General features: G+C 38.9%; 1 protein-coding gene across 1 annotated transcript; it reads right to left on the reverse strand.

The window, feature by feature from the left end:
* Positions 1-23,777: 23,777 nt before the first annotated feature.
* On the reverse strand, positions 23,778-108,203 carry KLHL14 (kelch like family member 14). Its single transcript, XM_063299238.1, has 8 exons — positions 106,896-108,203; positions 88,562-88,683; positions 53,465-53,554; positions 46,206-46,284; positions 31,129-31,319; positions 30,866-31,024; positions 28,691-28,848; positions 23,778-25,509 (listed from the first exon to the last, which is right to left on the reverse strand). Exons 1-8 carry the CDS (start codon positions 107,849-107,851, stop codon positions 25,369-25,371), a joined length of 1,896 nt encoding a protein of 631 aa, XP_063155308.1. The 5' UTR covers positions 107,852-108,203; the 3' UTR covers positions 23,778-25,368.
* Between the last annotated feature and the right edge of the window lie 35,976 nt (positions 108,204-144,179).

A 144,179-nucleotide genomic window follows, 5' to 3' on the forward strand; every position in this document is an offset into this window, starting at 1 on the left:
AATCAACCAGGAAGGTAATGGATCTAAAACACAGGGGGCCAAACTCACAGTTCGAAGGACCTGCCCATCAGGGCTAACAGCTTCAGACTCTTCCCAGATAAACAGGAAACTCCATAGAACCTGTACAGCTGGATTCCAACTCCAGCCAAATTCCAGTGACTTTATCTGACCAATGCTTAGAATAGTCCTCACAGCAGCCCTGTTTTTATGTGCATAATGCTACTTATACTTCTTTAACTGCTCTGGACATTTAACCTGGAAATAAATGTAGTTGTACTTTAGGACTTGGGGATCATCCACACATCCTGGATGACATGGCACAGAAATGCCCACTAACTTATAGAAGACATTTCCTTGAGATATCACCTCCATCTTATTACCAGCTTACCTAGGAATTAGACAGTCTGAATTTGACTGTAACTGCTTCTGTGTAAATATGATATTTTCCTTCTATTTTCATGTTGTAAAAGTTCCCAAGCAGATACTTCAGGGTACATGGCAGAGGAGCCTTGAATGGTGCAATTAGGATTAGTGATCTGCGTAGTACCAATTAGACCACCGTCCCCTCTCATCTAGTAATTGGGCATTGTGCTTCTATTGCCAGTTTAGTTGTGGCTGGAGAGAAACAGAGTAACTTGCTTGTGCAGTCTATTTCCTTTTTTCTGGGTGTTGGACACAGGAATATTGATCTGGAATATCAAATGTGAATCTTCCAGGAGATCATTATTCCCACTGGCAAGTAAGAAAAATCCAAAAGTATTTGCCTCTTGAAAGGGTCTGGAAGAGTCACATGATAGTGACCTCTTTCCCAATCACATGGAAGTGTTTAGTTTCATTGTGCCATTTCTCAGAGAGAGGGCAGCACCTTGAACTTGTGATCAAAATATCAATCTTTTCCTGGAGATTGAGAGATTGATACTCCTACCATTCAGACTTTTTAGAAACTATTGCATGATTTCCATTCCCTGGCTCAGGATTAATGGGCTGCAGGTAAACTAAAATAAATCTAAGAAGTCTTTCAAATCAGGTCTTCTGAACACTCCAACATAAGCATATAAGAACTCAAGCAATTATTAATAGATATCCTGACAAAATGATGTCTAGCAGGTTATGAAGAATCAGAAACAACTAGTATTAGGGCTCATCTACACAGCCATTTTGCTATCTCTCCTCCCATCCTGGATCAGGGAGGAAATCATGTTGGCATACATTGTGCTATCTCCAAGGCATGCCCTTAACATGCATCTGGAATAGGGCCGTGTTATTCTTCTGTCCAAACAGCTCCACTGTGCAACACCATAAGGACAGCGATGGATGGTTTCTCCTAACTGAAATCCCAGTCTCACCACCTCACCAGCACACATTCATAGCACTCAGAGTTTATTTTTTAATTATTTGCCACAGGAATATCAACCTATTGACCTACATGAGATCGATATTCCTTGCACAGTGAGAAATACAGCAATGAAATACAAAGATATAATAAAATTGCTATATGCAGTAGTCATATAAAATGTTTTTATTGATCCTGCCATCTAAAAGATCATCCTGACCGCTTGAGGTTGGAATCAGAAATCTGTATGTGATCTCCATTGTATAAAGCAAAAATACAATCCTTTTGGAACTCTGTTGCCTTTTCCATTATCCATCAAATGTGATCTTGGGTGCAGTTGCCTCTTCTGAATCCAGCTTGTACATCTGGCATTTCCCATTCCTGACCATTTTCTTACTAGTATGTGAAATAAATGCAATTGTTTGGTAGTGTGAACTTTCTTAAGCACTGCCCTTTTTTGTATTGGAATATAAATTGATCATTTCCAGTCTCTTGGCCACTGCTGTGTTTTCCCCCCTTCCTTCCAGACAAGTAGCATGTTAACTGCCTAAGTTTTTAAACCATTCTGCTGGTATTTCATCAACTCCTGCAGCTTTATTGTTAGCAATATTTTCTAGGGCCCATTTAACTTCACTTTCCAGAATGTCTGGTTCTAGTTCAATGATCAAGTCTTGGTGTGTATCATAGATTTTGGGATCTTTTTTTGTACAGTTCTTCCATATAGTCATACTATTGCTCCTTTATATCTTCTTTCTCCAACTGATCTTTGCCTTCTTTGTCTTTTATTGTGCCTATCTTTTCATAAAAGTTTCTTTTGATTTTGGTAATTTTCTTAAATAAACCTCTTTTCCTTCCCATTTGACTGTTATCCATAGTTCCTTTGAATTTCTTATTTAGATGTAACTCCTTGTTTCTTTTTGCTGTTCTCTGGAACTCAGCATCTAGCTCAAAAAAATTTCTTCTGTCTCTGTTACCTTTTGCTTTCAACCTTTTTTCATCTACTTTTAATAAATCAACAGACAGCCATGTGGCCTTCTTTTGCTTTTTGCACTTTGGGATGTTTTTTGTTTACTTTGTCTTTAATAAGATATCATGCATTTCAGTCCAGAGTTCTTCAGGCTGTATTTTTTTCAAATCTAATCTACTTCATCTATTTTGTAATAATTCTTAAATAATCTATGGATAACTAATGAATTATTAGAGGATTTGTTAGTGTTCCAAATACTTCAGCTATCTATAATGATGTCATGAATGTTTACTTCTTTATGATTTCATGAATTTCAGTCTAGAGTTCTTCAATTTCTCAAATGTAACCCATTAAATCTATTCTTTACCTTCACTGCATAATCAGGCCAAGTATGAAACAATCAGTGACCTGAACCTACTTGAGGGGAGATAATAGAAGGAATGTAGACTTTTAAAAAAAAATTATACATGATCATGTGTGAAATGCCTGGAAAAAAATCCTCTTTTTTCTGTCAAAAGTTTTTTAGGATGGTTCAGGTGTATGCACAATCAGATTTTGGAATAGTTATGCAGCACTATATTAAGTACTACTTTCTAGTTGGTTTTCCTACATTCTTCTGAAAACATGAGTATCAAGACTTGACATTAGAAGTGGCTCTTGAATTCTCAGAGGAATCAAATTACTTCACTAAAGAGCTAAAGCCAATATACTAGTTGTTGATTTTATGTAGTCAGGACTGCAAGCATTGGTGTAATCATTTTTTTCTAATCTTTTATTCACATACCACTTCCAGAATCACCTCAATGAAGAAGAATATTCCTAGTTTGTAATGCATGGTTACCAAATGAAAGCATATTTCCAAGAACCCACACATCTTAAATGGATTTAAAGCTTATGCCCTTGTGAATAGTAATATCAACCTAAAATATTTGTGAGCTATAAAATCATATTTTGAATGGTTAATTTTCCAACTTTGGATGTTAGCTTCAATCTACCTGTTATAAATTATCTTACATGAGAAAAAGAAATGTATTATTTCTGTCCTCCATATCTTTATGTTGGAGTATGAAGAAATCTTCAGCAAAGGATCGTTACCTTGTGCTGGAGCTTGAGCACCTCAATGATGCCATGAGCTAAACCGTGAAGGGCCGCCCAAGACAGGAAGGTCATGACAGAGAGGTCAGACTAAATGCGATCCTGGGGAAGGTAATGGCAACCCACCCTAGTATTCTTGCCGTGAAAACTAAATGGATCAGTACAACCAGAGATATGTTGGTATACCATCGGAAGATGAGAGTCCCAGGTTGGAAGATGGACAAAATGCTACTGGGGAGGAACAGAGAATGAGTTCAACTAGCCCCAGATGTGATGACGCAGCTAGCATAAAGCCGAAAGGATGGCCAGTGGCCGACGGTGCTGGTGGTGAACGGCGAATCTGATGTTCTAAGGATCAACACACCATTGGAACCTGGAATGTAAGATCTATGAGCCAGGGCAAATTGGATGTGGTTATTGGTGAGATGTCAAGATTAAAGATAGACATTTTGGGCGTCAGTGAACTGAAATGGACTGGAATGGGCCACTTCACATCAAATGACCACCAGATCTACTACTGTGGGCAAGAGGACCACAGAAGAAATGAAGTAGCCTTCATAATTAATAGTAAAGTGGCTAAAGCAGTGCTTGGATACAATCCAAAAAACGATAGAATGATCTCAATTCGAATGCAGGGCAAGCCATCTAACATCACAGTAATCCCAATATACGCCCCAACCACAGATGCTGAAGAAGCTGAAGTAGAGCAGTTCTATGAGGATCTGCAGCACCTACTGGACAACAAACCTAAAAGAGATGTTATTTTCATCACGGGAGGGTGGAATGCTAAGGTGGGCAGTCAAATGACACCTGGAATTACAGGTAAGCATGGCCTGGGAGAACAAAACGAAGCAGGACATAGGCTGATAGAATTTTGCCAAGACAACTCACTCTGCATAACAAACACTCTCTTCCAGCAACCTAAGAGACGGCTTTATACGTGGACTTCCCCAGATGGACAACACCGAAATCAGATTGACTACATCCTTTGTAGCCAAAGGTGGCGGACATCTATACAGTTGGTAAAAAAAAGACCTGGAGCTGACTGTAGTTCAAATGACGAACTTCTTCTTGCACAATTTAGGATCAGACTAAAGAGATTAGGGAAGACCCACAGATCAGCTAGATATGAGCTCACTAATATTCCTAAGGAATATGCAGTGGAGGTGAAGAATTGATTTAAGGGACTGGACTTAGTAGATAGGGTCCCAGAAGAACTCTGGACAGAATTTGGCAACATTGTTCAGGAGGCGGCAACAAAATACATCCCAAAGAAAGAGAAAACCAAGAAGGCAAAATGGCTGTCTGCTGAGACACTAGAAGTAGCCCAAGAAAGAAGGAAAGCAAAAGGCAACAGTGATAGGGGGAGATATGCCCAATTAAATGCAAAATTCCAGAGGTTAGCCAGAAGAGATAAGGAATTATTTTTAAACAAGCAATGTGTGGAAGTGGAAGAAGACAATAGAATAGGAAGGACAAGAGACCTCTTCCAGAAAATTAGAAACATTGGAGGTAAATTCCAGGCCAAAATGGGTATAATCAAAAACAAAGATGGCAAGGACCTAACAGAAGAAGAAGAGATCAAGAAAAGGTGGCAAGAATATATGGAAGACCTGTATAGGAAGGATAACAATATCGGGGATAGCTGTGATGGTGTGGTCAGTGAGCTAGAGCCAGACATCCTGAAGAGTGAGGTTGAGTGGGTCTTAAGAAGCATTGCTAATAACAAGGCAGCAGGAGACGACGGCATCCCAGCTGAACTGTTCAAAATCTTGCAAGATGTTGCTGTCAAGGTAATGCATGCTATATGCCAGCAAATTTGGAAAACACAAGAATGGCCATCAGACTGGAAAAAATCAACTTATATCCCCATACCAAAAAAGGGGAACACTAAAGAATGTTCAAACTATCGAACCATGGCACTCATTTCACATGCCAGTAAGGTAATGCTCAAGATCCTGCAAGGTAGACTTCAGCAATTCATGGAGCGAGAATTGCCAGATGTACAAGCTGGGTTTAGAAAAGGCAGAGGAACTCGGGACCAAATTGCCAATATCCGCTGGATAATGGTAAAAGCCAGGGAGTTTCAGAAAAACACCTATTTCTGTTTTATTGACTACTTTAAAGCCTTTGACTGTGTGGACCATAACAAATTGTGGCAAGTTCTTAGCGGTATGGTGTTCCCCGTAGTAACATGGCTGCGAGAGCTGGACCATAAGGAAGGCTGAGAGCAGGAAGATAGATGCTTTTGAACTGTGGTGTTGGAGGAAAATTCTGAGAGTGCCTTGGACTGCAAGAAGATCAAACCAGTCCATCCTCCAGGAAATAAAGCCAGACTGCTCACTTGAGGGAATGATATTAAAGGCAAAACTGAAATACTGTGGCCACATAATGAGAAGACAGGACACCCTGGGAAGATGCTGATGCTAGGGAGAGTGGAGGGCAAAAGGAAGAGGGGCCAGCCAAGGGCAAGGTGGATGGATGATATTCTAGAGGTGACAGACTCGTCCCTGGGGGAGCTGGGGGTGTTGACGACTGACAGGAATCTCTGGCATGGGTTGGTCCATGAAGTCACAAAGAGTCGGAAGCGACTGAACGAATAAACAACATGAAGAAATGCCTGAGAAATGGCCTGGATTCCAGACAGGCTTCTTGCAGTATTAAGGACTTCATTTACAATGCCTTCTAATAAATTATTTGTAAAGATGATGGGCTAAAGATGGGCTGTAGCATATTAACAATTAAATCTTTCTAATCAACACTATCACAGATACCATGCTGAACTGATAAATACTGTAATTTGCAAAAGACAGAAAGCAACAAATGTCTGCAAACCCGAAGAGCTCTAATTGGATAGCAACAAGCGAAATAGTGAAAACTATAGTTCCTATATTGCAGTTAATGGGTGACAGTATGCTAATAAGTCTGATAACTAAGCAGGTGATTCATGCAGTAATCCTTCTTGAAAGGAAGTGCCCATTTTGAGATGCTAAATGAGAGCATAAATGCAGTCAGGCATAGGAGCCTTGAAAGATAGAAAATGCGCAGACCTGCTTGTTAATGTAGCCAGTGAAATTAATTCTTTGGGGTGAGAGGGGTTCATTTTTCATATTTTATAAAAGTAAGGTTCAAAATTCAAAGATACACAGTTGTATTTCTGTCAAATCAAAATGGATGTAATGACTTAGCATAGCAAAGTGATATTCCTAATGTCAATCACTTGACAGGAGGGTAAGGATTCAGAACGTGCAGATTCTTTGGTTCAGCTAAAATGGCTCAAGCCAGCTCTTATATGGGTATAGTTTAGAGGTGGCCACCTTACAACAATATCAACATCTGTAATAAAAATAAAACAACTCGTACTAACAGACTGTTCTGAGATGGAAATAGTTTTCCAAGGGACAAGCATAAGGAAAGGAAACAAATTCATAAGATCAGCACCATAATGGATCTGGTAACATGCCTTCAGTTGCAAAGGAAGCTGTAGTTGGAAATAGAACATACAAGTTTGAGACCCCTGCTTAATGAGAGATGTTGGTGTTAGCTCCACCAGGTCCATGGTAATTATCTCCTTCCAATTACTACTTGCCATTACTGAGATCACAAGAGGCTGTGACACCCACTAATCATACCTAGGTAACTTCTGCGCTAAGACTCTCCTGCTTTCCAACTCAACGTTTTGACTCCCCCAGAGATAGAAAAACCAGCAGTCTCTATTGTACAGCTCTATGCCATACAGAATTACTCCCTCCTGTATATCGTAACTAAGAATTTAGAGCCCAAGTTTGCTCTTTTTCCGTCTTCTCTCCCAATCCTCTTTTTTATATTGTGTGTTATAAGCCTAAGGGCATGGCTTTAAAAAACTTCTGCTTTTTTAAGCTGGCAACAATAGTTTCCAGTGAAAAAGAGTAAGGCAGCTCAAGGCAGCTCAAGCAGCAGAACTCAGAATGAAGCTTCTCACTGTAGAAGGTAGCACCTGAGCCACAGAAAACGTCCCCTGAAGAGCCTTCTTTAAGCCTTAGCAACATGTTTAGCCTTTACATAGGAAAAGGAGGAGCAGGACAAGAACCCACTTCCTGTACAGTGATGATTCAGTGCTGGTTATCACCCTTAAGGCCCTTAAGACCCTATATGGTATATGGTCTATATGGTACTTGCCCACCCCACCAGGTTGGATAGAATGGGCATGCTCCAGGTCCCTTCTCCTAAGTGTTACTATCTCTGGGACCTAGGAAGTGTACCTCTTCCATAGCAGCCCCCACCCTGTGGAACACCCTTCCCTCTGAGATTTGGCAGACTCCCACCTTTTTAGCCTTCCAGAAGGCTGTAAAGAGCAGGCTGTTCCCCCAAGTGCTGGGATAGGGTGAGGTAGGAGCCCCTGGCTCGTTCTCTTGGATGTATCCAAGGAGGATGTCTGAGGCACCCGGTTTTTGTTTTGTTTTTTATTGCTGTTGTGAACCACTCGGAGTTGTATTCTTAAGATGAGCAGCCATACAAAAATAAGTATCTGTGGAGGCTCTCCATGCAGTTCTGAACTTTAGAAAATCTGGGTTCTGAATCTCATGGAGGACCTTCATGGATGGAGGAGGTTCTCTCCTTTCTACAACTACATTTGTGGGTGGTGAAAACAATGGAGTGATGGTACTATTCCTATTTATTCCTGTTTTGTCTGCTGATGTGTAAAGTATGCATGTTGCTTATATCTGAAGAAGAGCTAAGCAGAGCTTACAAAGAAGCCATTGTAACTCCTTATTCCAAAACTTCAGTTCATAATATCCCGTACTATGCCCCATGGATTGGATCAAAAGGTCCAAGCCTTATATACATGCAATAAAAAGAGAGCCTTTGCGGAGCTGCTATTTATTTTATTTTGTCAAATTTTGCCACCACCCACAGGGCCACAACGAGGGTCTGTGTCACCCGGGGCAAACATGGATTCCGCACCCATTTTGGTGCCCCCCAGCACGGCGCCTGGAACACATGCCCCAGTTGCACCCCCCCCCCAGTTGCAGCCCTGACCACCCATCCCCCCCGAGAGAAAATTTATAAATTTTATCATTTTAATTAAAAATTTTCTAGGCTTTTCAAGCAAGATAACATTGTCCTCAATATTTAATTGAATGCAAGAGTGCAGGCTCAGCCTACAGGAGGTTTGAGCTTCAAATGCTAACCAAAGACTACTGAAGTAGTCACAGAAAAGCCTTACACTCCTAGTGCAAGTGATGTGATTGCCAGTTATATTGCAAGGCATATAAGTCAACGTCCTTAGTCTAAGAGTTCTTCAAACTCCCCCATCCCATTCAGCAATGCCTCCTACATTGCTAATTTGGATGCTTGCCAAATGTTCTGGTTATTTTCTTAGCAAACTACTATAAAACTCTTTGTATTTCAATTTGATCACTTGGTTTATTACACTAGCAATAACTGGACATACAGGAGGTGACTCAGCCATCAGGGTTTATTCCACTGTCCTTGTGGAAGGTTCAATGGCAAGATGGTGATGATAAAAGTTTAATAAAAAAGTCCACTGCCCTGGTTTTCATTCCCAACATGAAGAATAATTCACTAGGGGTACAAAGAGTAGGACTCATAGGTATGCAAACAAAACAGCAGCACTAGAAATAGATTTGTTTAGTGAGCGGTATAGTTGTTGGATGACTTTCAAGGCAATCATGAGGACAATCTCTCTACTGAAAGCTGATTGAGGTGTATCTAAACTTATCCATCAACCTATTAGATTTGTTTGCCAAATTCTGAAAGATGTTCTGGAAATGCACAGAAGCCATAGGACAACCTTCCCCAATCTGAATGCCCTACTTCAACTTCTAAAATTCTCAGTAATCACCATTTTGGCTGGGAATTGTGAATACTGAAGTCTATGAATCTGGAAAGTGTTCATGTTGAGAAAGGCTACCCTAGTATTGTAGGACAAATGACACTACTTTTCCAGTGGTCCTCTGTTCTCTTGAATCAGGTGTACTTTTTCCTACCACTTTCAGTTCAGAGTTTAATTAGTTGGAATCATCCACACAGTGAGGATAATATTAATTCATTCAATATAAGGAACTGTAGTTCTAGTTTGGTCTAGTGGTTAAGGCAACAGGCTAGAAACCAGGAGACTGAGAGTTCTAGTCCCACCTGAGGCATGAAAGCCAGTTGGGTGACCTTGGGCCAGTCACTCTCTCTCAGCCCAACTCACCTCATAGAGTTGTTGTTGTGGGGAAAATAGGAGGAGGAAGGAGTATTAGGTATGTTCGCCGCCTTGAGTTATTTATAAAAATAATAAAGGCAGGATAGAAAATAAATAAATAAATAAATAAATAGATCTTAGTTTTACTGGGAAATTGTTTGGGCTGAGATGCGACTATGGAGTCTATACCCTTATTGCTGCCTAATGCTTGGCAATTTGGTTGGTCTGAATCACATCTGCTAATGTAGCTGGAGGGCTGTGTCTTTTGCATTAAAAACATCTGTAAATATAACTTTGTAGTAGTAGGAGAGGTACAAGTGGCCTCTGAGGATACTAAAAACATTTGTCCTACATTGGCACTGTTCCACTTGTGTAATGGAGCTGCTAACTTAGACTCATTTATTACAGGACAATGGTTTTGCTAAGCCAGTGTAGATTCACTCCATCAGTTTAAATAACTTGTCTTCTAAAGTTAATGGATTTTAGCCTACTTAGGACAATAATGGCAACCTTCAATGGGTATAGTTTAATTACAGTTTGAACTAGAAAGAAACAATCCTCCCACCTCCACTTGTTGGTTATAAATATGGACTTTTCCTCTTGATAGTGGCCTTTGGGATGTACTATGAAGTAGTACAAAGTTTACCAACTGTACAAAGGCAGAAAGTGTGTCTCCAAACTCAGATGATAAACAGACATCCTTTTAGTTAGACAAAAGAACAAAGGAGCAAAAAGATTGTCATTCTGGCAATCAAAAGCTGCAGAATACACCCAAAACAAAACACAACGCAACACCCCCTGGGCTAATTTCATTTTGCCCCAATGTCATAAAACTTGTGCCATTAAATAATCTTATTTAACTCTTATTTAACTGAATTTATATTAAGTTAGAAAAATTAGAGTATTAGAACTGAAAGAAGAAAGAACTTAAGGCTACGTTTTCTTAAGTTGTCATTTTGACATTTTTATCAGAATTATTTTTATAGACAGAAGGCTACTAGTGTAATTTTGTAATTTCAGGTAATCTCTATAACTGGTTTTGACGTCTTACTCAGCTTTGTACCAGTAGTACCAGCTCTGTGATGATTTGCATGAAAACAAGGATGAGGATGAGGAAGCATTTTCCCCGTGCTCAGTTCCCACAAAACACTTACAGTCTTTGGATGTATTGGTTTACTGCACCACTTGGTGCATTCTGGAAATGTGTGGAATGCCCTTACTGTTGGAATATGCAGACAAAATTTACCCTTTTTGCACCAAGTTACTCACTGTCTCCTTGAAGTCCTCACATTCTTTCTTTTCTCATTTTCCCCTATATGCTTTGTATGTTGACAGCGAGTTTCTTGGTAGTAAGGATGAACTTCTCTATCAAACAAAGATGAAGCAATTCAGACAGTCATCAGTAAGGAGAACACAAGTGGGATGACAGAACAACTGTCCAATAAACTAAATAGGATTGGATGGATTTATCGGGTAATATATTACAATATAATTACATGTTTCATCCACATAAAGATATTCAGCAGAAGAGAGAAGATAATCTAGTAAATACTTTATAGATTTTAGGAGAGACAAAGGAGAGAATACAACTAAAATTACACTCTCTCCCAACACAGAATAGTTTTTTAATTCCTTTGTTCTTTCTTCCTCCCCTCTCCCTGAGTATTACAGCCCAGAGTTATTGATGGGATACAAGGATTTGGGGCTGAGTTCCAGGAAAACATTCCTGTTACTGTTCCTTTCCAGGGCTTCCAAAGTGATGCCCCTCTGAATCTGGATATGCAAAATCTCTTAACTTCCTTGCTCAGAACTCAGACACCACCATCAGGAAGGAGACTGTTACATTCTGCTTAACCTTCTCTCTCCCGTTTCCTGTTTGCCTCTGTCTGAAATTGTGTATAGAATTCCTGGGTGAGAAAAAAAATCAGGTAGCTTTCATATGACGACTATAAATTTAAACTAACAGGAATATCACTCCCCTCTGTAGAACCTACTTTGCTTGGAATTGCACTAATGCAACCATATGTTGGAAATAACACCAGTACTGCCATCTTTTTCAGTCAATAAGGAAAGGCAAAGATATCAGCTGAGCATTCTCTTTCTATGTATTTATGCTTGGCCACTTCTTTCTTTTTTGATATTATGCAATTATTTTTCTTGTTGACTTCAGGGTGCCTGTGGTTCTTCTCTTGAGGTTTGCCAGGCCCTCTATTCATCTGACTTTTTTAAAAAAAAGGAAAGCCAGCATGCTACAAAGCAAAGCACTAGCTTTAACTGCCATATTTATTTATAAGAATGCTACTGGAACCCATTTGGGCCTTCTGGTGGTTGCAGACTGTGCTTTATTGGAAATGCCTCCCTGCTGGCTTTCCAGGAAAAAAAAGGCAAAGCTAAGAAGGAATGATTGAGAATATCCAAGGGAAGATATGGTAGGCAGGTAACATGAAATATGAGGGAATAACCTCACCAGTTTGCTTTCCGGTAACTCTATGACTTGCGTCCATCACCATAGCTCTTTTATGAAAAGCCAACCTTCAACGTGGCAACAGTTTGTTGAGAGACCCAACAATGTTGAGGACTTAACATTCAAAATATACTTATTGGCTTAAAAATATTACCCATCCCTGCTTTATAAATTTGGATTCAGCAGGAGGTTTGTCCTGCATTGCAACAAAAACAGCACAAGAAGAGCCCATCTAAAAGGTATAGAAGTATTATCCCTTTTTAATGTAATCAGTCTAAATATTGATGGCTTATGTAAGCATGATAGAGCCAATTTGGTGTAGTGGTTAAGGCACTGAGCTAGAAACCAGGAGACTGTGAGTTTTAGTCCTGCCTTAGGCATAAAAGCTGGCTGGGTGACTTTGGTCCAGTCACTCTCTCTCAGCCCTAGGAAGGAGGCAATGGCAAACCACTTCCGAAAAACATTGCCAAGAAAACTGCAGGGACTTGTCCAGGCAGTCTCTGAGAATCAGACACGATTGAATACACACACACACACATACACACACACACACAGACACAATAGACTGGCTGTAAAGTGTTTATAAAAATACTATTTTCTCCTACTATATTATACAAGTTCCAGTAATGTAATATTTCACATTAGTGTAAACTTCAAAAAATGGTACCTTTATAAAACAAACATAAATAATAAGGTAAAACAAGCATCTAGCTTCTTTGAGTGCTTTTTAAGTATGTAGAAAAACGTAATAAACATATTTCAATAGATAAATCAATTTACACACTGCTTTATGTAAATTACAATTTACACACTGACTGATGGAATTATATAATCTCATTTTAGTATTAAGTGATATTAAAGTATGAATTCTAAGGCTAAATAGTGTTGTATATATTGCACAGTTCAGAAATATTAAACATTATTGTACATTTTGAAAAAAATATTGGAAGATTTGAGCTTACCCATTTTTATAATCCATAATTTAACATTTCAGACAACTTGGGTATGTAGGAAAATACATTTTACTAAACAGAACTGATGCTAGTTGAAATCTTCAAAATTCATATTGTGGGGGGTCGCAGTTGTAGAATAAATATATGATTAGTCTTTCACTAAATATTGGCACCGAATCTTGTTTTCAATTGGAAGATATTCTGTGACTTCAATCCAGTGATCATATTTGTAGGAGTCTGCTGGGAGAGTGCTGTTTCTCACACAAGAAAATCTTTACCAAACAAAAAGTTGGCAGTGTCAAAAGTTGCACTGCAAATTGATGAAATGAGAAGAGCAATTCCAGGAAGAACAAAGAGTAAAAGTTTCCATATGTCAGAAGAGACCTTGACTCAACTTCAATTTTTGTATCCCACCACCCACACTTTCCCCTTTAAACCAAGAATTCCAGAGCTGACCACATGAAAAGAATCTAGTTTGGGTCTAGTTTGTTTTGGAAATATAGTTTTTTCAATGAAGCTGCTTAGAAATCCTTTCCAACCACTGACATATGACACAATTCAGTACGATACAAAAACCAAGCTACTGTGGTGGTATCAGCAATAAACGTTGTCAAGTTCCATGATGTATTTCACAACTTATGTTCATTTCCCCTACTTTGAGCCTTCAGCAGCATTATTTGTAGGCACCCCAAATCATCGGAATACCTGCTACAACCATTTTACGATTCACACTGATATTTCTGCCACTACTGAAATTCAATGGTTTAGCATTTGTGACCATTACCTACTGAATAAGGCAATGAATCCATCTCCATCATCTGTAGATTCTCATTTAATCCAATAGTCCTGATACAAAGTTAAAACACACACACACACACACTTTTTCTCTATATTGTTTTGCCTTAATGAAAAATGTGCAATGCCAAACTTCTTGTTATATTATTTATTCTACTGTTTGCCACAATGATTCCTTGTAAGATTTTCTTCTCTTAAAAGTAAATTTTCTAAAACATAACTCATAGTGTGTTAATAAGTCTCAGGGTGGATAGGACAGGAAGGAACAGCTGACTCTGTATTTATTTTACTACTTATTTAATATATTTGTATACTGCTTCCCACTGTAAATCTTGAAACAATTTCTAATAGAGTAATTAAACCCAACAAGTTTCAAAGAACATGAAAGTGACATGTTCATTTAGAGAGGTAGTATCCAAGTGTTACTGGGCAGGCAATATATTTCTCTAGAAACACAAAGATGCCCTTGTAAGCTTCTCAATGGCAGATTCAGATGAGTCTCAGAGAGATCAGCTGCTTTTACTGCAGATGCAAAACAAGCTTTTGTATCCTTGAAAATCAGAAATCCTGCAGAACCTAGGAGTGCTTCTAGATCAGCTCCCGTGTCTCTTTCTTCCAGCCTTACATAGTAATGAACTTTTTATTGCTTGTTTCTCAGCAAGAGCACTCGCATAGTGTTTTGATAATGGTTTTGTCTGATCTCCGACTCTTTGTAATTTGCTGGCTTCAGCCCTCACAAGTGGGGTGGGAAAGAAAAATAAAATCAAAACTGTGCTAGCAACCATTCATCTAGGGAAGGCCTAGACAAAGAGTTAGGGCTTCAGCAACTGCCTAGAAAAGGTTAATAGGTGGGTCATGAATTTCAGGGGAGAGAGCATTTCAGGGTGCAGTTAGTAGGAGAATGCTCTAACCCTTTTAGAATGTGCCAAGAAGCTGCTTTTCAACAAGCACATTACAAGACAATCAAGAAATGCAGCTAATAGAGTTGCATTAATGAAATTAATGACAAGAGAGAGGTTAGACACAACAGGCCAAAAAAGAACATGAGAAGATATAGACTACTTACTGTGTTTTGGTCTCTTGTAATTGGTCATAGGAATGACCAATTATTGTTGAATATTAGAAAGTCCATTTCATTGTACAGGGCTTGAATGAATTACTAGAAAACATTCTGAAACTATCACAGCAGATGACAGCATTTATTTGACCTAGGAGTCAGACCTAGTTAGTACTGGGATGGGACACCACTAGGAACTCCCAAGGCTGTAGACTAGACTGGAAGTTGAAAAACATTTTGAAGGGAAGCAGTGGCAACCCACTTCTATACTGATGCCAAAAACACTGTGATCCAGAGTTGAGATTGACTCAAGGAAGACTATTCTTTCAGCAACTGCTTGCATCTTTTCAACAAGTTATGCAGTAACATTTTATCATAGCAGGGTTATTGAGAAAATGGCCTCTTAAGATATTACTCTAGGCAAAGTCATGAAGAAATGTAAAGTTTAAAAACATAACAAAACACTAATCTAGAAATTGAGTTACTTATATGAGCATGAGTCTGATAACTTTTCAGACTAACCAGTTTTATTAAAAGGCATAAGCTCACCAGATTCCTGATTTTTGGCTACCCTAGACTAACATTGCTCTCCTCCTACAATGTCTTTTATGAGCATCTATGTGCACATTTAATAAAAAATTGCTTTCTTGGCCATATTCTTTCCAAGTTTATTCGTTTAGTCGCTTCCGACTCTTCGTGACTTCGTGGACCAGCCCACGCCAGAGCTTCCTGTCGGTCGTCAACACCCCCAGCTCCCCCAGGGACAAGTCCGTCACCTCTAGAATATCATCCATCCATCTTGCCCTCGGTCGGCCCCTCTTCCTTTTGCCCTCCACTCTCCCTAGCATCAGCATCTTCTCCAGGCTGTCCTGTCTTCTCATTATGTCGCCACAGTATTTCAGTTTTGCCTTTAATATCATTCCCTCAAGTGAGCAGTCTGGCTTTATTTCCTGGAGGATGGACTGGTTTGATCTTCTTGCAATCCAAGGCACTCTCAGAATTTTCCTCCAACACCACAGTTCAAAAGCATCGATCTTCCTTTTCTCAGCCTTCCTTATGGTCCAGCTCTCGCAGCCATATGTTACTAGGGGGAACACCATTGCTTTAACTATGCGGACCTTTGTTGTCAGTGTGATGTCTCTGCTCTTAACTATTTTATCGAGATTTGTCATTGCTCTTCTCCCAAGGATTAAGCGTCTTCTGATTTCCTGACTGCAGTGAGCATCTGCAGTAATCTTCGAACCTAGAAATACAAAGTCTTTCACTGCTTCTACATTTTCTCCCTCTATTTGCCAGTTATCAATCAAGCTGGTTGCCATAATCTCGGGTTTTTTGAGGTTTAGCTACAAGCCAGCTTTTGCACTTTCTCCTTTCGCCTTCATCATAAGGCTCCTCATTTCCTCTTCGCTTTCAGCCATCAAAGTGGTATCATCTGCATATCTGAGATTGTTGATGTTTTCTCCAGAGATTTTAACTCCAGCCTTGAATTCCTCAAGGCCAGCTTGTCGCATGATGTGTTCTGCATACAAGTTGAATAGGTAGGGTGAGAGTATACAGCCCTGCTGTACTCCTTTCCCAATATTAAACCAGTCCGTTGTTCCGTGGTCTGTTCTTACTGTTGCTACTTGGTCGTTATACAGATTCTTCAGGAGGCAGACAAGATGACTTGGTATCCCCATAGCACTAAGAACTTGCCACAATTTGTTATGGTCCACACAGTCAAAGGCTTTAGAATAGTCAATAAAACAGAAATAGGTGTTTTTCTGAAACTCCCTGGCTTTTTCCATTATCCAGCGGATATTGGCAATTTGGTCCCTAGTTCCTCTGCCTTTTCTAAACCCAGCTTGTACATCTGGCAATTCTCGCTCCAAGAATTGCTGAGGTCTACCTTGCAGGATCTTGAGCATTACCTTACTGGCATGTGAAATGAGGGCCACTGTTCGATAGTCTGAACATTCTTTAGTGTTCCCGTTTTTTGGTATGGGGATATAAGTTGATTTTTTCCAGTCTGATGGCCATTCTTGTGTTTTCCAGATTTGCTGGCATATAGCATGCATTACCTTTACAGCATCATCTTGCAAGATTTTGAACAGTTCAGCTGGGATGCCGTCGTCTCCTGCTGCCTTGTTATTAGCAATGCTTCTTAAGGCCCATTCAACCTCACTCTTCAGGATGTCTGGCTCTAGCTCACTGACCACACCGTCACAGCTATCCCCGATATTGTTATCCTTCCTATACAGGTCTTCCGTATATTTTTGCCACCTTTTCTTGATCTCTTCTTCTTCTGTTAGGTCCTTGCCATCTTTGTTTTTGATTATACCCATTTTGGCCTGGAATTTACCTCCAATGTTTCTAATTTTCTGGAAGAGGTCTCTTGTCCTTCCTATTCTATTGTCTTCTTCCACTTCTGTGCATTGCTTGTTTAAAAATAATTCCTTATCTCTTCTGGCTAACCTCTGGAATTTTGCATTTAATTGGGCATATCTCCCCCTATCACTGTTGCCTTTTGCTTTCCTTCTTTCTTGGGCTACTTCTAGTGTCTCAGCAGACAGCCATTTTGCCTTCTTGGTTTTCTCTTTCTTTGGGATGTATTTTGTTGCCGCCTCCTGAACAATGCTGCCAACTTCTGTCCAGAGTTCTTCCGGGACCCTATCTCCTAAGTCCAGTCCCTTAAATCTATTCTTCACCTCCACTGCATATTCCTTAGGAATATTAGTGAGCTCATATCTAGCTGATCTGTGGGTCTTCCCTAATCTCTTTAGTCTGATCCTAAATTGTGCAAGAAGAAGTTTGTGATCTGAACTACAGTCAGCTCCAGGTCTTTTTTTTACCAACTGTATAGATGTCCGCCACCTTTGGCTGCAAAGGATGTAGTCAATCTGATTTCGGTGTTGTCCATCTGGGGAAGTCCACGTATAAAGCCGTCTCTTAGGTTGCTGGAAGAGAGTGTTTGTTATGCAGAGTGAGTTGTCTTGGCAAAATTCTATCAGCCTATGTCCTGCTTCATTTTGTTCTCCCAGGCCATGCTTACCTGTAATTCCAGGTGTCATTTGACTGCCCACCTTAGCATTCCATTCTTCCGTGATGAAAATAACATCTCTTTTAGGTGTGTTGTCCAGTAGGTGCCGCAGATCCTCATAGAACTGCTCTACTTCAGCTTCTTCAGCATCTGTGGTTGGGGCGTATATTTAGATCAGTGATGTTAGATGGTTTGCCCTGCATTCGAATTGAGATCATTCTATCGTTTTTTGGATTGTATCCAAGCACTGCTTTAGCCACTTTACTATTAATTATGAACGCTACTCCATTTCTTCTGTGGTCCTCTTGTCCACAGTAGTAGATCTGGTGGTCATTTGATGTGAAGTGGTCCATTCCAGTCCATTTCAGTTCACTGACGCCCAAAATGTCTATCTTTAATCTTGACATCTCACCAATAACCACATCCAATTTGCCCTGGCTCATAGATCTTACATTCCAGGTTCCAATGGTGTGTTGATCCTTAGAACATTGGATTTGCCATTCACCACCAGCACCGTTGGCCTCTAGCCATCCTTTCGGCTTTGAGCTAGCTGCGTCATCATGTCTGGGGCTAGTTGAACTCATCCTCTGTTCCTCCCCAGTAGCATTTTGACCATCTTCCGACCTGGGAGTCTCATCTTCCGATGGTATACCAACATATCTCTGGTTGTACTGATCCATTTAGTTTTCACGGCAAGAATACTGGGGTGGGTTGCCATTACCTTCCCCAGGGATCGCATTTAGTCTGACCTCTCTGTCATGACCTTCCCATCTTGGGTGGCCCTTCATGGTTTAGCTCATGGCATCATTGAGGTGCTCAAGCTCCAGCACCACGACAAGGTAACGATCCTTTGCTGAAGATTCTTTCCATACTTAGTGAGTATGCCTGGTCCTAGGGGTACTTAAGCTTCTGGTCCTCCTCTATCTGTGTTGGCTATAACATCTGAACAAACGTCAGTTTCCAACAGCTGCAAGCTTTCATATATCAGTATTGCTGTCTGATTCCTAGGCCACTGTTGTTCCTCTGATGTGCTTAGTATTGGCAGAGCTCAAGTGCATACACAATAGGAAAGTCTTGCTCTATCAGGTCCACAGCTCAGCTCATCAGCATTCTGCCCCACAGTGGCCAGCTCATGTGTTTCAGAACTACACAAAGATGGACAGGAAGGTGATACCACTCCTTCAGTGTTGTTCACTAGCAGGTGGTACTCAAAACCTGTCACCTGGATTATGGAGGTAGCAAGCAAGCATCAAGACTAGTACGTTATTACTGACGCATGCTGGGTTCAATGTTCTTGATCGCAATAATCCTAATATCTTGTACCCAAGCCCTGCTACAGGGCTTCTATCTATTTTAAAATCTACTCTATTAGACTGTCATCTTCCCAAGATCTTTATTTTAATAAACATAGGACAAAAACCACCCTAAAGACTTGACCACCTCATTTCCTGACAAATTTAAGGAACTAATTTGCTCCTCTAAATTTTTTGTATGACTTATTTACAATTGATATTTCTTTGGGGATAGTGCCTAGTAAAAGACAAAATAGTGGTAAAATATGGACAAGAATTCTAAATTTTTATTTTTATTTTGAATTTAGTCACCACTCATCTCACTCAAAGAGCGACTCTGGGTGGTTTACAATAAAACTAGAATAAAAAAAAATAAAAATACAATAAAAGCAATATTCTTAAGTAATAATCTAATGTATAGTTTCAAGAAAGAAGTCCTGTTCTCAGATGCCCTTTGGTCCTGATGCCTTACCAGCTGCACTAAGGAAAATAGGAATATAGGAGGAAGTCAGTCATCCAAATCTGTAAATAATATTCAGGGCTCACAGCATTGCCAAGTGATTTACAGTATTAAGCTGCCCATCTTCCTATATAGTTTTATTTGACCTGGAGAATAACTTAGCCAACATGAATCAATTCCCAGTCCTATAAAACTTACAGGGTTTTATAACTTGCCTTCTTTCACTCTACTGTGCTCATCTGAAACCAATACACAGTCCAATGAAGTCCTTCTGAACTACTGCATTCAGAGCAAACTCACAGCATTGGTGCACTCAACTAAGTAAATTAGTCACTCGTAAAATCCTTCATTTCCCATGATGTTACTACTCAGAGAGGAAGGCTGTAATGCCTAGAAAGCAAAGCCTTAAATTTCAGTCTGTATGAAGTCAGTAGAAACTTCTATTCAATGTTATACTTTTAGGAAATAGCATTGCGGGGAGGGGAGGCAATGATATCCTTATATCCTGTAAGGTGTAGGTTCACCCCTTCCAAGGAACAGCAATGGTCAGAATTTAGGTTAATAACTGAACAACCACAACCCCCTCAGACTTTCTCCCTTAGAAAGAAATGTCTATCTCCCAGCTGTCTCAATAGAAGTAGCAAATAATTATTCCTAATAGTCATACTTCAAACTATTGTTCCATTAAGATTACTGTGTAGCATTGATTCATGAAGTGAATTAGGAAGCAAAACAATTTGGAATCTTGTGGTATAAAATCATTTATCTCAAATCCGCACTGGAAAAAGTATCAGTGGGAAGTAGGAGGGAACAGAGAAAAATAATAATATATGAAATTGCAAAAGGGAAGCAAATGAACTCAATTGTGCCCTGGCGAATCACCAGGTTGGTCTGCACAAGTTTTTTTTTCAGAAGAATAGAACAATTACATCTAGTAACACAGTTGATCAGAACCACGCCAATGCAGTAATAATACAACTGTAGCCATACAATCCTTTAGAATTAAAATACATGAATGATTATATATTTTGTAGAATATGCACTCTATTTTAGTTTCAGTAAAGGACACAAAAGATTATGTCCCAGCATATGCTCTGTAGTTTTATTTTGCAATTCATGGATGCCTTATTAATCAATGCAAGATGCATTCACTGAACTGGATTAATCCTGCATAAGTAATTTCTGAAATTTCCTGCTGAAGTTATTTTTCATTTCTGTGAACAAATAATTTATTTGGATTTTCATGTATCAGGATCACAGAGATTTTCCACAGCTAGATTTTAATTTCAATGACATCTGAGTTGGCTTAAATATTAGGGTGCAGAGTTTTGCATGAGAGCGTCTTCTAACATCCGTAATTGGTGTGGAACACCAACATGCACAGAATAAATCTGACAAGGCCCAGGGAGCTGAGTTCAGTTCCACTGATCAACATCTATGCTGTATATTAACAGAATCATTTATGGTTTACAAACACTCTAGAATTCATTAGTTTCCCCTCCCACTAACTACTCTGACCTCTAATACTACTATGATTTCTTTGGCTGTCATGAGAATTTAGAAACCTGGAACAAAACACAACACAAAATGCCCTGTTAAATTCCTTTCCTCTTTCATCCTCTCTTTACTCACACACCAACAGTTTTTAATAAGCATAGGATAATGATTAAATATACAACTCCATTGTTTATTTTTTTTTTAAAAACCCAGCTTTTCTGTTACAAAGAAACACCTTTGAAGAGAGTTGGCCTTTCAAATCAAGATGTTTAAAATATTATACATACTTCAAAAAAATAAAACATAAAAAGATAAAAATCTGGCATTTCTATATAGGCATCCAGGCCAAAGAGACAATATAAAATGATTGTGGTTAAAGGTCAGATTTTTATGTATCTATGTGATGAAAGCAATTTTGAAAAAATTAATACTGGATAATTTAAACATTCTTAAGCAGAGATTTGTCAGACAGGCATGTTAGTACATAAGATTTTATTTAAAGTCCCCTCACCCTACAAGCAAGCTTCATTTACACACGCATAATACTGTACAAAATTTACACTGTTGGTGTCTTGTATAATTTCCTTGGTCATGCCTTCTAGAGAGTTAAAAAGATTTACATATAATACTCATAAATTCTTTAATTATATTTGTCTTAAAAAAGAATTTTAAATGACAAGTCCCCCCCCCCCCGCTTAAAGTGGCATTTTAACAGTGGCACATGACAATGTTCAGTGGTAGACATCCTGTTTTTTTGAATGCCATAAAATATTCTCTAATGTAGTGTTTGTGACAGGCTTCCTTTTCACATATTTATATATACAGATATATATTTCTAAATACTATCCCCTCACCCAAGTGATGATTGCACAATGTACTATTTTACAAAGAATTCTTTGAATTGAATAACACAAATAAATACAACCTATCAGAGATACCACAACATAAATAAAAATGGGATGAAGTTCCAGGATATACATTTCAAGTTCAGGAACTTATTAACAATGTTATTGTTTTCCTTTTTTCCCTTTAGACACAATTCCTTCAACAAATGATCTGCTACATTGGTAAGACAGTACCCAGCCAATTTTGGTGAAGTTATACAGTATCAGTGGAGTTAACATTAGCAAAACAACTACAGATATATTCTTGTGGTAATAATAATAATGGCAAAGAGATATGGTAAAACACTTACTACATATTTTTATTATTTTCTGAGTAGCTCAAATCTTACGGAATGTTATCTAGTAAATTACTTCTTTTATTCTGCCTATTTCCATGTTGCACCATTGTGTCCCATTTGAAGTTACGTCCTGCCTTGCATTTTTGAATATACAATATTCATACAGATTACAAGATAGACCTTGAAACAGACATACCACAAGTTCACTGAATTCCCAGAAACGGTGCTAATCTACATGAATTTAGGATTTGTATTGAACATTGTGGTTTGGAAGTATAAACTATGGCTTGAATTTATAAGCTGCTGAAATGAGATGCACGTTTACAGTGTCCTAAGAAAGTCAAGATATATCTATTTATATTATGCCTCAATCCCAATCTTAGTCTACTCTTCCTGAGTCCTAGGCAACATAACTGCATAGTGCAAGGGCCCTCAGCTGATTCCAGTGGAGGGAAGAAATGATAGAAGCAACATACCCCCCAATTTTTTGTACAGCACTGATGTGAAATGGTCCTATCTCTCAGTCAGCCAGGTATATGATTACATCTTGACTCCAGCAGTGCATGATTTTGCTTCATTGCTGCATTTTAATCCAACCCTCAAGAATAGGAGAAAGGAGTTTAATTGCTCAAAGCCCAAACAAAATGTAGATGAGTCTAAATTCCTATTAATTATTTCTAAGTAAATATGTATATAAATGTAATCAACCTAGTAGTGAGGACAAACATAGCCAGTTGGAGCTGTGCTCGTATTGCATTTTTCCCTCTAAAAGTAGATGTAGCTGCTCAGTTGAGTGCTCAAAGGATTGAAGCTCAAATATTGGGCAGTAACTGTAGAAGGAAATTACTGCTCTCCTTTCTTTTGTGAGCTTCCTGAATGTATCTGATTGGCCACCGAAACCCCTAATTTGCCAAAAAGCCAAATGAAGACCAAGAATGCTCAATGGCCTGAGAATACTGAGCATTAGTTAGGGGATGGAACATCAAAACACTGGAATAGGGAAATGGAATGGAAAATCTGAAAGTAGGTAGAGACCAAATTGAACTTTTTGTGGCAGTGTTCTTTGTTCAGTCACTGAGTGCTGGGGCAGGGGACAGGGAATCTGAAGCCACAATGCCAGCAGAAAATCTTCTTCCATCCAGTGTTCCAAACATTTTTTTAAAAAAGAGATAAAATCTGTCAGTCCACAAACCTAGCTAGTTAAAACTGACCTCCTTGCTATGCATGAGCTATTGTAAGTTGAAGACAGGCGGAAATTAGTGAGCTTTTTGCTTATTTCCAAGAGTATTCAAGCTTCAGCACTACAGTTTGAGGATATAAGTTGCATACAGATGGCACAACTGCAATCCTTTGCATCTCTTGGTAGGGTTAGTTAGTCAGTGTTGATAATAGAGAACAAAATAGACTAGTGGTCTGATTTTATATAAAACAGTTTTCTGTATTCTGAATGTTATTCCCTGTTATTTCTGCCTGCTTTTATCATTAGAAAGATATATTTTGTGTACACTTTCCATGAACTCTTTTTAATATAAAAGGAACAGACCACCCACTTGAAGAATGGAGGAAAGGCAGACCGAAGCCCAGCATCTGATTCACTGCTTATAGCTTAGGGGAGCCACTATGTTTTTATATCACATCTGCTTCCATTCTGAAATGCAGCTTTACAAGCATTCAGCCTCAAGCTTAAAATATTATGGTTAAAATTTAGTTATAGTATTTGTTGTACTCACATCTAAATACCTAAAATGGCAGGGACGGCACCTGACACACGATAGTTGAAAGAAAGAAAGTATAGTAAAAATTCTGCAGTTTCTGCTGACTTGCATTCTGCATGTAATCAACTGCCAATTTTTAAAGAATGGTTCCAAACAGAGCAAATTATTGTAAAAAACATGAAGACTTCAGGAGGTCTGTTGTTTCTGTACTTTTCTGCCCAAATCTTTCTACGTTGCAGTTCCTCTCTGGAAGGTTCCAATTGCATGTTTAACATCTGCCTTACTTTCAGTTTAATTTGCTTTGCTCTTGAAGCTGCAAAGTATATTTGGATTTAGTTGAGAACACACTAGTTATGTGTATGTTAGTTCTCAGAGTTACGCCTGTATTTTTTTTTTACCCTGGTATAAAGCTAGTTTATAATTATTTCAAAGTTAATAGATTAGGAAATTTGCCAATCTTTGCTAATACTATATATCACAAAATCCTAATCTTATAAAAAGCATTGCAATTTTGTGTTTGGAAATGAAAAATGAAAAGTAAAGATCATTTTACCATTTTGGCAAAATAGTTAAAATAACCGTAACTATAAGAATATTTTGAACATTAATCAAAACTTCTTTTTAAAAATACTTTGAATAGTACATGCTTATATGCTATGGAAAGAAAGAAAACCAGAATCTGTGAACTTTTGGAGTTATTATTTTGGATTTATATTGGTGGAAATAATATTAAAGATTGGCACAGATCCTAAAAGCTTCCATAACTGAAAGCCCACTGTTTTTGTAATTCTTAATTATGGGAACGTTAGGGCAAAGTGCACAACGGGACAGCCAATTTGTTTGCAATAGAAGCATTACATCATTACCTCTGACAGTCTTCTTTCTGATGTTTGTTGCTTGCAGAGTATGTAAAGCAGCCATGGATTACAACTGAAATGGAGGAGACCATTCTGCAACTGAGTCCTTTTCAGTAGCTCAATTATGAATTACAAGAAAATATCATTGTGACTTCAACACAGATCCCATGCAGTAAAACAAAATGCACAATAATGTTCTGTTCATTTTCTTTAAATTTAGTATCAATATATGGGTCTGCAGCAGAGAAAAGATCAATCTGAAATGGCCATTTGTCAACATGTGCAGTGTTCCATGCGTCTAACCTACTTGTCTGACAAGATACCGATTCATCTAAGATGGGAGTTCACTTAGTCCTTTTTAAAAATCATAAATGCAGGTGTAGGAGTAGGATCTTGTGGTCTGTGGTCCAAAGAACTGTTCTTTAAAATAATTACGCCTCCCATTATTCCTTTCCTGAATGCATCAATGTTCTCTTCTGTATTTCCAGGGCTTATTTGTTGTATGGCACACAAGCAGGAAGTATGACAGTAGAGCAAGCAGGACCTGCAAGTGGCTCAGCTACATCACCTTCGAGCTCTGTCCAGGATCCTTTCTCAGGACTGTAACAAATAGTAGAAGATTTGTAGGCTCCCTGTAATACAATATAGGCTTGTTTAATTAGCTAATAAATATCACTTCAAAATTTAGATAACTGTAACTAGAAAAGAATAGGCTCTTTCTTGATTGTTCAAGAACCTGCAATATATTAATCTTCAGAACAAATGTTCATACAAGCTATTTGCTTTCAGACATAAGATCCTATTTTTAAAAAAATGGCAGTGGAATTTTAAGATTGAGAGTGGACAATGTGAGAAGTAATGAGAACCTGGTTATAATAATTAGAGCAATACTGATGAAAAAAAATCTAAATAATATCACTACCTTCTTTTTGTGGGAAGCCCACTGAGGAATAGCAGGAGTCAGTGGCTGATGCTCTACCTCCTCAGAGGTCAGCAGGGGTCAGACAGGTTATTGCTATCTTGCCAGATCCCCCCCCCCAAAAAAAACTATTCCTAATACCACTTCTGACAATGGCGCTTGAAATTAATAGGATGCCCTTTTGACATCATGATGAATGTAATGTTACTTCCTAGAGAGAAAGGAACAGTGCTGCTTGATTTAGGAAACTTGCAAAAATGCTTATTGGGAAGAAAGAATGAATACACCAATGGAGTAATTACAGTAATTCTAGCATAAGCTTGCATATTCTGGACATACAACATGGAATGACTGAAAGCTTTATGACTAGAGAATATCCCTTGCTCCCAAATGTCATACCCATTGTAAGAAAACCTTAAAAACAGCTATTAGGATTTTTCTAAAACAGATTACATTTCACTTACATATTTACCATATTACAAGGATCATGGGAACAACTTATACAGATGCTTATCATTCCTGGCAAGAAATAGTCATAGCAATAGACAGTTCAACTGAAGCCTTAGTCATTGCATGGAATGAGTAGGCAACAGTGGCGTTGCACCTGTGCGATCCTGGAGAGCTTCTTGGTTTCCAGAAGCACTCTGGGTTATGAAGTGGCATAACAAATGCCTAGGGCACCGTTGGAGGAAGACAAAAAGTAAACCTGCTGGAGCATGGGTAAGAGCTTTCCTTAGGCATTACCTCATGGCGATAAGTGTGGTGAAACTCTGATCTTGCCTCCTTTTCTGGGAAAAGTTTGAATATGATAGCCCTGATAAAGTGGACAGGGTCATCAGGGCGAGGGTTTGGCCAACTGTGCTTTAGATTAATGTGCCCCCTGGTTGGCTGAAGCCTCTCAGAAGGTGACATGTGGCTGGGTCCATGCAGTTGTTAATGCTTCTCTATGGGAAGAGGTGATGATGCCTGTTTTGAAAGAGGCAGTTAACTACCCTCTTCTTAAGAGGCCATCGCTGGACCCAGTGGATGTGGACAATTTTCACCGAGTCTCCAACCTTCCATTTCTAAGAAGGTTGTTGAGAAAGTGATTGGCTTGCAACTCCAGAAGGCCCTGGAGGAAATAAATTATCTGGAATCCTTTCACTCACATTTCCGACCAGGTTACAGCACTGAGAGAGCACTGATCACATTACCTTTGGTGGGTTCAGGATGGGAGTAATGCCTCCATCATAGCTGTCTTTGACTTTTCAGTAGCTTTTGATACCATCAGTCATCGTATCTTTCTGGATCAGCTCAGGGAGTTGGAGGTGGGAGGCACAGATCTGTGGTGGTTTTTTCCTTCCTTCAGGGCTGGTTTCAGTTGGTGTTGATTAATGGAAAGAGACTCAGCCCAAAGGCCTTGTCTTTTGGGATTCCTCAAGGCTCTACTCTTTCCCCACTTGTTTTTAACATGTATATGAAGCCACTGGAGGTCATCCATTGACATGGGGCAAGGTATCATTGGTATCCTGATGATGTCCAATTATACAACTCTGCCCTGGGCTAAGTGATGCTGTCTACGTTCTGTCCCAGTGTCTGCATACTGTGAGTCTGGATGTGGAGGAACAGGCTTCAGCTCAACCCTGTTAAGACTGTACAGTTGTGGGTTTTGTGGATCCCCCCAGATCCAGTGATTTTCCATATTATTTTTGAATGGAGTACCATTCCTCCAGGCAGAGTTGGCATGCAACTTGGGGGTTCTTCTGGACTCACGATTCCTGCTTGAAGAGCAGGTGGCAGCCATGGTCAGGAGGACCTTTACAACAGTCCATTTGTGTGCCAATTGCACTTGTTCATGTACCAGGAGGCCCTACTCATGGTAAGTCATGCCTTAGTCACCTCTCAGATGGATCATTGAAACACAATCTACATGAGGCTGCCTTTGAAGAGCATTCAGAAGCTGCAGCTGCTCCAGAATTATTATATTTTTATTCCACCTTTTAAAAATATTTGGTCAACTTCAGGTGGCAAACATACTTAATACTTCTGCCTCCTATTTTCCCCACAACAACAACCCTGTGAGGTAGGTTGGGCTGAGAGAGTGTGACTGGCCCAAAGTCACCCAACCAGCTTCCATGCCTAGGAAGGTCTAGAACTCACAGTCTCCTTGTTTCTAGGCCAGCACCTTCACCACTACACCAAACTGGTTCTCAGATGCAGCAGCGTGGGCAGTTTTAGGTGCTTCACAATAATGTGACACTTCTTCTCTGTGAGCTGCACTGGCTTCCAGTGAACTTCCAAGTAAAATTCAAGGTGCTGGCTGTCATCTATAAAGCCCTACATGGCATACAGCCAGGTTATTTGCAGGACTGTCTCATGACATTTCTGCTTGCCCCATCAGAACCAGGCATGATCTGGGTCCCTTCTATTAGGAAATGTCATCTTGTGGGACCTGGGAGTTGTGTTGTGGTGCTTGACCTGTGAAACAGCATCCCCTCAGAGATCAGGATGGCCCTGACTCCTCTGCCCTTTGGCAAGGCATTGAAGACCTGGATGTTTCCCTGGGCAGCTGGACCGGGATGCTGAACCAGCCCTGGTGGTGGATTAGTTTATTTTGGCCTGTATGGATTGAAATGGAATGTTTTGGACCCAGCTGTATGCTATGTTATGTATTATTACTATTACTGCTACCAGTGCTACCACTACCACTATTGTTGTTGTTATTATTATTATTATTCTTCAGGATGGGGTGATTTCTTTTGTACTGTCTTCTTTATAATCCTCTGTGCGCTTCTCAGAGTCACTGCCATGAGATAGGTGGCTATATAAATTGCTTAAATAAATAAATAGCATGCTATCAAATTATAACTGGATGACCCAGTTTTAAAAAACATCATATTCTGGTTGATACATACCATACTCCAGCTATAGCCTCCAACAAGGTAAATACTGTCATCAAGGACTGCACATCCAGGACCACTGCGGCCCTCTAAAATAGGAGTCTGCAAAATATTCCATTGGTCGCCCTTTGGGTCATAACATTCCACAAGCATGACATCAAGGTGAGAAAAACCTGCATCACACATTCATAAAATAATTTGAATCCACTTGTTTTAAAATAATGACTATAGTTACTATTAATAAGTACTTTATCAACAGCATAAAAAGACAATCTTTTAGAATTGTTAGAAATAAGAGGAACACGCCTACTAAAAAAAATCACTGCAACATTTTCCTTTGATTTTCTTCTGAAATTCAGCTAGCATCATCACAGGCTATTATACTGAACTTCAAATTCTTAATTATCCTAATAGCAAACACATATTGACTTTTAACAGCTACAATTGCTAGGGCTGTTAGTAACGTATGAGATGGAAGATTTTTCTACTCCCATAATATATTCATTGAGATTTTGATTTCATGGTTTAAAGAGATTAGGAATACTTATAGTAAACCTTTTTTAAAAATTTCATGTTTGCCCTGAAGAACTTCTTGTAAATTCTATCTTTGACAATATTCTGATGCTTTGTAAGAGATATGTAATTATGCATATCTTCTTGATTTTAGTAGCCTTGAAAATAGGGCAAAAGAAAAGTGTTATTAGACAAATCAAACAAACAAGCAGTACTAATGTGTACAAAGAAATGTAAAATGTTGTAATGTCACTTCCAAGGGATTGTAAAATTCCAAAGATCCCTGTAAAAACATTGGTACAGAACACTAGCATGAAGAAAAGGTGCTAGCAGAAAGGTTCACATACATAAGTAATCATTGCATGTACAGTATGTGCTATAGTCCTGAATTCTTCAGTGCAAACCCATCACACTGATTCAAAAGAAATGCCTTCTTTCAGATAGTCGCAAAAAAACAACACACATTTCACTTTTCCAAAATGGGAACAATATTAAATGCAATCCTTTCAACAAGGTTTAGTAGTGCATTAAATGAAATGGAGTGCTCTGAATGTAACCAAAGTAAACCAAAAATTAGAAATTCTTCAAAAAAATGAACATAGTAAAACTTGGATTGATTTTACAAAAATTAAACTCAATGACCCTTTCATTTAAATATATTTAATAGTAGGGATTTTTTCTGTCAACAACTATACATGCCAGGGATAGAATACTAAACACTGGGAGAAGTCAGGCCAAAAAAGCCAAACATGATTTCATTTTATTTATTTATTTATTCTTCCAATTTCTATCACCACCCATCTCTCCCAAAAAGGGGACTGATTGGCTTTAATTTAAACAAATGTAATTAATTACTGTTGCTATTATTATTCTTTGTGTATGTAATATTTTCTCTATTCTGTCACATTAAATGACAATATGCTGGAACAGTTCCAGAGAATAAAGCCAAGATTTTTGTGGGGGCAAATACAGCTCTGTGGTTGCAAATTGTGTCTTCTGTTTTAAATAATAAAAAATTCCAGTAGTTGATGATCACTGGGGCCATAATGGAGCTCTCCCTAAATCTCAATGGGAGCAACATTTCAGGAGGGTGGTGGATAAAAGATTGAAAGTTATTCTGCTTTCTATGGCAACATTGCCACAGACAGAATTACTTCACATATATCATAGCACAACATCTTTTGCAATATGAAAACAAAGATATAATATACGCTTTTAGAATTAACACTTAAGATGAATAAAGAAATTCAGATCAATCCTATTTGTGCCAACTCAAGTTCTCAGGTAAATGTGTTGCAGCTTAATACTGAAAGAGTTTCCTCCTGAAATCTAGGAAGTTTCTCTATGGAACTCTTATATAACTTCTTCTGAGGGCAAATAATTTACAGAGGCAAATAGTGCAGGCAATTTGGGTCAATAATAATCTGTTTGTTACAATGAATTCATAGGAATGACAAATCATCCATGATTCTGAGTAATGAAAGTTCCCTTTTTTATTATCTAAAGCACTCATTGCTCATTTATTTAATGTAGTGTTATAAATTTTTCCTTTTTTCAAAATGCTGGCTCAGGCATGATACTAAATTATGTGGCAGGTTTTTAACTATGATAACACAGAAAAAATAGTTTTTGATCAAAAGACAGAAAACTATAGTGTTTTGCTATTAAAAATGTGACCTTTCAAATGATTTCCTCCAATTGCATACAGTCGATCATTCATTACAGCCAGTGTGTGGATAGCTCTCTTTGTGTTCATGTCTTGTTTTCTAGCCCAGACATCCATTATAGGGTCATAGCAGTACAGCCAAGGGACATATTCACCATTATGGACACCACCTACAAATCAAATATACCCTCATTAGTTACAGCTTTTAAAATAAAAATTGGGTTCAACCAATTTTATTTTTAGTAGATCAATGGGAATTGAGGAAACAGCTTACCTGAAATATATATTTTTCCATTATGTACAGCTCCTGCATGTGCTGCCAAAGGCTGTGGTAGGGAAGATACATAGCGCCACTCATTTGTCTCTAAATTATAGCATTCCACACTTGACAAGTAGCCAGTTTCATTTCTCCCTCCAATCACATACAAGTTCTTGTCAAGCCGACATGCATAAAAACTAGCTCTCCTAGAGGACAAAAACAACAAATGGAGCAGTTAGTTTCCAGGGACTAGAATTAATTCTGTCATCCTTATTTCAGTTGTTCTTCTAAGAGCGTTCATTTACTAATATACTTCGAAGAATTCAAATGGGGTTTTCTTAAATGGTTGAACTTCCACTGTTGCCTCCACTCAAGCCCCTACCTTTTAACTAGTGCTAAGAAAACGAAATAAAACAGCCAATATTGTAAGACTTTTTAATGCAGCTACCCTTGAAATACTTGGTATGTTCTCAAGAAAGGATACTGTAGAACCGGGGAAAAAATACAAGAAAAAAAAATCAAAAGAATTAGGAGGCTGGAAACTCATGCTATGAAGAAAGATTTGCAGCTTTTCAGTTAAAAAAAAAAGAGGGGGGGGCTATAGGGGCATGCTACATTGTGTGGATGATGTTCCCATTCTCAAAATATTAGAACTTAAGAGTCATCTAATAATGGAAAACTCAGAATAAACAAAAGGAAGTACTTCTTCACACAGCATATTGTTAAATTTTGGAATTTGATGCCAACAACACATATGGTTGTAAAGGAGATTAAACAAGTTCATAAAGTATAAACAATGCTATTAATGGCTACTCTTCAGGATAGCATGTATATATTGTTAAGCAGATCAGAGATAAAGAAAAGAAATCCAGAACAACCTAAGAGAGCAGCTGCTTCTATGGCTAGTTGCAAGCTTTCGTAAGTGTAGTGGCTAACAGAATGCTGAACTAGAGATGCCTTTTGCCCACTTGTTTCAAAAGCATGGAGGCAGAGACCTCTTACAAGGAAGGGGAAAGTGGAAAAGCAGCATCCTGTTATACAGTAAATGCTGTTACATTCTAAGTACTATAGCAAGAGTGCCATAGGGGAAGACACACAAAGGAAATATCTTGCTTTTCTGTTGCTGTCTGGCAATATTTTTCTCAGTAATAATCAGATGTTTCCAGCCATCTGCTTCCTCAAGTTCTATGTATTACCCAGGCCAATAAGTTATTTTTCTAATGAAAGAAACTTTAGCATATGATATGAGAGGTATATCCTCAAGACACCTGCTATAAAAGTGTCATGGGCTTCTTGTAATCCAGCATCACAAGAGATCCTGTGGCATGTAATTCATAGTGTGTGTGATCTGAGAATCATCCCCACTGTAGGGTCTCAAGGGATTCTGAGTGCATCTCTTGGATCACACAGCAACCCCTTGGCATACTTGTTTGATGAGGTCAAACCTGCCATATACCGTAGATTTTGCTGCATACTCTCTCAAGAAAATGCTTGCTTTATTCTTTTCAGTGTATAGTTCTCAGTTTGTCCACTAGACTGTTCAGTAAACTGGATGTTTGGGACTCAACTGTGTGAGCTTTCAGAAAACTAATTTCTTTTTGCCAATTAACATACATTATAGGTGAGACAGAAGTTCACCTTAAAAATAATGCACTGTTAACAGTGGTGGATTTATACAGATACTCATTAATGTTTGGTGCATTTGGTATCAGGCAAGGATATAGCAACTCAGTAAGACAAGTTTAAAGTTGGGACAGATAATGTAACAATAATAAATTAGCTTGACATTCACTTTCTTTATGGTCCTTCAAGGGTCATTGTTCTCAATTTACTAAGAGAACCACATCATCAAATTTTTTCTTCAATTATCGTTTTCCCCCCTTCTTTCTGCACTACTGCAAACAGAACAACTTTCCTTGTTATTACATTCGTTCTTTCCAAAAAGGATTTCTCTGGCTAACTCTGAACAAAATCTTATTTATCTACTTGTTTCCATGGTTAAAAGAAATACAAAACTTTACTAACAAATCAATATTGCCAAAGAACATCTTGCCAGATAGTCAGTTTCAGTAATTTTCAGCACTTCTGAAAGTCACTTCTAGGATTTTTCTGAGCACTCATTTCATTTATTCTTTAAAAGTAATATTGCACCCCTATTGTTTCTGTGTATAAATAAATAAGCCAAGAAATGAAGTTGAAGATAATCCATTTTCAACTCAAACACATGTTCTAGATGATGTGGTATTTTAGTCCATGGATTGTAAATATTTTCACTGAAAAAATTTAGTCCATGGATTGTAAATATTTTCACTGATGATGAAAATTTTCATCATCAAGTTGATTCATCAAAAAAATTATTTAGGGTGTACTGGACTTCCCAAAGAATGTATTTGACAGGATGGACATCAGATGCTGGTGGTCTGCATACATTCTGTCCAGCAGAAAGCCTCCCTGCACTTCTCAAATTTGGCTTATTATCACCTCTTGTACCTCAAAATTCTGCCAAACATCTTCTCCTCAGGCACACTTAAATGGATCCCTGCCCTCTTTTCAATTCATGCTTGTCATCTTTCCCTCTGTATTGGGAAGCAAAAGTAGTATTTTTCCAATCAATTGGCACATGGAGTTTTCATGTATGTTGAATAAATCACACCATTACATAAACAAACCACATACATTTTTTAATATTTCTCCAGTTACATCATCTACACCTGCAGGCTTACCATTTTCAACATTCTTACACTTATACCTTCATTTCATCATTTTTTTCTCAGACACTAACATTTATAGTATTTGTTTCAATTCTCCTCTTCTACACATCACAATCACTCCCATGAAATTGTCTAAACTACTTCTTCCAGCATTTCTTCACTTCAGGTTCTTCCACTGAAAGTCTGCCAGAGTGGGAAACAAGACACCTGAGGCCCAGACAAGTCCTTTATGTTAACAGAGTGTAGAAAGAAGCACAGCAAACAATCCCTTACAATGCAAGGGCAGGAAAAAGATGCTAAGGATTTCAATTATATTCATTAAGACTCTGTAAAAGTGGATCTTTGTGGCTACCACAATTACTTATAACTGCAATAAAGCTTCTTATGTACTCCAGTTGTGTTCTTGACTTTCCCATGAGAGCTCCAGAGTGCATTTGAGTTCTAAGAGAGAGAATTATTGTAGTGGCTTGGGTGTGACCTATGACATATTCCAAATCATTTCATCACTTTTATTTTTAATTCCATTTGCTCCCCTGGAGTCTCCTTTTTCAGCAGTCTTCATCCACTTCCAAAACAATTCTTTATTTCCATCTAAATCACTCTGCATTTTCTTTCCTCCTTTAATTTTAAGTATTCTTTGCTCACTTCAGCTACATTTTTGCAACTTTGTCTCTGTGCATATATACAATATATTTATCTCATTTTTTGCAGCAGTAATTCTCTTATTTTCTGTTTTCCTCATCCATAGCTGCTACTTCTTCATCATTCCTGCAGTCCTTTTACCCTCTTTCTGGTTTCTTTCCCTTTTTTCCTTTTCTTCCATATGCATTTTTTCCCAAAGATCCACTCTTGACACTACCAAGAAAATAATGCCTTACATTCACACCATGTAACTTTCACTAATTATCTCAGTCTTTCATAACAAACAAATTAGTCATGTAACAAAACAAAGTGCTTTGCTCGCAATATATAAATATGAATAGACTTATGCTTAAACCACATATTCAAAACAAAGAGATTCTTTTCTAAGCAAATACTCACCAGTCATCATTTTCATTCATTCATGGGTCTCTGAAATAACCCAATTTTTCAGAACTCTCTTGCCTTGTTCCCTCATTATCCCTCCATTCATGTCACCTAACAAGATGTTTCACAATTTTCTCCAAATTCACTACTGTTTCTTTCACTATCAAATTTATCAGTGTAATAGGCTACTATCACCAAAATACAGATTCCAACTTTTATGCACATCCACAACAACCTAGAGATCTATATTCATACTTTCTGACATACAACTATTCCCCTTTCTCCATACTTTCTGAACCATACTTTCTGAGCATTACCACCTTCTCCTTTCTCTTATTTTCACACACATAGAACATATCTATTTTTTTCTTTAATATCATTAATTCATGCTTTTACAGTCCAAGTCATAGTCTTCCATATGCTGTGGTTGTCATCAAATAGATTCATAAATACAGATCTCCATCACACATCATGACTGTCCTGATTACCAGGAAACACACTGAGACAATGACTTGGTCTCTAATATTTATTAGTAGTACTTAACAAGAATCCTAACAAACTGAGGAAGCGTGGGAAAAACCCAGCCATATAAACCCCAAAGGTTAAGGCGGTCCCGATCTGTGTCTCTTTGAATGGCTGAACAGTTCCTCAGTGCTACGCATGCGCTTGACAGTCTGGGTGGGAGCCCCCTGCTCGCCATCCTTACTCATGACAATGACCATGGCCAACTGATAGTTTCACATAATTCTTTTTATTAAGATAGAGGAATAGTCTGGGTTACCAACTTTAGTTGTATCCATACTACATGCAACATTCCCTGCTAACCATAACCTCTGACACATTTTTTGCCAGTTATACCATAAGTGTACTCATGTAAAGTAGGAGGTACAAACAGTACACTGACATGCACTCAATTAAAAGTATATTAGATAATTTGAAATATTCTCTTCTTAAGAGCAACTCCTTATTTAGAAACAATTTTTGTAACAAATTTATTGCCTGTGTGCATTTTTTACTTCATCCACATAGTGTCACTGTTAGGAGCAAAAATATAACAGTGTGCTTCAAGTTTAAAAGTGTATTTTATTGGCAAACTCCTAATAGTAAAGATTTTAAGTTTCTTTTTCCTTCTTTTCCACTAAATAAATTACATTTGAGCCACAGAGTTCTAGTTAATTAATGTAACATTTAATTGCTATAAAAAATCTTTCATGCTAAAATATCACAGTAAAATTCAGTTCAGAAAGGAATAATCTCCTCATATATATCAGATCACCAGAAATATCTTGCTACCTGTGGTAAAAGAAATTACATCAAATTGTTCTTCTGCATCAAGATATTTGTCCAAACACAAATCCTTCAATGGCTTGTGAAAAAAGTCCCTGAAATGAACTTAGGTAAATATTACAATGCAATTACATGGGAAAGGTAAGAACTTCTTTCTTGAGTCCCACAGACAATGAATTTCTGCCCAGAATCTTGAAGGTTGATAATCAGTCTTACACTGAATAGGTTCCAGAATTATGACTAATCCTATCAATGCCAAGTTCTTTTAGAGGTACCCTTTCCATTGAAGAGATTATGATTAAACACTATGCTGTTTTTATTATTATAGATACCTTAAGACAAGCCCAGATTAGCTAATTTTTGTTTTATTTATTTTTATCCCTTTACTATTTTTATAACTTTTATAAATTATAAATTTTCATTGTAAATTTTAATTATAAATTTATAAATTTTTAATTATAAATTTATAAAATAATTTTATAAATAATATTTTTACATAATTTAAATCAATAAGTATGCCAAATGGTTTGCTCTTACTGCCCCATTCTTATGGGGAGGGAAAAATGCTTTTAAAAAATTACTTCTTCTTTCAACAGGTAAATTTTGTTCACATGAAACTGCCTATCTCCTTGTGACAAATTCATAGACTTAGTAAGTTCTGCTTGGCTTCTCTTGGCTGCATGAATCTGCCATTTTGGGGCCAGCAGCTGAATGAGAAGGGAAGGTGGTGCTCTCACTTTTTAAAGTGTGAATAAAATTCATTCTTATAAAGCTGAAGAAAATGATATATCCCACTGGTAATCCTGTCAAACCATTGGCTGACCTTTGAAATGGAGAAATGACCCAGGAAACTAACACAATTCTACCACCTAAGCACCATTTTCCCTGCTACCAGGGCAAGCTAGCTTCATAATGGTTTTGGGTCATTAAGCTATAGAGAAAATGGTAGCATGAGATGCATATTGTACCCATTCCAGACTCTTTTCTGTATTGGTGATGGTAACAAAGCAGTTTAACATTGCCACTGCACTGACTCAGAATTATCCAGCAGTGCTTTTCTGCTAATCAAAGGGTTATTTGGAAGCTTTAAACTGGAAATTCTTGGAGAGATTATTCACATTCCTTGAGACTGGCTATTGGGGCATTTTTTCCCCAGAAGAATAGATACCTCTTACCAGCAGTCATAGCCCTAACTACTCATCACTTACAACACTAATGGCAAATGAGAAGTAATATTCCCCATGAGATCTTTACAAATTTATTTTTCTTTAAAAAGTAAGAATATAGGTCAGTGCCACTTAGCTTAAGCTGCAAAACAGTGTGGGAGTTAAGCAACATTCCATAAGGTGCTGTGCATTCAATGGACAACTGGTATACAGTCTTCAATTTTTAAAAGAAAAAAGAAACACAGGGAAAGTGTCATGTTCACTGTTTCAATGTGCACTGTACATCGTAACATTTCACATGCCATGGCGCTGACGCACGTTTCTGTTTGGGAGGGAGCTGCTGTGAAAAACCTTGTACCAAGCTCTGTATCTATGTTCATTACAATGGAATGTGTTTGGGTTATGTGCTCTGTTCAAGGACTTTTCCGGCAGACCATCAGAAGCCGTTAGGAGCACCTGGGATTGTGAGCTTGGGAAGATTCTATGGGGGGAGGGATCTCATTTGCACCGAGGGTTTTTAGTTTGTGTTTGGCGTGCTTTTATCATTCTCAGCCTTCTTTGTGATCCTGCATACTATTCTTTAATAAATCAGGTATCTCTGAATTCCTGCTCTGAGTCTGAGAGTGTTTTAGAATAGGCAATCATTACAGAAAGTCTATCAACCCTTTAACTGGGTTGCAATCACAATACAGAAGCATTTGTAATTAATGTAGCTTATAATGCTTCTGGGCTTTAAGATTCCAAAAACAATGTAAGCAAACAGTTAACATGGTTCCACAAACTGGATCCTAAGAATTCTTTCTCTAGGCAAACTACCTCTTCTCTGTTAAAGCCTAATATATTCCTTTATTCCATAGAAATACTGTATGAGAGTCACTAAGAGTGCCATCTGAATGAATCTAATTCTAAGGCATCATTGTTGACTGGAGAAGAACTGTCATTGAGGTTCTTTTCAATCACAGGGAAGAAATAATGACAACTTGGGTTTGAGAAGATGGAAGTGGTGCAAATCATATTATGTCACAAAATTCAATCAAGGACCTATCTGGAAAGTTGAGCTTGAGATTAGAACAAAAAATGCTGAAAAGTTGATACAATCGAACTGAGGAAATATGTGAAGACTGCACTGTGTCCTTGTGACAATCTAATTATTGGTATTAAGTGAACATGACCAGCAGATAAGTGGTACCTAGCAGTAGATAGCTGACTGGAATGGAAATTTAGTTTTAATTGAGAGAGGAGAGAGAAATAGGACATCCCACTATAGACAATTCCCAGGATCTTCTGGAGTTGGGTATTTTTAAATCTATGTAAATAAATATGTAAGTTAATAAAAATAAAAGTGGATTTTGATTCAGATTACACTGGATTTTGCCTAAGATTATCTCTGTAACTTCAGCAAACAGTACTACAACAAATAAGGACATTAGGGCTGTGCAAAGCTTGAAGTATTTTGATTTGATGAAGCTTTGACTGAATCACCCCAACAAAGCAGATCCATAAAGTGAAGCAGGGACTTGATTCAAAGCTGCAAACTGGAAAAGGTACCTCCCAATCACAATGTAGCCCTCCAAAGCTTCCCAGATTGGATGACTTTTCTATTGCTTTGGTGGTTGTTTTGGATATTATACAATGTTCCACATAATTCCATGTATGGAAAAAGCTGGAGAGAGCAGGTGTTGGATGATATGAGATACTCTCTGACACTGACATCAGCCAAACAATTTAATACTGTATTAAACTCTCTGCCTATCAGAGCTTCCTTCAGGTGGTGAAGTTAACATTACTTTGAGCTCCATTCACTTTCCCTTAAATTTTTCAAATGGTCCACAAGCCTGAACTTTAATATATTTTCTACTGTTACATTTCTGGGGTGGTCCTGCCAATATAAGTGGGAATTCGATTTAGCTCTCATCATTCTTAATATGGATTCAAGCTGCTCTTATTTTTAAACTCTGCATTACTGCAACTTGTTTATGTCTCTTGAGAATAAGTGGATATACCAGGCTAATTCAGTTGCTGGCCAAACCTGTACTGCTTTAAAATAAAGGTGGGAGTGGCAATGCTATGATTGACACTTTTGTTGTGCCCATCTCTTCCCCTGTAGTCTGCCTGTCTTTGTGACCCTGTATCTCACATTACCTACCAGTCACAACCCTGATACAACCAAGTCCTGCCAGGAGTTTCCTTCCAGGAGAAGCCAAGCTTGCTAATTTGCTATGCCAATCTTCCTGGCACACCAATAATCAGAGTCATACAAAGCTACACCTTCCCACAAGGTGAAATCAGTGATTATTCCTCCAAGTCCTGCCCAGAAAAAAACCCAAGTTTTGTCAGTGTGATTCCCAGCCTACATAGGCCAGTGATGCAGGGGACCTTGTTCAGCCAATGTCTTTATATGCTGTTTTGCTAGACAGTTTGAAAGCTGTTGAGTTGTCCTTTCTTCACCCATGCTGTCTCTGTTCTGAAAGAGGTACGGCAAAAATATTTTTTTAAAAATCATTGTGGTAAAACCCTTGATTATATGCAACTCCAGCTTGGCAGGGTTAATAACCTCTAAAGAATCTACCATCCCTGCTATTTTTATAACATTTTGTCAAAACATAAAGTAGCTTCAAGCATTCTGAAATCCCACCTACAGAATTCTTTTTTTTTTTTTTTTTTTTTCAAATCAAATCCCAAAGTTGCTTGAATCAAATTGGGTTGCCTCCAAATCTCAAATTTGAATTGAATCATTCCCTTTTTGAATCTACAATTCACGCTGAATCAGGATAATTCATACTGGGTTAGAAGAAACTGCCAGGGGTCCTTCTTGATGCCACAACCCGGCCAAAATCGGGGCCCACAGGATGGGCCCACAGTGAAAGTGACTGTAATCAGTGGCTGTGTTAAGTTTTAAGAATTGTTAATTCTACCTGCAGTAACTGGCAGAATTTTTAAAGTGTTTGTCTTCCAAATTATGCTCCCTTTTTAAAAGTACTTTTTTTCTACTTCATGTTGCTGTTACAATTCTTTTTCCTTTATTTTGTTTTTATTGCATTTTTAATTTTTATTTTAACCTTCTGAACATCAGTCTATCTCTCTGTATTGTTTATTGTATTTTCCCTTGCCTAGTGTTAGATTTCCAGGCAAAAATGGGTATGATCAAAAACAAAGATGGCAAGGACCTAACAGAAGAAAAAGAGATCAAGAAAAGGTGGCAAGAATATACAGAAAACCTGTATAGGAAGGATAACAATATCGGGGATAGCTTTGACGGTGTGGTCGGTGAGCTAGAGCCAGACATCCTGAAGAGTGAGGTTGAGTGGGCCTTAAGAAGCATTGCTAATAACAAGGCAACAGGAGACGACGGCATCCCAGCTGAAATGTTCAAAATCTTGCGTGATGATGCTGTCAAGGTAATGCATGCTATATGCCAGCAAATTTGGAAAACACAAGAATGGCCATCAGACTGGAAAAAATCAACTTATATCCCCATACCAAAAAAGGGAAACACTAAAGAATGTTCAAACTATTGAACAGTGGCACTCATTTCACATGCCAGTAAGGTAATGCTCAAGATCCTGCAAGGTAGACTTCAGCAGTTCATGGAGCGAGAATTGCCAGATGTACAAGCTGGGTTTAGAAAAGGCAGAGGAACTAGAGACCAAATTGCCAATATCCGCTGGATAATGGAAAAAGCCAGGGAGTTTCAGAAAAACATCTATTTCTGTTTTATTGACTATTCTAAAGCCTTTGACTGTGTGGACCATAACAAATTGTGGCAAGTTCTTAGTGGTATGGGGATACCAAGTCATCTTGTATGCCTCCTGAAGAATCTGTATAACGACCAAGTAGCAACAGTAAGAACAGACCACGGAACAACAGACTGGTTTAAGATTGGGAAAGGAGTACGGCAGGGCTGTATACTCTCACCCTACCTATTCAACTTGTATGCAGAACACATCATGCGACAAGCTGGCCTTGAGGAATCCAAGGCTGGAGTTAAAATCTCTGGAAGAAACATTAACAATCTCAGATATGCAGATGATACCACCTTGATGGCTGAAAGTGAAGAGGAACTGAGGAGCCTTATGATGAAGGTGAAATAAGAAAGTGCAAAAGCTGGCTTGCAGCTCAACCTCAAAAAAACCAAGATTATGGCAACCAGCTTGATTGATAACTGGCAAATAGAGGGAGAAAATGTAGAAGCAGTGAAAGACTTTGTACTTCTAGGTTCGAAGATTACTGCAGATGCTGACTGCAGTCAGGAAATCAGAAGACGCTTAATGCTTGGGAGAAGAGCAATGACCAATCTCAATAAAATAGTTAAGAGCAGAGACATCACACTGACAACAAAGGCCCGCATAGTTAAAGCAATGGTGTTCCCTGTAGTAACATATGGCTGCGAGAGCTGGACCATAAGGAAGGCTGAGCGAAGGAAGATCGATGCTTTTGAACTGTGGTGTTGGAGGAAAATTCTGAGAGTGCCTTGGACTGCAAGAAGATCCAACCAGTCCATCCTCCAGGAAATCAAGCCAGACTGCTCACTTGAGGGAATGATATTAAAGGCAACACTGAAATACTTTGGCCACATAATGAGAAGACAGGACACCCTGGAGAAGATGCTGATGCTAGGGAGAGTGGAAGGCAAAAGGAAGAGGGGCCGACCAAGGGCAAGATGGATGGATGATATTCTAGAGGTGACGGACTCGTCCCTGGGGGAGCTGGGGGTGTTGATGACCGACAGGAAGCTCTGGCGTGGGCTGGTCCATGAAGTCACGAAGAGTCGGAAGCGACTAAACGAATAAACAACAAAAAAGTGTTAGATTAGATAATATGTATTATTTCATGATCTTTAAATCTATATAGCAGTTAACCCAGTTAAACAGGGTTAACTGCTATATAGATTCCTATCTGAGATGTGGAAATTCTGCATTGTTAATTTTGAATACATTTATTGTGCTATAAGCTTTGTCATATCTGTTGGTCTGTCTATCCACCTAACCACACACCTACCTACTTATTGTTTGGCTTTTATAGAGAGATTGGGTGAATTTGTTGGATTTATTGTTCAGTTCTGCCTGTGATTTGTATGTATAATTATACAAGCATACATGAAGTCCTATTATTTTACAGTACACAAGACAGGGGCAGGAGAAGTTTCTGCAAATGGGCCAAACATATGGAAGATCTCCATTTAGTTAATACAGCAAGGTTATTGTTTTTTTCCAAGCATGCATGTAGGAAAAGGAAGCTCTTCCTGTGAAGCAAAGTGAAGCAGAGAACAAGGATTCCCTACATAGTAGAGGAAATTCAATATGCAGAAAACACTTCTTGAAACTCTTCACATGTTATTGCCAATGCCATATTTTTTTCCTGTCTGTTCTGTATCTCAAGCACAAGGAATAATGCTTGAGAGTTCGCCATCCCTCCTTCTGAGCAGAATTTTGGAGTAAGCAGTCATGAGGCACACACAGATTGCTTGGAGGTCCCCAGGTGTTCACAAGACCTTTCTTAATCTTACTCCATTATTCCATACAGGTAGCAAAATAGATCTGTGATCCACAAGCATTCCTTAGCTGCAACAGAATCAACCTCAGTTCATACTTCTGCTGTGCAATATTCATTTTGCTGTGCAACATGTGATGCTTCATTTAAAAACATGCATAAGCTTTGGTTGATGGAAAGAGCAGCTGCAAGAATTTACTAGAAAATGGTTGGGATTTTTAAAGTTCATGTGATTTTGCAAGGGTCCAGCTTCACTGACTGCTCTGCTTTCCAGCAAAGTTTTCATTATCACTTTAAAGATCTGAATAGTTTGGGATTAGTGGCAGTAGTGTCATGTACAATATGATTTTACTCATTTACTCAAATCCTGAAAGAAGGACCCTTTCATGGTCCCACAAATGATTGGAGATGACAGACATATAGTATGCAGGCTATGGAAGTTATTGACCCAAGTACAGTGCTAATCCAACATACATTATCTGAGGCAACTCAATTTCCATATAAAATTGATCAGTGTTAACTACATCTTTCGTCAGTACTTTAAGTACTCAATAGTATTTGAAGGGAATGTATCTTTCATTACCACACCTGAGAATGGAAACGTAAGGATGTAGGACAGGCTACATAACATGTTTATTGCTCTTCTTCATATATACTCAGCTACCACCTGAGGCAGCTACCTCACTTTTGCTTAAAAGCAAGTCCTGCATGAGAAACCCAAAGATGTTATGCCAGGTGTTAGTACTATTGGCTTAAATAATTCTACTTCCCTTTTTGTCATTTAAGATTTTCCATGCTGCGTGGTTTTAAACATATAATTATACTTAATTATACTATAATTATACTGTTTCTAAACTGAAAGTTGTTTTACTTGCTTCTTATACATGCTTTTTATACTGTTAGCTGCCTTACAGATTCTTTGGAATGGGAAGTATTTTACTAAATTTCCAACATTTTATAGAAGCAATTGCTAATACATTTCCAAATTCAGGACTGCACAACATTCATAAACAAAAATCTAACTTATTATTTGCTTGTTTGGGCAACACATCTTGTGATATTTCTCACATCTCATTTTTTATCTTATTTTTCTTTTCCCATTTCCCGTATTGAGCTGTTTCTTTAGAGGGAATATGGCTGAATTTGCTAGCAACCCTTTTGCGGGAAGCTGGCTCACAACTCTTCAAACTAGCTCTCACCCAAGTGATAATTTATCAGCCTCATTCTTATGTCTGTCAACTGCATGCTGATCTCTTGTGTGAAGGTAATCCTTGAGAAGAAGGAGTGGCTTGAATTCATTTCCCATACAGGTAATCGCCTCTGCTGGGATATGTGCGCACTGACCAAGTGTAGCATAGATCAATGTACAGTATATACTGTGCTTGACTGAATGCAAAATACCTTTAGGATGCACTGTGCCTGTATTTGGACTGCCTCTTGCTACAGTTGCATGATACAAAGTTTAAATGTTGTTGCTTTTTTACCTCATCAGCACTGAAACACTCTAGGCAACAGGCAGGAGTTTGGGGCCCAGGGCAACAAATGGCATAAAGAGTGGACTAGAATAGTTAAAGTACAAACAGCTATACATTTTTAATTAACATAATTCACCAATCTGCATTCAACTGAGTGGAAGAAATTTAAATAAATATTTAGTTTTTCTTTCAAACCATTAGGACATAATTGGATCAAGCTCTCTATTTCTCTCTCTCTCACACGCATATTCATATTCATATTCTTGCTTTTCAAAAAATGAAATTTCTGTCTTCATTGCAGATGCCTTTATGATCAAGATCAAAACTGAAGAGCTGAGAAGAGGTATTGCTTGTACAGTATCTAACAGCTGCTTGGCAAAACACTTACTGGGGAATAGAACCATTTCTCACCCTAAAAGAAATGATTCCTGGTGTGGGGACCCCTTAATTGAGATCACCATATTTCATTCTATATTCCGTATTCTTTAATTCTACATTACTTTATTTCTTATGTGACTTGTCTTGAGAACTTTATTACAGAGTTATCTATAAGATCCAGTAAGTAAATAAGAACATAAATAAAATTTGATCAGAGGACTAACTAAGCTGCACAGATATTCTGTTAGAAAAATGGCAGGAGTATATAAGACCTTTTTATTAAAGCATATTAGATGCTAAAATCTATCTTGAAACACATTCTGACTTAATAAATTTTAAGTCTCTACAAAAGTTACAAGGGACTAGTCAGCAAACAATTCCATTCTTAAAGTTTCTAATCCTGTTTTTCAGCAATAACATCTATTCTTAGTGGCTTTTACTACACCAAAATAACTGATCACTCTATGAGTTATATAGGCTCTGCCATAAAGGTTAATGATCTTACTGCAAAACCCTAGCCAAAACAGCAACAAAACCCACAATATTTAATAAATTCTAGACTTCTTGGTGCTTTTATTTATATTTTAAATAGGAGTTAGGCTTGTAAGAAAATGCTGAAGATGTTCTCTCTCTCTCAGTACATCTTCAGGTGTAACATACTGAGTACAGGCATTAAATCTGCTTTAAGTTAGAGGCAGTGAGGCTGTGAGTAGATTTATTCAAATGGATAATGAGCTGAACATCTTCAGTTTTTTATGGATGCCCTAGCTAAAGGGTATCCCCAAATGCTTTACAGACAGTGTTCATCTGGGTCTTAAGATCTGGATTATGACTTGCATCCTAAAATTGCAACTCTTGATTCACAAGCTGCCCATGTAATCAGCTACATTAAATGTAGGTTTTAACAGTTTATTATTAATTATTTAATATATCATTACTTTGGTGTTATTTTTAATAACTTAGGATTGATTCAAAGTGTATTTGTTAGCAGGTGGGTTTTGGTAAAGCAAGAAGTAGTATAAATTTTTGAATTTTAAAAAATGAAACAACAGGTTGATAAGGTTCAGATCAAAAGAAGATATCCCTTCATTGCTAGCATGCTTCAATCAACTTTCTCTGCCTGATTACACAGAAGCTGCAGCCATACAGTAGGTATCAACAGATGCTGTGGTTTAACTGTCAGAGAATATGACCTATCAGTACTAGGAAGTCGATTTGCCAACCATACTGAACTGAAGTGAACTGAAAAGAAAAGACATGAATGAATGAATGAATGAATGTCATAACTTCTTTCAATCCAGAGAGAAAACAACATAGTTAGATTTTATATGATACTGCTACAATCAAATGTAAGTACAGAAACTTAAGAAGCTATACATTTTAAGGCTTCCAAACTGAACGTTAATTTCAACTCTTTCTATAACTCAAAAGATTATTTTCTCTTACTATTAAGAAAAAACACAGCATTCAATTTCTCTCTCTTGCTACTCTCTCTCAGAGAAAAAAATACTACCATTTATTGTGATACAACCACTCTCCAAACATGTAGTAAGTTTTACCTCTCTTGCATAGGTGGAAGTTGTATCCAGCTGTTAAACCTAGGATCATACCGGCTGACGAAGTTTGTACTGTGCTTGCCTGTAAAGAGATTAATTTCACATTTAGCTCTGCTTTTTGAAGGGTTGACCCAAAATCTTTTGTTGCCTGAATGTCAAGATGGAACACTTTTCCCCTTTCACATACAGATGATTGGTTTGACAGTAGAATCTCACTTCATTACTAAGATGTACAGTAGGACTGTGGAATGCTTTGAATCTAATTCAGAATAAGTCCTTCAGAAGGCTCAGGAGCACATGCATGCAACTCATTAAAGCAGCCACATTTGTTTCTCAGATAGCATGGGAACATGTTGCACAGGGCCAATAGATAGCATTCTTCAGAATGCCTGAGTAGATGGACTTAAGGGGCAAAGAACAAGACACAGTTGTGTTCTCCCACCCTTCATTACTGTTCCACGCCCCTGAGTATTTGCCATCCAAGGAGAATGCCTCCCTCTGTTTTAATAGTAGGATGGATACTATTTCTAGGACTGTAAGTCACAGTTTTATAGCCTCAGTCTTTTACTTGTGGACAACAATTATGGATGTTTTCATTTAGACTGATAAAAAATTAATAACGCTTCCCTGCAGCTTTTAACAGATATCTATGGCAGATATCTACTGACTCTTTTTAATACCAAATACACTAGCATTTTAAAACAGTGCCATAAATCAAATCCTAACAACACACCAGGAAATTACTGTTAAGGAGGTAAGGAGGTTGCTTCTCATGGCATTCAGAAAATCATTGGGATATCTGAATTCTTCACTGATGAATTGAAACAGCTTGATGATGGTTGCTTACAGGGACATGAAGAAACCATTATCAAGTGTTTAGGCATCCTTACATCAGAGATGTGTTCATTTTGCATTCTTGAGATGCATGTTATATTCGTATTAACATTAAAAGAAAGACCGGAGCAAGGGGAGTGCATTGCAATTTGTTTAACACCTGAGCCTTCAATGCAGAAATCTTTTTAAAAAGCTCTGTTCCTTGCATGTGACTTAAAATTGCATCATCACTACTTCACAGTTAAATCATGTATTCCACAGTTAAATAAGTGGTGGATAGTCAGTATCAAAACCCAGATGCTTACAACAGTGCTTTATTCATGGGCATTTATTATTCATGGGCATTAGGGGATGTTACCGTTCAAAATTCAGTGCCAAGGAAATACAGATTTTTGCATTTCAGAACTAATTATGTAAATAATTTAATTTGTATTTTCTAGTTATGTCATGTGGTTTGGATTCTTTCATAATATTTAGCAGCTCTAAGGAGTCCCCTATTTGTGTGGAGTTATAACCCCTTTTAACACGAATTACCCAGAAACACTATTCATCATATTAATCAGTGCTCTACCTCCAGCATAATCCTATTTTTCCTAAAATATCAGTCCTTTCTTCCCTTCACATATACCTGTCCCTTCCAAATCCCCAATTATTATTATTTTTAATCTCTCTCATCTTCCACTTATACCTTCTCCATTCCCCCTTTTCAGCTCTTCATTGTCTGTCTTCTGCTATACAGAAGTTGATGAATATGAAATTTGTTTAGACAAAACAAAGTATGAGCTAAAGAAGAATTCTGTTCTTTGATAAATGGCAAGCAAAGCTAGGTAGCATGTACTGTATATTTATTGTACCCAATATATTCCTACTAAAATGCATCTCTGTCAGGAAGATGACTCCTTGTTTTCATTTGTTGAAGGAAAGGTACTTAGATTTGTTTACAAATTATAAAAATAATCTGGCCTTATGTTCTGGCTAATCTGGCTTTAAAAATGGAAGCAAAGAAGAAAGGGAAAACTACTTGGCTCTAGGTTTTTCAGCATTATAATATCATGTCTTTCCTGTTGGTCAACAGAATATTCTGTATAACTTTCCTAAAGCTTTCATCAGGAAACATGAACATCAGGGTTAAGGACTGGCAGAAACAGTATTTTGATCTTCCAAATCATGACATTAGCTCTGGAGTTTGAGAAGAAAGGTTCATGAAAAATACTCTACATGAACTTACTTCTCAAATCATTCTATTGCTTAAAGGTATTGTACAAGTTATACTTCAGGGCTGTGTGAGTCTCTCAGACTTGCTACTAAATTGTTATTTTTAATTTGACAGAGGAAAACTGTTATATATACAGGCAGTCCTTGTTTAGCAACCACAAGAGGGACTGGCAACTCAGCCATTAAGCGAAATAGTCGCCAAGTGAAACCCCAACTGTGCTTATGATCTTACTTCAGCTTTCCTTTGCTTTACAGACCTGCAAAGGCCATAAATGTGAAGATTAGTCGTCAAATTACTTTTTCATCACTGTCATAACTGCGAATGGTCACTAAACAAGGACTACCTGTACAGGCAGAATAATAAAATTAGCTGTATTATTTTAATTTAAACTTAATTTAAAATGAAATCAAATTTAGTTCCTATCCTGGCTCTCCTCACAATTCCTGGCATGCCGCTCAAAGGCCAAGAACGGCTGTTGACCAAAACTAACAGCTTTCTTTTAGCCTTTAGGTCTTTTAACAAATAAAGTAACTTTAATATAGCATTAGGGAGGAGGAGTATCCCTTTCCTAAAAATAGCACAATGTTATTTTTTTAACAAGCTGTTTTTACTCAAGAGTATTTACTACAAAACTCTTCAAATTAAATGAGTTACTGGAGGTATGTTCTGCCAATACTGTAAAAATGTGAGTCAATATTTAAATGTTGACACTATAATATCAGCCATTTGTGAGTGAAAAAAGAGACAATTTTTAATGGAGGCAGTAGTTACTTTGAATTTCTCAGTTTTCTAAAAGTAATCAAAATGGGCCTCTGTCGAAAAACAAAACTGTAGCCTGATTTTCCATTTCATCTCACTCATTTCTGAATTACCCTCTGGTTTGCTGGTTTTTGGATGTGTGGGTGCCATGCCAGTCTAGTGAGAGAGGGCTGGTGGGGGTATTGAGAATGTATGGTGGGGGGAGTTCTGTTTGTCTAGGGATGCTGAGTGCTCTGCAAAAGGGCCTCTGGATTTAGTGGGCCCTGGAGGAGGTTGTAGATGCAGATGTATGGTTGGGGAGAAGACGGGTAAGGGAAGATAAGATAAGATGGAAGATGCAGGGGCGGGGGCAGGCTGCTCTCGGGAACTGTGCCACAGTATGTTGTTCCAGTGCTGCATTCCAGCCCACCGGCCTCATTCCTGGGTCTCAGTAAGCAGACCTCCAAGGCCCTGGGCTTTTGGATGTTGCTACTGAATGCCAGGTTAGTCTGTAATACGGCTCTCCTCATCTGTGATTTGATCATGGATAAGAGGACTGACCTGGCATGTATTACTGAAACCTGGCTGGGACTAGTGGGTTCCCCTCTCAGAAATGTGTCCAGATGGGTTTTGAGTGTGGCAACAACCTAGACCCCAGGATAGGATGGCAATTGTCATCCAAGATACGTGGGAGGTTTCCAGAGGCACTGACCCACAGATTACTGGCTGCAAGACCCTCTTTGTTAAATTGGGTTCTAGGATTTGGTTGGAATTGTTGGTATTGTACTAGCCCCCCTACTGTATAGCAACTTCCCTGCCTGAGCTCCTTGACTCTGTGGCCAGGCTGGCAGTGGAGTTCCCCAGGCTTATGGTCTTGTGGGATTTTAACCTGCCTTCTCTGGGTGCAGGGTTGGAGGTAGTTCAGGAGTTCATGGCCACCATGAAGCCATGGGCTTTTCCCAAGTCATCTGGGATCTGACCCGTAACAGTGACCTGGTTTTTCTGTCAGAGCAGTGGCAAGGTGGTCTGGATTTGGGGAGTTAGTGGTTTCTCCCCTGCCATAGTCAGACCACTCCCTGGTAACCCTGAAGTTCTCTGGTATCACACCCTACTGCAGAGAGGCTGGATCTATTAGACTGGTCCACCCAGGCAACTGATGGAACCCATTTGGGTTTCAGAGGGAACTTGGGGTTGTTCCAGAAGATCTGCTGCATGGTCCAACCAAAGCCCTTGTAGTCACCAGGAATAAGCCTGTAGCGGCCTGGAATAAGAGGGTGGCTGGGGCTCTTGATTGATTGCACCTGAGTGGCTTCTTCTCTCCCAAGGATCCCAGAACTCCCTCTGATTTATGGAGCAGCTAAGGGAGATGATGTGGGAGAAGAGATGTCTAGAGTGCCACAGGCGGATGACAAGGCGTGAACCTGATTGAACATCAGCTAGAGGCGCTATTAGGACATACCTTGTGGAGGTTAAGGGCCGTGAAACATCAGTATTTCCCCACCCTTATTGCATCCTCTGCTACGGGGGATGCCACAGGGTCCAGTACATTTTCCCCTCCTGTTTAACATCTACATGAAGCTGCCAGGAAGGTGATTCAATGGTTTGGGGTGAGGTACTATCAATATACTTCTGATACTCAGCTTTTTATCTCCATCCCAAGCCATCTGAGTGATGCCATGGAAGTCTTATCTTAGTGCCTGGAGGCTATGGGGGCCTAGATGGGGCACAACAGGCTTCAGCTCAACCCAAGCAAGTTGGGCTTTTGGACCTCCTGGTTCTGGGAACCTTCTATCTTTGGTTCTGGATGTGGTGGCACTATCTCAGACAGAACCAGTGTGCAATCTGGGGGTCCTCCCAGACTTATGGCTCCTGCTCAAAGAACAGGTGGCAGCCGTGGATAGGAGGGCCTTTGCACAGCTTTGTGTTGTGCATCAGTTATGCCAATTCCTAGACCAGGAGGCCCTGCTCACAGTCATTGTCCTCGTAACCTTCCGTCTGGACTACTGTAATGCGCTCTACATGGGGCTGCCCTTGAAGAGCATTTGGAAGCTTTAGCTGGTGTAAAATGCAGCAGCCCAGGCAGTTAATGGCATCAGCTATTTAGCAGATGTAACACCACTGCTTTGTCAACTGCACTGGTTACCTGTTTGTTTCCAGGTGCAATTCAAGGTGCTGGTAGTTACCTTTAAAGCCCTACATGGCCTGGGGCCAGGTTACTTATGGGACTATTTCATCTTGGTTGTTTCTACCCGTCCTATCCAATCTGGCAGAAGAGGCATGTTACAGGTTCTGCCAGCCAAGGAGTGTTGGTTGAGCCCGCTGAAGAAGGGCCTTTTCTGCTGTGGTGCCTGCCCTCTGGAACATCATCCCTCCTGAAATTAGGTTGGCCCTCACCCTGCTGGCCTTTTAGAAGGCTTTGGTGATCTGGTTCTGTGCCTGAGCTGGGTGTGGGATGGAGCCCATTTCTTGACTATGATTCTATGATTCTTTTACTGTTGTGTATTTTATTTGTTTGATTTTAATATATTTTATATATTTGTATACATTTTGGTTTTAATGTTGTGGGCCACCCAGAGTCATGTACTTGAGATGGGTGGCTATATAAATTAAATAAATAAATAAATAAATAAACTAGCCAAAACAAAACCAACAATTTGAATGTGGGCTCAGAATAGCTCAGAAATCATCCTTCTACATTTAGTGTAGCAGTTGGGGAGACCTACCATCCAACTGGTCTAATGGAGGGGTTTACCCACTTTTTTGGTCGAAGATATATTTGTATTGAGAAAGGCATGAGGGTTGCAATATCAACCTTCAGATCAGTTCTATAGCGTATACCTCTATAAATAAATTATCTGTAACCTTTTTATGGAATAGCTTTTTAGGAATAGGCTGCAAAAGTTATTCTTCCACAACACTGACTTAAATAAATAATTTTTAAAGCTCTATTGAAAGAATGCTATTATAGAGGATTGCTTAGTTTAGTTTGTAAAGAAATGAACAGATGTATTGCTTTGATATAGCTTGGTTTAGCACAGATGCTGCAATGGGCCTTTCAAATAAAATATATGCAGTATGCGTAATTTCAGCTGGATCTTCTGGCATTCTGAATTGAAAATGTGTACCTGCAAGCTGTTTTATACTTTCTAAGTCATAATTATCTATGTTACACAGACTGCTACAGCTGCAACTCTGCCTTCATGTGCGAGCTTTTCAATGATGCCTTGACAATGTTCTAAATTTTGCAAGTCATATTGTTCTTTTGCTTTGTTCAGAAGTCTGGTAATGATTTCATTTCTCTCAACAGAAAATTTATAAATTAATCTCATTAAAAAGCCCTTACTACAATCATTATGTAAATCGCTGATAAGACTAAAGATTCAGGAGTACCAGAAAAATCTGAAGACCTTTTGAGAATGTGAATACATAGCCATTTTACATGGGTGGTATTAGATTGGCACTAGAAAAAAAAGTGAATACTAGAAACACAAGAAACATAGAGGTATATGAAAAGGTTATTACAACTTTAAACAGTTCTCACCAAATATCTTAATTAAGAAACAACTACTCAAGCATTTTAGAGATTATGAGTGAATTGCAGAAATACTGAAATCCCAAATCAGAAACATAACTATAATTGGAGGGATGCTCATGAAGTTAATTTCCACCTTCTATTCTCCCATCATAATGTAGATTGTTCTGCTAAAGAGGAAGGGATTGATACCTGAATTACAAAGTATTTGGAGAAAGAAATTTTTTGATACAGAAGGTTATTGCTTAAATCTCTTTTGTTAGATGTATACAGTATGTGTATGTTGTGGTTTACATAGCTGTCCTAAGAAATTATACTTCTAATGCATCACTTTTCAGCTTAATATTAGCATGTATAATCAGTTTTAAATGTGCAGAATTCATGCATATGTTTCTGCAAGTAGCTGCAACTGGATCTATAAAAATACATTTGTGTTGTGGTTCCTCACTTTATGCATGCATAGATTTTGAAAAATACACCTTAAATGTTTTAACAGACCTCAAAAGGTTAGCTAAATTCTGTGTTCTAATTTGTTCTTACCAAACTTACTGTGAGATGTTGGACAATTTACTTAATGATTCAAAGTTGAGATTATTGCCGTAAGTGATTTTCAGATCACAGCCTAAATCATCGTTGTGTAATCTGAAGCCCAAGAGAGCTGCTCAAGGCTACTTGTAGATTTCCAATCTTTCCTTCAGTTTCTTCTGATTTTTAGCAAGCAGGCTAACATTAAACAATACATTCCTGAGATCAGATTAGATGTAATTAAAGTGTGGGATGGGAGAAATCAACTTATGAAAAAGAAGGAAAATTGCCATACTGCTTTTTTATGTTTAAGTAGCAGTTCATGGATTTCCTACACATTAGGTACCTGTGTGGTTTTTGTTTTTAATTTTTTGTGTATTTTTTTCTCCACAGTTCAATTAATTATTGCATACATACCATTAGGATTCCACTGGTCTTCTCCTCCCAGAACGAACAAGAAATTTTCTACTTCCACAACACAGTGATGGGCGCTATTATATGGCATAACTGTGAATAAAGCAGATATCCCTTATTAAGGTGCATTTCAATAGAATGGTTACTCTGAGAATTTCAGGGAATTTGCAAATTTGGACTGTAATGCTTAGTTCCAGTAAATGGGCTCAGTGATCTAAAGCCTGCTGTGAACCAATCGGTATATCCTATTTAGGGGAAAACAACCAGATTAGGTTGTCAGTTTCACTTTCATATCCATTTGCTGTTTTGAGAAGAACCATATTTTGCTCCACGTCTGGGCTGTCCTGACAGAAACCTCTTTAGTGGTACCAGTTGCAACAGAGCCTTGGGAAACTCCAGGCATAATTGATATCTCAAAACCGAAGAGCTCAGTTTGTAGCAATTTCTGGCACTCTGTGACCTGAATGGCTGTCATAGTAGCTTCCCAAAGCATGCAGAGGCCGGCTGTGATGCTACAGCCAGCCTCAGTAGCATCATCAGCTATTACATAGATTTTGGACTGAGGCAGTCTTAGCGCCCACTTTGGCTGAAGCTTAGTCTACTAGTAACTATTTATTTATCCATCCATCCATCCAATTTGTCCCCGCCCATCTCCTTCCATCAGGGGACTCTGGGTGGTTTACAATAATCAATTAAAACAATAATAATACAATGAATAAAATATACAATATAAAATTACAGCAATAAATAATATAAAAAATAAAAAGTAAAAAATGTACAGTGAATATATATACTGTGCCCTACCAAATAGAAATACTGCATAAAATGCAATGGTAAAACAGTGCCCTGTAAACATATCATAAATACCATCTTTTTTTTTTTAAGTAAAATTACAGAATGTTAAAAAAAAGCAAACCGTCAGCCAAGATTCATTCTGTAGGGCAACATTTCCACAACAAAACTTCAAAATGTTCAGTAGCTTTCTCTCACACAGCAATGAGCAAGCTGCATTTCCATATAGTTTTAAGTTTTTAAATTAAAGTCCTGCTGATTTAATGCCTTCTCCAAATGTATATGCTTAATTTCCTGTACAATGTCATTAGCAGCACAATCAAACATTTTCCATCCACTGAATTAGGAATCCCTTTGTTGAAAGAGCAACATTCTTTTACTTGAGTTGCAAAATTCATTTAAAAATTGTTGTGGGGAAGTTATCACTTTGGATGGGAGAAAAATGGGAGGGTTGTTTTTCTAATATATTTTCCCAAGGTTACAGCGGTACTAGGAAAAACAATGCAGGATTAATGCCATAAAATGGATTGCTTTGTTGTATGTGACACTATCAAAAATCCTATGTTGAAATGCATACACAGCTATAGTTATTGTACCACATGCGGCAGTTCTGGCTGGGTGTCACCAGTAGGAAAAATAATGTCCTTGTACTGCTCATCATATGGGCACCTTAAATCTAGGTGAGGACAAATGGGGAGGTGATGCGCATGTGTAGGCAGGGAACTTATTGCTTGACACGGATCAACAGAGCACTTAGGAAACCAGTGCAGTGGGAAATCAATATGACTCAGGGCCAGCTCTTACTTTGTGCTGTTTTGCCAGTGCCAAAAAAAGAGGCAGCCTATCTCACACTTGGATTATTTTGGGTGATATATCTCTCATTTCATTTGTTTTATTATCTTTTATTTTTCTCAATGCACTTGAGCCATATAGCATATGCAAATAACAATAAGAAATATGTGCAGCTTCCTTATGTAGGACACATTTTCTTAAAGATCAAGTAGTCTCATTTAAGCTTCTGTTTTGTTTTGTTTTTTGCTAAAGCAATGATGAATAAGCAAGGTGCATATTTAGTTTCTAGTAAAGGTCAAATATCATTTTCATACTCTGTGCTCATACAGCTGTCTAAGCAAAAGCAATTGTTAGGCAGATAAGTTTAGTGAAAATGCATTAATTAGCATTATATATTGCTGGTAGATCTTACAAGCAACAAAGACTAGATATTGTTAATATACTATTTTATTTTAATTTGTGACAAACAGCAAGCCAATTGTATCTTCATAGGAATTGATTTTACAAATATTTATTCAGATGAAACTCACTGAACTCCAGTCCTTTTTTTGGTTGATGTTATTATACTGCAGTGCCCTTCAACAGCTTATCCATGAGCCTTATCAGAATGATATGATGCTAGACTGAAAAACCATGCATCTGAAATGGTTAGCCATGTGAGTGATCTTTAAATTTCAAATAATGCCAATTAACTGTAAATGCAATCATCTATACATAATTTTATACAAATAAATCATTTTAATACTACCCTTAAATTCAATGTTCTTAGGTAGGTGATAAACTACATGTGCATCCATTTATAGTACTTCACACTGTGCTATATTTTAGTAGTTAAAGTATTTTCATGCTGTTGAGCATGTTTATTGATATGCAATGAAATGCAAACATAAGACAAACAACTTATCAGAACACAGACTGAAAAGTCTGCAAGATTTTCAGTAGTATGATTTTATAACTCTGTTCCATACATACAATGAAAATTCCAAAGTAATAAGCACAGAAAGGAAAGTCCAAAAGCATCAACTAAGAAAAAGAAGTTTAAAAATGTAATTTATGAACATCATGGGTACAACTCTTTATACTTCTTCAGCTCAAATACAGCTTAGCACATTGACTAGAATAGCAATATTTAAGCAAAACAATGGAAAACAGGCTAAAAGTCTGTCTTACTAGGTGTAGATAAGCCAATGTGCATGCCTAAAATAACCATTTGAACTATGCAACACATGTGGCTGAATTTTGGAGGAAGTAACTTAAATTTTTTGCACTGCTGAGACATTTCTTGTGCCCCACAATACCTTTCAAGTAATCTTACACAATTCACTAAGAATTCATGGGTGTAAATAATGCAATGTACAGGCCAGTCTGCAGTCTAGTGATCCAAACCATCTCTTTCATTAATTGTATACTGTCTTCTGCTTTGCTGATTTATTTTAATATGAGTCTCAGGCTCACTCATCTTTGCATTTCATTTCAGCTCAGGTGAGTACCTATTTTCCCCTCCAAAAAAGGATTTGAAAAGAAGTTTGTATGCCACGCTCAAACACAGCCCAGTGTGAGTTTTTAGCGTGTCAGTCAGTGAGTTAGAGGGAAAGGGTAAAGAGAAGCTAATCAGGATGAAATGAGATTAAAGGCTGTCTAATTTTACAGCAACTGTGATCCATCAGCCACTGTGAAAGTGACAGTGGAAATGAATGATGGAGACAGACAGGTGGGGCTGTACATTTCACTGATTTATCCTCAAATGCACTGGGCCTTATTTTATTGAGTGAACATGACCGCATTTATCATGACTGTCATCTAAACCCACTTCTCTCCATTTAAAAAGGTCACTTTACTAGAAGGAAGTTGGATAAAGCCACTTTCAAAAGTGATTCAAAAATCTAAGAACACGAATTTATAAAGCTCTGCAAAGGAGCTCTCAGCTTTATTAAACAAACAAGTGAAGTGAAAGAATGAAGATCAATAAATAAAGGAAAAACATGGTTTTTTTAACCGACTTTGTTTCTTCATCCCAAGGATACAGGTGTAGCATTGGACTAGATACCACACATCTAGAATTATATAAAGTACCTTTGTTCCTTAATGTGTCGGATGAGGAACTTCTTCCAAGTGAAGACAGACTTGATTTCTTCCAGTAATTGTTTGAGAGGAGATACTATTCCTTCCACTATGAATACTGACTGGACTGTAGGAGTGTGTTTCTGTCTATCAGCTTTAACCAATTGTGAAAAAATAGGGAAAAATATCCAGCCAAAATCAGGAAAAAAACAAAAGGGAAAAGTATTTGCCTACTTCCTTACTGAGGAGTAGAATATGCTCTTTAACTTCCCATGCCTATATGACTCACCATTCTTTACTTTTACACAGCATCACATTTGTTGAACATACTGCTGCTTCCCCTTCAGCAAAGGATCGTTACCTTGTCGTGGTGCTGGAGCTTGAGCACCTCAATGATGCCATGAGCTAAACCGTGAAGGGCCACCCAAGACGGGAAGGTCATGACAGAGAGGTCAGACTAAATGCGATCCCTGGGGAAGGTAATGGCAACCCACCCCAGTATTCTTGCCGTGAAAACTAAATGGATCAGTACAGTCAGAGATATGTTGGTATACCATTGGAAGATGAGACCCCCAGGTCGGAAGATGGTCAAAATGCTACTGGGGAGGAACAGAGGATGAGCTCAACTAGCCCCAGACGTGATGACGCAGCTAGCTCAAAGCCGAAAGGATGGCTAGCGGCCGACGGTGCTGGTGGTGAACGGTGAATCCGATGTTCTAAGGATCAACATACCATTGGAACCTGGAATGTAAGATCTATGAGCCAGGGCAAATTGGATGTGGTTATTGGTGAGATGTCAAGATTAAAGATAGACATTCTGGGCGTCAGTGAACTGAAATGGACTGGAATGGGCCACTTCACATCAAATGACCACCAGATCTACTACTGTGGACAAGAGGACCACAGAAGAAATGGAGTAGCCTTCATAATTAATAGTAAAGTGGCTAAAGCAGTGCTTGGATACAACACAAAAAACGACAGAATGATCTCAATTCGAATTCAGGGCAAGCCATCTAACATCACAGTGATCCAAATATACGCCCCAACCACAAATGCTGAAGAAGCTGAAGTAGAGCAGTTCTATGAGGATCTGCAGCACCTACTGGACAACACGCCTAAAAGAGATGTTATTTTCATCACAGGAGACTGGAATGCTAAGGTGGGCAGTCAGATGACACCTCGAATTACAGGTAAGTATGGCCTGGAAGAACAAAATGAAGCAGGACACAGGCTGATAGAATTTTGCCAAGACAATTCACTCTGCATAACAAACACTCTCTTCCAACAACCTAAGAGACGGCTTTATACATGGATTTCCCCAGATGGACAACACCGAAATCAGATTGATTACATCCTTTGCAGCCAAAGGTGGCGGACATCTGTACAGTCGGTAAAAACAAGGCCTGGAGCTGACTGTAGTTCAGATCACAAACTTCTTCTTTCACAATTTAGGATCAGACTAAAGAGATTAGGGAAGACCCACAGATCAGCTAGATATGAGCTCACTAATATTCCTAAGGAATATGCAGTGGAGGTGAAGAACAGATTTAAGGGACTGGACTTAGTAGATAGGGTCCCGGAAGAACTCTGGACAGAAGTTGGCAGCATTGTTCAGGAGGCGGCAACAAAATACATCCCAAAGAAAGAGAAAACCAAGAAGGCAAAATGGCTGTCTGCTGAGACACTAGAAGTAGCCCAAGAAAGAAGGAAAGCAAAAGGCAACAGTGATAGGGGGAGATATGCCCAATTAAATGCAAAATTCCAGAGGTTAGCCAGAAGAGATAAGGAATTATTTTTAAACAAGCAATGCGCGGAAGTGGAAGAAGACAATAGAATAGGAAGGACAAGAGACCTCTTCCAGAAAATTAGAAACATTGGAGGTAAATTCCAGGCCAAAATGGGTATGATCAAAAACAAAGATGGCAAGGACCTAACAGAAGAAGAAGAGATCAAGAAAAGGTGGCAAGAATATACAGAAGACCTGTATAGGAAGGATAACAATATCGGGGATAGCTTTGACGGTGTGGTCAGTGAGCTAGAGCCAGACATCCTGAAGAGTGAGGTTGAGTGGGCCTTAAGAAGCATTGCTAATAACAAGGCAGCAGGAGACGACGGCATCCCAGCTGAACTGTTCAAAATCTTGCAAGATGATGCTGTCAAGGTAAGGCATGCTATATGCCAGCAAATTTGGAAAACACAAGAATGGCCATCAGATTGGAAAAAATCAACTTATATCCCCATACCAAAAAAGGGGAACACTAAAGAATGTTCAAACTATTGAACAGTGGCACTCATTTCACATGCCAGTAAGGTAATGCTCAAGATCCTGCAAGGTAGACTTCAGCAGTTCATGGAGCGAGAATTGCCAGATGTACAAGCTGGGTTTAGAAAAGGCAGAGGAACTAGAGACCAAATTGCCAATATCTGCTGGATAATGGAAAAAGCCAGGGAGTTTCAGAAAAACACCTATTTCTGTTTTATTGACTATTCTAAAGCCTTTGACTGTGTGGACCATAACAAATTGTGGCAAGTTCTTAGTGGTATGGGGATACCAAGTCATCTTGTCTGCCTCCTGAAGAATCTGTATAACGATCAAGTAGCAACAGTAAGAACAGACCACGGAACAACGGACTGGTTTAAGATTGGGAAAGGAGTATGGCAGGGCTGTATACTCTCACCCTACCTATTCAACTTGTATGCAGAACACATCATGCGACAAGCTGGCCTTGAGGAATCCAAGGCTGGAGTTAAAATCTCTGGAAGAAACATTAACAATCTCAGATATGCAGATGATACCACTTTGATGGCTGAAAGTGAAGAGGAACTGAGGAGCCTTATGATGAAGGTGAAAGAAGAAAGTGCAAAAGCTGGTTTGCAGCTAAACCTCAAAAAAACCAAGATTATGGCAACCAGCTTGATCGATAACTGGCAAATAGAGGGAGAAAATGTAGAAGCAGTGAAAGACTTTGTATTTCTAGGTGCGAAGATTACTGCAGATGCTGACTGCAGGCAGGAAATCAGAAGACGCTTAATCCTTGGGAGAAGAGCAATGACAAATCTTGATAAAATAGTTAAGAGCAGAGACATCACACTGACAACAAAGGCCCGCATAGTTAAAGCAATGGTGTTCCCTGTAGTAACATATGGCTGCGAGAGCTGGACCATAAAGAAGGCTGAGAGAAGGAAGATCGATGCTTTTGAACTGAGGTGTTGGAGGAAAGTTCTGAGAGTGCCTTGGACTGCAAGAAGATCAAACCAGTCCATCCTCCAGGAAATAAAGCCAGACTGCTCACTTGAGGGAATGATATTAAAGGCAACACTGAAATACTTTGGCCACATAATGAGAAGACAGGACACCCTGGAGAAGATGCTGATGCTAGGGAGAGTGGAGGGCAAAAGGAAGAGGGGCCGACCAAGGGCAAGGTGGATGGATGATATTCTAGAGGTGACGGACTCATCCCTAGGGGAGCTGGGGATGTTGACGACCGACAGGAAGCTCTGGCGTGGGCTGGTCCATGAAGTCACGAAGAGTCGGAAGCGACTGAACGAATAAACAACAACTGCTGCTTCCCACCTTATATTCACTGTTGGTGCCTTCTCACCAATAAAAAAGGCAATACAGCTTGAAATCATATGTGAAATATGAAGTACAGATCTAAATCCTAAATATACAAAAGAACTGGGGGAAAATCAGGATAAATGTAATTGCTCAATTGTTTAGGGATACACATCTCTTTAAATATGTGAGATTTTTGCATGAAAGTGGGAAATATGTAACTTGGGAAAGGCTAAAGACATAACTTTTTTTTTACTTTTGGAAGACGTGGGGTGGACACTTAAGGGGCAAAATAGGTATATACTGGCTTTATCACCAAGCCATAGCTTGTTTTTGCAAAGTTTAACATGACACAGTACTGTACTTTTATCTACCCTGAAGAAAACCAAAGTCGGGTTTTTTTTAAATTATATTAATGGCTAGGTTCTCTGGCTTTTCACAGATGGACAAAGGTAAAGTCCCATGTTCATATCTTTTGACAGGTTTGACTAACCACATCACGAAAACTCATTGGCCATTCCAGCGTTACAGCTTACTGTGTCATATGAACTGGATGTATAGATGAATGAGAAAAAAATAATTGTTTTAAGTCTTCTAAAACAAAGACAAAACTCTGTAACAATTTCAGTGGCAGCCATTCTCTACTCAGTGGAAGAGCATTGCTTCTACAAAGAGTCACTTTCCTTACCAGCCTCCTTGGTAAGATCTCCCTGTTTACCTGCTCTTGAAACAGGGAATTTTTTAAAAAATGGGAGGAGGAGGAAAAATTGGGTTTACTCACCAAAATGTGGAGAGATGATTGTTGAGTGAAAAGGGATACTATCAATTTCCTCAAAACTGAAGCATGTCTTATGCTAAAAAGTTTGCTAAGATTTGAATTGTTACTGCGTAGTTTGTGGTTTGGTAGACTCTTAAGAATACAGATCTCAGTATTTCAAGGTTCTGTAGGCAAAACTGAGTGCAAAACCAATGTGTTTGCAATACAGATATACAGGTAGTCCTTGACTTACAACCATTTGCTTACCGACCATTTGAAGTTATGATTGTCGCATTGTTCCCGTGGTCATGTGATCACGATTCCGGCGCTTGGCAACTAGCATGTATTTATAATGGTTGCAGCATCCCAGGGTCACGTGATCACCATTTGCAATCTTCCCAGCTGGCTCTGTCAAGCAAATTCAATGGGGAAGCTGGATTCACTTAACAACCTCAGCAATTCACTTAATAACCATGGTGATTCACTTAACGACCATGGCAAAAAAGATTGTAAAATTGGGTTCAGTCACATGATGCCTCACTTAATGACCACACCACTTAATTATGAGTTTTCCGGTCCCAATTGTGGTCGTAAGTTGAGGACTACCTGTATCCTAAGACAGGCAAGAGAAAGGGAGAGGGGAAAATAGAAGCAGCAAGATAGAAAGGTTTAAAAAATTAAATTTGCTCCTAGGTTGGGTTATATTGTTATTTAGACTGCAAATGTGCAGAACTATTTATCAGAGTAGCTTTGATAAATTATATTTTAATAAACTTAAAATGTATCAAAAACTTTGATAAAATTAAGTATCACATTTGATAATTTTATTTGGGAAAGACAGACTCAAGCATTACAGAAGAAATAGTAAACAGTTTTTGAAAAAATTTAAAAATGCAAGTATTCAACATTCATTCTTCTAATGTTCAATTCTGTCCCCCCCCCCCAAATATTAATGCCAATAATGTTTGTGCTGGCTAAATCACCAGTGACATATTTTTGTCATAGCCTTATGCTTCTGCTCTCTTACTGTTTTAAAATAATATTATATCCCCTTCCTCAAATTTGTTCTTAGTAATTATTCATAAAGTAGCCCTTGCCAATAAGTTTCATACCAGCTGTTTGACAGATGTTCACTTTGAATGCAAAGTATTATTTGGAATGAATTACTAACTACGCAAAACACAATTGGTGTTGGTCACAAATTTATAAATTACTGGGTTGGAAGAGGATACTTCAGATGGGAGAGCACTAAGTGAAGATCAGTGGCAGAATATCTTTGTGTTCCTGAAAAGTTAAAAATCAACTGTGAATTTTAAAATATTGACTAATAATTTGAGATAATCTAAGTGTAACATTGCCTGTGTTTGTGCAGTTGTTTCTATTTTGTCTCTACAAGTCTCCTTAAACAAGTTATGTGCAAATATATTACAAAATATTCCAAGCTCAGAATGGGTATTTTAAGTATTCAGAGTCTGGAACAGAATATACTGTGTTCTGAAATTTTATCCTAAAATTAAAAACAAAATGAAGCAGCTTGTCCCACACTGCACTTGGGTGTTTCAACATCCCACAACTGACTTGTTTTTAAAAATCCCTCAACCTTGAGAAAAAGAAGTAATGTTGTACCTGTGTATACTGTGCTTTCATATTCAGGCAGATCTCCAGATGCAAAAACATACATGGTGAGTTTCATTTGGGAAAAATCAAACCAAATGCATTTTTTGTTTTTGTGATGTTGTTTATGGGCTGTAATTGAGTTCACTGCTGTTGACTATTACTCAGCAGGACTGAAGTCTGTGACTGTTCAGGTAATCCAGGCTACAGATAGTGTGCTATAGCTGTTGCTTCAAATGGTTATGACCAACTTTTCCACCAGGAGGAACTGTCACTGTATCTACTTTAGTAAAGTAATGGTAGCATCCTGGTTTACATGAACATGAAACCTCCCTTCATAGAAAATCTCCTGGTTTATTTTCCTAGTTCAAACAAAGGGAGAAATGCAGTAACTATGTGTCCATTAAAATTATACAGTTTTGGGGGGGGGGAATCATCCCTTTTTGGACTTTCTGAATTTTTACATATCTTTGCTTCCAAATATTACTAAAATTTCATGAGGATCCTACAAGTTGCGTGCTTGTTTCATTTATTTCATTAAAAAGTCATCCTACATGCAGCGTGCCAGTATGAAACAGTAATCATCCCCTTAGATTCGGTCACCAGTTCCATGTCTTTAGCTGCAACCAAACACTTCCTCTAACTGGTATCACTCTCTCACATTGCTCTGTAGGAAATCTGGCCCATTTGTTTATAATGGACCGCTTTAGCTCAGTAGCAGCTGAAGGTTTTCTAGCATGAAATGCTTGTTTCAGGTCCTCCCACAACACTTCTGTGGGGCTTAGATTTGGTCATTCTATTCTCTTGTTGTCTTGCCTATATGTTGGGATCATGGTCCTGCTACATGGCACCAGTGCATTTCAGCTAATGAACAACTGGCCTGGTATTCTACCTAATACAAAGCAGAATTCATGCTTTCTTCAATGATGACAACTTGACCAGGTCCTGAGGCAACAAAACATCCTCAAACAGTAATACTACCATCTCCGTGCATGAAAGTTGGGGTCAGGTTCTTATTGTGGAGTACAGTCTTTTCATACCTGCAGACATAATAGCACCTACATAGCCACTTTTGACTCATCTATCCATATAACATTCCTCCAGGAAGTCTAGCAGGTAGTTTTTGTTTTTCTTCTCTTTTTTTGGTAAACTTGATACTGGCACCAATGGCTTCTGCTTTGATACTCTCCCATTACTCAGTACTTTTCTGATGGTAAAATAATGAACACTGACTTTACCAAGGGGAGAGGCCTACAGATCTTTGGATGTTGTTCTGGAGTTTGTGACTTGTGAATTATTTTATGCTGCTTTTTTGGAATGATTTTGACAGAACAGTGACTCTTAGGAAGATTCAATGTTCTCAAAACTTCTCCTTTTCAAGACTGTTTCTCTAACCGTGGATTAGTGGTGCTCCATGGTTAAAAAAATGAGTTTGTAGTTTTTCCAGATTGGTAAGTTTCAATGACTTTTTAATGGCTGGACATAAATGAGTCTGAGTGGTGAGAACTTCAAGTGATGAGGAGCCAAAGTTTGTGAGATGTATATAGGGCAGGGTTGATAGTGTAATGAAGTGCTCATACAACAGCCATGAATTATCCCTTTAACTGAATTCAATGAACGTGTGTGTGTGAGTGTGAGTGTGAGAGAGAACGAGCGCAATTACTTTTTCACACTGACACATCACATGTAGGATGGCTGCATGAAACAAATGAATCAAGCACTAAACCTTGGTGTTATATGTTCACTCAGACTCCCTTAGTATAACAGAAGAATCCACATGAAGCTCAGATAATATTTAGTTGCAAAGATATGGAAAAACTGAGAAAATTCTGAAGGGGATAAAATTCTTAATTCTTCTCCATAGGACTATACATTCTTTTAAAACAAATATATACACTTGGCACTAACACTGTTTGGAAACTACAGTATTTTCTGCTAAAACACATATTATTATATCTTTAGTTCAGGAATATTATTAATGTTTATTTCAGGAATAAACATTTAAACCATTCTATAGCACACTGTATAAAGTGTGTATGATGAGGAAAGTAGCATTTTTCCCAACCAAGTAGCATCATGTGCTATTATGCAAAAAGCCTGAAAAACAGTATTTCAGATTATAAATAACTTGATACTGTCAGTTGTTACACCTAGTTGTAAAATAGCAGATCATGAGTCACTAAAGATTCAGATGATTTCCATGAAATTCTATGCTGGTGCATTTACAAGTAATCCACACAGTAGTCACTGGAACTAATTTCCAGGAAAATGGAATCTGCAGTCCTATATCTATCCAGACACACTGGATTCAGTGTTCATCAAATCCAGCAGGGCTTACTTTTGAGTAGCCATATATGGGATCACACCATCAGCCTATCAAATTAATCATGATAGCTGCAGTATCTTTGTTACCTTGTTCTGTTTTAAAACTAGTCATTCCCTCATCTATTGCAATTGTAGAATGAACTACTAGATGGTTCACAGCTGCCTTCCCGCCTGTGTCCTACCTCAAGATGATCTGAATTATTGTATTAATCAGAATTTCCAGCCAACCAAAAACAAAGAAATGAAATGCAACAAAAATGACATAGCTGGTTTCTCTCTAGCAGTTAGCTTCTTGTTTGTTTCTCTTGTTCAATTTGAAGTGAAAAAATCAAATTCACTGTACAGAAAACATATATATTTGGTGCTGATCCTGACAAATACTAACTCCTACACCTTCCATTGATTACAAGAGATTTAGCACTAAATTGTCTGCTTTTCTTGTCTCAGATCCCAAGCCAAATTGGATGTGAATCAGTTTGAGATTCCTCTGGCAGTCCAAACACATCTGGTTTCTCATTCTGCACTTCAGTGTTAGAAAAAGAATTGCTTCTGTTCGCTGCCTTATGGCTGTCTCATACATTACATCCAACAAGTTCCTGTAGCTTCTCCATCAGTTAGCTTTTTCTGTTTTCTCATGACTGAAAGCAAGCAATAAATACAGGGCTGGAATAGTAAGTCTGCAAATGTTAATGAATTAAATAAAACATTTTATTTTTTAAAAAGATTCCACTAAGTAAACATGTGAAAGCAAAACTACAGATGGAAAACAAAAGCTTAAAAAGGATACCCCTTTTCTTCAGACATGTTTCTTTTACAAAAATAACATTAAATTAAGCAAGACTTGTAGTGCTGTTAAGACTATGCAATGCTTCAGATTTGATTCAGAAGAGCTACTTTGAAATATGTAGGTGTAAATGCAGCACCTGTGTGTAACTTATTAAAACAGCTATGTCTGTTTATGGGACTGCACAGCTGCAGAAGTATCCCCACAGCAGCCATGTGATGGTAGAACATAATATGGCTCCTTTAATGAGTTATAAATAGGCACTTAGTTCATTATCCTGCACATGTTGAAGCACCTCTTCTGAATCAAAGCTAAAGTACTGCATTGCCATATTATATTGTTCTTTATTGCATAGCCAGAACCTTATGAGTATTAGCTGGAGTTCAAGACTGTTATCTATTCATTAATTACTTAATTTTGCTGTGTTGTACTAAAAACAAATTCTAAAATTTGTTCTTAATGTGTTAAACATTATGAGCTAATTTTACAGAATACTTACTGATTCAAAGTTGTGCTTTCAAAACGTTTTGTTATTTATTTCTGGGTACCCAAACCAAGATAATGACATTTTAATTAAAGGAATATTCTCTATGCTTGTATACTTCTAATCCTGCAAACTGTTGGCTGTTGAGATGCTATTCTTACTTTGCTCCTTTAACCCTGTCACTTGTTTAGTCTTCTTTAACATGGAACCACCCTAATTTGTTTATGTTGAACCTTTTTCATTCACTATACTTATTATATACTTTTTCTCAATTCTATATTTTACCTGCATTTCAATGGTGGCCTAGGCTCTAGTAGACAAGTCTTTTTTTCCATTTCATATTACCCATGTTTGTACTTCATCTTTTCACTCAATATATAAGGGGAAATCCAGATTATACCAGTTAGCCATATCTCACAACCATGTATTTGGTCACAGTAAGAATGGGTCCTATATATAATACAAATGCAAAGGACTCTTTCATGCAAAAGGATCCCAGACCAGTTAAAATTGTCCTTCGTATGGATGGGCCCCTGTATGAAGAACATATTCTTCTTGAGGATTCTGAAATGCATGACACAACTTCTGTCTTATAAAAGTGCCACTCTTCCCCATTTTTATAAAACTATCATACAAGTCCTTCTATCAAGGAATGCAAGAAGTTTTGAAAACCAAACAGAACTAAAATGAAGCTGAAGAGAGAAGGTTCAGTATGATACAGATTATACCAACAGCACATGCCACAGCTGGGTATGTAGCAAGGAAAAAAGGGAACAAAACACCAAAAACAGGTGTACTTGGAAAGTACATTTGCTAGCATTACAGGATTTTTAAAGCAGGATTTCCAGGAAACAACTACTGTAGTCTATAAATCTACAATATCTATCCACAAGTGGATCTCTTTTATTTCCTTATCATTGCCAAAATGCCATGACAAATAGCAGCAGTTCATTGTTAAGCTGTGGGTCTATACAGTAGTGAAGAGTGCTGCTTCAAAAGGCAGCACTACAGTTTTTATTGGAGAGCACAATGAAACAAGAGCATGGAATCTGAATTTGATGTCGGCATTAAAAGATGTGCAGCCCCTTTGCAGACAGCACCATGAACTGTGGAAGTGCGGAACCTGGGGATCCTTCTGGATTCACGACTCTGTCAAAGTCAAGCCTGCCTCTGATTCGGAAAGTGAAACCCCTTCTGAGTCAGGGGAGGAATTAGAAACTTACCGATCTGAAACCGGGAAAACGGAACTCCAGGATAAGTCAGCAGAGCAGGAAGAGTCCAAGGCGCTGATTGGTCAAGATTCAGGGAAGGATTCTAATCCTCCCATCAGTGCATGCCAACGACAGGCAGAAAAGCGCGTAAAGGAGAAGGCAGCCCAATTGGCTGCAGAAGGGTCCAGGTGTGTGAAGGATGGAGATAAGAGGCAGATGCGCGAGAGTGAGCTGTCAGAGACAACCGATCATCCCAGCCTCCAGCATCCACAGAAGAGTTCTTACTTGCATCGGAGATAGCGTCTGTTGCCAAAGGGGAATCAGCGCCTTCGTTCCACTCTGAAGAGGACTTGAATCCTGCTTCTGCTGCCATCGAGGATCCTTCACTCGCTGAGCCCAGCAGTCTCGGTTTCACTTCCAGTCTTGAAACTCCGCGATCTTCCAAGCAGCTTCTTCGTACCTGGAAACTCCAGCGCCACTGTGTGCCTTCGGTTTTGGCCAACCATGCTTCGTGTCCAGGCATTTCACACCGATCTTGTTCAGGATCTGATATCCAGCCCAGTCTGGGGCTTCCAGCTGAGTCCAGTCTTGTTCTAAGTTTCCAGCCTTGCTCCAAGTCTCCAGTTCAGAGGATCCAGCCTAACTCGGGGCTTCCAGCTGAATCCAGTCTTGTTCCTAGTTTCCAGTCTTGTTTCAAGTCTCCAGTCCAGAGAATCTAGCCTGGTCCAGGGCTCTCAGCTGAATCTATCCTTGCTCCGAGTTCCAGTCTTGCTTCAATTCTTCAACCCAGTCCAGAGTTTCTAATCAAGTCCAGCCTTGTTCTCAGTTCCTAGTCCTGCTTCGGGGTCCCAGTTGCTGCTTCCAGTCCAACATAAGTCTCCAGCAATCCAGTGATCCGGCGCCAGAGCAGCTCCAGTATTGTTCCAGTTCGAGACCTGTTGCCTTCAGCTTTCTTAGCACATTGTGTTCCAGTCTTATCCAGCCTACAGTTCCAGTTAGAAGTCCTGTTCCACTGCCTTGTCGTGGCCCAATTGGGCTCATTGAACCTAAGTCTTGTATATCAAGAACTTATTTATGGTAAATAGTTATTAATAAAGAATATTTTTGACATTACTCTGCCTGGTTGCATAGTCTGAACAGGACAGACTCCTGCTCAAAGAGCAGGTGGCAGCCGTGGCCAGAAGGGCCTTTGCGCAACTTCGTGTTGTGCGCCAGTTACGCCCCTTCGTGGATCGAGATGACCTCCAAACAGTCACTCATGCCCTGGTCATCTCCCGTATAGATTACTGTAATGCACTCTACACGGGGCTACCCTTGAAGAGTAACTGGAAGCTTCAGCTGGTCCAGAATGCAGCTGCACGGGCCAGTTTTGGTGCCCCTAGGTTGGCACATATAACACATCTGTTGCATGAGCTGCACTGGGTGCCAGTTTGCTTCCAGGTCCAATTCAAGGTGTTGGTTATGATGTTTAAAGCCCTACATGGCATGGGGCCAGGTTACCTGAGGGACCGTCTCATCCCCATAACATCGACCCGTCTCACCCGGTCATGCAGAGGGGTCATGCTGTGGACCCCATCAGTAAGGGAATTCCACTTGACAGAGTTCAGGAGGCAGGCCTTCTCTGCAGTGGCGCCTGCCCTCTGGAACATTCTGCCCCCGGAGGTGAGACAGGCCCCTTCACTTCCAGCCTTCTGGAAGAGTTTGAAGACCTGGTTTTGCCACCTTGCCTGGGATGGGAAGGGCAATAGTTATTCCTGGGGGTGGCTGGTCCCACAGTGCCCTCCCTCCTGAGCAAGATCTTGTCGCTGCTGGATTTCATATTCATTTACTTTCTATTTCTATTTGTATTTTATCTGTATGATATTTTTTAATTTTATTTGTATGATAATTTATGTCTTTTACAGTTTTAACTTCCAATTTTATTGTAAACTGCCCAGAGTCCCCCTTGGGTGAGATGGGCAGTGATAGAAATTTGAAAAATAAATAAACAAACAAAGTGCACTGCTAACCTTGTGCCTGACCTCTAACGAAAAAGTGTGTCTGCAGCAGTCTACTCCCAAACGTCTGCTATCATTTTCTTACGTTCTCCAACAACAATAGTTGCTTCAGTAGCAGTCAGTGGGGAAAGCTTCTAATTTGCCAGCAAATTACAGCACTCGCTAGTGCCAGTAGCAATTTGCTTGCAAGTGGTTCTGCAGGCTGGGAAATTTGGGGAGTTGAAATTCAGTGCATCTGAAGGCACCAGGCTACAAAAGGTTGCCACAGGGGTGCTACCCTTTGTAGGGGTAAACTAGGGCTGTGCAGTATTTAAAACTCAGAGAAAGGTCCATTTGTCCAAAGACCCAAGGTTCAGTTCTAGATATTCCCAAATGTGACTGAAAAAGACTGGTTTGAAAAAGATGGTTATTAACATTGCAGTTGTTAGTATGACAATGGTACATTTCATCTAGGGGAGTTACTGAAACTGGCAATATGTAGTATCAAGGATGCTCCTGTAGCAATGTGCCACTGCTTGCTCAAGCTTCTCAGTGCAAGGCTAACAGCAACTTCAACAAATCACTAAAGTAGAAGCCCTGATGCTTGCCACTGTTGACTTAAGAAGTGAGATATAGCAAATTTATCAGGGCCACTAAGAATTATTTGCTAAACTAAATTAGATGTCCAAATACAAACTGTACATGCACCCACAGCAGAAGGAAACATTAAGAAATTAAATTCAACTCTGTTTCCTGAACATCATACTTTACCTATTATTCTATTAAGGTAGCTTGGTGCTCTTCACAATAATTATTAGATTTCAGGTAATCTAAGATAGCTACGGAATATCCTTCAAGACTCCATTATAAGTGAGAACATGAGATATCACTTATTTGAAACTACATTCTATCATTTCTTCCACTTCAGAAAGCTGACACAGCTGGACTTCATTAAAATTGTGGGCAGGTGTAAAGAGGTAAGATCTAATACATTGACATCCACCATAGTTACTGAACACAAATGAATAATATTTTTTATTTATATTGTCCATAAACAATACCATTTACGTATGTTAGCAACTACAGTGCATGTGATTTATCTATGTGAATGTGAACAGTCAACACTGACTTGATGGCACATAAACAATAGTTTCTTATTCATTTATTTGCAAAATGGAAAGGAGGAATTACAGAATAAATTTTATACTTGAGGCCTAACTATGATTTTGTTCTGACAAACCCCCCCCCCCCCAATTTGTCTTCTTGGAAAAGGCACGGTTGCATCCGTTTCACAGAATTTTTCTTCTATAGTTTTGAAGTATGTCATCATCGAATAGGCCGACTGACTGTACATTCTTTTCTTGTCTGCTTTCTGCTTGCTTTCTGCTAACCCCAAAATATAGTTCAACCGATTTGAGGAAGCACACTTTTTATTCTGATATTCCCATACTCTCACCAGTCTCTTCTTCCAAACATTTTTATCTGAACTCTCCTCATCTTCAGAAGCCACAGCATAGGTCTATATTACTGCTAGAAAAACAGTTTCCAGCTTGCCGCAGTCTCATACCTGGGAAAAAGGACTTTTTTTAACCTCTTCTGGGATACCCTGGCATTTATATATAAGGGAGAAGTTGCTACATAAGAGTTTTTTTTACAACCAGATATATTAGACTACACATTCATCAACTTTGCTGGTTAGAATTGTCCCAACACAACACAGTGGTGTTGAAGAAAAAGTTACACAGGCAATACTCTTGCACATGTGGAGTGCTAACAGCGCAAGGACAAAAACTGTGAAATGGGAACTTGAATAGGGAAGAAATCTGTCTAATAGAAAATTGATAGTTGATTAGATTCTTGGTTAGATTATATATTGCTAACTCTGTAGATCAGGTGACATGCATCAGAGCCAATAAAGATCTTGGGCAGCTGCTTTCTGCCATCTTTTTCCTCTCTGCCCAAAAGTAAGCCCCAGCCAGGGAAAAGAGAACATATAGATTAAAAATCATGGGCTACATGATTCTGATCTTTTGTAAAGAGAACAAGAATGATAAATAGGATTTTTAGGATGATGGGTACTTTACCATAACAGGAAAACCCTGCACAAACAGTACTTTGCACTGTACACTGTGCAAAGTGGCTCCATTCTACCATGAGGTGTCACAATCTTGATGAACCAGTGATTCTATTACAGATAGGGCCTTCACTCAGAAAGTTGAGCTGTTCCACTGCAAATCAAAAGTTCAAAAAGGCCCAGTTAGATTTGGCTGACCACTTCAATCTAATGCATAGGACTCCAAGTATGTTCAAAATCCCTTTTTGGCATCTGGATCTTGCCCAGAATTTCAAAAGGGAACATCACTTCAATTCAGCCCTTTGATTCAGAAGAACACTTTGACTGAAGCTGTGTTCAATTAAAGTGATCCTTCAAAACTCCCTATATCCTTAATGTATGTTTTAAACAGAAAGCTAGAGAGTTCTATTTAGTATATAAGACTATATTTTAGCTACTGTTCTGTGTAAATTGTTATAATTTATGTCATAACCTGAAAACCTAATAATTTGAAAGTTTCCATTATACATGAAATTCACATTCCATCCACATATTAATAGGAATGACAATCTAAGATGATCCTTCCCGCACATCGAATGATCTGCACCATAACTGTGCTTCCTCCAGTAGGCTGGAGGGAGCATGGCATTCATGTATAGAATAAGCCTATATGGCCTTCTCTTTTTTAGTATTGTGCATAATACAGTCCACTAAAATAGCCACTTGATATAATCATCATCATCATGGGATTCAACAGTGGTGGTATGAATTTAGGTGGAAATTGGGCAGAGAGCTACAAGGAAACTCTCCAAAGACTGCCCATGTATCATTCTTTTCTTACTACAGACTTAAGCACTTCTAAAAATATTTATTTTATAAATAAGATAATATAAAACATGTTTTACATAACACTTCCCATTTTAAAAAAAATCTCAAAACATCAAGTTATACCAGTGCAAGGATCAGTATTTAGCAATGCCACTCAAATCAATGCAAACTATTTCTCAATAAACATAGTTGATCTAGTTACAAAATTCAGTCTCCCTTGTTGCGAGTAACAACATTAGACAGATGATGATATTATAAAAGAAACATCAGTAATAAAACTAATAACAAATAATGATATCCTCTCTTTAATAGAATGCATCCTAATGTTTGGACAGCAAGAAATTTAATTCCATTTTTTTCTCTCTCTCTCATTTAATTGGCTTTTTTAAAAAATGTTCATTGATAGTAGGATAGAAAAGCAAGCATTTTAGCCCCAGTTCATCCTTATCATCTTAAACCAGTACAACAAGACAAAAGCATTAAAGTAAAATTAATCATGTCAAACGATTTTAGCAAAAACAAGTGAGACCATGCAGAAAGCATCGCTTTGTCTACAGTGAAGTCTCGCTCTGATTAAAAACATATAATGAAAGTAAAAGTGATACATCATTGCCTTAGTGGCTGGATTTTTTTAAGAACTATACAACTCTGAATAAAAAAAATCTTTGGTTTTTCTTCTCTCTCTCGGAGGTGAGAGAATTATTTTAGTTCATTTCCAACAAATAAAGCAATACCTCACAAATCCTTTGATAATTGTAATTTAGCTTGATCATTTTAAAATAAAATAGTTTTTTAGAATTGAACAAACTGCTGCAAATTTTACATAATACATATAAGAATAAAAGCATTGGTATCTGATTTTTATTTAAACAATTCTAGTGCTAAGCCAAGACCAAATTCAATTTGCTTCACAATCCTATGCATGTTTCCTTGGAAATATTCCTCACTGAATTCGCTGGTATTTGCTCACAGGTAATTGGGTACAGATTTGCAACCTTAAAGTTTCATTAATCAATTATTTATGCTGATAATGCTAATTTATTTAAAATGCATGTCCTATATATGGAAACAGTGGATGAGTCAGCAAAGCAGCATTTTCTCCTCATATTTAGTATTTCCACTTGACTTTTAAAAGCTGTTTCTTGTGCTTGAGTATGAATGGGATACAGAAATATTTATCAAAATTCAGCTTGTTTTCCCTTCAGTCTTTCTTTGCTTCCAGATAATCTTACGTTATTGGATAATGCAATCATGTATCGCTATTACACTGAAACTTTTTAAAATCCTCCTTTATTATTATTATTATTTGGTTTGGGTAATATATGCTATTTTCATTCCTTGCCTGAAGTACTGAATACTTCTATGATCATTTCAAATACCTGTATTAATAACGAATACCAGATTTCCCCCCCCAGCATATTAATGTTAAAATTGGCAACATGGACAAGTTACTTATTTGTAACTATGTTTCGAACGGTCATCTATGTGTTCACCCATATGGTTCTGTGAGTATACTGAGACTTCACCAGAAATCTTCCACAGTTCAGGTAATTTCTGGTGGGAAGGTCACCAGAAGGTCACCCCACTACACATGCTCTGCGCCTTTTTTTTTTTTTTGGCTTTCCTGACAGTCCTCTGAGACTGACACAGCAACTCTGGGCACTGAGCAGAATTGGCACCTGCAGAGAGAAAAGGGGAGGGTCTATGTAAATGCACAGATGATCACTCAAAGAACCATGGGTTACACATGAGCTGCCTGTTTTTCTTCATCATGGTCTCATACTAATGCACATGGAAGTTTAATTGTTGCATGGGGCTAATGATCCACCCTAAGTGTTAGAGCTATTATCAGTGGTTAGCTGTACTGAACTATTGATTTGATAGTTTATCTACCTCCAAGAAAAAAAATATTTTTGTGAAGTCCTCTTTACAAAGTGGATGCTTTCTTCTGCATGAAATACTGGGATCATCTTATGGAACTCTGATGGTTAGCAATCTTAAATGGAAGTGTTGCTGTGAAATTTATTTCTGCTCACTGTATCAAGTTTGCTAAGGATTTACTAGAGGATATGGACAAAGAATTGACAACTGTCTTCCTTGATCTTTTTTAGAACTACGTATGTAACTGATAAGTATGTGCTGGCTGATTCCAGCCACTGGGATCATTATAGTTGAATACACAATTTGGAATACTGGGTCTTCAACTTCTGTGGAGTTTGCTAGATGTCTATGCTCACTGCTTTAGCCACCTGCAATAAATAAATAAATAAACAAAATAACATAGAAAGTGTTATTTTTAGATGGCAAGGCTCTGGATTAGTCATCCAACATCAGATCTAGCAAAAGAAAAAAAATGGCTGGTCAGACAGGGGCAATTCCAATTTGACAGAATCAGATGTTGTGTTGTTCAGTGTTGGCAGTCTCCTATACCAAAGGCTGGATCTGCATGAATGGAAGCTCTTTTCTTGTATCAAACTTCACAATGATTCTATGGTCTGATAAGGTTGATAGTTATTACTGATAATACCAAAGACAGAGCTGCTGACAATATTTAGAAAAGACAGTTACTTCTCACTGCAGCAAATATGTCGGAAGTTTTGATAATACAGATTAGGTTTTATGCAATGATTCCATCATGGAAGTGGCAGTGATGAGAAACAGTGAAGGAACCTGAGTGAACTAGCCTTGCCCTCATGACAAAAAACCAAGTAGGCTCAGTGGTGTTCATACACAACTCCAGATTCCTTCCAGCTATCTCACGCTCAGTGGTAGCACCAGCAAGGAGAACTCAAAACTGCTAGAGTAATTTAAGTTGTTGGATTAGGACCGGGGACTGATCTGAAGTTGGATGATTAATCCAGAGCCTTGCCATCTCAAAATAACACATGCTATGTGGTGCATTTACTCAGGCTCAAGTCCATCCTCAACCATGAAAACTCAGCATGTGACTTTGGGGGAATCACTTTCCTTCAACCAAAGTCTACCTTAGCCAAAGTTGTTGTGAGGATAAAATGAAGAGAGATCCCACTGTAAGCCACTGGGCACTCCTAAGAAAAAAAGGCAGTAGATACATCTACCAAACAAATACAATGGAAGAGGTTGTCATCTTTCCTCCTTTGGTACTGATCATAGTTAATTAAACAGACTGAACCTGAAGAAGCTCTATACTCTAGTATATGCTATGCTCCTGCAGAGAGTAACTCTGAGAATGCTGAGACCATATTGTGAACACTCGGTACTGGTGGGATATGAAATTGTAAAGGAGATTGCTGTACCTATCTTCTCAGGATTGCAGAAGTAAATGCGTGGAAGTGGCCATGTAGGAGGCACTGCTGGAATCAAGGGAAACTTTGGAATCATAGACAGCACCCATAAGTTGGAACCACCAGAACAGCTGACTGAGTCAGCTGCTTCTTTTTCTTTATATGATCAAAATGATGTTTAGAGGAATTCTTTTCTTCACATTATTCCACTTTGATTTGCCCAAAGACAATGCGCAATACAGATCTCCTTTGAATGCTCAAAGAGTTCACTGGACTGGATTTATCTGTCAGTGGAGCTGGCAATACATTTACTGTTGCTGAACTAACTGTTCCACAGAACATCAGAGCCTGGAACAGATGTATGGTTTTAAGACTACTTGCAACATCACTGGCCCACAACACTCACTCTCACAGCAATGCTCAAAAGGAGGACAAAGAAATTCCTAATTGCTTCCTTGATGGATTTTTGGCAAGGGATACACATCTCCACAACCTGGCCTTCCCAAAGACACAGCAAGCAGAAGAAATGGACATCAGATGGCAGCAATTTACAACTGCATTTTGAGCATTTGAAAAACAGAGTCCTTAAGGCCATAAGCTCTTGAGAATGGCAAAAAAGCCCACTGCAGAAAAGCCTGCATTTCACACTCAATCTCTCCAAAGTGAAATGAAAATGAAAATAATGAAAGTGATTAAGGGTAAAAACAAAGGTAGTACAAAATAGAATTAAATAAAGGAAAGGTTCTCAGCTTCACACTTCATGGAAAACATGCAAAAGCTATCCTGCAATGATCAGAGAAAACTGATAGGAAAGCAGGAGGAAAATCTCAGATCATTAAGTCCCACCAAAAATCACTGCAGCTGTGGAAGGTGCCCAAAAAAGACTATGTTATGTACAGGCAGAGAACACAAATGTGCAATACATTAGAGACCAGAGTGAAATCCGTAAGCCACATAGATTTTACGAATTACATAGGGCAAAGGATTTTTTTAACTTTCAAAAATTAATATACACACACTCAGCTTGCAATTTTCTACATGGGTATGCCAGTTTGTTTATGGAAACCAAAATATGTGACATATTTACTTCTTTATGAAATAAAGTCAACTGAAGCAAATCAAATATTACTTTTCTCTTTAGAGGTGAAAAAATATGGGAGGGAACTATTCTTCCCTCTTGCACCCACCCCCAATCATGGTTCTGATATGTTCCATACATAGTTCCAACACATTTTTCATCTTTATATAAAACAGTAAATCATTGATCTTTTATGTTTATATCCTGCTTCACTCCAGTCCTATTTCACAGGCATCCAGGTAAATTCTGAGTCATACTTTATACATATTGCTTGTTGCAATTACTCTGATAAGTTGTTACCTCAAATATCACATGAAAGGGTTTCTGCATGCGCAGTGGAAGCTACCTTTGTTTTCCTTCCGCCTGTAGACTGCCTCACCTCCCAAATCTCCAGAGTCTCCCTCAACTCTTTAGAATGATTTAAAGCAAGGTAATGATGTCTATCCATCATATTATTGGTTAGGGATCAACCAGGGATCTGACACCTTTGATAGAGATGACTTTCAACAAGCATGTCCACTGAAGGCATCAAGGCATTCATAGTCAGAATCCAAAGCAGCTCAGTGGTGTTCCACTCTGCTCACATTAATTTGCATGTGAGATAAGATACTTGCTAAGATAGCATGAAAACTAGCCATAAAACCCTGACAGATAAATTAGAAACTTTGTTAGCAACTTATTCATGAGATAACAATCTCATCAAGTTGATTATTGTTATTGTTGTCAATTGGTGAAATGAGAAGAGACATCTGTGACATCAACACATTAAAAAAAAAGCTTTGATCTGCTGAATTAAATTGGAAAATGTTTCCTTGAATCACCTTAATATCTTGAATTCCTAAGTCTGGAAAGAATATACTTTCTGTACCAACATTAAATCAAATTAATGTTAAATTTAAAAGATAGCAAAAGAACAACTTCTAAACTTAAAGAATAATATACAGAACTAAATAGAGGTAAAATTGACCCAATTGGAAGTTGGGAGCTAAATAATATTTTAACTAATGGTTGTGTTATGTTATGTTAATGGGAAAGACATCCTTCTAGGGCCTTGTTCTTGTCAGCAAAAGTAATTAAAACTCCTTTTCCATGAAACAGTTACCTCAAATATGCTAATGGACAGAGGAGAGGAAAGGACAGAGAGAGAGGTGACAAGCATAAAATACATAATCCTTCTTGAGCTCACCAATTCTTCTTGGGAACTGCTTCTTTAGGCCATTTTAGCTCTCCCTTTGTCCTGATTAAAAATAAGCAGAACTATGGGAAGTTCAGCTTGGAGGAGAAATTTGCAGAGAATGAATGTAGAAAGGATAATCGTGCCCTCCAATTTTTCAAATGCCTTTTCTTGCATCCTGCATGAGTGTATCGCTCAAACTGTTAACTAGGGCTTAATGAAATAAGTCAGTTTTAATGTTGGTTTATTTAAAAATTGTTAAGATTAAAGATAAGTTTCTTGGGTTCAGACTTAGTAAGTTGTAGTTAATAAAGATTGAAGCTAAAACATTTGTATTCCTTACAATCATATTAGAGAAAAGGGGAGAAAACAATGCATGAGCCTGGCTCTTATGGTTAACCAATGTAGCCACAAATTTTAATTTCCCCATCACTTGGGAAAATCCTTTTTTGCACATGGCAGAGAGGTTGCTGCCACCCGCCTTGAAGGAGGCAGTGGTGTGCCTCATCTTCCAAAAGGCATCTCTTGACCTGACTGTCTATTGGTCAGTCTCCAACCTATCGTTTCTTGTTAAGTGAAAACTTAATTTCAGCTACAGAGGATCCTGGATAAAGTGGATTATCTGGATCCCTTCCCATTGAGTTTCAGGCCGGGGTTGGAGACAGTATTGGTGCTCCTGTGGATGACCTGTGATGAAACTTGGAGGAAAGGAGGGTGCCTTTCCATGTTCTGTTTTATCAATCATGATATCCTTTTGGGCCAGCTACAAGAGCTGCCTTGTTGTGGTTCCATTCCTTCCTGAATGGACAGTTTCAATTGGTGTTGAGATGGGAGAAGTCAAGCCCTTGGACAATTCAGTGTGAGGTGCCCCAGGGCTTGGCCGTCTTCCCCATAAACCGCTGAGCTTGCCGATCGGAAGGTCGGCGGTTCGAATCCGCATGATGGGGTGAGCTCCCGTTGCTAGTCCCAGCTCCTGCCAACCTAGCAGTTCGAAAACATGCCAATGTGAGTAGATTAATAGGTACCGCTTTGGCGGGCAGGTAATGGCGTTCTGTGACTGTCATGCTGGCCACATGACCACGGAAGTTTGTCTACGGACAAACGCCGGCTCTTTGGCTTTGAAACGGAGATGAGCACCGCCCCCTAGAGTCGGACACGACTGGACTTAATGTCAAGGGAAACCTTTACCTTTACCTACCATCAGTATGCTGATGATACCCAGCTTTACATCTCTACCCCAGGCCAAACAAGAGATGCAATGGAACTCCTGACTTCCTGAAATTATGAGGGGGTGAATGGGTGAATCTGATTTCAGCTGAAACCCGCAACACAGAGTTAATACTTCTGGATGGTCCATCTATTGCTCCAGATATGGCTGAACATCCCCTGAAGGAGCTGGCATGCAGCCTGGGAGTTCTCATGGACTTACACCTTCTGCTGCAACAGCAGATGGAAGCCATGGCTAAGAGAGCCTTTGGCCAACTTTCATGAATCGGCCAGTTGCACTCTTTACTGGAGTAGAAAGTGTGGAAGACAGTGACTCATGCTCTTCTCATCTCTTGGTTAAACTACTGCAATTTGTTCCATGTGAAGTTGCCCTTTAGAGGATCTTTAATGTGGTGCAGATTGTTAGCCAGTGTGGAAAGAGGTTGCAGTGGCTGCTGGAAACAACATCTAGGTTCTCCAGAGTGGCCTAGGCTGATGGTTCCAGTTCAATCAGTGACCAAGAAGGACCCTGGTTTGGTGAAAAATCAGATTGGGTAAAGACTCTGTGGTGGAGCAGGAGCAATGCCTCCACTGTTTGGCAGCAGTGGAGGTCCTTTGGAAAAAGTCAGAGACATTACCAATCAGCTGGTAGAGTTCAGTGGCCAGCTGGCAGAGATCTCCAATCTGCCAGAGACAGCAAGCCCATCTGTGATTGTTCGTAAGGTGGCTGCATTCTCCTGTGTGGTGATGGTGCTGACAGCAACCCAGTGAGGCCTATCTTTGGTATTCCAGAGGATCTGGGCACCTGTCATGTTCACCGTTTCAATGTTTCTGGTACATCGTAACGTTTCGCATGTCATTTCCCTGATGCGTGTTTGATCTTGGATGAGAGGAGGATTTCACTTTGCAGAGGTGTAATCTCTTGGCTGCTAGTTTGGAATGTGTTTGGGTTATCTCATGTGTTCAAGGTTACTTTCCCAGGATCAGTGGGTAACGGTTACCAGCACCTGGGAGGGGGTGGTTGCTATGGATGGGCGAGGGGAGGGATTACGTGGTGAGCCGAGGGATTTTAGTTTGTATTTGGCGCGCTTTTGCTCATTCTCAGCTTTTTCTGTATTTGCACACTATTCTTTTAATAAATCAGATATCATTAAGAACCTGCTTGTGAGTCTGACTATATCAGGTTAGGCAATCATTACAGCACCCAGGTACTGGCAGTGAGTGATCATGGAAGCAGAACTGGGCCGATGATGGACTTAGAGGTCAACCCAAGTTCTATGGTTACCACAGAGCTAATCACTCTGGGAAGCAGTCAAGTGGCCAGAATCCTTGGGGCTGTGTTGGTCCCAGGAAGACAAGATCCTTGGGGCTCTTAGTTCAACCACCTGTTTTAGATCCACATCCCTCCTGATTAATTAAAGAGGGAGACAAGTTGGATCCAGGTGGTAGTGAACTCATCCTTATGTAAAGGGTGGTCCTGCTTGTGTTCAAGGTGGTGTACCCCCTCAAGAAACTATCCATGGACCCAACACTATTGGACAATTTTCATCCAGTCTCCAACCTTCCCTTGGATGAGAAGGTTTCCCATTTTCCTAGACAGTGCTGGCATGCAACTTGGAGGTTCTCCTAGACTTTCAGCTCCTTCTCAAACAGCAGGTGGCAGCTGTGGCTTGGAGGCCTTTGCACAGATTCATCTTGTACAACAATTGTATCTGTTTCTAGATTGAGAATTCCTATTCACTGACACACATGCTTTGGTCACCTCTCCTTTGGATCACTGCAACATGATCTATGTGGGGCTCTCCTTTAAGACCACTTGGAAGCTACAGATGGTCTGGAATGCAGTGATGCAGGTAGTTATGGGGGTGCCTCAATATTTCCATGAAACATTTCTCCAGGAGCTGCACTGGTTCCCAGTAGGTTTCTGGGTGCAATTGAAAGTGCTGGTTATCTTTTATAGATCCCTTCATGGGATAGGGTTGTGTTATTTGCAGAACTGTCTGTCTCCAGTCACCTCTGCATGACCTTCAAGGTCAGACAGGATGGATATGCTCTAGGTCCCCTCTATTAAACAATGCCATCTAATGGGACCCAAGAAGTGTGCCTTCTCTTGCCATATGGAACACAATACGCTCTGAGATTTGGATAATCCTGATCTTGCTAGCCTTTCATAAGACACTGAAGATCAGGTTCTTCCCCTGGGCATTGTTGAATTCCTCAAGGGAGATGCCAGATGTTCAAGCTGTCTTCATAAATGACTGAGGAACACGGGATTATTGCCAATGCATGCTGGATAACTGAAAAAGCCAAAGAATACCAAAAAGAAGTCACTACATGCTTCATTGATTATAGAAAGGCCTTTAATTGGTTAAGCTGTGGAATGTCCTTGGGAAAATGGGACTCCCAAACATCTGATTGTCCTCATGAGAAACCTAAATACAGGGTAGGAAACCACAGTCTGGACAGAAGTAGTGTTTGGCAAAGTAGTGAGTCAAAGCTGTATACTCCCTCCATATTTATTCAACCTATACGCTGAATATATATTGAGCTAAGCTGGATTGGAAGAAGATGAGTGTGGTTATAAAACCGTAGGAAGAAATATCAATAACTTTCACTATATTGATACTGCTATTCCAATAGCTGAAATGCAAATGATCCAGAAGCTCTAATAATGAGAGTCAAGGAGCACAGTAGAAGTATAAAGACCAAACTAATGACAACAAGTACAGCAACCAGCCTTAGAATTGATAATGAAGATACTGAAGTGGTAGATAGCTTCTGCCTTTTAGGATCAACTATCAACAGTAAAAGGGACGCGGTGGCGCTGCGGGTTAAACCGCTGAGCTGTCGATCGGAAGGTCGGCGGTTCGAAACCGCGCGGCGGGGTGAGCTCCCGTTGCTCGTCCCAGCTTCTGCACACCAAGCAGTTCGAAAACATGCAAATGTGAGTAGATTAATTGGTACCGCTTCGGCGGGAAGGTAACGGCGTTCCGTGAGTCATGCTGGCCACATGACCCGGAAGTGTCCTATGGACAACGCCGGCTCCAAGGCTTTGAAACGGAGATGAGCACCGCCCCCTAGAGTCGGACACGACTGGACTTTACGTCAAGGGAAACCTTTACCTTTACTATCAACAGTAAAAGGATAAGAAGTAAAAAAAAATACATCTTAAGCATTTGGTAAAGCAGCCATGAAGGCCCTGGAAAAGTTCTTCATACACAGTGTTGTTGTCATGAGTAATGATGGCGAGCAGGAAGGGGCTCCCATCCAGGGTGGAAAACACATGCGTAGTACTGAGGAATTAAGCAGCCATTCAAAGAGACACAGATCAGGCCCGCCTTAGCTTTTGGGGTTTATATGTCTGGGTTTTTCCCACGCTTATTCAGTTTGTTAGGATTCTGTTTATGTAGCAGTAATAAACACTAGAGAACTACTCCTCGTCTCAGTGTGATACTCACTGTTAGGACAGTTGTATTGATATGTACAAAGATCAGAATCATGCAGGCAATGGTTTTCCCTGTGATACTCTATGGAAAGTTGGATTTTGAAGAAGCAGGATAGAAAAAGCATTGACATTTTTGAACTTTGGTGTTGAAGGAGACTCCTGAGAATACCAGGAAAAGCCAAGAAAACAAACAAATGCATCATCAGACAAATCAATCAAGAGTTCTCACTTGAGGCACTAATGACTAGGCTCAAATTATCATAGTTTGGACACATTATGCAAAGACCTCGCCCTTTAGAGAGGTTGATAATGCTGGGAAATGTGGAAGGAAAGAGAAGAGGATGACAGCAGCAAGGTGGATGGACTTGATTACAGCAACACTGAGTTAGAAGTGTTTAGAAGACCTGAGGAGCCAGGTTGGGGTGAGATCTTCCTGGACAAAATATAACTATGTGGCCATTAAGAGTTAACACCAACTTGACAGCACTTAATCAAGCACTTAATCAATACCCGTGCATACCTCTGTATGGTATTTTCAATGCTATACTTTTTTCAAGTCACTGTTCCCATGGCTTCAGATAAAGTGGCTACTTAGGATCAGACTGCTAGGAAAACATTTCTTTTAGAAGTCTCAAATTTCACTAGTCTAGCTATTAAAGTATGAATCTGGTATCAAAACTGTTCATTTATAATTTTATCTGAATAGCTTTAGGCAATTCTGACCATGAAAAATTTAACTTTATTGACCAATGCGTTTAAACAGTGGCAAAAGGATACATCTAAATTTCTGTGGCAAGGGAAAAAGCCACGTTAAACAAAAGGTGTTTCAAGATGCAAAGGAAAGGGTTTACCGGACTTGAAATTGTATTTCACAGCTTGTTGTTTGGTTTGGATGAAAGAGTGGGTGCTGCTGAGAAATAGAAGACTTTTAGAGTTAGGACATGACCTGAGATTTGGATGGCATGGATATCTGTGGTACAATAAAGCCAAGGTTAATGTAGATTTCAAAAATCATTATGTTAGATGTGCCATATTGAGAATATGGAAGTGGTACAAATCCAGGCTGTGCCTGAAAACACCCTTCTGGCTCTCAGCACAAACTAAAATTATGTCAAGGAGAATACAAAATAAAATCAAGAGAACAACTGATGGCAGAGGGACATAGTTGTCAATGCTTTTCTTATTTACATTTATCAGAAAGATTTAAAGTCGATAAAAAAATTTATCATATTGAACACTGTAAGACTGAAGAAGAAACAGAAGAAGAACAACGAATGTATGATACAGTGGGCTAAAAACTTTGGTTATAACACACAGATGGAACAATGGGAAAATATATGGTTGAAAGGACTGAACTTTACACTACGTTATAATCTTAAAGAGAATTTTTATAAAATGATGTACCATTGGTACGTGACACCAGAAAAATTATCTAGAACGTATAAAGGTACTTCAAATTTATGTTGGCAATATGAACAACAAAAAGGGTCATTTTATCATGCTTAATCATTATCATTAATCATTGTTGTTGTTTATTCGTTTAGTCGCTTCCGACTCTTCGTGACTTCATGGACCAGCCCACGCCAGAGCTTCCTGTCGGTCGTCAACACCCCCAGCTCCCCCAGGGATGAGTCCGTCACCTCTAGAATATCATCCATCCACCTTGCCCTTGGTCGGCCCCTCTTCCTTTTGCCTTCCACTCTCCCTAGCATCAGCATCTTCTCCAGGGTGTCCTGTCTTCTCATTATGTGGCCAAAGTATTTCAGTTTTGCCTTTAATATCATTCCCTCAAGTGAGCAGTCTGGCTTGATTTCCTGGAGGATGGACTGGTTGGATCTTCTTGCAGTCCAAGGCACTCTCAGAATTTTCCTCCAACACCACAGTTCAAAAGCATCGATCTTCCTTCGCTCAGCCTTCCTTATGGTCCAGCTCTTGCAGCCATATGTTACTACAGGGAACACATTGCTTTAACTATGCGGGCCTTTGTTGTCAGTGTGATGTCTCTGCTCTTAACTATTTTATCGAGATTTGTCATTGCTCTTCTCCCAAGGATTAAGCGTCTTCTGATTTCCTGACTGCAGTCAGCATCTGCAGTAATCTTTGCACCTAGGAATACAAAGTCTTTCACTGCTTCTACATTTTCTCCCTCTATTTGCCAGTTATCAATCAAGCTGGTTGCCATAATCTTGGTTTTTTTGAGGTTTAGCTGCAAACCAGCTTTTGCACTTTCTTCTTTCACCTTCATCATAAGGCTCCTCAGTTCCTCTTCACTTTCAGCCATCAAAGTGGTATCATCTGCATATGTGAGATTGTTAATGTTTCTTCCAGAGATTTTAACTCCAGCCTTGGATTCCTCAAGCCCAGCTTGTCGCATGATGTGTTCTGCATACAAGTTGAATAGGTAGGGTGAGAGGATACAGCCCTGCCGTACTCCTTTCCCAATCTTAAACCAGTCTGTTGTTCCGTGGTCTGTTCTTACTGTTGCTACTTGGTCGTTATACAGATTCTTCAGGAGGCAGACAAGATGACTTGGTATCCCCATAGCACTAAGAACTTGCCACAATTTGTTATGGTCCACACAGTCAAAGGCTTTAGAATAGTCAATAAAACAGAAATAGATGTTTTTCTGAAACTCCCTGGCTTTTTCCATTATCCAGCGGATATTGGCAATTTGGTCTCTAGTTCCTCTGCCTTTTCTAAACCCAGCTTGTACATCTGGCAATTCTCGCTCCATGAACTGCTGAAGTCTACCTTGCAGGATCTTGAGCATTACCTTACTGGCATGTGAAATGAGTGCCACTATTCGATAGTTTGAACATTCTTTAGTGTTCCCCTTTTTTGGTATGGGGATATAAGTTGATTTTTTCCAATCTGATGGCCATTCTTGTGTTTTCCAAATTTGCTGGCATATAGCATGCATTACCTTGACAGCATCATCTTGCAAGATTTTGAACAGTTCAGCTGGGATGCCGTCGTCTCCTGCTGTCTTGTTATTAGCAATTTGTTTTTGATCATACCCATTTTGGCCTGGAATTTACCTCCAATGTTTCTAATTTTCTGGAAGAGGTCTCTTGTTCTTTCTATTCTATTGTCTTCTTCCACTTCCGCGCATTGCTTGTTTAAAAATAATTCCTTATCTCTTCTGGCTAACCTCTGGAATTTTGCATTTAATTGGGCATATCTCCCCCTATCACTGTTGCCTTTTGCTTTCCTTCTTTCTTGGGCTACTTCTAGTGTCTCAGCAGACAGCCATTTTGCCTTCTTGGTTTTCTCTTTCTTTGGGATGTATTTTGTTGCCGCCTCCTGAACAATGCTGCCAACTTCTGTCCAGAGTTCTTCCGGGACCCTATCTACTATGTCCAGTCCCTTAAATCTATTCTTCACCTCCACTGCATATTCCTTAGGAATATTAGTGAGCTCATATCTAGCTGATCTGTGGGTCTTCCCTAATCTCTTTAGTCTGATCCTAAATTGTGCAAGAAGAAGTTCGTGATCTGAACTACAGTCAGCTCCAGGCCTTGTTTTTACTGACTGTACAGATGTCCGCCACCTTTGGCTGCAAAGGATGTAATCAATCTGATTTCGGTGTTGTCCATCTGGTGAAGTCCATGTATAAAGCCGTCTCTTAGGTTGTTGGAAGAGAGTGTTTGTTATGCAGAGTGAATTGTCTTGGCAAAATTCTATCAGCCTATGTCCTGCTTCATTTTGTTCTCCCAGGCCATACTTACCTGTAATTCGAGGTGTCATTTGACTGCCCACCTTAGCATTCCAGTCTCCTGTGATGAAAATAACATCTCTTTTAGGCGTGTTGTCCAGTAGGTGCTACAGATCCTCATAGAACTGCTCTACTTCAGCTTCTTCAGCATTTGTGGTTGGGGCGTATATTTGGATCACTGTGACGTTAGATGGCTTGCCCTGAATTCGAATTGAGATCATTCTGTCATTTTTTGGGTTGTATCCAAGCACTGCTTTAGCCACTTTACTATTAATTATGAAGGCTACTCCATTTCTTCTGTAGTCCTCTTGTCCACAGTAGTAGATCTGGTGGTCATTTGATGTGAAGTGGCCCATTCCAGTCCATTTCAGTCCACTCACGCCCAGAATGTGGGCTTTAATCTTGACATCTCACCAATAACCACATCCAATCTGCCCTGGCTCATAGATCTTACATTCCAGGTTCCAATGGTGTGTTGATCCTTAGAACATCGGATTCGCCGTTCACCACCAGCACCGTCGGCCGCTAGCCGTCCTTTCGGCTTTGAGCTAGCTGCGTCATCACATCTGGGGCTAGTTGAGCTCATCCTCTGTTCCTCCCCAGTAGCATTTTGACCATCTTCCGACCTGGGGGTCTCATCTTCCGATGGTATACCGACGTATCTCTGGTTGTACTGATCCATTTAGTTTTCACGGCAAGAATACTGGAGTGGGTTGCCATTACCTTCCCCAGGGTTCGCATTTAGTCTGACCTCTCTGTCATGACCTTCCCGTCTTGGGTGGCCCTTCACGGTTTAGCTCATGGCATCATTGAGGTGCTCAAGCTCCAGCACCACGACAAGGTAACGATCCTTTGCTGAAGCATTAATCATTACCATTATCAAATACATACATTGATTCAGAAGATTTTAAAGATTAATATTTAACTGAAACCAGAACTTTTCCTCTTGGGATGACAGATAAACAGTTGGAAAAAAGTAATGGAACACTGTTTTTATACAGATAACTGCAGTGAGATTACTGTATGTACAAAGATGGAAAGATCTGGCAATACCTATGACAAAGGAATGGTTGGTGAAGATGACAGAACTCGAGGAAATGGCCTGTTTGATTAGCGAGAAGACACTCTCTATGCTTATTGGTGACTGGAAACCCCTTATGGACTTTTTGCATAAAAAAGAAAAAAATGAACTTATGATTTATGATTTTGATGATTAGATAGGAAAGAGTATAGAAGGAAGACAGTCATGATGTAACTTTAGAGAAAGAGATCAATTTATGATGCTGTAAAAAAGATTGGAAGTCACTTCTTTATATCTTTTTTCTTTCTTTTCTATTTTTGAGCTACCCTTTTTCTTTTTGCACCTTTAGTTTTTTCTTTTCTTTTTTCTTTTCACTCTATTTTAGTTTGTATTAGTCTTATTCTTGTGTTTAAAATTTTCAATAAAATTATATATATATATACACACACACACACACAGAATAATACAGTAATCAGAATAAATACCACAGAAAAAAGATACACAGTAGAATGCAATACAGAGTGCCATGAACTTTAAAATGCAATATAAATTACAATCCAGCCAACATTAAGTTTCCTAAGTTTTACCTAACTGCAGTGAGTATGATTTGAACACATGCTCAATTGTCCTATAGAAACTACTGTTCTTGTAATTCAGTTTTACTGGACAGAAGCCATAGTGTACAACATGCTCTGCATTAAAAATGCCTGCTTACCTAGCAAAGGTAAGAAAGAAAGCTTAACAAGGTTATACTAAAAAGTTACTAAATGATTTTAAGCCAGTTTTCATTTTGGCTTATTCACAGAAAATATATTGCCTCCCTCTACCTCAATTTATTTGTCCATTCTGAAATCCCTTTGCTATATAAACAAATCTTTTTAGAGAAGCAAATCAATGAAGTGTCTAATTTGATTAGCCATGTTTTAAAATTCATCAAGGTAACTTAACATAAATAAACTGCTTACTTGTCAGTATTTTCCATGTCTTCTTTTCATCATCGTAATACTGAACCAAATTGCTGGGTAGCCGGTCAGGTCCAGGAGGCAGCCCTCCAACCAATAAGAGCATTTTCTTATTGGAACGAATTCTTCACCCCCAAAAAGAGAAAAGATAAATATCTGTGTTATTGGAGAATGTTTTAGCAGTAACAAGCAGAACCCTCACAAGAATTTTCACTGCTTGCAGTTTTCTATTCTTTTTGTTTGTTTGTTTCTTTTCCTTATCATATCTCAACAACTTTCTGAATCAAGCAGGAAAAAAAATAATCAGAAAAGCTGTGTAGCCCTCTGCTTATGGAATATTAGATTTTCTTTATGCAATTTGTTAAAGGTTCATTCTAGAATGACCTTTTTCTTCATATCATTCCCTTAAATCATCACTCTTTACAGCTGAATACACATGGAATGCTCTGGAGTTGTACTAAGGTTAAGCATTAAAGTTGCATGTCAAAATCGTATTAGTCAAAATTATTATTATAAGCCATTCTAAACCCAAAGAACCTTGAAAAAAATCAAGGTGATGCCACAGGTGTAAGCTGAGCTCTCTACGCCCCAAGGTAAACTTCTGGGGTGCCACCCTAGTAGTAGGAGAGCCTGGGTGCCAAGTCCCTGCCAATTCCATCAGTCCAAGTTCCATAACTGTTAACGCTTGCTTTCCTAAAATTCTTGTTCCATCATTTTATTGCCCAAATGTCAGTCTACAGATGCTACTCCTCTTGGAGGACTTTCAGATGAGGGAGGAAAATAAGAAATTGGAGAGCGGGAATGTAGAATAGCTGGGGGAACAAGGAGAAATAAAGGCCTTGCATCAAAAAGAACATCAAACATCCCTGCTTTTTTCCTAGGATTGCAGTTTGAAACCAGAACTGGGAAATCTTAGATTGGAATGGGATAAAATAAATAACAAATATTTTAAATGGAGTGTGTGTGTTACACTTAAGTGTCCAAAGATCACCTTACTACATAAAAGCAGCAGTAGCCCCTCCCTATTACACGGTTCCTCTTTTCTGTGCTGCTCCTCACTACAGGTCCTACTGGTAGCAAAGAGATAAACTCTAACTCTTTGCTGCCCTCTATTGGTCCCTGCATTTCTGCAGCCCAGATCTGGTAATCAGATTTGTTGAATGTGTGGGACAAGGGTAATTGCAGCAGGTCCCACATACTTAGGTGCCCCAAGTCTGCTGCTACTCCTGCTTTCACTATGTTTATACTGTTGGATAATGCAAAGAATTTGCAAGCTAATTCCTTCATCACACAGTACAAGTTAAATTCCAACACACCTGTACAATTAGAAGCATTTTAATGATAATTCTACACTGAACTCTACTTAGATGTAAAGAACCTTTCTGCTGCTTACTTTAGCCCAGCCTTCCGCATCTCCTCCCCACCCCACTGCCCCTCCTTCCTTTGCTCTCCCACTGGCTATAGCAACACCAATTGGTAAAAATGAGACTGTGATGTTGTTGAGAGCCTCCCCAGAGTGGAGCCCTGCCAACGCCTGCCACTGATCCAGCAGCATGAACCTGCTCAACTGTGCAAAGTCACTCTAATTCCCTCCCTCTGTTTTTCTACCTTCTCCCCCAGGGGGCAGCCACTGAGAAGAGTGACTACCCACCCATCAAGAGCTGGCAATTCGCTGCTATTAACCGTGACCGTGATTCCCAATCTGCCTGGCAGTTCTTAAGAACAGGGCTGCAACATCTCATAGGCAGTAAAAGCTGTAATATGCACCCTGGCCTCCATCACTATACCTGATGAATGCACATTTATTGTAACACTAATGGCTTTAATTCAAGAGAAAAGAGGAGAGGAGACCCAGACCCCTAGTTGAGTACTGATGCTTTAATAGTCACTTTACATATAATTGAGTATCTATCAGTTACACAAAGCCTGGAAAGTAATAAAAATCAAAAAAGGGAATCATGTTAAAGTAATTCATTCTACTGTGATTGAAAAAAAAATAACATAATACAGACCGCAGTATGTGTCCAAAATAATGTATTACTGCACAATGCCAGTTTTTGTGCTGCTGACCAACTTGAGATTACTGGGGTTAGCCTCTATTCTTCACTGTATTAATCCTTCACACAACTGTATTAATCCCTAAGAGAGTTTCTTTCCATTCATCATTTTGCATTATGACTGAATCATTTGGGTTCACATGGAAAGAGGGAAACATTTCTGTTTTATTTATATTTATATTTATAAACACACACACACACACACAAATAATAATAATAATAATAATAATAATAATAATAATAATAATAATAATAATAATAATAGTTTTAAAAAACTCCCAGAGAGGGAGCTTCATTACCAATGTCAATGTGCTGCGATATCTAAAAGGTTCATCTGCTTAACATATTAATGAACATATACATAATTGGCACAGTAATCTACTAAAAACAACCAGGCAAAGTAAGGAATTTTGTAATGCTTTCTGTGCAGCCCATAATTCATATGTTAAGAATGAATTAATAACAGCTAAAACATAAAGTGCGTAATGAGAAAGCCTTCAGGAATATGCAAAAGGCGCTACTTCAATGTTAGCCAACATTTATGCCGATGTATCATAATATGGCGTACATTAATATGAAACATACGCCTCCCAGAATTAGGCCACTCATTACTTTGTCTTGGGATGGTTTCACATTGAGCCTAACCAATCCAAGATCAAGCAGCTGCCCCAAGAAAACTCTGCTCATGTCCAAAAGTGCCACTTATCCCTTTTGCCTATGCCATTAATCGCTTTCGATGGGACATTCCCACCTTGTTCTTATTTAAAACTGGGCTCAGAAAAATTTCCTCTAACTCAGTAAACAGTTCCATCTTTGCCATTTGAAATTGTGGTGCTGGAATGAAACAGCATTAGACCCCTCCCCTTTCCCCATCAGCCTATTTTCCCCCCACTTCCAGCTTCTCTTCTCTCCAATATCCATGCTAATACAGCTCTATTTGGCTCCAAGGAGCACTGAACAAAACTGTTTGCCCAGCACTAGTGGCATCGGAAGCAGTATTTCCAGCACTCCTTGCTTTTCAGCACACAGCTACAGCATTGTGCTAGACATGAGAAAGGGGAAGGAGGAAGAAACAACAGTCTCCCATTGCCTTCGTCATTACTGTCATAAGAGCAACATCAAAGCTAAAGATGTTGACCATCTTACAATACACACTTCAATAGGGAAATACCTAATCTTATTTATAAAAAGTAGCAGCAATGATCATGAAGGTCCTTCCAGTATGTGCACATGAGTATATGAATTGAAGAAAGGTGCTTAGTATTAGTTTTCTTGCCAATCTATTTTTAAGCATCACTGAGATTGTCTTTTATAGTAAAACATTAGATGTTACATGTGCATTAAAAAAACCTAATATAGAATAGCCTTAACAAAGTTAGTATGTGTAAAATTGGGATAATTTTGACCCTCAAATTCAGTATCAATCCAGCAAGACTATCTTCAATCTTATGACTAAATCATGAAAATTTCCATATGCTTCAGATTCTTTGTCTAGGAGGTAGGTTATAATATTCTTTAAATGCAAGATGTGGATGGCTAAATATATTACAGGAGCCTGAGCAATGTTAAGCCGTAAGTCACTTAAGCATCGTCATCCTTAATGAGCAAATAAATTCCAACTTCTTTGTGAAGCATGTTCTATTTCTATCATAATTAACTTTAGCTATTCTTTAAAATTCAAAACACCATGGTAAGGTTGGCCAATAAGGAAACTTATTTCAATTTTGTATTAGTTTTTACATTTCAAACTCACCCAAATAACCCTTTCCAGGACTCAGAGCATTATAAAAGGATAAAGAACAACACAAGTTCACGTGTCTTAGATGTAGAATAAAAGTTAACATTTTGTTCTGAATAGCAGAATGTGCAGTATATGCTTGGAACCAACAAAAAAAGTGTACAAGTTTTAGTGTGATGCACACAAGCATAGACCTCTGAAATTAGCTGAAAACTTTGTCAGCTACCTGTTCAGTGCAGATGAAGGAGTAGAGGATCAGAATTAATTAAAACCAAATATCCACTGCCACACACCTGTGTTCAACAGCATCCATTGGGCTGATAGATTCCAATCTACTCAGATATACACACAGAAGCCTATTTCTGCCCATTGAGAAGCGTATTTGGAAATAATAAAATCAATGCGAACTCCTTCCAAATAAGCACAATTAAGAATAGACTCTTCATTCAATTAAATAAGCCTATTTTACCAAGACTACCAGATTAAAATTTCACCATAGTCATAGATTCACACGCACAAGGCACTATTTTCAATTTATCCTACATAAAAGTGGGAATGCTTAATATTATGAGGTATGAATTTGGAAATGGATGTATATCTCACCCATTTAATGAATGTCTAATGGTTTAGACAAAAGATTATAAAAGGCTACTGTAATAAAATATAATTAATTGTAACAGAGATTGACAGAAAAGGCAGCATTCTTAAAAACTATCTACAATTAAATCACAGTAAAGACCTGCAGATTGTCAACTACCTTCAAAAGATGAAAAAACCTGAATCAGAGATGTAGCTAAAATCCTTAATATAATGGCAATCTTCTTATTGATCTTAGCTTCAGATCATGGACATATTGTATAAAAACCACAGCTTAAATAAAACAACTGGACACACATTAAGAACGTTCAGTGTTAGCACAGCACCTGTTAATATTCTAACTGAAGCATTGGAATACTTTTCTCAGGCAGATGTATGATGTCTTGTAATGTTCTATCTGAAATGTTACCAAGAAATGAATCACTACAAAAACATAAAAGAAGGCATGGCCAGATATCCAAACAAAAGCAGGCAAAAAAACAGTATAGGCTGTAGATACCACCATCAACGTCAATCTATAACAAATGCCTCTATAACAAAAGCTAGCCTATGCCCTAGATGGAAAGGTATAGATTGTATACAAATGTTACTTATAGATGAATATCCAACTGTCACGGCGCAAGTAGCCAGATTCTGCGCAGCTGCTATGAAGATACATCAGATTATGATTGGAAAACTGTAGTAATGTATCCCTTGTAATAACTTAATGGTCTATATAACACATTTTATTTATGATATTTTACTCTTTTTATCGCTCCTTTTAATATTTGACATATATTTTTATAGACACTGATAGAATATTAGTCATGATAATGCAAATTAATAAGATTGTTTTTAAACTTGATTAAGGGGCTCACTTACATTGTGATCCAAACGTATTTTAACACTTAATTGGAACTTGTAAACTCAAATTTAAAATTATTTTAATTTAGATGGCTCATATTTTATGGTTAATGGCTAATGTGCATATTTTTATAGAATTGTATCTTGTACTGGTCAGTGACCATAACAAAATCAATTGAATTGAATTGAAAAGCTAGCCTATCATAAATGCCACTGCTGTACCTGGATTACATAAAAAAGCTGTTTTCATCAGAGTTATAATGATACCTTCTTCAAATATTCTGTGAATATAATTTAGAAATTTCATTTAAATGTTAAAAATATGGGTAAGGAGATAGAACAATTCCCATATGTTTTTGCTATGTCAGTGCTTACAACTCCTATCCTAATTATAGTACAGGAGGCGATTACAAGTCAGTAACATCAACTGCTTTCAAGAGTTCAGCAAGAATGAAGAGTCACATTTTCTCTCTTCTCTCAACTATTATTGTTTATCAGAACAGCCAAGGATATTTAGTTCAAAACCATGCCAAAAGCCAAACCAAAATGAGTTTTATTAGTATATGCCTTTCAAGAATATCAGGAATTAATCTGTAAGCATTATCCAACTCCAGAGAGAATTTTTAGGAACCATTTCATACGTTCCTTTCTCAACAAGTCAGTCCTTATTGCCCAGATCCAATGTTTCCAGCCATTTCCCATATAAGATACATATAATCTGCCAAGGAGGGCAAGGAAAGATAGTATAAGCAGAAGGCTGCATACAATCAAGTATTTCATCCATATTCAAGACTACGGTAAATGAAATAAATCAAAGCAAAAATAATCAACGCAGCTTAAGGGGGGCGATGATATTTGCGCTGTAGCCAATACATCAGTCAGCTTGGAATGGCTGTGAGCTATTTTATTCAGAAAATGTTCTGCAAATATGTCATAGCATGGAGATAAGGGTTCAGGTAGATTATTCTGGAACCTCACAAGAAAAAGCCTACCAGATGAAAGTCCTGCTGAATAGCAATACATGGATAAAATGCATTGGTGAATCTCTGTGAACAACCCTACAAAGTAAGCTCTAGCGTAGCCGTTCCCAGCCTATGGCTTACCAGATGTGTTGAACTACAGCTTCCATGATTTACAACCAACCCAGCCAATACTTCTAGTTCTCCAGCACATCTAGAAGACACCACCCTAGGATAGGTATTTTAGACCATATTCAGTTGGGTTCATCCTGAAATAACAAGCTTGGTCATCTTTGTTCCAGATTTCCTTTCATTTATGGACCTGTGTCTATAAATTCAAGAAGGGCCATTAGGAAATAATCAGTACTCATCATCCTAGTGTCCATATTCCTACAGAGATTAGCAGTGTTACAGTCTACAACAGAGACATTGTTTTTATCTTCCTTACAAAAGTAATATATACTACAATGACTTTTGAACACTATATTATCATCAATGGACTTTAGTAGTCCCAAATTATTACACCAACAAAGGAGGCATAAATAAAAACTAGCTGGTCACAGCCACTCATTAAATTTAATGTGACTCTTACAAGAGCAGTACCTTTTCTTCAGGCTCATTCAGAAACCTGAAAAAATTGGTTACTTGAATGACTAGTAAAGAAGTATCCTGTGTATCAGAATAGCCTTGTTAAATCATGGCGCAAGATGCACAATTCCAATGAATCTGTTAAAACAGCAGTGAGAGTATTTAAAGTGTGACATACATTTTGGTAAACTGAAAACAAAATCAGCTTTTCTGCTGCCTTCTCCCTTCTGCCTTCTCCAGTCTCTTGAACCTTTCTGCTTTTCTTTGTCAACACCACTGCTTTACTCCACATACTACTGATACTTGAACTTATTATTAATGTAACAGTCATGCCAAAACCTATTTCTCTCACTAGATCTGTAGGTATAATGTATGGGTGTTGTAGCATATGACTATCACAAACACATTTGGAAATAAGACAACCTGTAAGCATGTTTGTTGAGAATCCATGATAAGCTGCAAGTCCCTGCTAAATATATATTCACTGGCAAACACGGGGTATGTAAAATGGTACTGAATTATAGAGTGATGTGAACTCTGAAACTTTAAACTAAAATTTTCAAATTCTGCAACTAGCATGTATTATGCACATAAATCAATTGCATAAATATCAGTTTCACATAGTTTGAAGTGTTGCCTAGAGATCTGTTTTCTGTTCAGGTATAATGCAATGAACTAATAGTTGCTTTTAATTAAAAAACAGAGAAGAAGATAGGTCTGCAGTGGAAGGAAGGCAATCTATGCACAGGTGACAAAATGCACAGCTACTAGCTCTGCATAGGAAAGAAGTCATACTAATTGCTACCATGCCTTTCCATTCAAGACTGCCAACTTGTTTTATGGCTTTGGATTTCACTATAAGCCTGAGGCTTACTTATTTTAACTGAAAGCTTAGGTGAGATTTCAAACAGACAGATCAACACATAAAACCTAACACAGAAGTATAAATCTGACAAACAAATATATTGCAAAATATTTGGCAATATCATAATGGCAACCTTTAGGGCAATTGTCCTGGAAGTGTTGTTGGACTGCCACCAGTCTCCTAACCTACAAACATTTGAATATAGTATTGTTTGTGTGATTTGGTGCTTCTAAATCAGGAGCTATGTGTGCTTGAAAAAGCATTACTGATATCAAAGAAACAGACATTATGAATAAAGCATTCTGTATAGCCAAATGGTTTACATGAACAGTGTGTTTTTATGTTTGGCATGGCGTGGCATGGCATGGCCGAGAACCCAAAAGCGTATGTTTGAAGTGAAGTATGACTCAGTTTTTTTTTATTTTTAAAAGTAAATAATTTTCTACCATTAAAAATTTATTTTAAAAAGTTCATTTTTCCAAAACTTGTGTTAGATCTGTATGAAATGAAAATTGGTTAAAAAAAAAATCTAAAGCCTATAATTGTCAGAAAGTCAAAATGGAGAGAGTCATTCTATTAGGTTGAGCTGAATTAATTATTTCTTTTTTTTTCTAAATGTCCAAGCTTATGAAATCACAGCTAGAAGGCTCATCTTTTAAAGTATCCCACTTTGACAGCTATAATGGTGATAAACAAAAAGCGAGGAACCAAAAGATATGACACAAATAACGTATGATATGCAGAAAGTACTGGTGTCATTTCCTAACACACACACACACACACACACACACTATGCCAGTGTAGCAACTACTTTAAGGAGGAAAGAACCGTATTTCAAGGAAAGGTAACAGACTGCAGAACCAGAACACATTTCAGTGCTGTGCTAGTGCAAGACTTTCCCATGATTGCCTCAAAGTTCAGAATACATTCAAATATCCATCCCAATTCCTGGATAAAGTTAAATTGTTTAAAACGAATTGCTGCTTTAAAAGCATTTTTTTCAGTACCTGCAAATGCTTTTCTAACCATTACAGAGGTCTCATTTGTCTTATAGTGATTTGGTTTGTACAAAATCTGTACAAAACCTCCTTGGTGGCCACAGTTGAGTTTATTGTTTACTTTATCTTTCTCTGATGAACCTGAAATGCCTGGGACAAAACAACTGTTCTCACGGTTGATTTCATTGAATTATCTCTTAGGACAAGTCATTTTATTAAATTGCATTAAATTGTAACATGTTTAAATTCTTTATTCTTATTTTATTTTCCTACATTCCACCTCATACTAGATTTGCATGCCTTCCCACACCAACTTGGTGCCCCCCAGATGGTACTGATCCAAATTTAGTAAGAGGTGCAAAAAAATTATCTTATGCTAGAGACTTAATTGGAGATGCTCTTTAGATGATAGTATGCATTACTTCATTCACTTCAAAATGTGTAAGTTTAACCCTGTTTCATTTGGAAGCCCTCCTACTCATTCAGCTAATGGGTCCTTGGATTTCTGCCCTAATGTTTAAATGAATTGGCACTTAAATTGATACTTTTCTTCTATCATAACTGCTACTCTGCTATGAACAGAATTTCATAGCCATGTATTAAATAATTTCTCTTTTGGTTTTCAACTTACCACCCTTAATACTATGTCAAGAAATAACTGAATATCCTAATTCATACAATTGGCACTGTCATTGTCTTTTCTATCCTTTCTATGTCCCACGGTATGAATCTACTCTTTTCAAGCATCTATGTTTTGTAACTGGTATTCTGTATACAAATGTTCAGAATTGGGACTGCTATTCTTGTTTTTGACATTATTAATTTTAGCTATCACGTCTCTTTATAAATCTTCTGAGTCTCCAGTTTATTTGTCAGGCCAATCTTTCTGGGGAGGAAGGAAGAACATCTTTATATCTCTAATGCAATCTTGCATTATTATGTTAAATTCCCATTTTTAACGATTTTTGTAACCCACCCAAATCAGAAGACAATGGGCAGCATAAAATGAAGTAAGCATATAAAAAGCAACACATTAAAACTAATCATCTCACCCCAAAATGCCCATATAAAATTAATTTGAGTTATAAGCAGAGTAGAATAAAGTGAACCTCCAAGGGAAGCAAGCTGCAAGGCATGGAAGCCACTACAGAAAATTACCAGTAATTATGCATATTGTTAAAAAATCAATCATTAAAAATAAAGTTAAAACAGCTATACAGTATGTAACCAAAATCTCAATTCCCAAATGTTTGATGGAATAGACAGGTTTTTACCTGTTTCTGAAATAATAAACATGTGGGAGCTATCTGGATCATGGGGGAGGGAGGTAGCATGTTCCAGAGAGACAATGTCATCACTGAAAAACTCAAGTTTTCGGACTCTTATCCCTTAATATCCAAATGGTACCCAAAGCATCTCTTCCTGTGCCGCTCAAACAGGACACATAAATTATATTTGAAAGAGATGGTCCCTTAGGCAGCCTGGACTCAAACCACAGAGCCCTTTGTAGTTCAGAACAAACACCTTGAAGTGTACTCAGAAACAAACCAGTAACCATCAGAGCACCTTTAGAGTGTAACATTGATAAAGGCTCTCATTCACCACCTGTGCTGGCTGAAAGTAGTCTTCAAAGGTAGCCCCAAATACAGCATATTGCAGTCACCCAGTCTCAAGGCAAAGAAGTCATGTGTAACTGTTTCTAGCACCTCCTAGTCCAAACAGGGCCGCAACCGATGGAATAGCCAAAGCTGGGTAAAACCTCCCTGAGCCCTATCTCCACCTATTGATTCAGTAGGTGCTATGAATTCAGGAAAACCTCATGTCATGGACTTGGTCTTTCAGAGGGAATATGATAACATCCAGAAACAGCATAGGAGTCAACCATGCTACTCTGTCTTGCTTAGATTCAATTTCAACTTGTTTTGTCCTACCCAATCCCATTACTGCTTCCAGGCACCAGGTAAGGGCATCTACCACATCTTCTGTCCAGCCCAGAATGGAGACATAGAACTGGATACTGATGATACCTGAACCTTGAAAGGATGGATGTTACTCAGTAATTTCATTCACATGTTTAACACTATAGGGGAAAGAGGTAAGCCCTGTGGCCTCCCTTATAGGGACTGCTCTTCTCCAATCACTACCATCCAAAGCTGCCCATATGTACCCTGCCAAGATAATTCAACACAGGAGGAGTGAGTAGCCATGCTGGTGGATCCCCCCTCAAGGAGAGAGGGCTTCAGAGGACAACTGCTACCAGATGACTCTAGCCCCAAAAGGTACACTTTCACTGAGGCAGTGCACTGTGGCCCATTCCAGGTCACCAGGGAGGGTCTCAGCTGGGCACATGGCCTGCCACTCTTGCACAGCAGCAAATGTTACAGCCCAGTGGCAGCAACTCCCACCACATCCGGGATTCAACAGAGAAGACTTCTACTACGTCCTTCTATCACTGGCTCCTTGCTACTGCTCCAACTGCACTCCAAATATGGAGAATTTATCCATTTCTGAAGAACTCTGGATAAATCATGCCTGGACTGTTGAGAAGAAGATAACAATGCACTCCTGGAAAGTTGTTTGTGTACCAGATTCTAAATTATGGTTCAATGAAATCTGTGTTTGAATTCATCTGTCAGTGACTTCGCCACATTTGAATTAGCTGGGTGACCTTGGGCCAGTCACTCTCTTTCAGCCCTAGGAATGAGGCAATGGCAAACCACTCCAGAAAAACCTTGCCAAAAAAACTGCAGAGATCAGGCAGTCGCCAGGAGTCAAAAAACTGATTCAAAGGCACACATAAATAAAGAACTAATCTAGGATCATTGCTACCATGCCTTCTTGATCTTGGAATCATTCCCGCTGAAACACCCAAAACCTTGGTGAGCAAATCTTAGATAGGATTACAGCCACCACCTTTACCCAATCAGTTCACAGTTATGCCAGCTAAGTCCACTTGCTCCTTCCCAACCAATTCATGAAAGATAAAGGTCCTATTAAAAGCAGACTTGGCATTCACTCACAGCAAGGTATCGGGGGCCAGGGGAGAGGCAGCTGGGTTAGAAGGGACAAGCACCAAGCTGCCAATTCCGCCTTTGTTTGAACAGCTAGCCCCTTGCCTGTCATATGTCCCTCTTCCTGTCACTGCAAAAATCTGCCTACTGCCTACTGCCCTAATAACCTCTTGGTGCCATCCTGGATCTTCTCCTACATTCTAACTTTGGGGCCTACCACTGTAATAGTATGAAGGAGGTGGCCTGAATGAATGGAGTTGACTAGTGTTTGATTATGTAATGGTTCTAACTTACATTTTTTTAAAAAATCCAAATGTTGCAAATGTTGCGTCCTGAATCCCTTGCTAAGTTTAACCTCCTAAAGAAAAATAGTTGTTCCTTTGTTAAGGCTGGTTATCTTTTCTGAGGTTGCTCTTAAGACAAGAGTTTTTCAGAGGTTAGAGGGTTGTCTGCTTTCTCAGCCATTACTTTCTCCAGCCATCCCCAATTAGTCTGCTTCTGTTAATCTTGGCAGGGTTTATTTGAGATAAATCAGTTATCTACCTTGAAATGACACAGCAAGAGATATACTATGTTACAAAGAATCCTGGGAACCATGATCTTCCTGAAAGCATCCCAGGGTAACAAATTAATCAGGTCCATAAAACTGATTTTTTTTTAAACAAAATTATGTGTTAGAAAATTATTTTTTAATAAATAGCTAATTACATTCCTGTAGGAAACATCCACCTATATCTTTGCATATTTGATTACTTGTCAGAATATCTCACTTTGGTTTATTTTTGCCAAATATAAATGACAATACTATTTTGAGGTTAGGGTTTGTTCATGCCAGATAGGTTTTAATTCTATGTCAGGCTTTCTACAGGGAACCCAACAATAGTGCCAAAGGGAAGTGGCTCTTTGGAAAAAGGATTTTGGGGGAAACAGGCATCTTCTGATTTTGAAATTTACTTAGAAGATGGAGATATAGCAACCACAGGCCAATATTTAATTTATTAAGCTCAGAAACAGCAGGTAGTAGATTGACCATCTATTACTCAGCAGGATACTTTGATTTAAATCACCATTCAGTACAATTGCAATCCAGTACAGTTAAATTGCTTAAATCCCAGTAAAGTCAATGCTATTTAAACATACTGTGTGCAAGATTGCTGCCCAAGAGAAAAGACAAAATTAAATACATGTTTTATATTGTTTATTTGTACTTCAGATATTTCTTAAACAGAACTGCTTATCAATTGATTGATAGAACAATTAAATCATATTGAACTGTAGTTAAGTACAGCTTCCATACCAAATAGAAGAGATATCCTTAAACAATATTTTTGCATACGTAAAACAACATTAAACAAATCTGTTTACTCCAAAATAAAATGTCCAGTAACTGCTGATAATTTACTGGAAGACCAGCATTTCTTGAGAGATGAAAAATAAATTGACCCAACTGCTGTGAACAGATAAATTATTCAGTTGAGACCTAAGATCAAATCCTGACCAGACATACATTCACTGGTTGATCATAGAGCATTCTCATTCATTTCAATCTAATCTATTGCTCTCAAAGTACTGTTGAGAGAATAAAATCGAATGATTTCATACATGCAGTCAATCCTGAGTTCTTCTGGAATAAGGGTGAAATATACAGCATATGTGACTGACAGATAAATTACTATGTTCTTTAACTAGTAGATAAAGATAACAATATCCATAATTTTATACTGGGGAAACAACAGAACTTGGCCAAAACTAACCAATGAGATTATCTAGGCAAACTGCAGATGAATTTAGATCAGTGTTCTCACTCTCCAGGTTGGCTGGCAGTAAATGTATAATGCAATGAAAATGAATTGAAGAAGGATGTCACTGAAGCAGGATTGAGGTCATAATGTCTATGATAACTTGGCAGACAAAGACCACAAGTAAGAAGCTTCTAATAATATTTATAGTACATAATCTTTTCTGACAAAGTCATAAAGCATTCTGAAAAAGCAGATATTTGCCTCAGAATTCCTTCATAGAAAAAGTGCCTTCAAATAAATGTTTTTGGCAGAACATCACATATTTAATACAGACTGTTACAAATTCAGTAAGAAGAGATATTACTGGGGTTCTAAAGATCTACTTAAGAGGCCAAGCATCTTCTATTTACATAGTGAGCTTAACTGAATACCTTACAAAAGTGGATATGCTGCTTGCAATAAGCAGGCAATTAAAAATTTTGCTTTAAAGCCCACACAGCACAAACATGCTATGTTTATTCTGTCAGTAAATAAAAGCAGCCTGAAGCTGTGTGGATTGACTGTTCCCTACTCTCATTCAATCTACGCTTAAAGGGATAAAAAAGTAGTTACACTTCTTCATATTTTCTGAGCGTAGGTGTTCAGCAGAAGTCACAATGATGTCAATCATACGATGACATCATTTATCTGCCCTCAGGGGCTCCAACCTCTTTCCCCAAAAAGAATCTTTTTCAAGGGGCAGGGTGGGCTTTCCACAAAACACAACTTAAGCCATCCCTCCACATACACACTTCCAGCCTAGCGGACCATTTCCTCAGAACCCTTTTTCTCAAACAAGTTCTTTCTGACTAAAGCAAAAGTTCTAAAATGGCTATTTCCAAAATTGTAACCATCTGTGTGCAGGAGCAAGGCTGTTAGCTCTTACTGAATCAGGAAACAAAGGGTAAATCAGACATGCATCACAGTACTCATTTCGTGGTAGTACTGTACTAATTTCAACTGAATTCATACTCTAGCTTGCAGTTAGAAATGTTCCTAAAATAGTAAGTGTAAACAATTTAAAACCAATGTCGAAAAGTCATATTTAAAATAGGATAAAATGACTCCAAACAAAAATAGCTTTACAAAATACAAGCCATAAAACAGTAACATTTAAATGATCAGTTAGAAACAAATTAAACTGGTGATAGCATTGGCTTAAAAAACACATGGCAAAATCAAATACAAAAGATGAATACACTGACGATTAAAAAGAAAATAAAAAGTTTTTGCTTTAAGTCAAAAAGGTTACAGGCACTAGACATGCCTCCCTGGGGAGAGTAATTGAAAGCTGAAGATCCTCAACTACACCCATAGCAGTACTTTCCAGGATGATCTTAGGGTTTAGATACAGACAGTCTTTGAAGGACAAAGACAAGTTCCAGCTTTCCATTATCAGAACCAGGCATGCAACTATTATTACAGCATGTGTATGTAAGCAAATAAAAACATCTATTTTAAAAAAAAGCTTCTCATTTTAAAGTTTTAAATAATGAGAATGAAATGTACATATACTTAAAAGTTAACTCTTTACTGACTGAAAATAGAATATCTAGCACCTTACACAGCTGCAATTTCTTAAGTATTTTTTAGAATGAATTCCTGTTAATTTCAGCATTTAAAACTGAGCTAGATTTTTTTCAATTTCACCTTTGTTAAAAATGTTTGCAAAAATGCCATTAAAGGTTTCATATTTGTTTTGCTGTTACACAGGTTGCAGAACATACATTCATATTTTGAGGTGTGAAAGAAGCTATTTTATTCTGAATCTCAAACTCAGAACTATAAGCTGCATGCTATTTGAAATGAAAGAAATTTTAATGATGGCCTATGCTTTAAACTAAATGCCATTTTGACATAGATCATTATCAAAACTATCAATATTGTATTACAGACTTTTTAACCATTTTGCTATTTACTTTTGCTCTTTTATAAAAATTTAAAATACGCAATTACTACAAATCCCAAAGCATCTGTGTACTACAGTTTTAAGTAGTGTATTAGGAACAAAAGTGTTATTTTAAGCAAAGAAGGAAGATAGTTACCAGATCATGCTGAAGGCCTGAGACAGCCTCATTAAAGGAAATGGGAGTTTGCATTAGATGTTAATTTAAGAGCAGGTGCATTAATTCTGTTTCTTCACTCTTGAGCACCAAGCAGATATCTTTGGCACTCAACTGTTTACCTCTCAGAACCCAAAACTATCAGAAAGTGGACTCTTGAAAAAGAATCAAATTCACGTATTACTTTCCAACACTTACATTTTTGTCATGTTAATTTACTATGCCATTATTTTCCCCTGGAAATCAATAAAGATACCTAAAAATCATTCACTGTGTAGATTTCTGTTGACTTTATTTTCATAACTTTTAAAAAGTATTTTTTTTCAAGATCTTTTTTAAGTAAAATTTTCTAAAATATGTCTTCAATTTTTTGCTTTTTGTTTTTAAATATTATTTATATCCCAGTTTTTAATTGAGTATCTTAACTGGGTCTTAATCGTTCAATCATAGCTTTAACAAAATCATATTACATAAAATATAAATAAAAAATTATACCCTTCTCTTGGTGTATATGTAAGAAGTTTCTTCTGTTTCTTAGGACACTTGATTTGTTCTGTATTCTTTTGCATATATGAGTGGTAATTCAGCATAATGGAATAGTCAAGGGGCCTATTAACAAACTGATAAAGCTGAGTAATAATACTATTAAGATAAGATCAGCATATCAGGGTTAGTCAGAAAAACATGTTTTTTCATATAACAGAAACTCCTTTGATTTAATATTCTAAATGCGTCCAAAGGTATTCCATATCCAAATCTGAGTGTGTTTATAAATGTAAAAAGTGAGTAAGTAATACAATGGGAACCTATGCATGTTTTCCTGTAAGTAAACCTCACTGAATTTAATGGGGCTACTGTCCAGGGAACTCTACTGCTTCATCCACCCAGGATGAAGCAACATGACAGCAAAATAAGGCCAGTATCGCTATTTCTGACACTTGTAAACATTCAGAAGTCACATCCTTCAAATGATATGGACCAATGAAGCTGGAAGGTATTTGCACTGAACCAGACAATCTGGTATCTCAGTAATCCACCTCAAGGAAAGACCCATCATGTCACAGGGGGTGCACAGAATTCAAGCTAAGGAAAGCACCACAATCTTCCACCATATGTGGAAAGCTATTTTATCCCAGAGATAATCATCTAATATGACTGAGCCCCCAAGATACTGAATAGTTCATAATGCAGTTGGGTATTTCACAAAACCCCTCAAGAAATGAACATGAGAAATTCTTCAGGTATCCCTTGCTGAATTCCTGATGGACATGCCATTCAGCTTTTTGTAAGTTCTTCTACACAGAGCAACAAAACACACTTCAAAACATTACAAATCTGATTTATTTCCTGATATATTACATAAGAAAGTATTGTTAAATACATAAAAACGTAAAAGTTTTAAGATATATGCAAACTTTCAGTTAGTTTGCTTAATATGAAACACAACATATATATGTGTGTGTGTGTGTGTGTGTTCTATTTATGTTTTAAACTTATTTCCTAAATTATCTGTTTAAAAATTTGTATGAAGCACTTTCTAAACTGATATTAAATTCACAGCTAAACATCTGATTCATTTTCTCCAAGGGAAAATACTTGTGATGTCATAGACACAAACAGCATGACATCTCAATTTTTCCAATACAACAGGGATTATTTCAGTATCTCTATTATTAGTCTATACATAATTTGATTTTAAGATATAAATTCTGACCATAGGATTAAAATCTCTGAATTACTTTTCAAAAATTTAAAAGGCAAAATACTGAACTGGAAAAAAGGTAAGAGACCATAATTAATGGCAAGTTGTACTTCTGGTGAATAAGTCTAATATTTACATTCAGTGCAGCATCACAGAATAGGTTATTATTGTGGTCACAGATAAGAAACCGGCAAAATACTAATTCTAGGTAGAAAAGGCCCAGAGAACCCAGGGAGCTCATAATGGGATTTAAAACTAATGGTACCAAGGCATGGCTGCTTGCCCATCTAATTTTCTTCCCATATTGTATTTTAAGGGATGTCTACTGAATTATCCAGCACATTTCACTTCCCCCTTGTCACCAATCTTACTTGCTGTATTGTGCACAGCTCCTCTAAAACTAGTTGTGTGGATGGACAGGGCATTTTAACTCCATCTAACAGAACAGAGCCTGAAGAACACTAGAATGTGTTATTTAGGGGTGTCCCCCCCTTTTATCTCTTTGCTCTCCAGAGGACATTATTCTCCTTTCCCACAAATTAACAAGCCCTATAATTAGAAGAGAAGAAGGATTCCATAACTTGCTTTCTTCAAATACCCAACAGCATCCCTTCCAGGAAGAGGGTGGGGGTGGGATGCATTGGTGGTCATTTTGGTTGTTCTGATCATAAGATAAAAACAGCCCAAACTTCTTCTATAAGCAGTGCATTAAGGATACCAGGCAGACCCTGATCAGAAGCCCATTGTCAAAAAAAGGTAGATTCTGACCAATCCTGCAAACTTTAAATCATCAAACTCACCAAATAACAAAGTACAGCTTTTAAAGGGAATAAATTAATAATTGCCCCCTGCTGTTCCCTTTTGCGACATAATTTATATATGTGTGATTGTGGGTAGGGCATATTATCAATGGTGATCCAAGTATTTAGGCTTCTTTATCTATTTTCCTGCAATGCCTATGGGAGATGCATTCACCCCTCCCCTTAACTCTGCTCAGCAAGTCCCTCTCGGGCACTCCCTTAGCTGCTTGCGGCTGAAGTCAACTTTTGAACTCCACGTTTCATGTATACTTGCAGTTAATGCCCTGTGAAATACTAGTGCTGAATTCCGCCCCCCCCCCTTCACTTTCTCTTACCTGCTGGCCAGACTCTGCCTGCAGTGCTGCCTGAAAGGCATCAGGTGGTAGTTCATGGCGTCCAGGAGTAGCTTCTGGCAGACGGGGTCCGTACGCATGAAATCCACCGACTGGACCCGCTCGACAAGCTCCGGGGCCGGGATAAGGGCAAAGCGGAGACGCTTCATGAGGTCCGGGGCATACTGCATGCGGGTCTCCCGATCGTGCTCCAGCCACAGCACGGACATCTGGAAAAGCGCCAGCTCCGATTCTACCGGGGGAGGCAACGAGTCGAGTAGGGCGCGCATCTCCTCGAAGTTGAGCAGCAGCACGTCCTCCACGAGGTACTTGTTGGCCAGTTTCTTGGTCTCTTCGAGGCCGTGCAAGGCTGCGATCTTGCACACTTGCTTGTAGTTCTGCACGGAAATCTGGTCGTTGAGGAACTGCACGCACAGCTTGGTGACCTGCGGGATGTGCAGGATCTTGCTGACCGACAGCACCTCCTCCACCGTATCCAGGGAGAGGGTCACGTTGGCTGTATACAGGTACTCGAGCACCAGTCGCAGTCCGATCGACGAGCAGCCTTGCAACACCAGGTTGTTGATGGCCCTGGGGCTGGCCAACAGCTTGTCCTCCGGAGAGGAGGAGGGCGTGCCGGGCTCCTCCTGCTGCTGCTGCTCCTTGGGAAGCAGGCCGTCCTGAGCGCCCGGTCCGACGCCCAAGGGGTGATGATGCCCGCTCCCCCCGCCGCCGCCGCCGCCGCCCCCACCTCCTCCACCGGCGGTGCTGGAGAAGAGCGATCGGAAGTACTGAGAGCACGAGGCCAGCACGGCCTTGTGGCAATGGAACTGCTGGCCTTGGGCCGTCAGGGTCACGTCGCAAAAGAGCTGCTTCCTCCACAGCAGGTTGAGGCCGTGAAGCAGATTGTCGCTATGGCTGGGGTCGAAGGTAGACGTCCTGTCCCCGGACCGTGACATGGCGAGCAGCCTCAGCGCACCTGACTGGAAACCCACCTCCGACCTGGGCAAAGAGGGGCAAGGCGGGGGTGGGGGAATAAGGAAAAATGAGTGGTTGGGAGGGGGCACACACAGTAATAAACATGGAGCTTTACAGGCCTGGCTTGCCCATCCGACTTGCAAGAGCCGAGAGGCTTCCTATCCAGCCGTCCCCTTCCCCCCATCGCGGCAGCCTTCGGGCTGCATGACATTTTCTGCACCCCCCGCCAAGGGGCTTCGTCCTTCATCTGCAGGCGAGACGGGTTCCCTCCCCAAAGTGGGTGGGGGTTGCGGGCAACTACTTTCTTTCCGCCTAGAAACCGAGGCGCGCGCGCCAGTTGCGAGCAGGCTGCTGTCTAGTTTGCAATGGGGCATTTCCCATGCAGGGGGAAAGGCGGAAGGGGGAGAGAGAGAAGAGTTTGGGGCTGTTGTTCCGCAAGCTGTGGAGGCTCGCACAACGGCTACCCAGTGACCCAACAGGAGAACGAAAGGAAAGGAAAGGAGAGAGAAGCCACCCCGTCCTTCCAAAGTCCAGAGCCAGGCCATCACTTGAGCCAGGCTGACTGAGCTGCCCTCTTCGGATGCCCCTCCCCTTTCCCCCCAAACTGCGCCTTTCCCGTCTTTGCAAGCCACTCTGTCTGCAGAACGAGAGACGCTTCGCCTCGAAGCAGTACGTGAAAAGAGGGAGGGGAAGGTTCTCGGTGCCGAGCGAGCGGGAGCGCAGCCGCGTGCACCGAACTCCGGCCAGCCCTCCTCGCGCGTGCTGCATTACACTGGGCAAGGGGTGAGAGGCAGGCCAGTCGCCCCTGCGTCCGCCGCTGATTTTGAACGGGGTGGGTTTCCTCGGGGTGAAAGGCGGCGGCGCTTTAACTCGGGCAACTCTAGGAAGTTCTGTGGGGAGGCGAACTCGGAGGGCCTGGGAGCGACAGGGAAAAAGGAGGAGGAAGAGGCAGGCGGGAAAGTGCCCCTGCGCCGCGAGAAAGCGGAAGCCAGAGCGCCCCTGCCAAAGTCGGCGGGACTCTGAGGGCGGAGGCGGCGAGGAATGAAAAAGACGAGCCTTAAAGATCTGCTGCCAGTTGCACCTGCTAGTGCTGAGAGGAAAGGGACCCGCGGTGGCCTTAGCCCGCCTCGGGGAGAGCGGAGCCCGCCACAGCACAGCAAGTGCCGCCACCGCCGCCGCCGCGCCTCCTCTGCAGGATTCCAGCGAGGGCTGCTACTTCCATTGTACCGTCCCCTTTTTTCGGCAGAGCTTGCGCTCCGCGCTCTCTCCTATGGCCGTGGGGGGAGTCCCCTTCCCCGGCCACTTTCCTACCCTCCCAGCAGTCAGGGTTTAAGAAACCTCCAAGAAAGAGCCTCTCCCTTTAAGTGGATCTGGTCATTCCTCTCCTCCATCCACATTACACACCTCCCATTCTCCCTCCCCTTTTTTCCTCCTCTGGCCATTTCTTACAATTCGAGTTTATTCTCCAAAGACGTGTGTGCAATACAAGTGCCCCCTCGGTACTTCTCGTCCACAGAAATCGCGCGCATACACACACACACACACGCATACACCGTCTTCACGACAATAAACAAGCCACAAGAAAATACAGCCAAGACGGTTAGACCGAAGGCCAGAAACTTACCTGCTCCACAACCAGCTGCCAAAGTAAAGGTTCACTTAAGCTCCCCCCCAAAAAAATCAATTGTCCTTCCTTTTTAAAGGTTTGATCGCTCCTTCAAAACAAAAACAAAAAAACCTTCTTGTTCCCAATTCCAAGCAGTCACTCTTTACAATTTATTTTGTCGTACATCATTTGATCACCATGAATTAGCAACAGCAAGAAAATGTACGAGAGGGAGAAGGGGAGAGAGAAAGAGAGAGAGCGCGCAGAGCTTTCTGCAAGAGAAGAAGAAGAAAAAATGTACGTGTGACAAATTATGCTACCAAGAAACAACACATCATTATCCTTGGGCCTGGGGCTCAGTGAGTCGTAACGAGAGTAATAGGAAATCCACGGTTGGGGAGAGAAACGGTCGTGCATGGCCAGTGGAGAGAGACCATACAGGGGGATGGATGCTGGAGAGACTCGCAAAATTATGGCTCAAGGCTATTGTAAAAATTGTCGAGCGTAAATGACTGCGATTTCAAACATCTTTGGAAGAAAGAAGGGGAGAAAGCGACCCCCCCTCCCTTCCTCTGCCTCTCTCTCTCGTCTCTCTCTCTCTATAAAGAACCGTCAAGTTTTAGTGCGCATTGCTAATTAGTCAATTTCTCTCTGCCTTCACAGGCTGGCGACTTTGCTGCTGAGCTGAAACTGCTAATTTCTGTGACCAGCTTTTTTTCTTAGCTGTGATCTGGATGAATGAGTAGCTGTCTCACAGAGATGACAAAAATAAACTCTAATCCCCCCAAAAAATTTCCACTACATCTTTCTCATGCATAGATTTATGATCTTCAGGCACCCAGTGCAATATGCAAACTTTGATGTCTGTACAGTATGCTGCTAGATTCATACTACCCTATATTTTCTTTTCTGCCCCCTCCCTTGTGATGGAAACTCTGATCTCAGTATAAGAGATATTACCACCCTCTTAACTCTATGTTACTAGCTTGACAGGGTACATCCTCGTTCATGCATCTGTGAAAGGGAAAGATGGAGGAACGGAGGTAAAATGAGGCTAGTGCATAGTATTGGTACTATACCTATTCCATTTTTAATAGCTCATCTTTACCAACTGAGATTTATGCCCTTGTTTGAGAGCATATTTTCTCTATCATTTTGTCTGGTTAGACAACCGTCTCTGTACTTCACTGTCAGCTGAACAGATAACAGATCAGAAGTCACTTTTATTATCAGATTAGCATATTGTCAGATTTCTTTTGGAATCTAGAGACTTCGCAGTGCAGGAGACGACTCAGAGAGTATGGAGGTGGCTACTCTTTAACAAAACAAAGCCTTTCAACTTTTCCCTTGATCTGGAGACGGTTATGCTCCTTGCTGAGGGACACATTTTTTCCTTAGTTGCTTTATAAAGGTTGAAGATACTTTAGGCCATTCCTTCTATCAACAGGAACTCAGGCAGAGGGCAAGGTCTCCAACTTGATTCCATGATATATTACACTCCCAGATTTATAGCTCTGTGGTCAAATTTCCAGTTGCCCCAAAAAGAAAATACAACCTTGAAGAAATTAAAGGAAGCTGAAAAGCAGCAACTCAGAGGAAGTTTGGAATCAAAAATCTTAAGAATTTGAAGTAATATTTTTGAGTGAAAAGATATGTCCTTATTTTCTTCTTAGTTTGCAGAGGATGCAAAAACATATGCTAAGTGGAGGAAACCAGCTGGAAGCTGAATTATAAAGAAAGCGGGAAGACCCTGCTTGTGATGAGGTTATTGATACCATAAAATAGTGCTGATGTCAAATGATTCAAATTATTATACACTTCTTGTAATATAATTTACATCTTGCTTTCTCTAAAATAAAATGCTTTCTTTAAAGCATTATCCAATGTTTTGGGCTAATTGCATTGACAATTTTGGCCTTAGTCAACATCAGCCTTTGTCAACCTGCTGCCAAGCATCTATACTGTCCTATAGCTCCTCTAGTTCCCACCCAGTAAGAGCTGGTAAACACACCACCTGGTTTATATTGAGTCTATACAGAGCCACCAAATATTTTTGGAAGATCATAAGTCCAAGGCTGACACATTTGCTACTGCTTGCCATTTAAGGTATTTCCTATAATTGTACCAAATGAAAAGCATAGAATGCTACTTACTAACATACAGTATTTACCACTTCAATGGCAACAGTGGTGGATACCCATCTTAGTGATAAACTTCATTGTACTCAAAGATTCTAGCACTGGAAAATATTTTAGAATTCTTCATGAGCTCATGTACAGTATCATACTCTATATTTAACTTTCAGAGAGATGCTTTAGGATTTCTGTTAATCATAATAAATTCTTTACTGCATTCTCAATGTTATGAAATTGAAGTAGTCTCAACACTACTTTCTGGGAAAATGAGTTATTGCTTATGAGTTCACCGTACCCATTCTGTGGAAACGGAATGTTAGACCAAACAGAACAGATTGATCTAGGAAAGTGCTTATATTCAATATACACACATACGTACATCTGTATAATGTATCATATGATTTCCACTTTCATTGTTTTCAGGTTATAGAACAGGACAGGTAATTTTTTGCACCAGGAAGCAGGATGCTATCACTGTGTCACACTAGTGAATGGGGCCAAATTTTAATTTGATTTTGGGGTTTTGTGTGTGGTTTTTTTTTTTCAGTTTTCTTGATTCGGGCTGGAAGAAACGGGGAAATCTCCTAATGTTCATTTGTCACCACATTCCAGCATTATAATCTCAAGGGTCTCTAGAAACTGGAAAGAAGGATGGCAGGGGCCATATGTAGACCACAGATTGCTTTCATATTCTAGAACATGTACAGCTAGCTTAGAATCTTTTGTACAAAGTATGTGTGTGTGTGTTATTTTATCCTGTGATTTATTGATTTTATTATATTTCTTTTTTCATTGTGCAGAAATTTTCTGGCCTATTCAGCTGAGCAACAGTTTTCCTCTCTTTCATAGTTATGTTTTGTGTATCATTCTAAGAAGAACTAACAAGTATCATTCTATGAGGAACAACCATGTACATTGTTGTTGTTTTTTTAAATTTAATAATACATGTATACAAGACTTAATGCTAACTATCAACTGAATGATTATGGTAGGATTTTTATGCTCAATAACTGTCTACCAAGAAAGCAGTGCAAGCTAGAGAACTTTTTTCTTTAGTCCTCTCTCAGTCCCAGCAATTGCTCCATTGCTACCACTCATGTGGACATAAGTATGGGTAGCCATCATAGGTGTCTTTTCTGCTATATAGGAGTTTAGATCATACTTGCACAATTACTCTTGGTAACACTATTATGTTTATGAATCATGTAACATTTATTTTGATACATGCTGTCTCTCATCTGCAGTGTAAATAAGTGATCATGAACCCAGTGTGAATGCACAATTCACATCTTAAAAGCATTGTTATGAGATTCACAACACAATTTGTATTATGTTTTGCAAAGGGGTTGCATGTAATCTTCTAACAACACACCAAATGGAAAGATAACTAACTTTTTTTTTTTATGATAGTATTAATGGTTTTTCCTTTGTATCACTTCTTCATACCAGTCTTTCTGATAAATGACAGAATAGATGTTTGAAATCCAAATGAAACTCAAGAGTAACTTTCCCTACTCCAATGCATTTCAAATATGATGGGAAGCCATTCCTGTCATGTGCAAACAGAATGCTTGGTTCAGAAGGATGTGATAGTAGTTTAGTCTGACACATCTGAAAGGAATGAGATCAAGGAAATCTGCATTAAAGAATTACTGGATTACAAGGTGATATAAAGTGATGTCATACCCTTGTAGAGATCATAAATTACTGCAAAATAAAAATGTCCCATGTTTGTGTTCTGTCCTGCACCTGAGAAATAGCGTACCTGTTTGTTACACTATTCATGTGAATTTATAATTATTTTCCAAACCATTTTTTTTAAAGTAATTTTCTTTCTGCATAGAAATGCTAAGGTGAAAAATTAAAAAGCCTTGTATGCTTTTGCTTGAAACTGTGAATGCTGTGAAACTATAGGTCTGAATAGAATATATTAGAAATCATTTTTAAAATTCTAAATTTGAAAAGTAGTTTGTCATGGGGTGGGTGAGGAGTAGGTACTACAGTAGTTACAAAACTAGCCAAAACATTTCTGGACATCTGGAATTAGTTGCCCAGGGTTTTCTCTTCTTGTTTGTTCTGAAATCTGCACCAAGACATTCTCTTTGCTATACATGGAGCTCTAGTCATAGCACCGGGGGTATTCTGTTGGTACCAATGTGCCCACAGACCTTTCCTTTAGGAACTTCCAGCCTCTATCCCCTATATAATTTATTTTTTGTTCTTTTGTTTTGGGATTGTCTATTCCCACCAATTGCACTTTACTGAGCACCTAAAACTCCAGAAGTGCTCAGTAGCCAAAAGGTGGTGGATTTCTGCACTGAGTTGAGAAGAAACATCTACCTGCAGAATGGTGCAGTGAGCATTTTTTATAATTCTTCCTCTTCCCTATTTTGTTGTTGTTTATTTGTTCAGTCACTTCCGGCTCTTCGTGACTTCATGGACCAGCCCACGCCAGAGCTTCCTGTCAGTCGTCGCCACTCCCAGCTCCCCCAGGGACGGGTTCGTCACCTCTAGAATATCATCCAACCACCTTGCCCTTGGTCAGCCCCTCTTCCTTTTGCCTTCTGCTCTCCCTAGCATCAGCATCTTCTCCAGGCTGTCCTGTCTTCTCATTATGTGGCCAAAGTATTTCAGTTTTGCCTTTAATATCATTCCCTCAAGTGAGCAGTCTGGCTTTATTTCCTGGAGGATGGACTGGTTTGATCTTCTTGCAGTCCAAGGCACTCTCAGAATTTTCCTCCAACACCACAGTTCAAAAGCATCGATCTTCCTTCTCTCAGCCTTCCTTATGGTCCAGCTCTCGCAGCCATATGTTACTACAGGGAACACCATTGCTTTAACTATGCGGGCCTTTGTTGTCAGTGTGATGTCTCTGCTCTTAACTATTTTATCGAGATTTGTCATTGCTCTTCTCCCAAGGATTAAGCGTCTTCTGATTTCCTGACTGCAGTCAGCATCTGCAGTAATCTTTGCACCTAGAAATACAAAGTCTTTCACTGCTTCTACATTTTCTCCCTCTATTTGCCAGTTATCAATCAAGCTGGTTGCCATAATCTTGGTTTTTTTGAGGTTTAGCTGCAAGCCAGCTTTTGCACTTTCTTCTTTCACCTTCACCATAAGGCTCCTCAGTTCCTCTTCGCTTTCAGCCAACAAAGTGGTATCATCTGCATATCTGACCTCTTCCTTATAGTTTGACCTATATGCCCAGAATTTGGTCTGGGGGTATCCCCTAACCCATAGGTGACAGCAAGACATTTCAGTAAGGATGGACAATTGCTGACAGTGTTGTCCATAGCCATTATGCTAATGGGCATATTCCCCAAAGTATAGTGTCTGTATTTGCCCCAATATATTTCCAAGTCAGCTGAATAAGGGTTTTTGTTTTTTGTTTTGCAACAAAGGCTTAAGTAGCATGACCCAGAATATTGGAAAGAAGCAGAAGACCAAAAGTAAAAATAAAATGTTTCAAGATTAAGGCCTAATGTAGAAAACTAAGGGCTCATCCTCAAATAATCCTTGTCCCAGCTCCAAGATAAGCTATTTACCATTTGTGGAGGACATCCTCACACTGGACCCTTCATTTGGGGACAAGCCTGCTGCTGAGGCAGGCTGAGGCTGGATCAGATCAGTGTGGCCAGGAAGCAGAAAAGGGAACAAGCTTTCTGTAGTTGAACATTCAATGTTGCATGGAGGAAAAGCCTGAGGGGGTTCAGTGATCTGCTCCAATTGCCTGCCCACCCGCCCCGCCCCTGCAGCACTGCTCCTTCCATAGCCATTTCTGCTTTGGCTGCCAGGAAGAACAGGGAAGGCGAAGCAAGCAGGGAGCTATGGGAGGAAGGCACAGTGCAAGGGGTGTGGGGAAGAACCTAAGTTCCTATTTTTATTCTTTCTCACAAGGACCAGATTGTCCTCCAGACAGTCTCCTTGGTCACAGAGGTTTTCATGTCATGCTACCTGTGCTTAATGATGCATCAGTAGTTCATGTTCATACATTTAAGGGTTAGATATAGCTGGAATGTCTTATTCCTGAGTGATACCAAAGATTTACATGTTAGACCAAGATTTGTACAGTGTCTCATATCTGTACTACAGTTTTAAAACCATTTTTGAATGACTAACTTCAAAATCTCCCAACCCAGAAGTAAAGATTCTAGTTTTGTGAAACGGATAATTCTGTAACCTTTTTCTGGATCTCTGGGGTAAAGAACTTCTGTAATATTTTCAAAGCATCTTATTTAAGTCACGTGAACACAGAATTTTTTTTCCTTTTAAATTATTATTTGTTCTTCTTGAAAGGGACTATTCTATTTGTATTAATTTCAGTGGACTGTATTCAAAGGACAGATCTGGCCTTTCCAGGCTTCGCTGTGTCCTATTCTTCATCAAAGCTATAAGAAACCAATCCTAAATATACCTGCAAAAAAATAAGATTTATTAAGGTCAATAGATTTATGGCAAGGAAACTCAGTTTAGGAGTTTTTTTACCCACCTGTATTTGCTCAGTAGGAAACAACAAGGATGAACTTTCTTCCCTGGATGACGTATTAAAGTTTATATATGGAATTGGAAATGGATGGAGAAGACATTACTGTCATCTGTTGTTGTAAATATTTATTAGCCCTATGGGTATGTGATGTTTTGCTGTGCAGGTTTATTTCCTTGTGAAATATCTTCAGCTGTGCTAAATTAAAAGTAAAATCTTCCTCAAACTAAATATTATCCCTGCCAGCAGTGGAATTGTATCAGGTTAAATTGTTGATTCTGTGTAATTCCATATTGGTGAGAGGAAAAAAAAAAGAATAGTCAAAAATTTTCTTTTGTAGAATACTTGAAATTCCCCTTGTTAACTTTTATGGGCATTTTTTGTGTTGTTACTGATAAAAGCCTAGTTTGTTGCAGGACTGGCAACATTGTAGTCTCCAAAGGACTTGGTTTAAAACATCCTAGATTTGTTTTATAAGTTTACAAATATATACAATAGAATGCTTTTGAAACAGACTATCCTAATGTAATATCTATACAGAATACTAGGTCAGCAGCTCTCTGTCCACAAAGTCATAGATAAAATGTGGAGCTGACAAAAAATAAAAAAATAAAAGGCAAGAAAAAAAGTTCATAGTAAAAACAAATCTATATAATAATAATGAGTATTATATTTTAAAATATATCAATACATAGAAATGCAAGGGAAGAAAAAGTAGAATTCTTGACTTTTTCCAGTAGGAAATGTCTCTAAATATTGTCAGTTTGATTTGCTAATTCAAATACCTGAAATGCTTTGAATGTTTAAATATTTTTTTAATTAGAAGAATAAATTAAAAAATACATTCGGAGTAAACTGAATAAACTAGAAAGCCACATAACATGAAACCCACCTCAGTGTAGAACATCCTGATGGAAACTTTTAATGGTGTTGAGTCATTTATAGAATTTCATTGGCCAAGGGCCTCAGAATGATGGGGCCTCGGCCACAGGGAGATTCTACTCCTGCTCCACCTACTATACATGATCACCCCCACCTCCTAAAGCTGCTTTTATCTGTGTAGGAGGTCAGGGATAAAATAAAATAAAACAACAATGCATGGTAGAATTAAAGCTTAAAATGTCAAATCCATATGCATTTGGGCCCAGTGTTTACACTATCTTGGTTTGATCTCATTTGGGGGCTATTTTTGGCTACTTTCTTAGTTGATATATGAACATTGCAGATGGGAAATAGCATGCTTGCTCCAAGAAAGATTTTCTATAGTTCTTAATGTTGCAGAAAATCATACAACCAGTGAGTGAGTTGTCTTCTTTAAAAATGGTGAATTGTTCAACTTCCATGGGACTCTAAAAAAAGGTAAATTACAGTAAGAAACTGTGGGGGAGCTGGATGCCTTAGGCAATTGATAATGGCTTATAGAAATGTTCATGTTCCAATCATCAGTTGAAATCGGACTTAGGTCAGGAGAGACCAAAAATAATTACAGTCCTATGGCAGCTGCAAGCTTAGATGTGATGAATTGGTGGCTTCAGTTATGATGTTTCACATTACAAAGATAATTCCAAAACAAACAATTGCAGAACAAACATTAGTGCTAATATTGTTCAGGCACTCAGAACATAGAGATTATGTAACTATGTAAAAAACACTATAGAAATTACATTTTGTATCACATCTTTTCTTTAGCCAGCCCATGTCAGGAACAAGACAGCTGACAATGTCACAGGAGTATTAAACAAAGTAGGGAAAACATGCAGAGTATGGCTTCTACAATTCTTTCCAGCCCCTTTACTGGCAGAGCCTATAGAAGAGGGCTGCGTTTTCCTCTCCATGAAGAAATAGTGTGTTGCGTCTGTGTGGTTCTGCTCTTTCCTCAGGTTGTGTCTATGTATGTATGCTTGTCTGTGTGTCTGCACCGGGAAGCACAGGGTGAGCTGCACATGCCCCACGTTTGGTCTTGTAAGCAGGAGGGAAGAGGGGTCAAAATGGAGGAGTTGCCCACATTCCAAGCTACTGTCCAAATGCCTCTCCCATAAGGATACAGTAGGGGAAAAAAATTTCTGGAATGTTTTTCTTCTTAACTCATAAAAGGATCAGGCCCATTTTTAGCACAAACTTCCTTTTGCTAACTTCTTCCACCATACCAAATTTGGTGCTATTCTGTTCAGTTTTGAGAGAGTTTTCCTGCTGACAGCAGGCTTCTGAGCCTCTTTACATAATCTTTTCTTCGGCTGGAAATAATAGCCGAGTAGAGAGGGACGCGGTGGCGCTGCGGGTTAAACCGCTGAGCTGCTGAGCTTGCCGATTGGAAGGTCGGCGGTTCGAATCCGCATGACGGGGTGAGCGCCCGTTGCTAGTCCCAGCTCCTGCCAACCTAGCAGTTCGAAAACATGCAAATGTGAGTAGATTAATAGGTACCGCTTTGGCGGGCAGGTAACGGCGTTCTGTGACTGTCATGCTGGCCACATGACCACGGAAATGTCTTTGGACAAACACCGGCTCTTCGGCTTTGAAACGGAGATGAGCACCGCCCCCTAGAGTCGGACACGACTGGACTTAACGTCAAGGGAAACCTTTACCTTTACCTTTAGAGAGAGCATGGCTTGTGGAATTCTATCCAGCTACTCTACCAGCAATTGCCATAGCAAAGAGGTGTCTATTATAACCTGTTGCATCCATGTGTGTGCACTTCTGTTCTCTTCATGATGCACTGGTATGTGTCTATCTATATGGATGCACTTTTTCCCCAGGGTCTAATCAGGGTTTGTGCACATGTGTTGCCTGTGTATACATTTTCTGTTCTTGCCATGTGTTGCATCCACATTTGTTTATTTGTATGTGTGCCTTTTCTCCCCAAGGATTAATGTGGGTATGTACATACATAGGTATATGTGTAAGGATATAATCAGGGCAGATTCGTAGGTGTTATTTCTCTCTGTGTTTCTGCTCTTCCATTGTGTTTCATCTGCATGTGTTTGTATGTGTGCACAGGACACGATGCATATGGAAAGCAAATTGGACTTTTTCCAACCCCTTAACAGCTGCTTCATTTTGGGTCATGTGACTAGGAAGGGGAGGGGCTTAGTGATGGAGCAGTTGGAAGTACTATGAGCTGCTGCCCAGCTGCCTGTCCTGTGGAGATGCACTGGGGAAATTTTTCTTGGATTTTTTTTCTCCACAAACTCCAGCAACATTTGTCTCTTCTTTTCCAGCTTCTCCCACCACACCAAATATGGTCCTGTTCCATTCTGTTTGGGGAGAGTAATCTCCTGACAGACAAACAGACAAGATTCCTTTATGCAATTTCTTTCCAGCATTCCACTGGGTTGAAAGGAATAAAAACAGGTAGATGAATTATTAGCTCTAGGAAGACCTGTTCTCTTTGAAAAGGTTACTTTTGAAACATTTGCTACCTATTATTGCTTCGTTTTCAAACAACTGTTGATGGTAATTGGGAAATGTTTGCTGCTGTTTCCAAAACATTAGTTGATATAAGATTAATAAATCAGGGAAACTCATATCATTGTATCCTGCAAAACTTTTAACTAAACAACTAAGTCAAACCCTCTTCTGTGGGACTACAAAAACAGAGGGATTATCAAGGATCTGAAAGACTGTACGTACTTGTTTGATTATGGCTGGATTTAGTTGTGCATGGCTCAGGTGCTATTCTGTTGTAATAAATTCCAACTTCTTCTATAGTGTAAATGTTTTCATTAGAAAGTTCTTTAGATTTATAACAAAAGTAAATAGATACCTCTTTTTTAATTGATTTTGGTGTCCTTCTAAAGGAGTTGCAAAGAATGTAGGTAGTGATAATGTGCAGCCCTTTTATTATTTTTGGTAAGTACATTGCATCTTTCAGCACTTCTTTCTCATGAGTTCCTCTGATTGCTTATGAAATATTTGTAAATATCACTATTACTATTAAAAATTTCCCAGTAATCAACATTATTGAGATGGATTGTAATGTTAAAAATATTTTAAAAGGAAGGAGCACGAAAACAATACAATTCAGTCAATAATTAGCACAGAAAAGTAAAATCCACTATCCTATTGTAGCATGGGCACTTTATAACAAATTGAATATAAAATGCTTGAAGAACAAGAATGCCTTGTCTAAACATCGAAAATATTTAACTATAGGTGCTGTGCATGCCTCCCTGATGAGGGCACGCCATAGGTGGGGCCCCACAAGTGAGAAGGCCTTTTTCCTTGAGGTTGCCAGGGTATGCAGAACTGGTGCCAGGTTATTCTTGCCCTCAAAGCTTGCGAGAATCAGCTGTTAATCCAAGCCAATAAAAGGCATTCCAGCTTCCAGTGTTTCTCCACTGACAGTTATGGATCCAGGAGCCCCTTCAACTGTAATCTTTCTAGCTTGCCTCTCAGAAAAGTCAGGGCAACACATACCTGGATGCATGGGCTACCTCATCAAAACTTCATATACATTCCTTTTTATTTAATACATTTATACTCTGCTTTCTTTTCTCATCATTAAATATCATATTGTTCAGGCCATAAAGGTCCTGAACTCTACACCTGCTTCTATTCAGCATGTAATTTTGTTGCATTATGTATCTTTAGATGATATTGAGGGATCACAGAAAGCTAAACAGAACATTTCTCTTTTGATTGGCTGTGTTGGAAGATTACTTTACGTAATAATTAAGCAACAGATGAACAAGCTTTAATGATTAAAAATATTTTTATCTGATATACTGTACTTGATAAGCTATATATTACTGTCTATAATATGAGAATATTATAAGCCACGTGAAAGGTATTGCCTACTGCCTAGCAATGATCTTCTTTTGTCTTTCTCAGATATATTAAACAGTGCACATAGACACACATATACCATTTGTAATTGGGAAATGCCTGTTTGTACAGGAGTATATGCTGACATTGGCTCTGCTGATGAAAATGAATTTAATACCTGGAATGCCACAGTATGATCATGTGATGCTGAAGATAACTTGGGTTCTGCCTCACATCTAAAAGATCTAGTAATGTCTTTACAGACACTGATCTATTAAGTCATTTTGCTACTCTACCTTCAGATACTTTGCATGGTTTGCCAGACAATTACTTTGTCAAATCTGAAGAAATTACATAATAAATTGCATACATGCTTCAAACATGAATGATAAGAGGGGTAGAACAAGCTATCTATTCCCAGTTGACTGGGAAACAGTGGCTTTTATTTTTATAAAACAAATCTATATTCTTCTCCAAGGCCAAACATAAACTATATGTGTACATTTACCTATCAAACTAAGTAGAAATAATTAAAATGCTTAATATGCATAGTAGTAAAGAAATGCAACAATTCCATTATTAATGTTTATTGATTACTTATATTTTTAAATAGGCAACTGTAGCTACTAATATTTTATCATGTTAGTTTATGAATTCATTTTGGCTTTACCTGTTTATTGGCAAATTTTTGGTCCACATTACTGGTGGTTTTTATCACGATGTACTGATTTGCTAAATGCATAGTTGAGGTCAGTTATGAAGTTGTGAGTATTTCTTCCATTTGATTATTATGTAATGTAGCAGAGACTGGTTTTTCCTCCCCACTCCCCCCCCTCCAGCTTTGGAATATTAACAGGGCAAAAAATAACCCTGTAAATCTTTACCTAAAAATTTCAAACTTTAGATTGATTCCAGCAGTGGGTCTGTATTGATCTAAAAAGCTTTGCGTTCCTAACTAAAAACTAATCTTTATTTCACCCTTTAGTGACTACAGCAATAAATATGTTCACTCCTACTGGAGTTTAGTGGATTAATGGTTATTGGAGATTGTGGCTTCCAACCGAGCTGGTAAACTTTAACCTTTGGAGGACAACATGAAGGCATTTACCCCTTGTCATCCATAATAGCTAGGTCCATTTTTTGACAGTTACCTGAGTGTTAAAGAGAAGTCAGAGCAGGAGATGGGAAATAAAATAGCATCCGTTCACATTAGATATTAATCACATCTTAGGTTTATTACTGTGAGCAGGCCTTTACTCATTTTCATGCAGAAGCAATGAAAGGATTCTCAAATATTTGGTTAACATGCTGCCGTTTTGAGAGCATGGTTTAGTTAAGGAAATGTCACCATAAAATTTAGAATTTCTTTTCCCAAGTTGTTCTGTGCAGGAAGTAAATACTAATTTTCCTGAAGTCAGATTTTAGGAGTGGCATGCACTTGACTAGAGTTGCTAGGATCTTCTAAGGCAGTCAAGGGAGCTGTTGGTGTGTGTTTTGTTCTTTGCAAAATTCTATTCTGCATTCCAGTTTGCAGAGAAATGTGAATGCGTTTCTCTTTTTGCAAATTCAAAGAAAAAATATTTTATAATTGGGATAGGTGTACCAATGAGCAAACACCAGCCAACTGTTGCCAAGGGGTTATGCAGATTCTCAAGGAATCTTGCCTCCTGATCCCAAGCTCCCTCCAACAATAAGACGTCAGTGGGTGCTACATAAATTTCTTCACTATAAAACATTTCTGTTTTCCCTTTCTGTTTTAAATCAAATATACATTAAATCAGGTATGTATTTAGCATCCATATTTACATGAACATAATACATATATAAGCTTTACCTAACTGTTTTAAAGTGAAATCTATGATTTTTAGGATTGTAAACACTGGACCAATGCAATACTCCCTATTCCAATAAAGATCTACCAAATGTATGGAATTCTCAACTTCTGAATGCCATTCTGCTTGAGGGTACAATGTAGACTAGTTGTCTATCACTGGGATCTGATTAATTAATTAACTGACTCCTGCAAAATAGCTTCTGTTACTACTGGCTTCAGCGAAAAATTGTACCCAAGGACTGAGTGTATTTTGCCATTTGAAAGGCCAGTTTCAATCTTCAGTATCTCCAGATAACACTGGGAAATTCCCACACCAAAAGCCCATGAGAGATGCCGCAAGCTACCTGTGCTGCAGGTAACACTGAAGGAATTCCATTGGGCAATTTGTTTCACTGGGCAAAAATGCAAGAGGTCATCTATGATTGTTGTCAAGAGATTGTACATGATTTCTGGCATAAGCTTTTATTCACAGAGGAAGCATATTCTGGCAAACCTTCCCATATGCTGTATTTATTTGCATGAGGAGAACTTTGTGGCATCATGCCATAATTTCAGGAATCAGTTTTATTGTGGCAATAATCTTTTTCCTCTCTGTAAATTCTTTTCATTTTGTAAACCATGTTCCCACGAGAGAGATTACTCTTGTAACCATAATGTAGAATTGCAGTTATTGGCAGCTGCTACAAACAATTATAATCAGTTCTTGTCCCACAAGACATTATCCCAACATCCCAAACCAATCAGGGCATAGGGATATACTTTTGAAACCATTCCTAAAACTGGTCTATAATCTTGGATCAAAAATCATCTACTCTGGGATTAACTAGGAAAGCAAAATGTCTTTCAGTTTGATATCTTCATTTCCAGTTCTTGAGAACAGTTTGTTTTTTTAATGAGCTATGATAAAAAATATGTCAGAAGATGGAAAAACTATGAACATTTATCCAATCATGACATTCTACTTCATCTGCCTTTCCGTTTCATACTTGCCAGGAGCCATGTTGGCAGCAAAAGGAGTAATGGGGATAAAGAATTGGTGAGTGAAAGGAGGACACTTGATCTTTCTAAATTTGAAAGATTTTTTAAATTAGACAGATTTTCTAAATCATTCTAACAATCCCTTGTTAATTTTTACCTCCTTTACTTGCAGAACCTTTACTGGAGTTCTGCAAGTAAAGCTGGAAGGAGAAGGGTGGACTCTGGAGACAGATGAAGGGAAGAATCAATAGGGACAAACTGAAATAAATTAAATCCCAGGGATTTGGGCTAGCCTATAAGGTCAAGCAAGCACCCTGGCAGGAGGCAATGATAGACTATTTCTGTATTATTGTTAAAAAACTAAATGGACTTGCCTATGAAATCCATGTCACTCAGGTTGAAGGAGAATGGTCTTACAACATGTTTTCTGTTTCAGTTCTTTCTTTGAACAGTCTTCACAAATATAAATGTGAGGTATGTACCTTTCCAGAATTTTTTTTTAAAAAAAAATAATTGTCCCCATCACCATTCTCTGAGTGCCTGTAGGAATTACGGTTTATAGTAATTTATCGTTCTATCAGCAGCATACAGTGGGCGTATCTTTAAATTTAAACTGGATAATTAGTATTCCCTTGGACTCCTAGCTGCTAATTTTGTGAGAGTTTCTTAAAAAAACAAAAAACAGAAAAACCCAAATCAAGTGCACAGAATTTTTTTTCCATGCCTACAATAATTCACATTTCCCAAGATTATTTAGAGAAAACTATCACTGATAAAGTACCTTGCATTTTAATGTAAATAGATTTGCTAAAAGACCATGCAGTTATTACAAACTCTGGAAGTAAGAATCTACCTTCCTGATAAAATATTTTATCCATTTTGCTTAATTCAACCTCTCTAATCATATGCTCTCCAGATGTGAACATAAATCATAAAAAAAGCTTTGGGGGAGCAGGTTAAAGGCTTATCTAGTTCAACATCTGTCTCATACAGTGGCCAGTCAGACATGTTTGAGAAGCTCACTAACATGGCGAGGTGGGTCACTGATTCTCCCAGCTGGTATTTAAAGTGTACTGCCTGTGATCCAGGGAGTGGTATATGTTATCAATTGGCTCTGTGCTCCATTAATCTGCATCACATAATCTTTAGCCAGCACAGCCACATGGAGCAGATATCCTATAAGCCAGTGTTTCTCAACCTTATATTGGAATTCTGGGAGCTGAAGTCCAAACATCTTCAAGTTGCTAAGGTTGAAAAATACTGTTATAAGTTTTCTAGAAATAAAGTAAATGTCCCTGCATTCAAGCTCCTAGTGATTACATGAAGAAGCCCATGTTGTTATCCTGATAACAATATAAATTTAGCTTGTTGCCTCCTTCTGGGGCTTTTTGTTTATTTACTTTGCAGTCTAGTTTGCCACCCTGGGATTTTCTGAATGCTCCCATCCAAGTATTAACCAGCTATGAGCCTGCTTAGCTTTTTTGAAATCATCCGGTATCAGCTAAGTGCTGCCACCTGCCGTGCCTTCCAAGTTATGAAATATTGGGCTGTACAAAGAGTCGGATTTGAAGTAAGATATATAGAAACAAGATACTCTAGCTGTTTTTGTACAAATGTTTCCAGAAGAGATTTCTCAGCAGTTAACAGGATAATAAAATAAGTTGATACAACACAACTTACTTTGCTTGTTTCACCAGATCTGACTATTTTAATATTTTGGCCATATTTGAGTGTAGGATGAAAGGCAATATTCCATATCATTTGAAGACAGTAGCAAAACCTAACAAGAGACAGGTAGCTCTATTAATTGGGGCTGCATCTATTTTTAATTACAATATTTTAATTTGTTAGTAAGATAATCTTTTGCCTAGGCAATATGCTCAGAATATTTCAAAGGGAAAGGAAGAGACTGAAGAAAGGTGAGAGAAAGAACAGAAGAGCAGGAAGAAGATGGATTTAAGAAAGGAACAACTGGAACAAAAAGCTGGTCCTTTTGCCACTTGTTGCTTTGAAAACAAAAAAAAAATCTAACCATAATTTGAGAAGATTAATAGCAGTCATGGCTTGAGAAAACGTTACATGTGGAGAAGACTGTTTGAGGCATTATTAACGAAAGGAACAGAAAGATAACTTTAGTGTCATATTGCAGTCTAATGGGATGAAGGATTTGGTCTCAGTGCCACAAAGTATATTTTTTATTTAATTCTTGCAGCAGCGTAACTGCCCAGAGTCGCTGGGAGCTGGATGGCATATACATTTGATGATGATGATGATGATGATGATGATGATGATGATGATGATGATGATAGCAGTATTCTTTTCAGGCCTCCAAGCAAAATGAGTAGCCTTGGTTGAAAGGGCTTCTTTAATAAAGCCCCCATGCCAAACTTCCTCTTTCTTTTTCACCCTGCCTTTTTTATATATAACACAAGGCTGTGAACACACCTAATACTTTGCCTCCTATTTTCCCCATAACAACAGCCCTGCAAGGTGGGTTGGGCTGAGAGAGAATGACTGGCCCAAAGTCACCCAGCCAGTTTTTCATGCCTAAGGGAGGCCTCTTTGCCCATGTCCCATCCCCAAAATCTGATCTGGAAGATTTTTCAACCCCAACTAGCATTGGAAAGCGTATGGAAGAGGAGATCATTCTGCCTGTGGTGTCCATTCTGCAGACAGATGGCCAGCACTGGATCTAAGCCATGATTAGTATTTTGTGGCTGCTGAGTGTTGTGCTTCTAAGCCAAGGGTGGAAAATATTTGATCTTTCAGTTATTGCTGAACTACACAACTTTCAGCATCCCTCACTATTGGCTATGGTGGCTAGTGGCTACCAGGAGCTTCCATGAAATCAATCCTTTGTTCCTGCTTCTCCCCAAACATAAAATCTGTTGTTGTTGTTGTTGTTGTTGTTGTTGTTGCATGCTATGTACACAGGGTGTCAGGGCCAGCCCAAGAACAATGCTGAGTCAGTGTAATCCAAACTCCAGTTCTTTATTGCTTTCACCAGACGGAACAGACAGAATCTTGCCAGACTAAAGCTACTCTAACTGACCTAAGGGTAAATAACCTGGGAGACTCTAGGGTGGAGCTACCTTGAACCTCTTAACTTCCCAGCAATGGTCTCTGGACTGTGAATCCTCTTATCTGCCTGGAATGTGCTCCCTCCTTCCTGGGAATCAGCGGTAGCACCAAAATCCACCACACAGGGTCTCTCCTCCTTCTAGGCCAGCCTTTCTCAACCTTTTGACCCTGGAGGAACCCTTGAAATATTTTTCAGGCCTCAGGGAACCCCTGAACACTCAGGCTCAAATATAGGCCAGAGATTACAAAAGTATTATATTTGTTTCATGTGTAGGCCTGTATATATGCATTAACAGTGTTCTTAAACTAAAAATAAAGAATGAAACTTACCTCTTTAATGTGAAGTTATCCGAATTTGAAATAATTTTTTAAATCGTGATCTCCCAGGGAACACCTAGTGACCTCTCATGGAGCCCTAGGGTTCCACGGAAACTGGTTCAGAAACCCTGTTCTAGGCTAATTGGTGCTTGGAGTCACATGTTCCTCTCCTAGTTGCAGCTGTACCATTTAATCCAATGTTTCTCAGCCTTGGCAGCTTGAAGATGTATGGACTTCAACTCCCAGAATTCTGCAGCCAGCATAGCAGAGTCCACACATCTTCAGGCTTCCAAGGTTGAGAAACACTGATTTAATCCTTTGTCACTTACATAACTAAAACAGATCCCAGGGTCACTAGCTGATGTTTCACTGTTACAATTCTCATTCGTGCATTTTAAATCATGCTCTTATGAGCCAGAAAATAAGCGAGATCTGCGAAGCTACTCTCACAGAATAGGTGCTTCTCATCTGTTAAATCTTCCTAGATCACATTGCCAGCAGTAAAACACTCTGGTTTGATCAAGGAAGAACTAACATTTTTAGATGTTACTAACATTTTCACAGATGTGCACCCTGCTCATACCAATAAAATTTACACTGATGTAATTATGCATACAACTGATTTTTGGCTTTTTAGTGCAACTTTTTATAAGAAAATATATACTTTCACATTTGGCATTTGATTCTTTAAAAAAAGAGAAGTGCTTTGCTAGTTAGCCAAAGGATGTGGATTATTCTGACTTGCTTGATTAAAAAAGGCATTGAATCAAAGTGAAAGTCTGTTCAATCAGCTAGACAGCATACTTTCTATTCAAATTGCCAAAAGCATAGTTTTGCTGTTAATTCCCTCATAGTCTGTGGATACCCACGCAAGGTGAGAAAGGATCAGCCGGGAGTGTGAGTGCGTACAGGATATCTAAGTGTGTGTGTGTGAGAGACATGGAAAAAATTTTTTCACTTCTCAGCATATTACACTGAAGCAAATCCTATTAATTTCAGGGGGATGCTGTCTGTTTTAATGGGTTTAAAATCTGGGAGGTAGGATAGCAGGCAAATGGGCATATCCTTCATCCTTAATGGAATGTGCTAAATTTGCCTTTACCACAAAAAGGAGAAACCTGAGGCAATGAGACTTTTTGGCGATCTTACCATGCAGCCCCTTAAATGATTATCTAAAGCTTTCCCCCTTTTTTCTAATTTAGCCTAATTTCTACAAAGTGTCACAGCCCAGTGAACCACTGAAAGCGAACCAGTTCACTGAACTGAACTGGATGGAACAGATGGAATTCCACCCTTACTCTGCTTGAGAGACTCTATGAACAATGCAAAGTCTTTTAAAACCTCTCCCTCTGAGCCTGCTACTTAGAACAAATACTTAGTTTAGTCTGAAGTCAAAAAGCCAGCAAAAAAATATCTTTAAACCTTATACAGGTTAGGCTTGGAAACACACCAACTAAAAATTATACCTTCTTTTAGCATTTCTCTCAGTGTCTTTATTTTTTCCCCACCAGGAAGAGAATAATGAAGGCCAGACAACAGGGCTGCAGGGTGCTTTTTCCTTCTACTTTTGTTTCATTAATACTGTCTAATCCAGTTTTCTAGACATTTCTGCCAAAATACACATATACACACACTCACAGGGAGAGAGAGGGAGAGTGTGTGTTTCTGTGAACAGATGTTCCAATCTCTGCAGTTTGGAAATCCAAGGAGAAATGTGGCTTCAGCATTGTGGCTCCATTGGCGACTGCTTCTTTAAACTCTCCCCCTCAAACTGTGCATAATAAATGCATAATGCTGCGCAGGTATGCATGGTCTTCTCCCCCCTCCAGCCCCTCCAACCAAGAACACACATTTTCCAACCTGCTTGTGAGTTAAGCTTCATGGAAATTTGGATCGTTATCATGAGGCTGTAATTTCTACAGGGTTTCATGAGTCTGTGGGCAAAATGAAAGCCAGCTCCTCCAACCTTTTTTTCAAGGAAAGCCCACTAAGGAGTGTGTAAGCTCCAACAGGCCATATAAATTGGTTGTGCAGCATCTCTGCAAATAAACGACTTGGCTGGAGCAAGTTCGAAGGAGGAAAAACCTTTCACCAGCCTCCAGGGTTTTCAAGGTGTGGTGCCATGAATTCACATATCAAGGTTTAATTTTTGATAAATAAATGTTTGCACATCCCACTCACAGCAGCTGCAATACAATGTTATACCCAGCCTGAAGCTGCAGTTATCACTGCATAGATCTCCCTCAGGAACTAACTAATTTTTTGTTAGTTTGTTTTGCTTGGTTGGTTCTGTAAAACAGCATGGACCTTGCCAGAAGGCTGCGAAATTCTAAAGTTGCTTTCTTCCATTCCTCTACTTAAAGTATGCATGGTATTCCCTCTGATGCCATCACACAAAGTCCTTAATGGCATAGAGAAGGTTGAGTTTAGGGCAGAGGTATATAACTTCAGGCCTAACAGTCCCATGTCATTTTTAGTATGATAGAAGATGGAAAGTATTAGTTATTGTCCCTCTTCTATCATGTTAAATAATACATTATTATTATTATTATTATTAAAGTATTGACATGATAAAGTAATAATATTAATGTAATTTTAATTTTAATAAATCAAACTTAATTTTAGTCCTGATCCCAGCCACTTCTTCATCTTGGTTATGTCTACTTTTTGGGGTGCAATACTTGGTATAATTCCCAAAAGTCAAAGGCAGAGCTTTACCAGGGGAAAAAAAAAGAACTGCTCCCAGGTTTGGTATAATAGATTGTGTACAGGGACATCCTTACAGGAGGTCAAAAATGTCAAGGTTGCATACTCATGCAGTCAAAGCCTCCCTTTTTATGAGTATTCTACTATTTGACCCTCCCTATGAAGGCCTCTGATTGTGTGGCCATATTGGCCAGAGCTTAAGAAACAGAATTTATTTCTAACTATTTCAGAAGATCATGCTACCAGTCTTCCATTGTTGCTGTTGTTGTTGTTGTTACTGTAATGTGTGAGATGTTTTTAATATGGGGAGTATTCAAAAGCATTGTATTCATACCCCACACTTAAAATCCAAAAAGTAGTTTCAGACTAATCTATCAAGTGAGTCTGTCATTGTATTGTACAATTTGGCTTTAAGCTACTTTCCCCTCTACTTAATGAAAATGTTCTGTGAAATATGATAGTTTGATAGTTCCTACATCAATACAGGTTGGTCTCAGACAAAGACCACTTTGCATAATTTGTGTTATTTATATATAACGGCATGTAAAATGAATTAAAATAAAACTACTGGCATAAATATCGTACTCTGTTGTTTCAACCAGGAGCTGCCATAACCATGTTGAAAGTGTGTGGAAAGAGGTCCATTTCAGTCAGCAAAAGTGTGATTTAACAACTAAAAAGGTGAAGAGAATTCTAGGGTGCATTGCAAGAACATTAATAAGTTGGATCCATTCATCACACTAAACCTTAAACCCTTTTTTAAAAAAAAACAAAAACCACAATTCCTGTGTTCACATAATGCATTATGCCCAAATAAACAAACAAACCATATTATAGCTTGTAAAGGCCTAACTCTCTCTCTCTCTCTCACACACACACATATACACACACACACAAACAAGCAAACAAACAAAAAATCCAGTTTTTGCCTGGGATATTGTGAAAACCCAGCCAGAATCTATACGAGTGGAACAGATCTGAATCAAGACAAAGAAGATGTTAAGACTGAAGGACAGCTGACACGTCAGTTCCATTTTGTGTTTATTTCTGTGCCTGTGTGCTTTACTTTCAAACAAGCCCTGGGGGTCCAAATATAATGAGAACAACAGTGCCAAGGGAGGAAAACATTAACTCTTTCCTCCATACTGTTCCCCTAAAACTGGGATTAGCATCGAGGACAATGTACTTTTAGGGCTACGCAAAGCATTTGAAAAAGAAATGCTTTATAAAACAGGTTAGCGTGAGCACAGCAGCTGGGGATCTTTGGATCTGATGCTGTTGCTTTCTCTGCAAGCACGTGCAGGTACAAATAATACCTGTGCTTTGCTCATATGGGCTCACAGCCAGACACAGCCTTCAAAGCAGCTGAAGGACGTGGCTGCTTTACTGTTATGAAGAGAGGTGCTTTGCCTGTGCTGATATGCTTTGGGAAGCCCCGTTTCCAACGATTTGCACGCGAGGGAGTTGGTAGTACAGTATCTTTGAGATGAGAAGTAAATTGATTTGGAGAAATGAAACTAGGTCCGAAGCTAAGGCCCTCCAACGTATTATGGCACCAAGGCTGAACATTCTACAATTGCTCCTTTTCCTCCTATCACTAAAAACAGCTCTGTCCACAGGGTGGGGTGGGGAGAGAGAAAGGCATGGTGGCTGAGGCCGTGCAGTTAAAGCCCTGCCCCTTTTCTACATGTATCACATATTTAAAAGGCATGGGGTTCAATCATGCAACTACAGCTGCCATCTTGACTTTTCTGACCCATCCCCATGGACGACCTGTCCCAATCTTCCATGAAAATCAGTTGCTGTATGGATGTGGTAGCGTGAGGTCTCTGATTCAAAAGCACAAGTGAAAAGCCAGCTGAATATGCCTTATTGACACAGTGATTTTGTGCTGATCACCTTTAAGTTGTAACACTTCACAGGCCCGCTTTGATCTAATTAGCAAAAATAAGTAGGTCTGTACTATCTGTCAGTCAATATGCAGCCCCATTGTTTTGGTGTCTTAAGTGTTTAAGTATATTTTAAAATAGAGTATATTCCCTTATTTTAGAAAGGTTTATATTCTAAATGCAAATCAAAAAGGCTACTGATCTTTAGCTGGGATGAAGGTTTTTAATTCCAGGTAATTAAGCATCTGTTGTGAAGTAGGCTTTGGTATTGTCAGCATTGCAATCCAGCAGGGGAAGATACAGTCCTGTTGTCCGCCCATTCTTATAATGGATGAAATCTAAATAATTTTACTGCTTCTTCAATACAAGAGATTTGGGGGCCCTTCGAATGCAACATTTGGTGTTCACAGGATGATCCTTCAAGCACATATACATGGAAACTTTATATCAGAATTAACTGTCCATGTAATTTTCTAGGGATGAAGCTATAATTAGGCCCTGTCAGAAATCTATGTACATTATGTCAGAATTGGCCCTTCTTTATCCAACAGATTATTGATGTAACTCTTGGGGATATTTCAGAATTGAATTCTGATTCTGAGGCCAACAATCCTTATTAAGGGTTTTTCATGCAATTCCAAACATTTCATGAATTGTAGGGAAAGTCTGGAGCTGAATTTGACTGCTGAAGCCATTAGCAGCTCAGAGAAAAACCGAGAGGAAGGCTGTAGAAACATAAACATACACAGGACAGAATTTTCCTCCTAATACTCAGCAGAGCATTTCAAGCCTGCCAGCTAGACAACACATTCCTGAGGGGGTATGATCTACTGGTTAGTGAAGCATACTTAGCATCCCCCAGCCACCCCATTTCCTGGCTAGGGAACATGCTGGAGTTGGCAACAAGCACCAGCCAAGGGCACACAACTAACCCCCTCCTGAAGCTGTAACAAGCCGCTGCTTTCTCCACCAACCCCTTTCCATCCACCAAGGTCTTGCTTGACACCAATTCCTGCATCTCATTTATCTCCTTTTTTTCTGGCTCACATGAGATGGGAGGATTCAGATAATTCAACCAAATATGGGAAATATTTTACACCAAAGGCTTAGGATGCTCCTCTGGGAAGAGATATCAGATGGGCCCCATGATTCCTTCACTACAGACATGATTTTGCAGGGTAGATATGGCGAGGGAAAGACTTTTATTTATCAGCTGGTGCATAAAGAATGAGGGCTTGTTTGTAAACAAGGAGCAGTTGTACTTATCTGGAATGATGGCAAATGATGCTCAGACTCCCTACAAAAGCACAGGGAAGCTCTAAAAACTGATTCACATTAAGCCATTGTTTGCTTAACCATCTTCTTTTCAATAAACTACAAGGGGCTGCAATCATACAACACATAAAGCCAACACCAAGCCTTCTAGCTTCACACAGTATATAAATCCAACCTAAAATTTGTCCATCTGACATTTCCTCTAATGCAGGGTGAATTTTTCTTGGCAAAATGTGTTAAGATGTTGGATTAGGACCAGGAAGGCCCAGATTCAAGTCCATCCTTGCCCATAGAAACTCACTGGGTGCTTTTGGGCCATTCTTTGTCAGCCCAACATGCCTGACAAGGTTGTGGTTGTGGGGAAACACTGGAAGAGTCAGTTCAGTGTCAGCTGCTATGAGCTCCTGAAGGACAGGCAAGGTATAAATCTAATGATTAAATAAAGTGAAAACAAACATAAAATTAAAAAAAAAACTTTAAGGATTAAGTATTAATATTTATTATGAACTAGAGGCAGGCTATGCTTTGCTCTCATTTTCATTTTCATATTCATCTAAAAATGATAAAAAAGGATGTGATATAAAAGGATATTGGCCTGGAATAAGAACTGAGTACGTTTGTTTCATCTGAAATTACTATAATAATGAATGTAGCTGATTTAGGTGCTTAAATAATGTAAGGAAGGGTTAACTTACTGGGAAAAACATATCTAGGCTTACCAGATTTGGACTTCACAATCTGGATAGCTGCTTAGTAGCAGCAAAGCTGTACAAAAAACTCTAATTCGTTGCTGACATCTAATGGCCATTCAGATTTTTGCAAACCACATCTGGTAGCCTTAATCTACTCTGAATTACCTGTACTTATTTAAAGCACCAATTAGACTAATAAGAGTTATAGAGTTAGAGCCAGTTTGCTGTAATGGTTAGGGCATCAGGCTAGAAACTGGGAGACCAAGAATTCTAGTCTTCCTTTACGCATGAAGCCAGCTGGGTGACCTTGGGCCAGTCACTCTCTCTCAGCCCTAGGAAGGAGACAATGGCAAACCACTTCCAAAATCTTTCCAAGTAAACTGCAGGGACTTATCCAGGCAGTCATCTAGAGGCAAACACTGACTTGAAAATGCAAAAAAAAAAAAAAAAATTATAACCATAATATTTTTTCTCTTGCTGCTTAATGATAATAAAAGATGAAAACAAACCTAAAGGAATAAAAACATAGCTGTGCTGGCCATCTTCGATTCAGGCCTTATTTGTGATCCTCCCTTACTATGCACACTTGTATTATGAGGTTGGTTCAGGCTTCTCTAGGCAGGAAAAAAAAAATTCTATAGGCATGAAGTCTGCCCATTCCTATTCGACCCTGTTTGTCATATCTTGGATCTGCTTTTTCTACTATTTCTAGTATCAAAACAAGGCCTTATTTCCTCCAAGAGATGCACAGAAATGTTTACACATTAAAAAATGCTCCTGAAGAGAAGAAGGGAGCTGCTGTGGGCTCTTTTTGGACAGATGGGCAACGTTTTCTGCAGAAAAGATGGAGTTCTTATTTAAGTTGAACCTGACCAATGGGCACCACCGAGCAGCCCTAGGAGAGAGCCAATAAGGTTTTAGCTGTTACATTGCAGTGGGCAGAGTTCAAAATAAACCCAAGTCCCCATTCAACCGAGTCATTTTCTGTGTGGCTGGGGGTATATGTCACAGATCAACATAATAACTCCTCTTCAGAAGGTCTGATGATATGCAGGAAGTTTCCAGCTTTACCCAGCCCAGCCAGAAGAGGATTCTGAATTTCCTCCATCACCACATTAACTTAGGAAACTGAATACTAATTATAGACTGCTATGCGTTCATAGTGGGAAAAGGCCCAAGTGCTTTAAAAGTCTTTAATCTCAGACGAGTGCTATGTTTGCACTCCCACATGTTCCAAAACACCTTTTTGAAATCAAATCCAAAGTATTGCATAACCCTAATATGCAAGGGTAACATGGCTTTGGTTTTGATAGAAACATTATTTATAGATTGTTCTTTGTTAACGTTCTCATAATATTTTTTTTAATTCATTTTGATTCTGCTACATTTATTTATGTCTCAAGGGCATTTGTCCTTTGAAATAACAAAGGTATTTTGATACCTGTATTACATTTTCCTGGGACTACTGCTTTCACTTCCTTATTATTTCAACCTTGATTAAAGCAAAAGAGAATAGAAATGTCACAGGCTTTCTATTTTTAAACTAATGCATACTTTTTTCTTTTTACAGCCCACAAACAGTTGTTTCCTATCAACTTTCTCCAACTCATTCCAGACAGTGTTGTACTTTGATAACCATTCACATACAAATATTCTCAGAAGTGTTTCCAATCTGGTGATATTATGATAACATAGCCCTAAGGGTTTATTAGCATCATGCTATTCATTTCACCTACTTTCATTTCCTTGGACAAAGTCCAGAATAGCCCCTAGTCCTGTTGATTGCTCTTCAAACAGAAGAAATAGCCCAGCATTACATTTAGAAACATGCATCCCATTTCTAATGACTGTATTGCTGCTATACCCATCAATGACAGGGTAATTGAAATTCCACTACAGTCACTGACTCTGTATCTCTTTACAGATTATTCTTCATTCCTATCTGGTTTTTTTTTTTGCTTTGCTTTGCTTTGTTTTGTTTTTTGTTTTTGTTTTAATCTACCATTTTGTCCTAAGCCTTTCCCAGTCCATGTGATTTCCCTCCCTAATCGTTTTATGCTGGTTTAAAGGGTGCTGCTCCCTTGGCTTTCAATTAATGGCCTTTTTGTGGTGACCTAACAGAAGAGCAATATTATTAATCTTGAGTAACTTGTTGCTTGTCCCTCTTTCTCTCCCATTCCCAAAGACAAGGAGATGCTGCACTCTGTTGCAATTCGGAAGAAGCTTGGTTCTCTTTTTTTCCTGAACTTCCTTGCTTCATTATCACTTATCTGGCTATCCTCAGATGTTTAACTTCAACGCCTCTTCAACTTGTCAATTCTCTTTCTAACTAAATTTGGGAGAGCAAATACTACTCTAACCTTTAAGCCCTCTTTCTGTAAAACCCCATTCCTTTCTGATAGTTGAAGACTTCACTTGTCCCTCTGATTTTACAGCACAAACTACCAAGACATGCTATATTTCTAATCTCATAATGCTTCAATTTGCCATCTGTAAATAGGTTATTAGCTTCAGAAAATACAGCCAAATAAATCAATGGTTGACTATGAGATAATGTTCAAAAATAGATTAGTTATGGCTTGAATGAATCAGACCTGTTCTGTGAAAGGCATTTCTATAGGTGTACCTTTGAGGGCACCTCAACATGTGTTTTCCTCCCCTCCCATTTCAGTGAAGAGATGCCTTGGTATGGATAAAAGGATCAGACCACAATAGGGCATTCTGAGGAAATTGTTTCCATGGACACTCCAGAATCTCACTATACATTGCTCTTCAACTGGCAGTGCTGACTCTGTTTGCTCCTATCTATCTGAGCAATATAATGCACTTAGTGCCACACCACACTTCCTCTAACCTGGTTTGATCCAAGATAGTTTCATTCTTAGAAACAGTATGTTCTAAAAGTAGTAGTATGCAGATGTCTACCAGAGTGCTTGGGAACTGAATGGCCATGACCACAGTAGTTACCCAACACATCATTTAGCTGAAGAAGATAGTTTTTCAACCTATTTTACATTTTGAAAATGTAGGGATTTTAAACCAACTTCCTTTTCAGATTTTACCTACTTAAACTATTAAGCTTGTTGTTACTGGCAGCATTATGGGGATCATATTTTCAGGCAGGTGAGCTCTTTTTGAACCATTTTTTTCATTTATGGGGTACAAGCAGAGTTTAGCAGGCCAGTAAGCCTTTTTAAGCATAATTAGGGTGTCTTCACTGAGCCATATTTGGAGTGCCAACTTATTATAGAAACTCTGGCAGAGAATATGGGGGTCTTTTGATATCCTTCATTATTTAGGCAATTTATTTAAAAGCTTAAAATCAATTTCTTTTCTTCCTCAGGTACACTCTTAAAAACAGCAATTTTCAATTTGGTAGCTCCCCACTGTTTAATGTGTTCCTGTGCCCTACTTTATAGAGGACAGTTCTCTATTTGTAGGACTGCGTAGCCCTAGCCTACTTTAAAGATGAGAAACCAGAATAGGGACTTTGAAGATGCCCAACAACATGTAGCATCCGGATAGCAGAATGAATAGGCAGGGAGGTATTTTATTTTTTAATTATAGCAATTACATATAGATTTGCATCTCTCTATATAAAATAGAATATGTTGTTCCCCTTTTTGATGATCTTTTTCTTTTTTTAAAAAATGGCCACCATATCATTATTATGAGGTTGTTTAACAGTGAGTACTATTCTGTCTATACATCCATCTATCTATAGCATATTGAAAATTGTTGTTCAAGAATGCTGCTAAAGAAGAACAACAGTTCCAAATTATTTGAGATTTAAATAAATAATCATTCTTTCTTGATGTGCTTGAAGGTTCCTGCTGTTTTGGTCTTATTTTTCCTTTCTGAGGCCAAATGTGGTAATGCTGTGTACATATATTGGCAAGTTGATGTGATACTTTAAGCAGATTTAGCATTATCTTTGAGTAAGATGCAGACAACCAAATTAAAATGTATGCTTTTATCTAATTGCTTTCAAATTGTGCAAAAGCCAGTAGCTGTGAGATGGCCTTTCACTTGGGCCATAGCTAAGCCAATCATTTCAGAATAAAAGCCATGGTCTGTCCTCAACCACGTAAGAGTTTTGCTCATGTTTTCATTTTGGCTTCAGATGGTTTTTCAGACATTTGGACCAAACCTCTTGTGCTGTGTGTTTTTAAAGAAGGGCCCCCTGGTTTGAGCTGTCAAATTAGGTTGCAGGTAGCTTGTGTTGTTCATTTCACTGGCTTGACAGGAACTGCAGGATTTACAAAGCTATTTTCGTTAATACTGTCAAAATGTTCCCATGCCAAGCTTATGTTTTATTTCTGTGGTTGCTTAGAAATATCTCAGATGTGGCAGCCTACAGGAAAGAGTCCATAAATACTGTATATCAGCCTGAAGCATAAATGAGCATGCTGGCTGAGTATTATGGAAACTGTAGTCTAGCACATATGGGGGACAGAATAAGTTTGAAAAGCGTCCTCTATGCTTTTTTTAAACTGTGGGTATAATTTTTGTTAAAGAAATTTTTAAGATAATTAAAACAATACAAATTTTGAAAGAAAAAAGTAAAGAAAGTATTAAGCAAATGAAAAAAGGTGCAAAGAAAGTAATAGAAAAGAAAAAGAAAAAAAGAAAGGAAAGGAAAGGAAAAAGAAAAAGAAAAAGTTATAAAAAGCAGCTTCCAATCTTCTTAACAGCAGTTACAAATAAATTTATATTTTACCCTCTCTCTGTAAGGTTACAACATAATTTCCTTCTTTCCATAGTCTGCCTGGAAAGAGTCCTTTATATGAACATTTGTTAATGTTTCCTTTCCTTAAAGCTCCCTGTCTGCTGATTAGGCTTAGTGTCTTGGCTCAGTCCTGGTCTTACCTGATATATGGTATTGTCTCCCCTAAGATTTAAACACAGTTCCTGGCCTCTCATCAGGCCAGAGATGGGTCGGGTCAGAATTAAGAACCAACCTCTTTAGGCAGATTGTGCTCTGGAACATTGATGAATTATTTTCCTCACTCGTGAAGGAACAAGTTACAACAGCCCTTTATTTTCCAAATGCTTTCCCAACTACATCGATATTGTACATAATCTTGCATTTAGGAATTACCCATTCTGTGGTGCAGTCTACTGTTTATTTCACTGTCTGTCTTTGGCCCAGGGTTAAAACTATTGGAGGTCCAGATGACATCTGGCTTCTCAGCTCTAAGAGAATATTGGCTGCAGTGTTTATCAGTGCATTATTCATCAAACTGATGATGCAAAGTATAACATGCTGTCTGTAGCTCAGCATACAAGTGGAAAGAAGTTGGCAGGAATGCCCATGTTCTGTGAGCAGCATGTAATCAATAGTCTGGGTGCTTGTTCACTTTATGTTGATGACTATTCCCTCTGGTATGCCTTTGTATATTTGGGGGATCACTGTCTTACCAGCTGTGCTGCTTTTTAACTCTGTTCTTGGTACCAGCTAAGATAGACAGAACAGAAGGGACAACCTTTTGTGCAGTGGGTGTCAAATCAACTTAGCTAGTTACACAAAGCATGACAATGAGAATGAGAAAGGAAAAGAGGCCGCATAGAATTTCCAGGACTGCAGATCTTTCTTTCTTTTAGCAAAACAAAGATCTGAAACACATTCTTGATTAAATGGTCGCAGGGACCCCCAGTCCTAGTCTACTATGTCATAGCTAGTGTTAGTGCTACATCAAAACAATTAATTTCAGTGGGACTCAGCTTTGTTTACTGCCTATCAGTACAGTTTAGCCTTGAAATTATGACTGTTTGGAGTCTAGAATATGACAAAATAACTTTCATATGTTTAACGACTATGAACAACCCAATAAATGGGGAATGTAGGATCTGAAGCTAACATTTGGCAAATTATGCATGTAGTTGGACAGACTGTGGATGCAGGGCTGCAACTAGGGTCTGTGTCACCTGGGGCAAACATGGATTCTGTGCCGATTTTCGTGCCCCCACAGCACTCATTTTGGTGCCCCCCACAGCGCTCATTTTGGCGTCCCACCAGCACGGTGCCCGGGGCACATGCCCTGGTTGCCCCCCCCACCCAGTTGCGGCCCTGTGTGGATGTGGAGGTGAAGGGAAAGGAAAACAAAGAGTTGGAAGTTAGCTGAAGATTAAACATTTTTGGATTAAAGGTATATTTGGGGGGATCAGATTTGAGAGAGTGGTCCTACTGTATTGTGTATGACTTTATTTACTTTTGTGCTCTTCTACATTCTAAACAGAACAAGTATTACAAAGAAACTGTAATGCTCTGCTCTCATCCAAGTGAAGCTACACCTGGTATGTTTTCCCTGGAATTTTCCCTGTCTCAAGGAAGTGGGATGAGCAGCAACAATAGTTTACACTGAGGTCAGGTGTAATGCCTGTCTCAAAAGCTGTAATGAAGTCACAAAAATCCAAGCACTACATGTTTGGGTTTACTAGCTTTCCATTATGGACATACTGTCAAAAGTGTCCCTTTGGGACAAATGCACTGGAATTATCAAAACCCTGTAATAAGGCACTCCATATATTATTGTTATTGTTTCAGTTAGATCAGGACAATTTAAGACCGAGAGACCTAAGAGAATTTTCTTTTTTTTTCTCCACCTTACTTTTTACTGTATTTTACAACAGTATTTTTCTGTATTTTTTTCTCCATTAAAATCAATACAATTCTGAATAATGTAAGGAGAGCACATTCCCATGAATCAGCATTCGACTGTGAAATGGAAAGGTACCATTTTGACCTTCCTCTTATGTGAGGCCTGGATGAATGTCCTAACAGGGGTCTTTCATCAGACGTCTTCAAGAGGATAATTAACGCCATTATTTCATTATTAACAAAATATTTATATCCTACTTTTCCTTTAAAAAGTTAAAGGCCCTGACCTATTCAAATACACAGTTTGGACTAATCAAATCTGGGCTTGCCCACTTCTTGATTCTGCCATGACTAGAAAGGAAAATGCATCAGTGGCTCTTGCTGAGTAAGGGTGCAGTCCTAAGCAGAGGGCCAATTTGGTGGCATTCAGTGGGACAGACATCTGGGATAACTCTACCTAGAATTGCATCTTTTCCCCATGTGTTTTCTGAAGCAGTTGCCCTTTATTAGGCAACTTAGTGGACACACATACTCCAATATTTTTCTGAGCTCAACTGGAAAGTGCTCAAAAACCCCATCACCCTCAGGTCAGGATGCATTGCTTTGTTTTCTGTACTGATTTCCTAGTGGAAGTAAAGCTATATAATGCATCCTAAAGATAAATGATAAACCTAACTGCATGGCTCCCCAAGATGCTTAAGTTCCAAAGTAAATAATATGGGGGCAATCCTCTCCCAAATGCGAATTGACATGACACCAATTCCAGGCATTTTCCTCATTCTAATGAAACAACTTTCTCTAAAAGCAAGCTCCATTAGAAGAACAAGGTCAAAAGTGGAAAGATTTTCTGTTAGATAAATTGCTCCCTTTAAAATCACATTGATTTGATGGATTCAAAGCAGCAGCCAAAGTTGGCCCCGTCTGTTTGGCTCTCTAAGCAGTGCAGTAAATGGCACCTCCACTCACTCATCCCAGGCCCGCAACTAGGGTCTGTGTCACCCAGGGCAAACATGGATTCCGTGCCCATTTTGGTGCCCCCCCAGCGCTCATTTTGGCGCCCCCCCAGTGTGGCACCTGGGGTACATGCCCTTCTTGCCCCCCCCCCCCCCCAGTTGCAGCCCTGACTCATCCAATATCCAAAGCCAGGTATATTCATTGGCATATGAAGCAGGCAGTTTCATCAGCATCTTTCCCCAATGCACAATATTGAATTAAATAACCCCAATGTACTGCCCTCTTATAAGAACCAAAATCTCTTCTAATGATGGAGATGGCCTTGGCATAATCTACAAATAGTTTTTCCAAAGGTCAATTTTTGCTGACACAAAAATGTAAGAACTCTGGAGCTTGCTACTATCTGTATTTACCCATGTTTCCCACACATTTAACTGAGTAACATCCATTGTCTGAGTATCTTTAATCATTACTTATGTTAGTTTGGGGAGTTCTGGATGTTGGAGCATCTGAGGCTAGAGGTTACCACCCCTAGTTTAGTGTTACAGTTAAATGCAGCTTGATTCAATTCTTGGAACATGCAGCAAGTTTTTAAAAGGGGACTAGCACACATCTACTTATGAAGCCCATCTGAATCCCAGTTACAGTGTCTAACTGTAACTGCATCAATATTGCCTGAGCACATGGAGGTCAGTTTGCTTACCCAAATCTTAGTATAGGAAAAACTGTAACTGAAAAAAAATCCCTTAACTCCCTGAAAATGAAACATGAGTTTAAACATTCTGTGCAATGAAGAAAGGAAAAAGGTAAAATGATACCAGAAAATTACTCCTGCTATGTTGTGGTAAGAGCAATTTAAATTTAATTTTTCCTGTGCCATTGCTCTTCTTTACAGATAAATGGAGACTCATTCTTTGAAAATATTGTCTAAATGCCTGGGGTTTGTGTGCAGGAAGGAAATGCACAACCATTACTTTTTTAGCAGAATTAAGTCCCTCCAAAGTTACTGAAGATTTGCACCAAAAATGATTAACTTATATGCAGACATTGGACCTTATCAAAGTTGTACCTGAGTGGAGAATTAACCCTAAACTCGTATTTCAGCTGGGTTAATATTTTCAGATGCTCACACATGAACCTTAGACCAAGGGTTTGATAACTGATAGAGCTTGAGTGACCCACAAATGTCTGACTGCCAAGTATTTAACAATACCAACATCATTTTTTCTATATAAATTATGCTTTTGTAAACATAGAATGAAGAAAGCTTAAATTAACCATGGGCAGACTTTCACACAAAAGGACTACAAATACACACATGCCACAGACATATACCTTATTTATGCTGTATAATATATTTATCCAATATTGCCTTAAATTTAAATTAAATTCTTAAGCTAATTTTCCCAAAGTACAGTTATCACTAATGTAGTTATTTATATAATTATATTTTAGGAAACCTATTGTATTGTGTTCTCTTTTAAACTTACATTTTTAAAATTTTAAAACAAAAATCCATGGTGTGGGGGGAGAGGAAAATAAATTATAAATAGGTTTGCTTCTCAGATTAAACAACTACAACAAAAATGCCTGCTGAAGATAATATCCACTTGGTACAAATGATCTGGTGAGACCTTGTGTGCATTAGCTGGGTTCACACTATGTGCTAAGTTATGTTTTTTAACTATGGTTTGTTGAACAAGACAAGTAGACTGCTGCATAAAACACTAAGCCATAAACTATAGTTTTCAAAGCTTAGTGTTTGGGTTGACACACCCTGATAAATCAAAATGGAATGAATTGCTCATTATCTAGTGTGATATGTAGATCTAAATTTATTTTATTTTATTTTATTCTGATAATGTACTTGGATGCCAGACATTTCCATTCTTTGCTTTTGTCTTTAAAGACACATCTTTTTCTTCAGCTCTGTACGTGATAAGGACCATTGTTTTCCCAAGATATCAGAACTGTGTTATCCTTCAGTATATTTGCTTGATTACTTACTAGAAGTAATCTCATCGTGCGCAATAAGCCTTAATCACAGAAAAATGAATGTAAGGTACAGCCTTATTGTGTTTTGAATATTGTATAAAATCTCAAGAATTTCAATTGGCCTATAAATATTACAAAGAAATAAAAGTTTGCTTACTGCAATTAAAATCAAGTCTAGTTAATGAGAAGTTTATTCTGGTTCTGTTACTAGAAGCTTCTTCCCTTCCCTTCCCTTCCCTTCCCTTCCCCTGCTTCTTTTTAGGATATTTAGAATCTTTGAACAAAAGTTGCTCTGAACTATGAGGACAAAATAAAAAGCCACGAACAAAAAATGGTATTGTCTTCCATTACCAGGCTACCTCACATTGGGGGATGCGGGGCAGGTTTATAGAGAAAAAGAGCTGAAGTCCAATTATGAAACAGCAGGTTGTTTTTCCCATTTAAGGAACAGATAATCCCCATCCTGGGTGATTCTCCCCAAGCATCTACAGTAAATGCAAGGGGAAACAGAAATAAGGTTGGAGAAATGCCTTGTACTTTTGAAGATGCTGTTCAATAGTTCAGAAAGGACAGGACATCCTTGGTCTCTGTGTTGGCAATGGGCCATGAACTTGTTCTGTGTGTGGCATATATCCTAGAGCATAATCAGAAGAGTACTGATTAGCTCGTCAGACTGACCTGCTCATCCCATTCGTTTCAGTTCAGTAAGCATGCTGCTGCTAAGCTCAGCCATTTGGTTTCAGAGTCATGGGATCCCTGACGCAAAGGAGATGAGAGCACCCTTCCACAACATCTACGGGGTTTAGGGCCATTACCTCTGGGTGTGGACCCTGAGGCTCCCCAGATGAACTACAACTCCCAAATCCTTAGTATTTGCTTTATTTTTTAGAGCTACTGAGAGAAGTAATGCAGCAAAATTTGGAAGGGTCCTGCACTATCCCATTTCAGAGAGTTAATAAACTTCTCTTGAAGTTGCATACAAAATCTTTCATTTTTAATGT

The sequence above is a fragment of the Candoia aspera genome, chromosome 3 (genome assembly GCF_035149785.1).
Source record: "Candoia aspera isolate rCanAsp1 chromosome 3, rCanAsp1.hap2, whole genome shotgun sequence".
NCBI lineage: Eukaryota > Metazoa > Chordata > Lepidosauria > Squamata > Boidae > Candoia > Candoia aspera.

What these genes read in the sequence shown, in the direction of transcription:
- KLHL14 (XM_063299238.1), bottom strand. Translation starts at nt 107,851, where the DNA reads ATGTCACGGTCCGGGGACAGGACGTCTACCTTCGACCCCAGCCATAGC. An exon ending in AGGCAGAGTCTGGCCAGCAG is followed by an intron (nt 88,684 to 106,895) that starts GTAAGAGAAAGT and finishes TTGGGGGTGAAG; the next exon opens with AATTCGTTCCAATAAGAAAA. An exon ending in GACATGGAAAATACTGACAA is followed by an intron (nt 53,555 to 88,561) that starts GTAAGCAGTTTA and finishes CTTTATTCACAG; the next exon opens with TTATGCCATATAATAGCGCC.